The following is a 144,179-nucleotide window of genomic DNA, read 5'->3' as shown; positions in this document are numbered from 1 at the left end:
TCCCCTGGGTAATGAGAAACTGTGAATCATACTATTTGAGAAGGTCTGAAAAATGTTAAAAGAACCCCCAAGGTCTAAACCCACTCCTTTAGGGATAATGTTGAAACTCACTACTCCCAGCCTAGAGGGCTGGAATGCAACAGTTTTTTCTGCAGACTCAGTTAAGGTCTCTGGAGTTGGGAAGAGAAATTCCTTTTAGCCAAAGAGTTTAGAGAACCCAGGTCCCAGATCTCCCCTTCACTTCTAGTATCCCTGAGGTCATCCTGAGTGAGGTCACTTTCTATCTTTGCTTCTGGAAAAATTGACTAAATAGAACAAAAACAGACAAAAAACCCTGTGAGATCATGATAATAGTAACAACTGTTCATTGACCTTCTGTTTGTGCCTAAGCACTTTATATATATATATATATATATATATATATATATATATATATATATATATATATATATATATATATATATATATATATATATATTACTATATTACTATATTACTATCACAATAGCCTTATAAGTTAGAACTTCCCACTTCTTAGCTGTACAAATTGAGGCCCCACAGCCATGGTGCTAGTAGGCTGTGTTCGTATCCACGTGTGGCTGACTATAGGATGGGCCAGCCTTTCCTCTGCACCAGGCCACGTCTCACAAATGGGCAGGCTCCCCTGCAGAATGGAATCCTGGCTCCTATGTGACAGATGAAGAATCTGGGGCTGCAGTTATATCATTCATTTGAACAAACATGCACTGAACCTCCTCTCTCCCAGTATATTATTATGTTGTGAGAACCGGAGATTCAAAGGAGAACTCTTGGGTAGGTTACTTTGACAGAGAGAGACAACAAGCTAGTGGCAAGTGAAGTAATTTAAGGCTCTGAAGGAAAAGAGGTGATGTGATTGAAAGTGACCCGGGTGAAGGGACTATTTAAGATTGGGTTGTCAGCCCAATTTTCAGGGACCAACCCAGATGCTCCTGCTGCCTGTGCATTGCCTTGTTCAGATGCACTCTACCATGTTCTGGCCCTATGAGTTGAAAAGTATGTAACATGTGCTGGCTAAGGACCTGGGGTTCTCTCATCAGTAACATTTGCCAGGGAGACTAGCAGATGTTATTTCTAAGGCAGAGCAAAGATTACAACAGACAATCATAACTGACAATAACAAAGAGGAGATGAATATATAATATGAATGAAGAAACATATTGACTTATCTTTAATGAAATCCTGGCTCCCCAAATCAAGAGAGCCTTCAAAAACATCTTAAAGTTAAGGCCCTGACTAGGAGAAAGCGTAACAATTTTACCTCAAAGATAGTTATGGAAGCTAAAGATACCCAAGGCCAACACGCTGCCTCCGAAGCAGAGATGGGATCCTGCAGAGAATCTCCATGACCAAGGCCACACACATAGTCCTGAGCTGGGGTGGATCTGCTGCTAGCCCAAGGAAAGGCTACCTTGATCATCGGGGGCTCATGGAGCAGGAAATAGATGAGTTAATGATTTCAGATATCAGTTCTCTTCCTGGAGCCAGCAAATGAAAGATGTCTCTTGGGAATGAATGAATGAATAAACTAATGAATGAATGCCAGAGTTGGCGTGGGAAGAAATATGATTTTGGTGGAGATGAACTCTGGGGACTGGAATGGATATTGTGGGGGGCGGGGAGGGCGGGGGCGGACAAGGGATGGCAATGACTTGTGGGAAATCCTCAGGGCTTACTGATAAGGAAATCAGGGACCAGACATGGTCTCTGCAAAGTCCAGACAGATGCTTCTTCTGACAGCTGAGTTTTCTGGGCATTTAAGTCCCTGGGAAGATCCATCATTTCCTTGGAACTGGAGACCTCCCAGAAGGGCCCAGGTGGGAGGTGGGATCCCCTGGTCCAGCTGAGAGTAAGATGAGGTCCAGTCTGTCCCAGGGCTGGGGGTCAGCAGTGTGAGGGTGGGGGCATTGGCTGGGCTGGATGTGAAGGCTCACCCAAGGCCAGGTATTATTTTTCTCAGAGGATAGGTGCCTGGTAAATGCCCACCTTCAGAGCAGGAGGGCGCGGTGGCTCTCTCCTCAGAAGACATGCACCTGCCCTAGCACAGGTGGGAGCTGCTGAACATCCTCTGCGGGACGTGAAGTTTTCAGCACGTGGCGCTAAAGGAGGCTGGTGCTCAGTCAGCAAGCTCGCTGCGCTGTGGAACCACATGGGAAGGACTCGATGCCAGTGCTTCCCTCCTAGGCCCGACATGGGAGCAGTTTTCCAGGAAAGCAGGAAGGCTGAGAGCAGTGACAGGACCCTTAGTCACTGCTTCAGGGATCTACTTTCCTGGGGACTGTGTCCACCTGCTTGAAGATGAGCCAAGAGGGCATGAGTCACCTGGAGGAGGAAGTCCAGGTCCTCATGTGGACATTTGGGGGCCACACAGATGGGCCCCAACTACGTTACTTGCTTGTTCCTACCATTATGCTGCCACCTGATGGCCTTGAAAAGAGGTGGAACGTGGTAGGACAAGCACAGGTTCCACTTCCAGAAGCCCAGGTGAGGCATGGGTCTGCCCCCTCATCCTGTGGCCCCGCCAGACCTCACTTCCACTTCCTTTCTAAGGTTGGACTCAGCTTTGCTGTGAAGATCTTTGTTAAGTGGACCTCTCTGTGCCTGACCTGCAGGAGCTCCACACAGGAAGCCTGCTCCTGCTGCTGCCCCGACGCGGAGGCTCCGTGGAAAGTTCTGTGCTGTCATCTCCCTCGTGGTCTTGACCACAGTTCCTTCCTCGTGTTCCCCCTGATTCCAGTGTCTCTTCATCAACCTATCTTTCTCCAACCTTGCTCTGCTTATGGTGTTGCTGCTCAGACATTTCAAGGATGCCTTGTTGCATGCATATGCCACTTTTGTATGCCAGTGTGCCCCTCCTGGGTCCTCCGCACTGTGCCACTGGCTCCTCTCCAGCCTTTTGCCTCACAGTCTCCTTGCCTTTGGAGGGCATTTCCCCCCAGATCATGGAAGACTATGAAGGTACCCTTCTGGCCTTCCCTCCAATTCCTCTGAGCCCCTGCAGGTCCAGCCTGTCCTTCAGAGTCTGACCTTGGTTCCCATCCTCCTTGGATCTGTCACTGATAAGCATTCTTCTGAAATCCTATAGTCAGTTCTACTGTGCTATTAATTTCACACTTAACACTTACTGTCCTGTCTCCTTCCTTAACTAGACCCCTCTTGAGACCAGGGGTTGATTATCCCATCTTTAAGTCATCAGCTGACTGCACACAAGACAACTGAACAGCAGCATATCAAAAGGAGGGCTCTAATGAATCAGACGATCACTAGGAAAAAGAAAAAAATGTGCCCCAGAAAGTTGTAAATTAATGAACTAAGGCCCATATTAAGAAGCTAGGAACATTTATAAAAGGAAGAAAATAATAAGATGAGAACAGAAAGAAGTAAAATAGGAAAATGCACTAGAAAGGATAAATAAAACCAAAGTTGATTTGAAAAAACATGAAAATGTTGCACACTGGGCAGGATTGATGAAGGGATAAGTGAGCAGCTCTTGATGGTTCTTAATCCAAATGCCATCCAGATGTTGGGCTTAATTTATTAAAATAAATCTGAAATCCCTGAAAGACCTTCCATCTGAACCTGCAGCTGGCTCATTACTGTTTACTGAGCACTTCTTTCTAGGTCTCTCCTCCCATTGCTCTGGGGTCTTGGTCCCCAAATCTAATGTGCTTAGAAGGAGGAGGAAAAGCAGAGAAGGAGGGTGAGGAGGAGGAGGAGGAGGAGAAGGAGGAGGAGGAGGAGGAGGAGGAGGAGGAGGAGAAAGGGGAAAGTATAGGGCTGGTATGTTAAGTTCTATGCTTCCCTGGAATCAGAGATCCAAAGCAAATTGGAAGATAGAAATGCCATCCCTAAGTCCTAAATGGCCACAGGTCATTAGAGAGCAGAGAGGAGCCAAACAACAATAAAGCAACTGTATAACCCCACCCCCCACTTTGAGACAGATGCATGTCATTCAAGGAGGTGACTTGCTGAGACTCACCTTGAGAAAATCAGCTGCCTTTGAAAGAGGAGACCAAGACCAGATTTACAAAGACTGCTGTGGAGCTCAGATAATTAGCCCAATTTGCTGGGCCATTGCTGTGTAATTTCAAAGGTCTGCTGTATAAATGTGCAACATGTGCAAGATTTACTAAGCATTCATGGGCTAACTGTGAGCATCTATTTCAGGACCAATGAAGATGAATCTTAGTTTGTTAAAAAAAAAAATTTGAAAACACCATCAGGAAAGATAAAACCCTAGCAAAGCACTTGGAAGTGGTTTACCTGTGAGAGAGAAATTTAGGTGAGGTCTTTACCCTCCCTTTGGAAATCTGTCTACCCAGCCAAGGAGACCCTACAGCACCACCCCCAAGGGCACAGAGGAAAGATCCTTATGAAGGCCGAACAGTGATGAGGGCCTGTCCTCTTGCTCTGTGCCAGTCAGCTGGAATCAGACATCTTGCCACTCAGCCAACATCTGCTGGGAACCTGATGCGTGAGAACACTTGGCTGGGATCTGGGCACTAGATTGATTAGGTATAAATGCTGCCCTGGAGGAATCCACAGGCTCTCTGGGAAGAGTCACCTGAACACAAATGTAGGGCCCGGTGTGACAACAACTAGATGTTACACAGAGGTCCTTTTTCCGTGAGTGAATAAAGGAGCGAATGAATGAATGCAGGTGCTAGCAGCATGAACAATGTGCTTTCTGGCTTTAAGTTCTCTGGCTGCCCTCTGCTACGAAGGGCATATTGGGTAAGATGAGCATAATTGTTATCACGTTTTACACTTTTCAGAGTGAAAGGAATACCTACGAATAACTGTGCAAGGCCAATGAGAGGGAACCTGAATTGTCCTAAGCAAAAAGGAATATGTAGGAATCCAATTAAGGGCCAGTGAAAATACAGGGACACATAGCACATGAAAGATATGTACTTACTTCTACTTATTCTTTTTGTTTTAGTTTTAAAATTTTAATTGTAGTAAAACTTACATAAAATTTACATTCATAAGAATAGTCCGTTACTTTGAATCTTGGCTCTTGTTACTTACCATCTGCACCCTTACTGAGTTATTTGACGGCATGAGTCTTGGTTTCCAGACCTGTAAAATGGGGACAGTGACTTATTATATGGTTGTGTGACACCTCCTGCAGAATAAACTTATAGTTCTTAGGAGCGTGATGGTGAAGAGTGACCCATAAATGGTGGGAAGTCTTAGTGGCAATAACCAACTGAGTATACTCCTTAATACTGACTAGTGGTTGTTACTATCTTTGCTTCAGACATAAGGAAACCATAGTTTTTAGCTCTCAGTGATGTCATTGCGAGTGTGAATTTGATGTTGTGACAATACTTACCAAGAATGAGAAGAAGAACGTGGAGGACATTATGCTAAGTTAAGCCAGTCACCCACACAAAAATACTACTACTGTATATGAGGTGTCTCTACTGTAGTCAGATTTACAGAGCTAGAAGATGGAATGGTGGTTACCAGGCGCTGGGGGCAGGGAATCGGGGTTGATTGTTTAATAGGTATGCAGTTTCAGTTTTGCAGGATGAAAAAAGTTTTGGAGATTTTATGCAAAACAATGTGAATGTGCTTCACACTACTACACTGTACACTCAACGGTACAAACAGAGGTGAGGGAACTTCCGTAACTTTCAAGAGTAGAAAGTTTCCAAGTGGCAGTAGCAGGTCTTGATCCTAAACCCTTTATTGTAGCTCATGTCTCTCAAACTTGAAAATGAACAGAACAGGAGAAAAACTGTGTATTAAGGTGTTATAATGACACCATTTGGGACATTGCAAAGCACTGTGCATACGTAGGAGAAGGGGCATTGCTTATAATCTCCTTATTATAATGAGGAGATTTGATGTTGTGACAATACTTACCAAGAATGAGTAAGGGGATGAAGAAGACCCTCCCCAGAAATAGAAACACAGTCTTCACAGTGTTTGTGGTCACGCAGTTTGCATAGGACTCTCAATAAAGCTGCAGCGTCTTCAAAATGCTAAGTGAAGAGGTTTTCTCAGACTGGGTTGCCCTGGCCTTACCAGTCCCCAGGATAGTGTGTGTGTGTGTGTGACGGGGAAGAGGTCTGTAAGTACTATAAGTACTAGAGGGCCCAGGGATCTTGTTTTGTAGCCTCTGCTTCATCTTAAACCCCTACCCTGAAATCTTAATGCTACTAGCATTGCTCACACCGCACTCTGCACCCTGCTGTCTCTGACTGGGCTCTGTCTCCCTTAACACCACCACCGCCGCCAGCCTCCCCGCTGCTCTCTAGCAGAGAAACCATCCTGAATTGACTCCGTTACATGATTGGCTCTCTGATGCTCTCTCTTAAAGCCAGACCTTGGTGCGCAGAAGCTCTCCAATGCAGTGGGCTTGGGCTCTCTGGCTGGTTTGTTAATAAAGGAGACAATGAAACAAAGATTCACAACAATAATATTTGGTATTATAAACATATATTTTTAACTTTAAACATCTACATGAACATTTATTCACTAATATTTTGACATAAAGTCAAAGCCTCTTAGGTTAGGACCCTGGTAGGAGTTTTGTAGTGTCTTTCTTGCATAAATCCTGTCTATACTGCATCCTCTACAAATTCCATTGTTAGATCTTTAGGAAAGCATTAAAAGGCTTTAAAATGTTGCAACATATTCTGCTTCTGGAATCCTAATGAAATTTTATGATTTTATTTCTCCAATAATTTGCAGCTGCTCATCCACACCTAATTCAATATCATTGTTTTTTAGAGGCTCTCACCGTTAACTTTTCAAAACTTGCCATTTAATTTTCGTAGAAAATTGAAACTCTCTGTTCCCATATATTATCAACTTTAATAACATTTATTTAAATGAAAAGACCCTATAACAAGTATAACAGTCATAAACAGATTTGGGAAAAACAGAACAACGGACTCTCAAGCATCCAGGTTAGGGAAGGAGGAGCACAGCCCAGGGAGCACCCATGCCTTCAGCGTGTCTGAGGAGGGAGAGGCGTGGAGTCCAGGAACCCAGAGACTCGGCCGAGCGGCAGTGGTAGGAAGCTTCTACAGTGCACGCTGACCTTCTAGAAAGCACTCCACACGCTGCACCTGAGCATCTCCTCTTACTTCTCCCCTGAGACACTGTTCCTCTCTGCCTGATAAGACTGCCTTTCCTAGATACTTCAGTTCCAGCCAGAAACTTCCATTATTACAGAACTTGAAACACGGTATTGTAATTGCTTTTTTTTTTTTTTTTTTGGTCTTCATTACTGAATTAGAATTTCCTTCAGGTCAAGACCCATGTGTTATCTGCTATTGTTTAGCCAGAGCCCAGCACTGTGTCTGTCACATGACAAATATAAATGTTCTTAGAAGAATGAACAAATCTAAAGTCACCTGATTCTACTCTGCATGGAAAGAGCCATATAACCTAGACTGAATTCTCAAGGCTTGTCCTTCTTGAACTGGCACCTTTAAATCATGCGATGTGCCCAAATACATCGTCTTAGCCAGTCTTGGCTGTGTAACAAAGTGCCATAGACTGGGTGGCTTGTAAACAGCAGACGTTTATTGCTCACAGTTCTAGAAGCTGGAAGTTCTAGATTAGGGTGCCAGCGTAGTGGGGTTGTTTCCGGGTTGAGATGGCCAACTTCTCATTATATCCTCACATGGTGGAAGGGGCCGGGGTCTTTCTGAGGTCTCTTCTCTAAGGGTACAAACCCCACTCCTGAGCCCTTCACCCTGATCACCTACCAAAGGCCCTACCTCTTAATCACTATTTTTAAATATATTTTTTTATTGATTTCAGAGAGGAAGGGAGAGGGAGAGAGATAGAAACATCAATGATGAGAGAGAATCATTGATCAGCTATTGATCAGCTGCCTCCTGCAGGTCTCTCCTCCTCCCCCCGCCCCCATCCTGGCATATGCCCTTGACTGGAATCAAACCTGGGACCCTTCAGTCCACAGGCTGACGCTCTATCCACTGAGTGAGCCAAACCAGCTAGGGCCTAATCATTATTTTTTAGATGTTCTCACCATTAATGTCTTTCATACTATTACTACATTGCGGGTTAGGTTTCAACCCATGCACTTTGGAGGGACATAAACATTCAGTCTATTCAACCATGTACCCTACAATCAATACAAGCAATGCCACTCTCAATGTTCACTCAGGACCTTCTCACTCTGATCCAGAACTGTTCCAACCCAGTCAGTCCTCTCTCGGCTTTGCAATTCTGGCTGCATGTCCTGTTGACCCAATTCTGTACCTTTCGACTTGGTTTTGGGTTCTGATATCTCCAGGGATCTGGATTAAACCATCCTTCTTGCTCAGGAGATACTGGTATGTCTTGAGCAGGATATACTGTGTGGCCTTGACCCTCAAAATTACATCCCCCATTACAGTGAACTTGCTAGAGTTCTCTGCGAGGAGGAGGGTTAAAGGTAGGCTGGAAAGTTCTTCAGTGACATCACTCCTGTTAATCTCAAGAACAGGGAGCCCAAAGCAGTTGCATGTCTTGTGATATCTCCCCAAATTAGGGTTTGTTCACTTCCCAGAATCATAAACCCCAAATCCTAGAGGCTCAAAAGGAGTTTAACATTTTTTCCACCAGATATTATCTACCAGAAGGTTTAGAAACTTGTTTGCTACAAAAAACAACAACAAAACAACAACTACTGGTCTCCTGTCCCGTTATTCCAAAGGCCTTGCAGTGGAGTTGCAGGGCCCACTTTTATGTCCCCACCATGATGCCTGGGCCCAGCAGATGAAGCTCACAGGGAACTGGTGGATCAGTAACCATAAGGAACACATGATCCAAGTTATGCAAACACAGCTGCTTGTAGCAAATACTGAAGCCTCGGAAGCCACATTGCCATATCAACCCAGCTGTTTAACTTATTTTATTTCATTTTTTCCCATCACCATTTACCCGCTCTCTGCTCTCTTTCCCCTCTCCCTTGCCCACTGCAATAACCACACTATTGTCCATTTCCATGAGTTTTCTCTCTCTCTCTCTCTTTTTTAAATATATTTTTATTGATTTCAGAGAGGAAGGGAGTGGGATAGAGAGACAGAAAAATCAATGATGAGAGAGAATCATTGATTGGCTGCCTTCTGCATGCCCCTCACTGGGGATTGAGCCCACAACCCGAGTATGTGCCCTGACCAGGAATCAAACCATGACCTCCTGGTTTCTAGGTTGATGCTCAATCACTGATCACACTGGCCAGGCTCTTTCTTTTTTTGTTTCAATCCCTCACCCAAGCCAACACCCTCCCACACCAGAGGTGTCTGCCTGTTCTCTATGAGTCTGTCTCTATTTTGCTTGGTAGTTCAGTTTGTGTATTAAATTCTACATATGAATGAAATCAGATGGTATTAGTCTTTCTCTGACTGGCTTATTTCACTTGGCATAAGGCTTTCCAAGTCCATCCATGCTGTCACAAAAGGTAAAATTTTCTTCCTTTTTGTGGCAGAGTAGTATTCCATTGTGTAAATGTACCACAGATTTTTTTTAGCCACTCATCTACTGTTGGACCCTCGGGTTGCTTCCAAATATTGGCTATTGTAAATAATGCTGAAATGAACACAGGGGTACATATATTCTTTCAAACTAGTGTGTTGTGTTTCTTCAGATAAATTCCCAGAAGTGGAATCACTGGGTCATAAGGCAATTCCATTTTTAATTTTTGGAGGTAACTTCATACTGTTTTCCACAATGGTTTTGAGTCTAACATTTAAGTTTTTAATCTATTTTGAGTTTATTCTTGTGTGCAGTGTAAGAAGGTGATCTAGCTTCATCTTTTGTACATACCTGTGCAATTTTTTCCAACACCATTTATTGAATAGGTTATCTTTAGTCCATGGTATGTTTTTGTCTCCTTTGTCAAATATGAATTGACTTTAAATGCATGAATTTATTTCCAGGCTCTCTATTCTGTTCCATTGATCTAGATGTCTGTTTTTATGGCAGTACCACGCTGTTTTAATCACTATGGCCTTGTAGTATAGTTTGATATCAGGTTGTGTGATTCCTCCAAGTTTGTTCTTCTTTCTCAAGATCACTGACCATAAATTGCAATATAATACTCTTCCATTCCCACCATATAACGTCCTTCTAATCATCTGAACTGTGTGTGCTACTGCCCTCCACATCTACCCCGGGGCATGTGTTACTCTTTATTTCATAGAGTTGTTGCATTTGCTTAGGATGTTGCTCTTGGGGCAATTTTAAATTCCTGTCTTGTAATATGATAAGGTAAGGACATCTGGAAAATATTTTGTTTTTAATTGATAGTCCTATGCAAATAATTCTCCATTAATATACTCAAGCCAAGATTTCTCTCCTCATTTGCATTCTGTTTATAAGTTACATCAATAGAACACTCTGAGATGTTTTCCTTAAGCGAGGGAGAAAGGACATAGCCTCAGGGAAGAACTCAAGCCTGGCTAACTCTTAATGAAGGCTAACGGCATCTGATCTTGCTGATTCTTGCTTTTCATGCAGGGTGCACAGAGGAAACATTGTAATCCCAAACAAAGAAAAATTACCCCATACACACACCAAAGTCCCATTAGCCTCCACAAAGAAAAGCCAGGCTTTGATAAGAAGACTTTGGTGGATTTCTGAATCTTCACCCAGACACCACCTGAGTTTTCTGTCATCATCACTCTTGCCCTCTCAAGACTGAACTGTGAAGAGCTAAGAACTAAGGTTTGCTCACTTCCATGGGCCCAGCCTAGCCTTGGGCCATAGGAAAGTTGGAGGAGTCAAACAGAGCCTGAAGTACCACCTAGGGCCTCTTTTGGGGATGCTGCTGGGCTAGCTCCCAAAAGCATTCAACCAGGAGATGCTCTTAAAATGTAAATGTGCTGATAGCTTGGCCGATGTGGCTAAGTGGTTGAGCATCGACCTATGAACCAGGAGGTCACAGTTTGATTCCTGGTCAGGACACATGCCTGGGTTGTGGGTTCGATCCCCAGTGTGGAATGTGCAGAAGGCAGCCGATCAATGATTCTCTCTCATCATTAATGTTTCTATCTCTCTCTCCCTCTCCCTTTCATTCTCTAAAATCAATAAAAATATATTTTTAAACGTATTGATAAACACCAATAAGGGTTTGCAAGACCACACTTTCCTTAAAATAAGAGAATCAAAATTTTCATACTTTTGGAGTCTATAATAGAATAAAAACCACATCAATTAAAAACATTTTTGATGATATACTTTTTTGGTGGTTGTTTTAAATAAATATAATATTCTCTTATCCCTGCTCTAAATCTTCCTCTTCCCGTCTTGAGAGTCAGTCCACGCTGATGAAGGTCTGAGGACAGGCAGGAGTGGCTATAATCCATTTCCTTTCCCTGCATGGCACAGAAGCCAGGCCTGCCTGCTCAGCTGTGAGGCAGGAATACCATGTGACCATCACTAGGCATCCAGGGAGCTCCCCCTCTCCTTCCTGGCTCCCATGTTGAACACTAGTCCCCGAGGTGGCCTGGAAGCCACAGAGATAGCTATCTGCAGTAGGCCTCCTTCCTGGGGCTGGAGAGAGACAGGCCGGTGAGTGAATCCTGAGAACTGGAAGAGGCCAGAGCAAAGAAGGAGGATCCTCTCCTGGGCTTCAGCTGCCGGTCTCCCCTCCCCTCCCCTCCCCTCCCCTCCCCTCCCCTCCTCTCCTCTTCTCTCCTCTCCTCTCCTCTCCCCTCCCCTCCTCTCCCTCCCCTCCTCTCCCCTCCCTTCCTCTCCCCTCCCCTCCCCTCCCCTCCCCTCCCCTCCCCTCCCCTCCCCTCCTTTCCCCTCCCCTCCCCTCCCCTCTTCTCTTCTCTTCTCTTCTCTTCTCTTCTCTTCTCTTCTCTTCTCTTCTCTTCTCTTCTCTTCTCTTCTCTTCTCTTCTCTTCTCTTTTTCTTCTCTTCTCTTCTCTTCTCTTCCCTTTCCTTTTCCTTTCTTTTTTTGTAATGTAAAGCTCTTTTTAATTAAAGCACAGTTGGCACACAATATTGTATTAGTTTCAGGGGCATGACATAGTGATTTGACATTTATATAACTTATAAAGTGATCACCATGGGAAGTATAGTAACCGTCTCTCACCATACAAAGTTATGGTGATACTACTGACTGTATTCCCCAGGCTCTACATTACATCCCCTGACTTATTTGTTATAAGTTTGTATCCCCTAATCCCTTTCACCTTTTTGCCCACCCCCGCCAATCCTCTGACAACTATCAGTTAGTTATCTGTATCTATAAATCTGTTTGTTTGCTTTCATCATTTGTTTAATGTTTTAGAATCCACATCTAAGTGAAATAATACAGTATTTGTCTTTTTTTTACTTGTTCCACTTAACATAATGCCTTTTAGGTCCATCCATGTTGTTGCAAATGGCAAGATTTCATTCTTTTCTATGGCTGCCTATCGATGGACACCTGGGCTGCTTCCATATCATGGCTATCTAATCTAATAATAGACAGATATGCAAATTGACCATACCTCTGACACACCCACAAGCCATGCCCACAAGCCACACCCACCATCCAATCAGAGCGAGTATGCAAATTAACCCAAACCAAGATGGCTACAGCCACAGAGAGCAAGGTTTCCTAGGTAACAGAGGAGGCCAAGCTTTCTGCCTGCCATTTCCAGGCCTAAGCCTCCACTCAAGCTACAAAGTTTCAATTATAGAAGGTAAACAAATTCAAACAAATGGCGGCAGAATGGAGCTTGAGAGAGCAGGCTAGGGTTGCCGCCGGCAACAGGGGAAGCAAAGCTTTCCACACACCCTGGCCGGGCCCACTCGCTTAAGGCAACAAAGTTTCAATTATAACCCCAATACAAATGGCTTCGGGCCTCAGAGGGAGCCCCAGGCTTGGCTCTGCTCCAGGCTACAAAGTTTTAATTGTAGAAGGAAAATAAATTCCAGATACCAGGGCCTCCGCTTGGGTTACCAGGGGGCATGGCCGGCCTGCAAACCACCACAGGCCCCTCACTCAGGCCGCCCCACACCCCAAGGGAAACCCCACCTGATCTGGGACGCCCTTCAGGGAAAACCAGCTGGCCCCCATCCCTGTACCAGGCCTCTATCCTATCTAATAAAAGAATAATATGCAGATTGATCATCACTGCAACACACAATATAGCTGCCCCCATGTGGTCAAAGATCCTGCCCCCATGTGGACACAAGATGGCCACCACAAGATGGCCAGCAGGAGAGGGCAGTTGGGAGGCACCCGGCCTGCAAGGGAGGGCAGTTGTGAGGGATCAGCCCTGCAAGGGAGGGCAGTTGAGAGGGACCAGGCCTACAAGAAAGGGCAGTTGGAGGTGATCAACCCTCCAGGAGAGGGCAGTTAGGAGTGACCAGGCCGGCAGAGGAGGGAAGTTGGGGGCAAACAGGCTGGCAGGGGAGCTGTTAGGCATCAATCAGGCTGGCAGCGGAGTGGTTAGGGGGTGATCAGGCTGGCAGGCAGAAGCGGTTAGGGCCAATCAGGAAGGCAGGCAGGCAAGCAGTTGGGAGCCAGCAGTCCTGGATTGTGAGAGGGATGTCCGACTGCCCGTTTAGGCCCGATCCCAGTGGGATCGGGCCTAAACGGGCAGTCGGACATCCCTCAAGGGGTCTCATATTGGAGAGGGTACAGGCTGGGCTGAGGGAGAACCCCCCTCCGTGCACGAATTTCGTGCACCGGGCCTCTAGTTGTAAATAATGCTGCAGTGCACACAGGGTGCATTTTTCATTTTGAATTAGTGTTTTTGCTTGCTTTGGATAAATGCCCAGAACTGAAACTGCTAAATTGTATGATAGTTCTATTTTTTTAAATTTATTTTTAAATTTCTTTATTGATTAAGGTATTGCATATGTGTCCTTATCCCCCCATTGCCTCCCCACTCATGCCCTCACCCCCCTGTTGTTTCTGTCCATTGGTTAGGCTTATATGCATGCATACAAGACCTCTGGTTGATCACTCCCCCTTATCCCGCCTCCACCACCTTCCCTCTGAGGTTTGACGGTACTTCTATTTTTAATGTTTTGCAGAAACTTCATATTGTTTTCCATAGAGGCTGTGCCAATTTACAATCTCACCAAAGTGCACAAGAGTTTCCATATCTCCAAATTCTCAGCAACATTTGTTGTTTCTTGTCTTTTTTATGACAGCCATTCTGACAGGGGTGAGTATCTTATTGTAGTTTTTACTTACATTTCCCTGATGATTAGTAATATTGAGCATTTTTTTCTGGTGTCTGGTTGCTATCTGCATGTCTTCTTTGGAAAAACAGTTATTGAAGTCTTCTGTCCATTTTTAAATTGGGTTATTTGTTTTTTTCATGCTGAATTGTATGTCTTTTATGAATTTTGGATATCAACTCCTTATTAGATATATCATTTGTGAATATCCTCTCCCATTTGATAGGTTGCCTTTTTGTCTTTTGTTCCCATGATCACCATGCAAAAGATTTTTGTTTAATGTAGTCTCATTTTAAAATTTTTATTATGTTGCCCTTACCCCAGGAAACACATAAAAAATATGTATTTCTAAGACCAATGTCAAACAGTTTGCTACCTATGTTTTCTTCTAGGAGTTTTATGTCTAACATTTAAGTCTCTAATTCATTTTGAGTTTATTTTTTAATATAGTGTAAGAAAGTCGGCCAGTTAATTGTTTTTGCATATACAACTAGGGGTCCAGTTTTTCTAGCACCATTTATTGAAGACTTTCCCCCATTGACCTGTGTGTCTGTTTTTGTGCCAGTGTCATACTCTTTTGATTACTGTAGCCTTGTAGTATGTAGTTTGCAGGGAGCGTGAGGTCTCCAACTTCAATTTCACTTACTTCTGCTTTGGTCTTTATTATTTTCTTCCTTCTATTAACTTGGAGATTGTTTATTCTTTTTCTACTTTCTTTTGGTGTAATGTTAGATTATTTGAGATTTTTCTTGTTTCTTGAGGTAGGACTGTATCGCTATAACTTCCCCCTTAGAACAGCTTTTGGTGTACCCTATAGATTTAGTAAACTTTCCATTTTTATTTGTGTCAAGATATTTTTTTAAAATTTTCTTTTTTATTTCTTCTGGACCCACTGGTTATTGGCAACATGTTGTTCAGCCTCCACATTTGTTCTTTCTAGTTTCCTCTTATAATTGATTTTTACTTTCTTACCATCCTAGTTGGAGAAAAATACTTGTTATGATTTCAATCTTCCTAAATTTATTGGTATGTTTTATGGCCTAACATGTGATCTATCCTAAAAAATGTTCATGTACATATAAAGAATGTGTATTCTACTGTTTAAGGTGGAATTTTTTATATATATCTATTAAGTCCAGCTAGTATAATGTATCACTTAAGGCCAGTATTTCCTTGTTGCTTTTGTCTGAATGATCTATCCATTTTTAATATATTTTTATTGCTTTCAGAGAGGAAGCGAGAGGGAGAAAGAGAAAGAAACATCAATGATGAGAGAGAACCATTGATGAGCTGCCTCCTGCACGCCTCCTATTGGGGACCGAGCCTGAAACCCGGGCATGTGCCCTGACTGGGAATCAAACTGCGACCTCCTGATTCATAGGCCAATGCACAACCAATGAGCCACACCAGCCGAGCTGATCTACCTATTTTTGTAAGTGGGGTGTTCATATACCCTACTGTTATTATATTATTGTCGAACTCTCACTTTATGTGTGTTAATATTTGTTGGATGTGTACATGTTTACAAGTGTTATATCCTCCTGTTGGGTTGATCCCTTTATAATTATGACATACCGGTTGTCTTGCTAAAGTTTTTGCTTTAAAGTCTACTTTGTCAAAGTATTGCTTTGACAGCTTTCTCTTTATTTGCATGGGATATCTTTTTTCACCCATTCACTTTCGGTCTCTGTGTGTCTTTAGATCTGAAGTAAGTCCCTTGTAGACAGCATATGTGTGCATCTTGGATTTTTATCCATTCAGCCATCTTGTGTTTTTTGAATGAAGTTACTTAGTCCATATCCATTTAAAGTAATCATTGATATGTATATAATATTGCCATTTTAATTGTTTTCATATTAGCTTCATAAGTGGTTGATATACTACTTTTACTATACGCTTGCATTTACTAGTGAGGATTTTTCTTTCAGATATTTTCTTATTTCTAGTTTTGGCCTTTTCTTTTCTGATTAAAGAATTCCCTTAACATTTCCTGTAATCCCAATTAAGCGCTGATGAACTCCTTTAGCTTTTGCTTGTCTGGGAAACTGTCTCCTTCAGTTAATGATAACCTTGCCACGTGGAGTTTTCTCATTGTAGGTTCCCCCATTCATCATGTTGAATATATTGTGCTACTCCCTTCTGGCCGGCAAAGTTTCTATTAAAAAATCAGCTGTATTTTATTTATGTTTTATTTATTTTATTTATTGTTGACAGTATTACAGATGTACTGCATTTCCTTCCCTTTGCTCCCCTCCATCCATCCCCTACCCCACCCAGGCCTTTCGCATACTGCTGTCTGTGGCCATGGATTATGCATATATGTTATTTGGTTAATCTTTTCCCATTCCCTCCATCCACCTCACCTCTGATATCTGTTCTTCTGTTCCATGCATCCATGCCTCTGGACCTATTTTGTTTGTCAGTTTATTTTGTTAATTAGATTCTACATATGAGTGAGATCATATGATATTTGTCTTTCTCTAATTGGCTTATTTCGCTTAGCAAAATAATCTCTAGGTCCATGCATGCTGTCGAAAATGGTAAGAGCTTCTTCTTTTTTTACAGCCGCATTGTAAATGCACCATGGCTTTTTCATCCACTCATATACTGAAGCAGCACTTGGGCTGCTTCCAGATCTTAGCTATTGGAAATAACACTGCTATAAACATAGGGGTTCATATATTCTTTCTGATTGGGGTTTCGGATTATTAGGATATATTCCAGAACTGGGATCACTGGATCAAAATTCAGTTCAATATTTGTTTGATATAAGTATTGCTACCCCAGCTTTTTCCCCTTTCCATTTGCATGAGATATATTTTCCACTTGTTTACTTTTAGTCTTTATCTTTTGTTCTGAGGCAGGTTTCTTGTAGACAACATATATATGGGTCTTGTTTTTTTATCTATTTAGCTACCTATCTTATATAATAAAACCCTAATATGCAAATCAGCTGAATGGCAGAACGACCCGTCGCTATGACATGCACTGACCACCAGGGGGCAGATGCTCAATGCAGGAGCTGCCTCCTGGTGGTCAATGCACTCCCAAGGGGGAGCACCACTTAGCCAGAAGCCCGGCTCACGGCTATCGAGCTCAGTGGTGGTGGCAGGAGCCTCTCCTGCCTCCGCAGCAGCCCTAAGGCAGGCGGACATCCCCCGAGGAGTCCCAGACTGTGAAAGGGCACAGGCCGGGCTGAGGGACATCCCCCCTACAAGTGCACGAATGTCATGTACTGGGCCTCTAGTGTCTTTTGATTAGAGCACTTAAGCCATTTACATTTAAAGTGATTATTGATAGATATGTATTTATTGCCACTTTATACTTTTAACTACATTACTCCATGTTTTCTAATTCTTCTGCCTCCTCCTCCTTCTTCTTGTTATGTTAAGTAGTCTTGTTTTTTCATCACTTTGAATATTTCATGTCAGTGCCTTCTGGCTTGAAATTTTTCTGTTGATAAATCAGCTGATAGTCTTATGGGAGCTCCCTTGTAGGTAACTAAAATTCTTTCTCTTGCTGCTTTAAGATTCTCTCTTTGTCTTTAACTATTGCCATTTTAATTTTGATTTATCATGGTGTGGGCCTCTTTGGGTTCATCTTGTGTGGGACTCTCTGAACTTCCTGGACTTGTGTGTCTTAACTTCACCAGGTAGGGAAGTTTTCAGGTATCGTTTTTTTTTTAAAATATGTTCTTGATCCATTGTACTCTCTTCTCCTTCTGTTACCCCTATAGTGCTAATATTGTTACACTTCATGTTGTCGCCAAAGTCCCTTAAACTGTCCTCATTTACATTTTTTTTTCTTTTGGGTGTTTTATGCTACCTTGTCTTCCAAATCACTGATTTGATCCTCTGCTCATCTAACCTATTGTTTATTCCTTCTGGTATATTATTCATTTCAGATATTGTATGCTTCATTTCTTACTGGTTCATTTTTATAATTTATATGTCTTCTTTCATGCTATTGTAGTTTTCACTAAGTTCCTTGGGTATCCTCTTAACCATTTTTTTTTGAACTTTATATCTGGTATGTTGTTTGCATCCATTTCATTTTGCTCTTTTTCTAGAGATTTCTTTTGTTCTCTCTTTGGGGGCATGTTTTTTTTTCCCCTCCCCATTTTGGCTGCCTCTTTGTGCTTATTTCCATGCATTATGTACAACTGATGTGGCTTTCAGTATTAGTAGCCTTATATACTAGGTTTTCTGTGGGACCCAGTGGCACAGTCTCCTTGATCAACTGAACTGGGTACTCCAGAATGTCTCTTACGTGGGTTATGTGGGCCTTCCTGTTGTAACTGAGTCTTGAATGCTACTGGCTAGTTTATGCGTGTTGTTGACCCTTAGGCATGCTGACTTGAGAGTCAAATTTAACCACAGAGTATGAGCTGTTGTGCAGGTGCTGACCAAACAAAGCAGAATTTGCCTCAGCAGGATATGGTGCCTGCCAAAATCTTACATTGGATATGCTACTCTGAAACTCGTTTGACCCTCCTCTGATGTTGTCTGAGTCTGGCCACCAGGTATGTTGGTTCAGGGGTCTCTGTGGAGGGACTCTGGTGCAGGCCAATGTCAGACTCTGCCTATAACTTACCCTGGGTGACCAGTTTGGATCTACAATATTATCCTCAGTTTGTGGCTGCCTCGGCTGAGCCTGGGGTGCATGTGAAAGACCAAGCTCCATACCAAAGCCAGCTTTTACCAGCACCGAGCCTGGAGGCTGGTCAGCTGAAGTCCCAAGGAATCCTGCTATCTGCCTCCACCTGTTTCCTCTTGTCAACTGCTTTCTAGGTTCAGTCACTGCAAGAGCCTCTGGCAGTTCTCAAGTTGCATAAAGTGGGTTCTCAGTGAGCCACCAGGTAGGAGTGAGTGGTGTTCACCAGATGGATACAGGTCCAAACTCAGTGCCAGTGCTGGGTCTAAGGCCACTAAGCAAATGTCCCAGGGTGCACCGAGGCTAGCTGCCACCGGCTGGGTACTCACACGCCTTTGTCATGCATTGGGATGTCAGGGAATCATCAAGGTGAGGCCAGCAGACATTAGCAGGGCCACACAGACTAAGATTTGCTTATTTGAAGGGAAGGCTCTATACTGGACAGGTGTGTGAGGAATAAATGGCCCCTGTCCTAGAGCCACACAACTCAGGTTGTCCCATATTATTCCAGGAGCCTGATCTCAGCAGGGCAAGACTGCCAGGAATCAGGAGGAGGGGGCTAGTGGACCTCCTGTGAAGAGTTCAGTGCCGTTCAGTCTTGAGGGAAGGTTGAGGGAATGCCCCTCCCCCTGGCCCCCTACTGAGCCACACAACTCAGTCTGTCTTAAATTCTGCCCTGATCTCTGCAGGGCAGAGTCACCAGGAAACAGGAGGCTAGGGCCTCTGGGAATCCAGATAGTGGGGCTTTATTCACTGACATTTGCTGAGTCTGTCCAGGCCTCTACACCCTGGCCCAGGCAGTGGACCCCTCAGCAGGGTGCAAGTTCTGCAGGTTGGGATAACAGGAAATCCAGAGGCTGGAGCTATTGCATTCCCCCAAGCTGATGCCATATGGAGGGGGGTGCTCCAACTAAGAAAGATGATGTCTGCCGTGTGGGCAAGGGACTCAGCACAGGGATCCTAGCAGCTGTTCCTTCAGCTCTGTTCCTAGAACCACAGACTCTAGTTTCTCCTCATGCAACTCTAGTCTGTTCTGCCCTCCCTCTGCTTGAAAAGAGCACACGCTTGGTTTTCTAACGGCCCTTTGTCTCTCTGAGGTGCAGCCTCACTGGTTTTCAAAGCCATGTGTTATGGGGCTGCTCTTCCTGATACAGGTCTTTCCGGCTGGGGTTGGACCCTTGCTCTTCAGTGCAGTGACCTCCAGCAATTGACCCCTTTTGGGTCACTGCACAGGGAGTGGGGGTAGGTGAGTCCTGACTGGAGGGTGTCTCTGCCCAGCCTACCCATGTCAAAGTGGCTTTTTCTTTGTATCTGTCGTTGTAGAAAATCTGTTCTGCTAGCCTTCAGGTTGTTCTCAGAGACAGATGCTCTGTATGTAGTTGTAGTTCTGGTGTCAATGAGAAGAGGGGAGCTCAGGATATTCCTATGCTGTCACTTTGAACCCAAAGACAGGAGCCTTACTCTTGAATGCCAGTTAAGTTTGTGAAATGTTGTTCCTTGAAGTTGACGTCCCCATAACAAACATGTATCTGGATCCTCGCATCACTGCCCCCTGTCTGTTTCTTAAAGTAGCTTAAATTAAATACCCTTTACATTGTGAGAATTCTTTTTAAAATAAGTTTTAATTTTTATTTTAAGATAATTGTAGGTTCACATGATCCTCAGTTTCCCCCAGTAGTAATATCCTGCATCCTTATAGTACAACTAGTAGCCCAGTGCACAAATTCGTGCACATTGAAAGGAAATTAATTAGAAGAAATGGCTCCCTCCTCTCTGGTTCCTGGGTGCGTCACCAGAGAACCACCACTGCTAAGTCACCGCAGCTCAGCAGCTCTTGTGTTGAGCATCTGCCCCCTGGTGGTCAGTGCATGTCATACCTACCAGCTGGCTGGCCAGTCGGCCAGTCAGCCAGTTGCTTATCCTTATATATATATATATAGGTGTTGCCACTTGAGAACTGACACTGATCCCAGGAGCGACCTTACTCAGATTTAACCAGTTTCACGTGCACTCATTTGCACATGTACAGTCATGTAATATATATTTTTTAAAAATGGGTCTTTAAGCAATTTTGTTGTTCTGTGAGCATCATAGAGTGCACTTGCACAAACCTAGATGGTATAGCCTACTACACACCTAGGCTACATGGCCTCGTCTCCTGTAGCTCTTAGACTACAAGGCTGTATAGCATATTACTGTACCAAAGCATCAGAGATTAAATCAAGCACAAGAGAAGGTGATGCATCAAGAGACATGGTAAACATAAGATATATGAGGCTGCTGCCAGCATACACAGCATACTTTTTTACAGCAAGCTTTTTAAAGTAAGTACAAAGTATACACTCCAAAACAATGATAAGATATATTATATTAAATACTAGTACATAAACCAGTAACATAGCCACTTATTATCATTGCCAAGTATTATGCACTGTACATAGGTGTATGTGCTATACTTTTAATTGATTTTTTTTAGAGAGAGAGAGGATATATATATATATATATTAGAGAGGAAAAAACATCAATGTCAGAAAGAAACATCAATCAGCTGCCTCCCTCACGTGCCCTGACCAGGCATCAAACCCACAACCTGGGTATATACCCTGACGGGAATTGAACCTGTCACCTTCTGGTGTACAGAACAATGTTCTAAACAACTGAGCCACGCTGGCAGGGCTGTGCTATACTTTTACACGACTGGCAGTGCAGAAGGTTTGTGAGAGATGCATTGACTATGACGTTACGGTGGCTGCGATGTCACTAGGTGATAGGAATGAGTAAGCTCCATTATAATCTTAGGGCCCACCACTGTGTATGACCTCTTTGTTGACAGAAACAGCATTATGTGGTGCATGACTATATCTCTGTGTGTCTAGTTCTATGCAACTTCTCACCTGTCAATCCACGTCACCACCCCAGTCAAGGTAGAGGCAGTCATCACTATAAGGGTCCCTTGCATTACCTCTTATAACAATTCTCAGCAAGGTGTGTGCCAGGTGAGATGTGAGGTGGGTTAGGTGAGATCTGAAGAGTGCTAAGGTGACCGTATCATGGCAAACCTATGCAAATATAATGCTTTCTCTCTTTCCCCTGAGTGGGAGTATCCGGGTGGGGGGACCTGATAGTCACCCAACCCCTCAACGTCAACCAACCAAGAGGGCACAGATGAGAGGCACAGCAGGCTTGTCAGCAGATCCCCATTAGAGCTTTTGCTGTGCCACATTCTGCCCTTTGCTTGCAAGAAAGTTACATAATTTCCCAGACTGTTTCCACACCTCTGGAGTGGGGAGAAGGGCTGCACCAAGCACAGAGCATGGAGCCCATGGGCTGCGCATAATCAATGAGGTAGATGTGGACACTTTCTCTATTGGTTAAATGGGCCCCTCCAGCGAGGCTCAGGGGGCCGACGCCTCTCAGCAGATAATCTGAGTCACGGACCATCCCTCCCACAGGATATTCTGAGGATTCCTGGGCAGTTGGTGGCATAATCACAGATTGCTGTGCCTGTAGGAGCAAAGGACCAGCCTGTGGTCTCTCATTCCTGCTCACAGATGGCCTCCCACATGTGCATATTCACACTGACCCAAGGCGTCCCCACTTGGCTGAGGCAGAGAACTCACAGAAGGAGGCGGAGGACAATAGGCTGCCGGGTGACATGGAACAGTCTCCATAGGTCTCTGCAAAGCTGGTTTTGGGGAACTATTCTCGGAGCTTCCAGGCCCATGGTGCTTGGATTCCTGATGCTCAGCTCGATCCTTGCATCTTAGAGGGTTATTGTGACTTCCATGATGACCTCATTAGCATTTCACAGGCTTGGCACTACCGGCAGCAGGGAAACATGCCAGAAATGCCCCTGGCTTCCTGGGTCCTGCAAAGGTGTCAGACGTTTGGTTTGCACAAAAGCTTACAAGGCCTGGTTTCTGAGTCCCAGGGAAATTGCAAAAAAGACATTGCTGTTCACAGCCTAAGACTAAAAGGAGAGTTACGTTTCACACCCACCAACTCCTGGTGGAATTAAAAGAGTTATTCATATCCAGGCTGGTGTGGCTCAGCTGGTTGGAGCATCCTCCTGTGCACCGAAAGGTTGCTGGTTCCATTCCCCTTTAGGGCACATACCTAGGTTTTGGGTTCAATACTCAGCAGGGGCGGTCTGGAGGCAACTGATCGATGTTTCTCTTCTCTCTCTCTCTTCTCTCTCTCTCTCTCTCTTTCGCTCTTTCTCTCTTCCCCTCTCTCTAAAATCAGTAGAGCATATCCTTGGGTGAGGAATTAAAAAAAAAAAAAAAGAATTACTCTTTACCTGGGTAAGGCCCTTGTCAAGTCCCTAAACACTCACTCATGGGACAGCTAATCCAGTCCAAGTCAGCTGACTTGGAGATGCTTATTTCTGCCTCAGAAATGTCTTAGAATGTCAGGAGCCTGGAAAATGAACAAACAACCCTTTGGAATAAGAATCATGCTCAACTGGCCCAATGTGGTTGTGGGGGAAGAAGGTGCCACCTGCTAGCAGAGTTAAGCCCTGACAACTGTCGACGAAAGAAACATCCAAACTTACAGAAAAATCTTGTGAGTTTTTTGGGGGGGCCAAACTGACAATTTTCAGGAAGCAAAATTACAATGGATTGAGAAAACGCTCTGGAGAACGGCAGTTTTGCAGCTTATTTTATACATTAGAATCAAAGGAGGAAGCATAGGGGGTTAAAGAAATTCACTGGGGACAGATTAGGGAAGAGGGAGAAAGCAGAGCCAAGGAATCTATGAGATTCAATAAAAAGTAACAGAGAGAGACATGCTCTTGCTTTACATGGGTGGGTACTGTTAGTTCACAATGGACATTTACAGCACCTAGCGGTGATGTTAGGGAACAAGATAAAAATGAGGGGCTCTGTGGTCTTGTTCTCTGTTGGGAGGTTGTGCCCTGAAGGGTCTGGAAAAGGGGATTACTCTGACATTTAAATAAAACAATAGGCAGGCTCAGTTAAGGTACAGACTGACCTTTGTCAGGGAAGCTACAGGCCTAGGATGTGCCTACCTGCCATGATCCCCTTTCAGTAGGAATTTTTATGTTCAGACCATCCTATGTGGTTTCTGTGAGTTTATATGGCCACCATGCTGCCCTGTCCTGAGCTTGTCGGGTTTAGTATGTGGCCCCTTTTTTATCCACACAACCATCACCTCTCTTTGCCCCGAGTGCTCTGACTTCCCTAGTCTTGGTTTTGTTTGAGTTGCACCGCCCACCAGCCTATGGATGTGGACTTTCAGAATCCCCTAATAGTGTATTCTGGCCACCAGGCATATCGAGTGACCTTCTAACCCCCAGCCCCTCGCGTGGTGTGCTAGGTGGGGCGCTATGGGATGACGGTGGAGCAGAGCGGTCTCCTTGCAGCTAAGTGGCACATAAGAGCGCCAGCAGGCCGCACAGAGAGCCGGTTTCCTCTCCCCAGTTATCTTCTGAGAGATAAGAGGGCACCATGCAAAGCACAGTGTCCCACACGGATCATGTTCTCCTTTCTGCTGACCCATTTCCAACCTATGCTCTTCCACGTTTTAGCTCTTGGATGCTATTACCTTGGTTGCCATATGTATGCATGGGTGCTCGCAAGGGGATGTGGGACTGAGTGATAGCTGACCGCATTGCCAGGCCCTCTGTAATCCACATTCCTCCAGAACCCCACTGTCCAAAAGGTAACCCCTTAGCCACACGTGACTACAAATGTTTCCATTTAATTAGCTAACAACACTTAACACTGAAACTTCAGCCATGCGAGGTGAGTGTCAAGCATTGCATAGCCATCTCGGGCCCTGCAGGTTGTTTAGGACATTTGGGAATGCAGGAAGTTCTTCTAGACAGCACTGCTCTCGCGGGCTCTAAATAAAGAGAGATGTTTTCATTTAGGTCAGGCAGAGAAGAGTTTTGTGCCTCTGGCCTTCGAGTCTGGCTTTTTCAGCTGGTGCCTCTCTTAGTCGTTTTCACTAACACGCGAGGCCACAGCCTTTGTTGCTCACAGCGACTCCCATTCTGCACATCAGTAAATCGTTACAATGGAGGTGCCGGCGCTCACTCCTCAGGAGCCGCTGGCCAGGGTTTCTGGCGTGGGACACGGGAATCGGCCTGTTTTCAAGGAGCCCCAGGGATGAAAAAGGCCAACAGTGAGCCCAGCTCCTGAGTCATCATTAGGCAATACAATCCCAGGAGAGAAAATACAGAGCAGAGAAGGTAGAAGCCACCTACACATCTAGACAGGGAAACTCAAGTCCAAACACGAAGCCATCATCTCCCCTACAAAAACAAAACCCCTAAATGTTACTGTTTCTGCAGAAACGCTCTACGCCCCCCACCGCTGCATGATGCGTCAGACCCCGGAAGTGTTTGCTGCTGGGCCCGGGCCCCCAGGACACCTCGGCTTCCTTCTCAGTGAGGCCTCGCCCTTCATCCTGGCCCTACCTGCGTGGGGTTCTGCTTCTCCCTCCAACCTCATCACGAAGACAGCAGGGTCTGAGCAGCTGCTGGCCTTGGGGCTGGGGCCCACGGACAGTCTTTGGCGCCACAATCTGCAAGCTCAGCAGTTCTGCCCGCTCTCTCTTGGGCTCCGGGCCAGCCATGCTCCTTTTCCTGAAGAAGACTTCTGACAGTTGGCACCACCTCCTGGTCCATCATCTTGAAACGGGCCCTCCGTCCTGACTCTCGCCCCTGCTAACGCGGATGCTAGCTTGTTTACATGCAGCAGAATGCAGTGGGGTCCATCAGTCTGTTCTCATCGGTTTCCGTAGCTTCTCGCAAATCTTCACAGCATCCCAGCCAGGTAGGGGCTGACATTGTCCACAGTTGCAGATGATTAAAATGAGGCCCAGAGCGGGTAAGTAAATTACCCCCAAATTACCGAGTTAATTGACGGTGGAGTCAGGATGCAAATGCACTCAGTTTAACTCTGGTCCAAATCATGTTAACCGATTGTTTAATGGCCCTTGAATGGTTACCAATTGCTTCAACATTTTATTTAAAATTATTTCAAAGATACATTTTGTCTCTCACCGACAACATCTTAGCCTATGAATCAAAGTTTTAAGAGAAATATAAACGAGGATTTTATTGTCCTCCAACTGCATGTCCTTTGAATTCTCTCCGACCCTGGGCAGCGTCTGGCGGGCGGGCGGCCCTTTGGGGGACAGGCATGCTGTCCAGATGGAACTTAGGGCGGGATTCCAAGTAGCAGGCTGACTGTCCCTGCGTTCCTGTTTAGCCCAGAAGCAAACAGAAGCGTGAGCTGGTTGGAAGTTTCTTACCTCCTGTGAGAGCTCCGGCCAGCACTGTCCTGCTCACCCCAAGCCCAGATGGCCCAGCCTGAGGGCGGCTGAGGCCCGAGGCGCAGCGCAGTGAGGCTTGTGCCTGCGTGAGCCTGAGTGCGGAGGGCTCGCTCACCTGCTGAACAGCAGCCTGCTCAGGTCCGCCTCCCGCAGGGCAGGGCGCGGAGCCCCGCTTAAGGGGCAGAGAGGCATTGTGCTAACCAAAATCAGCCAGTCCGAGAAAGATAAGAGTGGGTGGGAAGAGATCAACCGATGAACTTGTATGCATGTATGCATAACCATGGACACAGACAATAGGGTGGTGAAGGCCTGGGGTGGGGGGCGGGCTAGAAGAGGTCAACGGGAAATGGGGACATATGTAATACTTTCAACAATAAAGATTAAAAAAAAAAAAAAACAGAGATGGCAGACATGGCACCAGCACATCCAACAGCTTCTGGTGTGATTGGGCAAGGTTTCCGCAGCAGGAGCTGCCGGGTTCAGAGGCACCTTCCTCAAGGCCCGGGAGGACGAACCGAGGAGCCTGGCAGGCTGGGGCCGGAGGTGGGGCTGAGGGTGTGACCACCCTGGAGGAGGGGGAAGGGGTCAGTTGGGCAGGAGTCAGGCCTCTCCAGTCCCACGCTGTCTGTGCATGGTGGAAGGAGAGTTTTAAGAGGCAGGTGTGATTCTCGCTGAGACACAGGCTGGCTTCAGAATATCCAAGGCAGATGCAGGAAGTGGGGTACAGCGAGGGGGATCAGAGCCAGGGCGCAGGGCTCCCAGGGGGCCCCTGTTGGCCGATCGCCTCTCTCTGGATACCGGAGACTGAGCCCTATCGGAGACAGCGATGTGGGAAGGGACATTGTGGTTTCCTCTCTTCTCAGCTGTTGCTGAGGCGCTTGGGCAGGTAAGTGACTCTGGCTCAGAACCTGCACTGTCGCTCCCGTGGGACAGGGGTGCAGCCGCTGCCCCGCATCCCTCCAGCACCCCTTTCCATCCTGGGCTCAGACAGAGGAGGTGATGGGCAGCACCCCTTCCCATCCTGGGCTCGGAGGAGGTGATGGGCAGCACCCCTTCCCATCCTGGCTCGGAGGAGGTGATGTGGGGGATGCTGGCTGCCTGGCCCAGCGCCGGCGCAGTCTGAGGGTGGGAAACACAGGCCCCGGGCTGCCTGGGTCAGAAGATCACAGAGCTCTCCCTCTTCACTTAAGCGCTGAGCCCAGGCCGTTTTCCACCAGGCGAGTCAAGTAATTGAGCTCAGGTTAGATTAAATCCAGACACAGCCCGTGTTTAGTGCCAATTACTCACTGCGCAGGGCGGGTGAGGGTCTGCACTGTGTCACACCAAGCCTTCTGGCGACTGGCTCCTCCTTTGAGCTCAAGGTGAACTGACCTGAAATAATAATAGCCGTGGCTTTGGGCTGCGTTTCGCCTGCAAGTGGCACTTGCTTGCATCTGCTGCTGCTCGGGCAGATGGCTGCTCCCGCCCTGTTTGCAGGGGAGGATGGGCACTCGGGACCGCTGCCTGCCCTGTGTCCAGGCTGCACTGGCGGCAGGCTCGCATGGGTGGCAAGGAGGGGAGGGGCTGAAGCCCAGCCCTGCCCTTTCACTCATTTGAGCATAAGACCGGCTGGGCTGTCGGGAAGGAGAGAGGCTGCTGTGTGTCGTCTGTGCTGAGCTTGCAGCTTGGGAGGAAAACAGCCCAGATTTCAGAGCATCGCTTTCTGCTCTGAAATGGCTCCGATGAGCCAGGCGTTAAGCCAGGGGCTGGGAAGTCCCAGATGGACCCTCTTGCAGGCCACCCGGAGCTCCGCCTTCACACCATCTCAGCTCACTGCTAAAGCGCGAATGCAGGAGCTGGGACATGCCCGTGAGAGGACAGCGAGGAGCCCAGAGGGGGCCACTGAGGGTGGTGAGCCTGGTATTTAGGGTGGAACAAAGCATTCACGTGAACCGAGGGAAATGTTGGAGAGCACCGCGGAATGAACCAGGAAGCAGGCGGCCCCAGGACATGGTGGCTTGGCAATGCGGCTGTTCATCCCCCGCAGAGGAGGCAGGACTCGGTGGGCAGCAGTGCAGTCGGGTCTCTGGCTGGTGCAGCAAAGGTCCAGATGAGAGGCCTGTCTTTTTTTTTAAATATATTGTTATTGATGTCAGAGAGGAAGGGAGAGAGAGATAGAAACATCAATGATGACAGAGCATCATTGATCAGCTGCTTCCTGCACGCCCCAAACTGGGAATGGAGCCCGCAACCCTGGCATGTGCCCTTGATCGGAATTGAACCCAGGACCCTTCAGTCTGAAGACCGATGCTTTATCCACTGAGCCAAACCATCCAGGGCGAAAGCCCTGTCTTTGAGAATAAAAAGCAGTTTTGCTGAGGTTTTTCTTCTTGTTCTTCAATGCAGCACATTCCCATAGGATTAGTTTGCTCTCTCAGAGAATAAAGAATGCGTATTAGTTATTTATGGCTGTGTAACAGGTGGCCTCAAAATGTAGTACCTTAAACTGTCAAACATTATCATATGCAGGTTTTGAGGGTGAGGAATCTGGGAGCAGCTCCGTTGGCTGGTTTTGGCTCAGGACCTGCTGAGAGGGGAGTTAGGATGAAGGCTTGACTGGGGCTGGGGCACCTGCACCCAGGATGGCTCCCCCACATGGCTGCTGGCTGCGGGGCTTGGGTCCTGGCAAACCACCGTCAGGAGACCTCGTTTCCACCCGGTGGACCTCTGCTCAGGCTGCTCGAGTGTCCTCACTACCTGGCAGCTGACTTTGTTCCAAGTGGGAGGTCCCAGAGGGAGGAGCAAGACAAGCAGGAAGCCTCAGGACTTTTTATGACTCAGAGTGACAGGCAGAATTTTGTGATGGCCCTAGATTCTGCCCGTGGTGCACATGCTCTGTGTAATACCCTCCTTTTGAGTGTAAGCAGGACTTACAAATATAATGGGATCCCACTCCCATGATTGTGTTACATTTGGGAATTGCGATTAGGACCTCTAACAAGTTGACTTTGATCATCAGAAGGGAGATGATCTAGGGTGGGCCTGATTTACATAATGAGCTGGTCCCTTAAGATGGATGGGAGAGAGCTGAAGCCAGGGGTTTTCCTGCTGGCCTCGAAGGAGCAAAGTGCCGTATTGTGAGGAGACCCATGTGTCAAGGCCCGAAGTGCAGCCTCTAGGAGCCCATCATGGGCAAGATTATGGGGATCTAAGACCCACAGCTACGAGGAACTGAATTCTGCCAACAATCTGCATGAGCATGGAAGAGGACCCGGGCCTCAGGCCAAATCTCATCTCGGCCACACCTGACCTCAGCCGCGTAAGACCCTGAGCAGAAGGCCCTGCCACACTGTGCCCAGGCTTCTGCAGTACAGAACTATAGACGGTAAAGTTGTGTTTTTAATATGAGTTCATGGTAGCTTGTCACGTGGCGATTAAAAAACGAACACACTCCTTCTCTGAAGTTGCACAGCGCTGCTCCTGCCTCCTTTCTGTTCGTCATAGGAGCGTCACGGTGCCCACCACACTCAGGGGAGGGGTTTGCTGTTTGAAGGGAGTGTCCAGACTCTGTGGGCATGTCTCAAACCACCATAGACCAACATGAGTTTCATGTCAGGCCACGTTGATACATCCAACACAGAGACGAACATGCCGATGCTTTTAACATCTCGAGTGAACACATGCAAGATGACTTTACAGGCTTAGGCGAGGTAAGCAAGAGGTTTTGTTTGTTTGTTTTTATCCTCACTGAAGGATATTGATTTTAAGGAGAGAGAGAGAGAGACAGAGAGAGAGAGAGAGAGAGAGAGAGAGAGAGAGAGAGAGAAACATCTATCAGTTGCCTCCCATCCACACCAGATGAGGGATAGAACCTGCAACCTAGGTATGTGCCCTGACCAGGAATCGAACCCACAACCTTTAGGTGCATGAAACAGCGCCCAACCAACTGAGCTCCGGGCCAGGGCGCGAGAGTGCACTTTAAGAAGTGACAATACCAGCTACAGTGGGAGAGGCTGGTGCTTATTTTTCCCTTTTGATGTTACCTTGTGAATAATACGTCGAGTAATTGTGTGGAACTAGGATAAGAATGAAGAATTCCTGTGTTTGATTTGAACGTTACAATGTGTTAATCAGCCCCAGTCTGAACCTTGTGGTTTGCTGAGTTTGGGGAGGGAGCATTACCATCATAGATTCCCCAGATGGCGCGGGGTGAGGAGGACTGGGGCGGAGTTCTGATGACAGCCCACAGGCCACATCTTCTGGGACTTTTACAAAGACAACTGTCCCCAGAGCTGCATTCCATTTCTCTGCCACACGACCACGCGGGGCTTTGGATGGAACAGTCTTCGACGTTGGCCGTCATGTCAGCCCTTGAAGTAATCAGGAGTTGGCCAGATTTGCTTGGACCATGTGACATCACCCAGCAAAAGCACATATGCTGCCTGGAAATTTCTTTAATTCCCACAAAATTTCCTATTATATGGCTACATAGATGGAATGAAAAAGATACTGTTTTTTTTGCATTGTAGCTTCTCCCTCTTAACTGTCTGCTTTCTGTGTTCCTAACGGTAGATGCTGTAAGGTGTGGGCTGCAATGATAACTGCAATGAATGGTGGTGTAGGTGGGGGACAGAGGCCCAGAAACCATCACTGTTATGAACAGACAAGGGCCACATGCCTGAGGCTCTATCCTACCAAGAAGCGGAGAAGAAGGAGAAACAAAAGCTGCATAATTTAAAAACATGTCAGAACTTTGGCAAAAGTCAGACGTCAAAAAGCCGTGTGTTTATAAATAAGCCACCGATCCCGCCTGGATTTAGCAAAAAACCCTGAAGGCTTTGCCACTGACAGCAGCTCACAGCTTGGTTTTGCTTCATTTCAGCTGTGGTGGCGGTCAATGTGGGGCGGGTGGCTGGCCATGTGAGCATGTACAGACTGCCAAGGGGGGATCAGAACGGAGGCCCAGGGGCTCAGAGCCTGGGTGCTGGTCAGGACCACCACCCGGGCGGCATTTCCTTGGAGTCTGTTAATGTAACGGTTCTCATCAGGTGATGATGGTGAGAGTACAGATATGATGATCAAGACTCCCAAGAGAAGAGGGCTTGGGGACAGGATATGAACTTGAGACCTTGAACACCTTTAACCTCTGAATCCGAGCCTAGAGGGGGCCATTCCTGCTGGAGACACCCACCCCTCCGGGCTCGGCACAGAAAGGGAGCACCAGTGCCCCGGGCAACCCCACTTTGCCTGTTCTTTGGCACCTCTAATATCTGTGTGCACTAGAGGCACAGGGAGCAGAAGGAGGAAATCACCTGGCATCCCGGGGTGCTATCCTGTCAGAAGCGAGTTTCTCTCCCTCCACACAGACCTCTGATCATTGCTGCTTTCTCAGGTTGGGTGGGGAGGTGGCAGAGGCTCGCTGAGCCTCTGGAACTTCTTGGACAGCAGCTAACATACTGGAAACATACTGGACAGTGAAGACTTGACCCAGATGATCCCATTGACAGTAGCTGTCAGGGTGACCAGAGGCCTGCTCATGGCCCTCTTCTCTTTGTGCTAGCCACTGACCACCCGCCCCCGTGCATATTGTGCTGAATTTGGTTTTAATATTCATTAATATACATACACTTTATCATTTAATCCTCACAAAATCCTAAAATGGAGAGATTGTTCTTGTCCCTGTTTATAGGCTGGAGAACCAAGAAGCCTCTTTCAAGAGCCTCAGAGGTCCTGTCAGGGGCAAGACCGGGATGCGAGCAACGTGCTTCCTGTGATACTGCAGCTCCCACATCCACATGCTTCCCAGGACAGTGCTCTGACCATCGGCCTGAACAACCTCTGGGCCAAACCCACAACTTGAATTGGCCCAGAGGCACACGCAGGGGGAAGCAAGGCACAGGAGAGTGAGTTCATGCGACGCAGCACTTGGCCAAGGGATGCTCACCTTGGCAGGCACTGACTCACTGCCGGGCTTGTTACTTAAGGGTAATGGTTTGTCCCAGCACCGTGAATACCATGGGTGGGTGGGGTGGGGTGAATGATGGCCCCCAACAAATGGTCCCCACATCCAAAAACCTCCAGAACCTGTAAATATCACCTTACCTGGAAAAGGAGGTAATTAAGAACTTATTCTGGGTTTTCTGAATGGGCCCTAAATGCAATCACATAGATCCCTTATAAGAGATGCAAAAGGCGTTCTGACAAAGACCTGCACAAAGGAAAACACCCCTTGAAGATGGTACCGAGGCTGGAGTGATGTGCCCATAAGCCCAGGAATGTGAGGGCAGCCACCAGAAGAAGAGGCAAGAAAGTATTCTCCCAGGGGGGCTTTGGAGGGTGTAGCTCCCTGCTGACACCTTGATCTCAGACTTACAGCCTCCAGAACTGAGAGAGAATACATTTCAGTTGTTTGAAGCTGCAGAGTTTGTGGTAATTTGTTACAGCAGCCACAGTTAACTAATACAGTAAAGCCCCCTTCCCAGGGCTTGCTCCCCCTGCAATTAACCCGACCCAGGGAAGGGAATGTCCTGGCTGGCTGCTGCTTGGTGGCACCGGGCAAAGAAATGAACGAGAAAATCAAGAAGCAGTCACCTCGGTCAGCTCAGAAGGCCTCCCTGGCCCCACATTACAGGGAGTTACCCAGAGAGCACGAAGGCTTCATGGAAGTGCGACCTGAACCCCACACCCAGGGCCTAACAGCCAGGACACCCAAGTGTGCGCCTGTGAAGAGAAAATGGGGTCCTTCTAAACATCCTGTTCTCCAGTTGTGTTTTTGGAGGAACACTGTGTCTGGAACTTCTTTCCATTCAAAGCTTGGGAAAAGGCATCTCACCCTTGGTGCAGCTACATGGTTTCTTATTGCAGGAAGCTAAGAAAGAGAAGGGATGAGCTTTCAATTCAAAGCTAGTGTCGAAATATAAGCATTGGCCTAAAATATCAGAAGAATGGCCTTTTATCTAAGACAACTGGAGAGAAACTGGAAAACTGGAGACAACTTGTTTTGCCCAGAGAAACATAGATTGCCTGAATATTGCAAAGTTATGGGAGAGGATATCAGGTAATGGGCCAAAGTAAGATCATGAGGAAGCGAGCGCGAAGAAACCCATGGAGAGAGTTTGACATGACCCTCACCCCCAAGAGTGTCTGGGCCCTGAGATGTTAGGATTGCACATGAGCACAGGCACCCCTGGGCCTGGTGGGATGTCGTCTACCGAGAACCCTGCAATGGTCCTGGATCGGGAGCATGCTATCTCCACCAGCCATGTGCTTCCAGTACCTGGCCACTAGGAGTCCCCCCAGCAGAGGGCCTGCACCTGTGCCTGGTTCTACAGTAGCTGGGGGTGGGGGGGTGCGGGGGGAGGGGAGGGGACGGGGAGCTAAGGAGCTCGGGTTCACTGCTAGGACTTGGCTTCCAAGAGCACCAGCTGCTGTGGGCCCGCCTTGGCCCTCCCTGGGGGAAGCTTTGTGCTTCAGGCCTTTGGCCTCTGCATCACTGCTCCACAAGGCTGGACACGACTCACTTTAATGTCTGTGGCACCTTGAAAGCACCCTCTCAATGTACCTGGGTCTAAAAAAGGACAACAGAGTGGTTTTGTGGAACCTTAGGCTGCTCTTCCTCCTCAAAAGACCTCCAAGAACCAAGACCGCAGATCGCTGCACCCTGGGAATCTGCTTGTATGATTAGTCAAGCAGACACTGATTCTTGTCTTTTTTATTTTGATTTTTGGGGGTATTATTGAATCTTTATGGACATAAGTAAAAAATAATTACAATGTTATAGATAAAAATGTGAATTATTTACCCAAAATTCTCACCTTTCTTCTCAGCTTTACGTTCTTCCCACTCAAGCATATGCATTTCATTGGAGAGAGATGTGATAAGGCAGATAAAAAGGACACGCACAGTCTTTCTGGACGTGGTAACAAGGTCCAGTGGAAAGCTGAGCAGACCTGAATGGAAAGATCTTGATGAATCATCAGGGTGGCAGCGAGATTTAAACACATTCCGTCATTGTGCTCAGGGAGAGTGGAAAGCCATGATCCGACCACGCCCTTCGCTCACTCCCTCACACCATCAGCATTTGAGGTATATTTGTTCAGATTGTGCTACTATGCGTATCCTATGTTTTATGCACATAACACTTACCATGCATGTTGCATTTCAATTTAATTTTTTACTTAAGATCCTGTTGGATTTTTCCATGTCAATCAATATAGAACCCTCTTAGTCTTTTCAATGACAGCATGTTAATCCAGTTCGTTGTAGCAGAATTTGTTTAATGAGTCACTTCTGAATGGAAAGCTGGGTTTTGCAAACAAGTCTCGATGTATCCCATGTGTATACATCTTTATGTACCTGTGCACATATTTCTGTGTCATAAATTCATAAAAGTAGACTTTCTCAGTCAAAGAGTAGGGTATACTTTATTTTAAAAGATCTGATTATATCCCCCTCCATAACGCTTGCACCAGTTCAGTTGCATTGATACGTATGTAAGAGAGTGTCAAATGGCCTTTTCAGAGGTTCGGAAAGTTTCTAGACATAAAGTTGCCCAGAGCAGATGAGGCCATGAAGATACTAGGTCAGTTCCCTCAGTAGGGGATTTTCCTCCTGGCAGGTAGCGTTCAGGACTGAATGGAGACTGGGAAGGGCAAAGCAGGGAAGGTTTGAATGATTTGGGCCAGAAACCTTTAGTTAGTTGCCACAATGGAAGGAAAAGATGCATTCGATGAAATTAATTAGGCCAAGCTGTATTATTTTTCTTGGCATTCTTTGCTTCCCTTTTAAACTAATCTTTCTGGAATGTGGCCTTCATTCTGTCTGTTAGGAAGCCAATGTGTCACCTAGGAGTCAGGTATTGACTCCCCTTTTTCTCAGCCATGGGGGATTCACCTACCAGATTCTTCAGTATTTCTGTAACTTTTAAAATTTCATTTTGCACACGCTAAAGAGTTTTTTTGACTTATTCATGTGTCTTTTATTAAAGTGATTTATGGAAAACATGCTGAGCTGTGGCTTTTGCAAACAGCAGGCATGAAATACCATCTGCCTCATAAACCATAACCAAGACCATGCTGATGACCAGCCTGGCAGGGCTTCCACAGCGTGCAGAGTGCACCCTCAGAGGGGTCCTCCTGAGCACGGCTGGGTGGCTCTTAGTGAGTGAGGCAGTGTTGGTGAAGCACCAGCAAAACATGCATTTCCCCAGCCCCACTGAGGCGTGAATTCTCTGATACGTACCTGCCCCCCGTCAGGACTTAGACACAGAACTGGCAAAGCCTTGCAGTGTATGCTTCGTCCACAATGCCTGCCCTTGGAGGGTGTTTGTTTCCCTTTTCTCCCATGAGCACCTGTCAGTGGTCAATAGCAACTGCTCAGTGCAACCCAGGGGCCTGGACAGGCGGGCCAGAAAGCCCAGGATTCTCCTACACAGAGGCGCGTACAATGTGAGGCCCAGACACTGGGTCAAGGTCCTTGCATCTCTGGGATATGAAGTCCCTTAGGAAGTTCTCTGGGCCTTATGTCAAGTCATCTAAAGCTTGGCACCTCTTCTTGAGGCAAAGCAGGATGGATTTGTTAGGGGCAGAAGTAGAATGTTGGGGACCAGCTATAATTATAAGAAACTAGAGGCCCGGTGCATGAAATTCGTGCACGGGGGGGGGTTGTTGTCCCTCAGCCCAACCTGCACCCTCTCCAATCTGGGACCCCTTGAGGGATGTCTGACTGCCTGGGCAGCTGGACATCCCTCTCACAATCCAGGACTGCTGTCTCCCAACTGCTCACCTGCCTGCCATCCTGATTGCCCCTAACCACTTCTGCCTGCCAGCCTGATCACCCCCTAACCACTCCCCTGCCAGCCTGATTGATGTCTAACTGCTCCCCTGCCAGCCTGTTTGCCCCCAACTTCCTTCCTCTGCCGACCTGGTCACCCCTAACTGCCCTTCCCTGCAGGCTTGATCGCCCCCAATTGCCCTCCCTTGCAGGCCTGGTCCCTCCCAACTGCCCTCCCCTGCTGGCCATCTTGTGGTGACCATCTTGTGTCCACATGGAGGCAGGATCTTTGACCACATGCGGGCAGCCATCTTGTGTGTTGGAGTGATGGTCAATCTGCATATTACTCTTTTATTAGATAGGATAGAGGCCTGGTGCACGGGTGGGGGCCAGCTGATTTGCCCTGAAGTGTGTCCCGGATCAGGTTGGGGGTTCCCTTGGGGCATGGGGCGGCCTGGGCGAGGGGCCTGTGGTGGTTTGCAGGCTGACCATGCCCCCCGGCTACCCAAGTGGAGGCCCTGGTATCTGGGATATATTTATCTTCTACAATTGAAACTTTGTAGCCTGGAGCAGAGCCAAGCCTTCTGCTTGCTCTGTGGTGGCAGCCATTTCTGTTGGAGTTTATTCACCTTCTATAATTGAAACTTTGTAGCCTGGAGTGGAGGCCTAGGCTGGCCAGGGCAGGTGGAAAGCTTGGCTTCCTACATCGCTGGGGGCAACCCAAGCCTGCTCTCTCCAGCTCCATGGCTGTCGCCATTTTTCTTGGGATTTATCTTCTATAATTGAAACTTTGTAGCCTTAAGTGGAGGCCTGGGCCGGCCAGGGTGTGCAGAAAGCTTGGCTTCCTCCATTGCCAGGAAAACCCAAGCCTCCCTCTTGCTCTCTCCATGGCTGCAGCCATCTTGGTTGGGTTAATTTGCATAATTGCTCCTGATTGGCTGGTGGGCGTGGCTGGTGGGTATAATGGAGTGATGGTTAATTTGCATATTACTCTTTTATTAGATAGGATATGAATCATGCTCTGTTAACCGACTGTGATTGTTTTGTTCTGATTAAAGAAGGCACTTGCTAACCTGCTGGGAGTTGCATGTGGGACCTGGGAGCTCACCTGGAAATGCAGCCCATCTTCCCCATCCAGGAGCTGCCTGTTATCAGGGAAAGATTAACAACCTTGTTGCAGAAACCAGAGGAGCCAGCCCTTTGAAGACCCCAGGCCTTTGCAAATCCCAGCCCGCATCACCAGTAAATGGCTCATTTTGCATGCCCATATGTATCCCTTTTGCCTACTTCCCCATGTGATCTTTTGTCCTCCTACCCAATATAAGCAGCTGGCTTATGGTGGGGTGCAGAGCAGATTTTTGTGGATGACCTGCTGCTCTCCCATAATGCTGGCAGTACTGGAATAAACACTCATATAGGATTCAACCCTGTCTCTGCTTAATTGTCTCAAGTAGTGCCAGGCAGCGAGGACCCATTGATTATCTGGTTACAGAGTGGGGGAGGGCAGGAGGAGAACAGGCAGTGAGGCGAAGGAAGGATAGTGCCTATGCTGCCAACCAGAGAATAGGGAGAGAGGGAAAACAGTTTGCTAGGTTTAGTAATTAGAAGGCTACTCAGCTTTTTCAGGAGTGGCTTCAGTGATGGTCGAAATGGAGCCGACTGTCTCTCTGATAGGGACAGAAATAGAATGTTGGGGACCAGCTATAATTATAAGAAATATGAATCATGCTCTGTTAATGGTGAGTGTTTTGTTCTGATTAGAAAAGGCACATTCTAACCTGGCTGGGAGTTGCATGTGGAACCTGGGAACTCAGCTGGAAATGCAGCCCATCTTCCCCATCCAGGAGCCACCTATTATCATGGAAATATTAACAACCTTGTTGCAGAAACCAGAGGGGCCAGCCCTTTGAAGACCCCCAGCCTTTGCATACCCACAGGCCTTTGCAAATCTCCACCCTGAATTACCTGTTAACTGCCCATTTGGCATACCCTTTTGCCTACTTCTCCATGTAATCTTTGTCCTTCCACCCAATATAAGCAGGTGGCTTATGGGGGGTGCAGAGCAGATTTTGTGGATGACCTGCTGCTCTCCCACACTGCCTGCATTATTGGAATATACACTCATATATGGTTCAACCCTGTCTCTGCTTAATTGGCTCAAGTAGTGACAGGCAGCATGGACCAATTAATGCCCCGTTACATCTCTGCTGCAGCCCACTCCTCCATGGTTCCCATTGCCCTTCCTCCTCCCTTTCCCCACAGAGGCCTCCTGGAAATCACTTGGCGCCAGAAGAGGCCAGATCACTGCCTGGTATCATGATGAGCTACTGACGACAAAGTGCTGGGGCCCATACCTACCCTGTATCTACCCACTAGGGTGGTTGGGGTGATAAAGGGTCCTTTGGTACCTAGCTTTGGGGCCCTCTGGGCCAATGGGACTGTGTGTGTGTGTGTGTAAGTGTGTGTGTGTGTGTGTGTGTGTGTTTGTGACTATGTGTGAGTATGTGAGAGTGCATGTGATTGTGTATTTGTGTGAGGGTGACTGTGTGAGTTGAGGACAAAGAGGAGGGCAGATGGAAGCACAACCCTGCTTCCCCACTCAATGTGGTCCTGTTCCTAGGATGTTGGGAGTGTGTCTGCCACCCAAAGGGGACCATCAGGAGAGACATCTGTAGCCCTCATGTCACTCAAATGCAGATGAGAGGCTTCTAGCTTTCCCCTCCCTCAAACAAAGAAGAAGTAGAAGGAAGACATTAAGACAGATTGATAAAATTAAGTTCTTTCTCAGGCAAGCCTCACTTTGGCTGTGTCTTTGAGTATCTGATGCAAGTTAAATCCCTTCAGTCAGCTATGTCCCTGCTCGGACCCCTGGGACCCAGGTATTCTGAGAAGGTCATCCCATGGGCCTGCTTCCATCTTTTTAGCCACAATCACCCAACTTCCACTTCCTGTTTCATCCCCCTACCCCTGCGCTCTGGGGCCAGGCCCTGTGTCGGCTCTGCAGGCCTTCTGCCTATAGCTCAGGCCTCCTGGAGTGGCTGCTGGCCCTCACAGCCGCCCTTGGAAGGAGGTCTGTCTTCCTGGTGCCTTTCATTCTGGTAGATCTCTGCTGAGCTGCTCTGATGGTGATCGGTGATAAAGTGTCACTGAAAATAAAGGAAGTATAGTCCCTCTGGGCAGGCATATTCCAGAGGGAAGCCCCCAGTTCCCAGGAGGCTTAGGTGACTCAGGTCTGCCATGGCACCAAGCCTGGGGGAGCAGGCAGCCCAGGAGGGAGACGGCTGCTCCTGACAGCAGCTCTGCCACCAATCTGCCCTGTGACTTGATGCAAACATTTCCTTCCAGATGTGGGTTTCCCCATCTTTAAAGTTGGGGTTTCCCCACATGTGGTTTTCCACATCTTTAAAGTTGGGGAGCTGGGCTGCAGCACGTTCCTGTTCTCAATGCTGGCATTCCCGAGCAGTGGTTCTCAGAGTTGGGCATGTGTAGGTCACCTGGACCCGCTCTGAGCTCTGATTCAGTTCATCTGGGGTGGGGCTTGAGAACTTGTTTTTAAATCAAGTGTCCAGGAGATGCTGATAGTGTATGTCAGGGATTTACTTTGAGAACCAGCTCCAGGGCAATATTACACACTATGAAAACTAGACGTTTTTCATATGAATTCTAAATTCAGGCATGGTGTCCATATTCGACTTTTGTCAGTTTCCTGTAGATTACATATGTAAAGAGAGTGGCATAATACATTTTATGTCTTGGCTTCACCTTCATAAGTAGCCACAAATTGAATATCATATCAACTAACTGCATGACTCACCAGTTTTCCCATAAATTGGCTAGAAGCTTCGTACATCCACTCACATGGGTCAAGGGCGCATTCTCTCCTTGTGCCCTGCCAGACACAAATTGCCTTTACTCAGAGCTCACTCTTCACGAGGCCCAAAGGGAAGACCAGCAGTGGTTATCCAGTCTTAAACACTGTGACAAGTTCCTGAACTATAACTAAAAAAATGGAGATAAGAAGAAATCACATTTTTAAAAATTCTAAATTTTATCTTTAAGTTTATCAAAGCAAATCATTTTCCAGACTTGGATGGTGTGTTGTAACCTCAGTGCATAGTCAGTGCATTTTCAATCTTTATGCCAACCCCCTGAGGGAAATTCCATTATTCTGGACCAGGAGGGTCCTCGGTGAAGTGCACTGAGGCCCCAGATGGCCAACCACGTGCTCAGCTGGCACAGTTAGGAAGTGATGGGGAAAGACAGCAATCTTACGTTTGTCAGACTCCGGATCAGCAGTCCTCAAAGTATGTCCTTGACCAGCAGCAGCAGTACCACCTGCAAATTTGTTAGAAATGCCATTATTTAAGCAGCATCCCAGACCTATGGAATCAGACACTCTGGCATGGAGCCCAGCAGTCTGTTCTAACAACACGCTGTCCAGGTGATTCTGGTATAGCTGCAGTTTGAGCATTGCTGTTCTGGAGATCAAGACTTTACGTACTATACAAACACACTCGGTGGGAAGTCAAACAATGCCTTGTCAAGGCACTTAATGACTACTGGGCTGCTGTATCCGTGAGCAGGTTGCGATTAAAGGCCAAGCAAGTCAGCCTGGGTTATGGGCTTCTTGTATCCACTCAAATAAGTCAAGGAAACATTCGCCCCTCTGGGCCCTGCCAACCACAAATGGACTTTCCTCAGGGCTGTCTTCACTGAGCCCAATTCAAAGGATGAATATTTGAATTCTACTTGCTTTTGTCAGTGTAGATAAGACCTACATCCCTTCAGTCTGATTTATGAATTTAAGAACCAGTCTATAACTTGATGGGGCTGTCATACAGAACTAGCAATCTAAGGGGAAAGAGAATGATTAGAGATAAATCTTTATTGTTAAACTGAAAACCTCCATGGAAGACAACTTGATAAATTGATAAAGTAACTAATAAATTGCATAGTTGACTCAGAAGCTAATCATGAACCTAATTTTAAGAGACAAATACAAGATAGTTAAAGATGGCGAACTAACATTTATCCTCATTGCCATCTCCCACTCCAAATCCTGAAAAGTTGCAGAAAAGGTATTTTATAAAATCAATAATAGAGCCAGAAAACAAAACACATGTCTATGGTGGACCAGAACCTATGAGCAAACCCTTAAAATACAGAAAGTAGAAGGGATCCATTTAAAAAGAAGGAAACTACAAGCCAAATTCACACAGGAAAGGACTTTTACAAAAGGTGAGGGCAGTTCCCCAGCTTTTTATAAGCTCAAAGGTGGTGAATCTGGGTGCAGGATGAGAGTTCAGAGGGATGGATAGAGTGCTTGCTTGAGCTCAGTAGAAGCAGTCAGGGCTGCACACCCTTACCTCTCTCCCACCCTCTGCTCTGTCAATCAGTGAGGGTGGGGAGTTGTATATTTGAGTCCAAGAGTCAAGGTAGTGAGTGACCTGAGAATCTGGGAACATGGGAGAGTTTCTGGGAACCTCCTAATCCAGGAGAATAATAAGGAATAATGAGTGGACACCTGGCCTGTTGGTTTATCCTGAATCTTTTTGATAGGGTCTCAGCAAATAGGTCCTGGCTTTCAAGAATGCCAAATTCAAAGATAAGCCGATACCAAGAATGAGCAGGCACCCAAGAAGGCTGTACCAGTAAGAGAGGGGCCAATGTCAGCAGGTAGAATGTGTGAGATCTTGCATTGGGGTAGTTTACATTCTCAGAGGGATCAGAGATGATATTGATCCCCATGGAGCAAGCATAGTCTATTAGTATAAAAAATAATTATAGTTATGTAAAACATGTATGTATTCAACATACCACACCCATCACAGATATGCACACAACACATACACATATCATGTATACATCTACACCCACCCACACAACATGCATGTACCACACACATATGCAAACCACATATGCACCAAAAAATACACACACCAAGCACCAAAAATGTACCATAGACACCAGACACAAACATATTTACATGTACATATAGCACAGACTTCAAAAAGCAAGTCCATTTCATAAATACCCAGTCTATACCTATACCAATTAAAAGAACACATACAACTTAACAAAAGGAAGACAAACAATGCAATTTAAAAAACAGGCAAAGGACCTAAACGGACATTTCTCCCAAGACGGCATACAGATGGCTAAGAAACATATGAAAAATGCTCAAAGTCACTCATCATCAGAGAGATGCAAATTAAAAGGACAATGAGGTATCACCTCACACCTGTCAGAATGGCTACTATCAATAAATCAACAAATGACAAGTGCTGGGGAGGATGTGGAGAAAAGGGAACCATAGTCCACTGCTGATGGGAATGCAGACTGATGCAGCCACTGTGGAAAACAATATGGAGCTTCTTCAAAAAGTTAAATATGGAACTGCCATTTGACCCAGTGATCCCACTTTTAGGAATATAGCCTAAGAAACCCGAAACACCAACCAGAAAGAATGTATGCACCCCTATGTTCATAGCAGCGCTACTTACAATAGCTAAGATCTGGAAAAAGCCCAAGTGCCCATCAGCAGATGAGTGGATAAAAAGCTGTGGTACATTTACACTATAGAACACTACGCAGTAGTAAAGAAGGATCTCTTATCCTTTGAGACAGCATGGAGGGACCTAGAGAGTATTATTCTAAGCAAAATAAGCCAGTCAGAGAAAGACAAGTATCACATGATCTCACTTATATGTGGAATCTAGTGAATAAAATTAACTGACAAACTAAATAGATTCAGAGACATTGAAGCATGCAACAGACTGACGAATTTCAGATGGTGTGTGTGTGGAGATTAACCAAATAAATTACATGCATATATGCATAGCCCATGGACGAGGTGAAGGCCTGGGGAGGGGGCGGGAATGAGCTGGAGGGAGTCAATGGGGGAAACAAAGGGAACATCTGTAATACTTCCAACAATAAAGACAATTTTACAAAGAACAAAATGGTCCTAAAAGAAGAACAGCATTTGTCCACGTTCCCCTCACACAGCAGCCTTTGCTGTTATGTGTTTAGCTCACCATTTTTCCTTCCTGAACAGGATCTCTGCAGCATAGGCAGAGCCACACTGAGCTCATGTCCCCCAAACAAAGGTAAACTCAGACTTCTCCTGGTTGTCTTAACAACTATGGGGCATCCAGATGTGATAGGGGAGGGTGGGAGGAGAGAGGGAAGCACAACTTCTGGCTTTCTCGTCCAAAGCATGTTTCGTGGAAACCATTTCTTTTTTATAATTACAGTAAAATATAAGATCAAGGTTGTTTCTCTTTTGTGTTTTTAACAATCTAAAGGAAACCACTGGAAAATACAAAGTGGATGTATAACTTGCCAAATTCTGAATAAGCAAAAGGGAAAAATACTACTGGATCAACCTACTAAAAGAAAAGAAAAAAAGAGAAGGAAATACTAGAAGCAGGAGAAGTATAAAAGATAACATAATATGAATGACTGGACTTCTCAGTTATCAAGGCACATCCCACAATAAGCAGGTCCACCCTCCCTACTCAGAGCTCTGGTATCCCAGAGTGCTCCAGGAGGCAACACGTGGGCGCATCCAAGGCAAGAGGACACTTAGAGATGGGCAAAGGTCTAACAGGTAATTCAAGTATGAGCAGAGCAAGGATGGAAATGTTAATACCGAATATCAAAACAGTCTAAATATAGTGAAGAGGGCAAACATTATTTTATTAACAAAATATACAATCCAAAATTGACATTATAGTCATGAGTACTCAAATACTAGTTTCAGAATAAATTAGGCAAAAATGTAAAACACATAAGAAAACAATAAAATTGTATCAAACAGTTTTAACACATTGCACAGGATTTTGCAGATAAAACAATAAAGAAAGAAGGTCTAAATATAATAATTAACCCTTTGCACTCGCTTTTTTCTCGATTCCTTTATTCTAATGCTAACTGTGTCGAGTCACACTCGACATCCGAGTGCAAAAGGTTAATGCATTTGACATAGTAGCTACAAAGAAAATTTTGTAAGCCACAAGGAGATAGAGCACATTCTTTTAAAATAATATATTAATTTAACATTTATAAATGTTGTTCATGAACCGGGCTCCAAACCTTCATCAGCTCTATTTTAAATAAAGTAGAAATTCTACAAGCCCCATTCTCTGACCAAATGTAATAAAATTAGGGAGTGATGACAAAAGGATAACAGTACTAATCACATGGAAATTATAAAACTACTCTTTCTATCAAGGCACCCCAAGCCCAGGGAGAGAGAGCTTTTATAAAATGCGAAGTACTGCTTATCCCATCTAAATAATACAGGTCGTAGGTGATTTCATCAGATCTTGATGGGATATTTAAATGTGATGCTATTTTAAAGGTTCTAAAGCGTAGAATATTTTTAGACATCATCTTAACCAGTTGCATAAGCCTGAAGTTACAGATAACAATAAAAGCATCTATATATCAACAGCACCACGAGTATCGATGTAACATTTATTTTTATTCATTTTATTTTATTTTTTAACATATTTTATTGATTTTTTTACAGAGATGAAGGGAGAGGGATAGAGAGTTAGAAACATTGATGAGAGAGAAACATCGATCAGCTGCCTCCTGCACACCCCCTACTGGGGATGTGCCCGCAACCAAGGTACATGCCCTTGACCGGAATCGAACCTGGGACCTCTCAGTCCGCAGGCCGGCGCTCTATCCACTGAGCCAAACTGGTCAGGGCTCGATGTAACATTTATTAACGAAATATTTTTGCATTAACTCAGGAATAAATTCGAAGAACAATATACCTTGAACTAGCCGGATTTATCCCAAGAAATGAGAAAATAATTTATTAGCTTGAAATACGATTAACATAATTTATAACAATTCGTTAAGAAGAAAATCCAAGAATTATCTCATGTATTGCTCAAGTGGTAGATCATAAAATTCAGCTACCCCCTTTGGGAGCATGTTTGTCAGAAATGCCCGCCCTTGTACTTAGTGGTGACGCACAGCGGGGGCAAAGCGAGGATGTCCATGCTCAGCGCAGTCTCAGCATAGCTATGGACCCACGCCACCTGCTTCCAGAAGGCAGGAGAGAGCAATGCATCATCCAATGCTGAAAGGAATAAACAAAATGTTTACCATAACTCTCTGCCAAGTAACCCACAAATATAGCCAAAGGCCAATTAGCAGCCAAGATTATGCATTTGAGTTTTCACCTAGAACACAACGGCCTGAACCAGCCATACAAATGCTGTGCGAAGGGAGGAGGCACAGGGAGGGAGCAGATTCCCACCACCTCTCCAAATGCCACACGCCTTCCGCTGGGGCGGGGGGTATCCAGGAGATATCGCAGAAGCACGCACGGGGGTCCATCCGTGTAAAGGTGTCTATTATATCTGTGGGAAATGGAGGATTAGACATGGATTGTTGCCACACCCTACTACATTTCATGGGGAAGTAGTGCAAAATTCAAATTTCATGCCAAAATGAATTCCAGATGGGCTAAATATTTAAATGCCTGTTAGAAGTAAGAAGACATCATAAAAGCAAGAGAAGGAAATAGAGAGTGAGAAGTTGTATGAAAATCTGGGTGTAAAAGTTCTTTCTAAGCATGCAATCAAAATCAGAAATAATATAAGGAAAAGACCAATAGGTGTTAATACATAAAACATTAAAATATGTTCTGAAATAAAACAAAAACCTGCCAGATACAAAGTTAAATGTAAGGAAAACTGGGGGGAGAGGCAGGCAGATATTCATAGGAAAGGATTAACATAGCCATTACATAGACGGTCTTATGAAACGATAAGGAAAGGTAAACAGCGATTTTTAAAAGCAGGGAGAGACTACAAACAGACAATTCAAATACAATTAAATGACATGCAAATGAGCAGTAAATATGAAAATGCCTAAGTGAGATATAAGTTAAAAAGAATCTTATTTTAACCAGGACTATGGGCAGACATTCTTGCTGGTAAACTGCTGCTGGGAATAGCCTTACAAGCAAGTCAAACTCGTGGCCCGTGGGCCGAATGCCTTGTTTTTTTTTGGCTGAGTTAGCCTTTGAGTTTGATATGCTTGCCCTACAACCTACCTGGAGGGCAATGGGCAGGAATTCAAAACAGGGCCCCTGACTCTAGGACTCCAGCTTCAGGGACCTGATCTACAGAAACAATTACACTGGGCAGCTGTGCAGTCAGGTACCTGGATGGTGCTTTTTGTTGTTGTTGTTAATCCTCAACCGAGGATATTTTTTCCATTGATATTTAGAGAGAGTGGAAGGGAAGGTGGGGAGAGAGAGGAAAAGAGAGAGATAGGAAGGGAGAGAGAGGAGAGAGAGAGAAACATTGATGTAAAGAGAGACACATAGAGTGGCTGCCTCCCATATGCACACCCACTGGCTGGGATGGAACCTGCAACCCAGCTATGTACCCTTGACCTGGAATTGAACTTATAACCCTTTTGTGTAACCTCTGTTCTATAAAACATACAAAAATTATATAATTTACAGAGTTATATTTACTAACATGAAAATTTATTCATAATGACTATTAACTAAAAAATCTGATCAAAGACTAGTATGTACAATATAATGAAAGAATAAGGTGTGTGGGTTTTGGCTACCTAGAAAAGCATGACCCAAAATATTATCAGTTTTTAAATTATGTTACACGGCTATTGACATAAGGAAATACTTATTCATGTAATGTAAAATAAGACAAATTGGATATAGACTATGATCTCTATCCACCAATTCTCCCAAATCTCTCTCTATGTACATCATTGGCAAATGCAGGTTTACAGTTATTCATAATGGGAAAAGACAGCAGGTTATGATTATTACAATAGCTTTGTTAACTCAAAGAATGTCACAGGGGCACAGTGCACTCAGGTACAGCCTCATTCTTGTGGTCTACTTGCAATACTCTGTTCTGAGTACTGACAGCTGTAAACCTAATTTTGCCCACCCCTGTACAACACATATTTTTAAATTGGAAAAAAAAATCACTACAATACTTACTGAAATTTTGTCTGGTGGAGTAATTTAGAAAACGTGTTCTTTTCTCCTTTTAAATTTGTCTCTAGTTCTTCAGTTTTCCAAGATGGGCATTCGCCATTTCTATCATCTGAGGAAAATGTTAAAACAAAGGGAGAGAGCAGCGGGCCGGGGTCCTCCCTGGCACCAGTGCAGGGGCCTGTCCCCCACAGCAGAGGCTGGGCCTGGCAGTCATGCGCAGGCGTCCCTCGGTGAGCAGGGCAGGCGCATTGCCTGAGCCTGTACCTGGTGGCAGGTCTGGTGGCCTGTGCCGGGAGGGTGGGAGCAGAGGCTGGCCTGCACTGAGTCTGTTTCCGGAGCAGCCTGGCCCTGTGGGGAGAATTCCTGAAGCCTTGTTGAAGAATTCACTGGGAGAGGCCCAGCTCTTCAGAGTCGTGAGCATCCAGGGTAAACTTCCAGCGATGACAACTGGGGCATTTGTGTCCTCCCCAGACATTATTTTCTGTGCCATAGTACACAGCCATGTATTAAAAGTACTTACTGAAATGTTCTGGACACAGGCTTGGCTAATATTGCGAGGTTTCGCTTAAGTAACTAACTTCTCTCCTCATTCCCCCTTGGAGGTCCACCTTCCAGCTCAGGGGAGGGGTGCTGTGGGCAGAGCTCCTCCTGAAATTATGGGAAAAAGCAGTGTTTAGACATTGTCTTAACCAGTTGCATAAGACTAAAGTTACAGATAGCAATAAAAGCTTCTATATATCAACAGCCCTCATGAGTATCGATGTAACATTTATTAACGAAATATTTTTGCAGTAACTCAGGAATAAATTCGAAGAACAATATACCATGAACTAGCCGGATTTATCCCAAGAAATGAGAAAATAATTTATTTAGCCTGAAATACGATTAACATAATTTATAACAATTCGTTATAAATATGGAAAATTTGTTATAAATAATATAATTCGAATGTTTACCATAACTCTCCTCCAAGTAACCTACAAATATAACCAAAGGCCAATTAGTAGCCGAGATTATGAGTTTGAGTTTTCACCTAGGGCACAACTGCCTGAACCAGCCAAACAAATGCTGCGTGAAGGGAGGAGGTACAGGGAGGGGGCAGATTCCCACCACCTCTCCGCAAGCCACATGCCTTCCATTGTTATTTTCTCCGCATTATTATTTTCTGGCAATTATTATTGCCAGGCTCAGGCCATGCACCTGCCCTGCTCACCGAGGGATGCCTGCACATGACTGCCAGGCCCAAATAGTCAGAGGCTATTTGCAGGCCTGCCCCCAGCTCTGCCCCTTCCTGCCCTGAACACATGCCTGGCCTGACCTGTCCCAGAGAAAGGAAGCCAGGGTCTGGCATCTTCTGGAGTTCCTGGAAGATCACTGGTGTTGGGGGAACTAAGGCCATTCAGCCTTGTCAGAGGTACCGAGAGGAGGTGATGGAGAGATACGCATAAATGTGAAGGAAGTCCCCACACTCTTCCTATAGCACCTGGGTAAGTCCTGCCAAGGCATTTCCACGGCGGGCTGTGAATCCTTGTGTTAATAGCGTCCCCTCAGACACTCCGAGTTCCTTGATGACGAGGACCATCGTTGTAACAGTACCCAGTACAGAGCTTCTTTGTCTTCTGAACTCTAAAAATGCCCACTGAATGAATGAGTGAGTGAATGAATGAGACTACACAGATACATAAAGAAACAACTAGAGGTGTTGTTAGATCTAGATGTAACAATGCAAATTAATTACCACTGCTCATGTTATCACTGCCTAACCTCACCAGATTTTCATCTGGCTATTTGCTTGAGTAAAAGATGCCTAATTGTTAGAAATGAAATGACTCAGTGTCTGGCCAGCCTTAGTGACAGACAAGCCCTCAGGCTGGAAACTGCACACTGATTCTTGGAATTACAGGTAGTCAGTGGTTCTAATTCTCCAGAGCTGGTTTACTGACTTGTCTTTGACTTGAGATGTAGCTTAAACTAATTGCTTGTCATTAAGAGAGCTAAGGTCCCTGTTGGCCGTGATCTTTACTGGTCATGATGGTCATGCTGGCACGAGTGTGTGTGTGTGTGTGTGTGTGTGTGTGTGTGTGTGTGTGTGCATGTGTGTGTCTGTTTGCTTTCTATCATAGAAAAAGAGCAGCCAATAAATGGCCAGATCTCTCACATCCACCTGCTTTCATCTTCCCGGGACCTAATTCATCTCCCAGTGCAGAAATCTATTGGCCCTGAGCCCTCTACAGAGGAACCCGGGCCAGCTCAATGAACCAGGTAGAGAGGGGAGCCAGGACCCAGCACTGCGGAGTCCAGGCACTGGGGAGTCCAGGCTTGGATGAGGAAAAGAGGGAGCCAAGTAAAGCGCCTGGAATGTTCCTAGACTCTGGGGCAGAGTATCAAGTGTCAAATCAGTGGTGACCCTTGAGAGAAGAACCAACCCCAAGATTTTTAACAGCCCCAATAAGGATATAATAAGGTCTATACCAAAGGAGGCCTTGATGATGTCGCTGTTTAAAAGGGGATATCTGAGAAATCTTGGGGGGGCGCAATCATGCGGGCGGCTACCCATTGTTGTAGAGTTGCTCACTGCTTCTGTCTGTGGGTATTGCAGATCCTTCCAGATCAAAGCATTCACATGTCTATAATATAGTCTTTAAAAATTTTATTTAATATAGCACATTTAGATAAATATAGAAAGTGCACCAGGAGCCCTGGTCGGGTAGCTCAGTTAATTAGAGTGTTGTCCCTATGCTCAAAGTTTGCAGGTTTAGATCCTGGTCCAGGCACATACAAGAATTAACCTATGAATGCAAAAACAAGTGGAACAACAAATCTATGTTTCTCTCTCTCTCTCTCTCTCTCTCTCTCTCTCTCTCTTTCTCTCAAATCAATTATTTTTTTTAAAATGTACCAGGACACATATGTTGTATGACACATGGTTACCTGGCATTATTCCAGCTCTCTGTATTTATTATTGTACCAAAGTAAATTAAAAACTGCCAAACGGTAGTATTTTACATAACCAGACATCCTCTTCTCTACCATCTGCCCTCCCACCTCCCCACGGTGGTAGAAGCCATAACCCAGGTGCCTGTCATGTTGTGAGGCTAGAGGGTTTGTGAGGAGGGGACAGGAGAGCACTGACCAGGTTACCCGCCAGGGTGGTCCTTTGGGAAGAACAGTGCTATTTGTCATGCCTCCCCTGCCATCACCATCCAGCACAATCACTTGCTCGACACAGTGACATGATTTTCATAGGTATATTCAACCAAGTATTGATAGGGGAACTTATAACCTGATAGAGCACCTGAATTAATCTGAAAAATAATCATATTATTTTAAATCTTAGATCACATATATTTATGTGAATAGGGGGTTAAGTTTCTTATATGTGAATAGGGGGTTACGTTTTTCTTAAGTTTCCTTTTCAAGGCCTGTGCAAAGCGATTGAGGAGGTGGCTCAGCTGTGATTCCAGCAAGCAGAACCGATAAGCAGGGTCAGACCTACCACCGGGAGTCAAAACAGCATCTCATCAACATCATCTCATCGCCTGATGACTAAGGACAATAGACCCTCAGGAGTGCATGTAGCTACATTACCTTCCCAGCCTCACCCTAGGCCAAGTATGTCAAACTCAAAGGCTAACATGGGCCAAGTAAATGAGGCATGTGGCCCGTGGGCCATGAGTTTGACATGCTTGCCTAGGCCTTTCTCTTTATAATCCTGTCCCCCTGCACCTTGCTGTAAGAGAGGATTTGATGCTTGTAAGGGCCCTGTCTTCTTGTTGGCTGGCCTTCTCAATAAACGCCTTATTTGATTCAACCCTGCTTTCATTAAGGACACAGCGATAGACAGCCCGAGCCCAACTGGGGGTTTCCCAGTAACAGTGTCAGGGGCTTTGCCCATGTGGGCCTCCAACCACCTGCACACACTTGCATGACTGCCCAGGGATGTGCAGACGCATCCCATGAGAATCAGGATGTGGCCCTGGGCACGGGTTTAACCTTACGCTGTTAAAGCTCCTGAGTTTCTGCTGCTCGGCTATAGAATGAGAATGACAAGGTAGACGCAGGACAAAGGGCTGGCAGACGCAGGTCCCTTTGTAGGGTGTCTGGTCACCCACAGGGGTGGCTCCATCAGGCGGGCTGTTGTGCCCTCACTATTATTACTGTTCCCAGATTGTCATTTTTTAATAGGGTAATAATATAGAGCATCATGTGCCTAAATTAAATTCATTTATTGACAATGAATATTTTGAAGGAAATAAAAACCAACTATAGTGCTGATAAAATTTCCCTCGTCAGGAGATCAGAGTCCAACAATAGAGAACAATTTTCAGAGAGAGAGAGAGAGAGAGAGAGAGAGATTAGAAACAAGGTGAGCAGAGTGCTATGTGTGAGCAGATTGAGATGTAGAACAATCCTTTTCAGGGTTTATCAGTGGAACCCAAGGCCACGTGTATGTAACAATTCTGGGGTAGTGGCGGTTTTAGTGCTAGACCAGCAAAGGGATTCAGATGGGATACTAAGGATATTAAAGAAAGAGTAGATTAAATTTTATTATCAGTGAATTAGAGCATTTTGCACCAGAGAGGTGAATAATGATAAAATACTCCTTTTGCCATTGGAGAGTGTTATGCTAAGGGAAATAAGCCAGTCAGAAAAGACAAGTATCACATAATCTCACGCTTTTTTGGAATCTAATAAACAAAATAAACTGATGAACAAAATAGATCCAGAGACATAGAAGCATAGATCAGACTGATGAGTCTCAGAGGGAAAGCGGGTTGGGTGGGTGGATGGGGAGAAATTAACCAAAGAACTTACATGCATAAATGCATAACCCATGGACACAGATAATAGTGTGGTGAAGGCTTTGGTGGGAGAAGTAACAGGTGTGGAGGGGTCAATGGGGGAAAAAGGGGACATCTTTAATACTTCGAACAATAAAGATAAATTAAAATTAAAATAACAAAATGTAAGTTGAACTCAAATATACATATCAAAACACACATAAGTGAGAACATTTATAAGTCATGTGATAGAACTTGACATGGAATAAATCCATACCGTGTCCCTTCCCTAACCACAAGCATAGAACGCGTCAACCCATCCTTGGTAGTGACAGGGCTATGATAGCAGAGACAAGGGGTCAGACCCTCCCCATCCCTGGAGTTCTCCGTGGACAGATCAGAGTACCTGCCTGCCTTCCCAGTGGATAGCAGTGTGGGCACATGCATTTTTTTCACCTATGTGGTCTGATTTGATTTCAGTCCATATAATTTTATTTATTTATTTTTTAGGGGTAAAGAATTATGAATTTATTAGGTCATCTGGGAAACCAGATGGGCTGAGCTCCATTGGCGCCAGCCCTAGTCCATATCGTTTTAAACCCATGAAAGAAACTGAACGAGGCATCAGAGGCTTCAAGGAAGTGGGTGGCTTGCCCAGGAGAGCAGAGAGTCACTAGTGGAAACTGGCCCCAGTTCCCTTCCCAAGACCTCCTGGCCTGTCTGGGGCAGCACACTGATAATGGACTCGGAATTTGAGAGGGGAGTATGGGCTATGTCACAGTACTTGGCATAGCACAAGCATAGCTGACAGAAGTCAGGATGGCTGAGATAACTGAAGAGTGGGGAGAGGGAGAAGAAAAGTACAGAAAGTGCCAGAAGTTTACACCCTCATTTTACAAGGGCAGTGTCAAGGGAGTCTGTGGAAGTAGATGGAACTAGAAGTAAACAGGTGAGTGTTCATTGAAGTTAGAAGATTACCAACAGAAGTGATAGAAATAATATGATTCTCAAACATTTCAAAGGGCAGAAAAGTGAAGGGGTTGGTTTGTAAGTCGACCAAATCCTCTCCATGCCAGCAGAAGGTGACTGATAGATGATAAAGCATATTATTCAGAGCTGTGTAGGCATCGCACAGAACAATTACCAACAGGAAGAGTGGGACGTTTCTGTGGTGTGGTTCTGGGCTATGAAGGCATCGGGGAAAGAAACTCACTTCGCATTCTAAGTCCCTCTTAATATTTAATTTATTAACTATAAGTGTGCATTACTTTAATTTTTTTAAATGACAGAACCAATTTTGTTTCTGTACAGAAATACTTCCTTTCTTCTCATGAAGAACATTTTAAGGAAAAATACCTACAAAAATTATAAATACCATATTTTCCAGCATATAAGACGACTTTTTAACCCAGGAAAATCTTCTATATGCACAGTCGTCTTATACGCCAGAAAATACGGTAATATGCTTCTCTCTCCTGACTCCCAAGAACACTTTTTAGTTTTAAAATACAGGTTTTATTATTAGTTAGGTATTGCAAAGCCAACAGATGGGGAGATGGAAGCCACTGAAAAGGTTGTTCCAGTTCTCAGAGGAGGGCCACAGAGGGAGGCCCCAGGTGGTCAGAGGGGATGGGGAAGGGGGAACAGGGGCAAGAGCCTTTCCTTGTTCCCCATGGAGGGGGAGGGAGAGGTGAGAGGCAGGTGAACTGAGCTGGGGCTGGCTCGGTAGAGTACTGCCAGCAGGCCCGGGGCACAGCGGCTGTGTGTCTGGTACCTGGCCCTGGGCGAGCAGGGCAGCTGTAAGAGAGGAGAACATAGGCGGTTGTGGTGTGGGCTCTGGGTTTTGCATTTGTGTCACACACATTGGTTTGCATTGGCAGGCATGCTCACAGGCAGGCTGCGCATGATCTCTAGGAATTGCTTAGTCTGGGATGGGCAATTCCTCCAGAGTCAGAAAGGCCCTAAGATGTCAAATCATCAGAGTAAAGAAAATGAAAGACATGATTAACACGTCTTTTGAAATAGATTTTTGTTGTTGTTTGTTTGTTTGTTTTTGTAAAAAAAAAATCCAGCATTCATTGTCTGCATCAGTAAAATAATATTCAAAAGAAATTACCGATTGCTAGATATTACTAAATCATATTTAAAAGAAATTGCCGATTGCCACACCAGGCAGTGGCTCACAAGGGCCATTATCCTGTTAGCCAGCAGGACAGGTGCTGATAAAAGCTTCTGTGGCTGCTCCTGCCATTTGCCCCGCGTTTCCTGTCCTTGTCTGCCTCTGAGCCGAGCAGCTCGCAGGCCCGCCCGCCTGTGGGCAGTGCATCCGCAGGTGCATAAAGCTGCTGGCCCCAGTCTGCGCGGCAGCAGCCCTCAGCCCTCTGGCTTGAATTTAGTCTGCTCAAACGAGAAAAACGTGCCTGAGACATCTCAAATCATTAGCAATTGACACTGCGGTTATCTATCGACCTCTGTGCTTCTGGGGAGCATGGTCCCCGTCCCACAGCCCAGCCCTGTCTTGGGGCCTCAGAGCAGCCATCCTAAGCCTTAGAGACCTGCCTGGTGCTTTCTCTGTGCACTCTCTTGTTAATAATCGTCTCAGCCGCTCATTTGGCAGGAAGGCCGTTAGACAAAGCCTAGAAATAGGAAATGGAGAGGGAACAGCGTCAAGACCTCACCCTAGAAAAGCAAAGCGCAGCCGCAGCCTTTGCGCTGGGCCTGCCTGGCTTGGCTAAATCCGTAGCACAAACAAGTAGAATAGCCTTTTGCTGTTAAAGCTATCGGGGAGCCTGCTATCCGCCTTCATTATTCCCAGGGAATGGCTGGCAGAAACCTCCCCGTTATTTACTTAATGTGTTAAGTAGAGCTTTGTGCGGGATGATCTGCTTACTTTTCGTTTTCTCTGAGAATCAAGAGTCACAATCGGGGATTGCTTGCTCTGATGGGAGCCGCATGGATGAGTGGGTTTTGGTGAGTATCCCGCCACCCACAGTGTGCCCACGCCTCACTTTGGAGTCTTCCCTGGCTCCCTTCCCATTGGCTGCCATCTCCCCTCCTCTGGTCCACTGTCTAGTTTCCACGGCTCTGCCAGGGACAGGTTTCCGAGCAGAACATAAAGAACCATGCAGTTCTGTGGGGTACAAATGGGCTCGGGGAGCTGCTCATGTAGGGGCTGCTGGCTGCTGGCAATTGAAATAAAATGATTCGGTAACAAACAAGGCCTACTGAGCGCGGCCGCCTCTATCCATAAGCAGACAGACATCACCTGGCTCAACGGAGTGGAGAACTTTTACACAAGTGATCCAGGTGGTTTTATGTTAGAGAGAGAGGGGGGGGGGGGGGGAGAGAGAGAGAGAGAGAGAGAAAGAGAGAGAGAGAGAGAGAGAGAGAGAGGCTAGCCCATGTCCTCCTCCCCCGACCAAGCAAACAGGTGTGGGTGGGAATTGCAGCTTTCCACCTCCCCACTCAGCCTCCTGGCCCCAGACAAAGCTGGCCGGACTCACTCTGCCGTGTGGACTATTTCCTGATGGTACTAGGGACATGGAGAAACCCTGCCTGGCTGCTCGGACCACGGATGAAAGCCTGGAGCCGGGCTGCACACTTTCATAAGCTGGACTCTCCCACAGGTTAGAGCAGTGGTCGGCAAACTGTGACTTGCGAGCCACATGCGGCTCTTTGGCCCCTTGAGTGTGGCTCTTCCACAAAATACCACGGCCTGGGCGAGTCTATTTTGAAGAAGTGGTGTTAGAAGAAGTTTAAGTTTAAAAAATTTGGCTCTCAAAAGAAATTTCAATCGTTGTACTGTTGATATTTGGCTCTGTTGACTAATGAGTTTGCCGACCACTGGGTTAGAGCATCAGCGGAAATGCCACCAGTGCTGCCCAGTGGAGACCTAGTGGGAGGAACACGATGTGTTCCTTAAAGCTGACACGTGCCCAGAGGATCCAGGCGTCTCTGTAAACAGCTGGCTGCTTGGTGGGGCTGAGAGACCAGAGTTGGCCTGGGAGGTTGAGTCAGGAGTTTAAAGAAGTCAGTCACAAAAACATATATAATTACATTTACATGAAAAGTTCAAAAAAGGCAAATCCATGAAATGGTAAGCAGGTAAGTGGTTGCCCAGGTTTAAAGGTCACTTGGGACTGTCGAATTTGCTAAACCTGTGGGAAGCAAGACACTTGAGTGTAATAGAGCAATCCAGGTGTAACTCACCTGAAAGCCTGCACAGGTGAAAGGCCACTGAGGAATCCAGAGAGGTTGCGACCAAAAAGATACTCTTCGCCTCCAGGGCTGATGGGCTGTCTTTACCAGTTAGCACCAGGTGTTAAGAAGGCCTCAGAGGGAGGGTAGGGGTGGGTGGGGGTAAAGGGGAGAGATCAACCAAAGGACTTGTGTGCAAGCATATGAGCCTAACCAGCGGTTAAGGACAACAGAGGGGTGGGGGCATGTGTGGGGAGGGGTGTGGGATGGGAATGGGGGGATGAGGACAAATATGTGATACTTTAATCAATAAAGAAATTTAAAAAAGAAAAAAAAAGAAATATAAATATATCTTCAATCTTATAATCCCTCATTGCCAAGTTTTTATTTCATTTTTATAATATCTCATAAGTTTAGGAATAAAGCTACATTAAAAAAAAAAAAAAAAAAAAAGAAGGGTTCTTTTCTAAACAGCCAGTTCCCAGAGGGCGAGGGAGAGAAACCCTTACCCCACTGCCTGCGGTGCTCATCAGCGACCAGGAATGTGTAGCGTGTGCACAGGGCCCGACTGGGAGGGGACAGGCAGGCCTGAGGGGAGAAGCGGCCCTCAGAAAGGTGTAAGGAAAGCCCCCCAACAACGTGGAAATGTGAGGAGAGCAAGGATTGTGACTTAGCCAGCCGTCCTGACATGCTGCACAGAGACGGCGGGGCTGGGGTGGATTGGCCGCCAGCTCTCCCTGCCCCATCCCACCCCTCTTCACCCACTGACCTCAGCTGCCTGCAGGCTGCAGGCTTTACATTCATGCCGCTGGGGGAAGCCTGTGGTTCCATAGCTCAGGTGAGCTCACGTCTTCTCCCTGGGCCCTGCCTCCTTAACAACTTCTCTCCAGAACGGGTGCCCAGGCCCCAGACAGCTGCTTTCACTCCTTTTCCCACCACTTTTCCTAATACCAGCCTGTGGCCCAGGCAGCCAACCCTCCGTTCATCAGTAAGAGTGCCCTCTGCTGGCAGTGGTGTCTTCTGGCTGGGCCTTTAGACTCAGCCCTGGGGAGGACACAAACCAGACTTATGGTCCACCCCTGCCCAAGCCCCCTTGTGCCAACCTGGAAAGTAACTGTTCGGACTCTGCTGGAACAAGTTCAGGGATGGGGAGCTCATTAGCGATCCATTCCATTGCTGTCAACTTGGACCATTGGGAATATCTTATTCATGTTGAGCCAATATCTGCCCTTTGTCACCCATTCCACTTGCCCTAACTCTGTCCTCCCAAGTCACCCTGAGCAAGTATAGCTCTGCTTACCATGAAAACCTTCAGGTATTTGAACCCAACAATCACCTAATCCCAGTTCTTCTCCTCTTTCTAACCCTTCCTAGGGCCTTTAGCCATCACCGTGTGATGTAATGTCACCATTTGTATCCCTCCATTCTGGGCCAAATCTATTTCTCACCCCCGCCCCATGTGGTGCCTAGAAGTGCACCTGACCCTGTAGGTGGGGTCTGACCAGCGCATAGATGAGGTGCACCTCCAGGGTCTGTCAGCTGGACTTAGGCATATAGAGAAGGTCATAGCAGTTGATGTGCTAAAGCCTTTGTACCTCTGATACACTTTGAGCTTATGTTCAATTTTAATTCTCATATATATCCTACCTTATAATAGAGAAATATGCAAATTGACCGCACCTCCGCTATGCCCATGATTGGGCCTGCGAGAGGCTGGGGGCGGGACTCCGGGTGGCCTATCCGGCCGTTGAGAAGAGCAAGATGGCGGCGCCCAATCCTCTTAGTTCCGGGGGTCTGGGGCTGCGATCGCCCAGGGGGGCGTGTCCGGTCCGAGCCAGGCGCTGCCCGGGGTCTGGGGCTGCGATCGCCACCCTGGGGGGCGTGTCCGGTCCGAGCCAGGCGATGCCAGGGGTCCCCGGGCTGCTATCGCCACCCGGGGGGGGCGTGTCCGGTCCGAGCCAGGCGCTGCCGTGTCCGAGCCAGGCGATCGCCACCCTGGGGGGCGTGTCCGGTCCAAGCCAGGCTCTGCCAGGGGTCCGAGCCAGGCGATCGCCACCCTGGGGGGCGTGTCCGGTCCGAGCCAGGCGCTGCCGGGGTCCGAGCCAGGCGATCGCCATCCTGGGGGGCCTGTCCGGTCCAAGCCAGGCTCTGCCGGAGGTCCAAGCCAGGCGATCGCCACCCGGGGGGGCGTGTCCGGTCCGAGCCAGGCGCTGCCGGGGTCCGAGCCAGGCGATCGCCACCCTGGGGGGCGTGTCCGGTCCAAGCCAGGCGCTGCCGGGGGTCTGGGGCGGCGATCGCCACCCTGGGGGGCATGTCCGGTCCGAGCCAGGCGCTGCCGGGGTCCGAGCCAGGCGATCGCCACCCGGGGGGGCGTGTCCGGTCCAAGCCAGGCGCTGCCGGGGGTCTGAGGAGGCGATCGCCATCCTGGGGGGCGTGTCCGGTCCAAGCCAGGAGATGCGAGGGGTCCCCGGGCGGCGATCGCCACCCGGGGGGGCGTGTCCGGTCCGAGCCAGGCGCTGCCGGGGTCCGAGCCAGGCGATCGCCACCCTGGGGGGCGTGTCCGGTCCGAGCCAGGCGCTGCCGGGGGTCTGAGCCAGGCGATAGCCACCCTGGGGGGCGTTTCTGGTCCAAGCCAGGCGCTGCCAGGGGTCTGGGGCGGCAATTGCCACCCTGGGGGGCGTGTCCGGTCCGAGCCAGGCGCTGCCGAGGGTCTGAGCCAGGCGATCGCCACCCGGGGGGGCGTGTCCGGTCCAAGCCAGGCGCTGCCGGGGGTCTGAGGAGGCGATCGCCATCCTGGGGGGCGTGTCCGGTCCAAGCCAGGAGATGCGAGGGGTCCCCGGGCGGCGATCGCCACCCTGGGGGGCGTGTCCGGTCCAAGCCAGGCACATACTGGGGTCCGGAGCCAGGTGATGGCCACCCTGCAGGGGCGTGTGCGTTCCGAGCCAGGCAATCGCCACCCTTGGGGGGGGCGAGTCCGACTGAGCCAGGCGCTCCGGGGGATCCGGGGGGCCATCGCCACCCTGGGTGGGGCGTGGCAGGACTCGCCCAGCCCCTCCCAGGGTCCCTGGGAACATTGCAGGCATGTGGTTGCTGAGACCCAGACCAGGCCTCTGGCCACAGATTCATAGCTCTGCGGAGACCTAGGGCAGGGATCTGCTTCATCTGCAGAGAGACAGAGGTTCTGCAGTGCCCCCAAGATGTGGGTGGGCCCAGCCAGGGGTCAAGGGGCATGGAAAGACTCCTGGCAGAGGGGCAAGGACCCTCACCCCTGAGGCGGGGGTTGAGGGATGGAGCCACCTCAGTGAAGGGGTGCTGCACTGCAGGGTACTGGACTGACTGACGTGATTCAGAGAAGCTCCCAGTGCTAATGGGCCTCGCTCAGGCGGCCTTCACACTTCAGAGGCAGTGACTACTGCTCCTGCCTTCACCCAAAAGCAAGCTCGCTACACCCTGCCCCATGGCAGAGCAGGCCTAGGCAGTGAGTGGGAAGCCTTCCACCTGCTTCGGAGAAGGGTGGGCAGTAAAGAATGGGGGGAGAGGAAAGAATGTGGAGCATCCGCAATGAAGAGGTGCTTGAGAAAGAGGCTCGGAAGCCTGACTGGAAGGTTTGTTCTGTTTGCTGGGCCTCTGCCCCTTAGGAAGCGCAAAGAGCATGGCTCTGAGGGCTTCCTGTGTGCTCTGAGGGCTTCCTGAGTCAAGTTCCACAGCCAACTGGAATTGGCCTCAGTTTCCTGGTCTGTAAAATGGATGAAGCGTGTCCCAGTGATGAAGCGTGTCCCTTCACTGATCTTTGATGGCCAATTGAGATACTATATAAAGAAAATGAGGGAAGAAGTGAGAAAGAAAAGGAAGGACAAAAAAACACAAAAGAAAGATTGAAAGGAACCTGTAAACCCATTGTCACTTAAATAGGGAATATAGTCAGTAGTGTTGTAATGATGGTATGATGCCAGGTGGGTACTAGAAATATCGGGGAACACTTTGTAAAGTATATGATTGTCTAACCACTATTCTGTAACTAATATAAAACTTGAAACCAATACAAAATAATGTTGAATATAAAGAAATGAAAATTGGAGTGAAATTTTTATAAATTTCAAAGTTTAAATAAAAGCTGTAAAGGAAGGAAGGGGAGAATAAAAAGTGTTTTTCATTTTGCCACTTCATTAAAAAGACAGTTGTCTTTATGTGATGCTTTTATACTTTTCTAAGTCATTATCTCATTTTAATTTCCGGGCAACTTAAAGACAAGATAAGTATTCCCTCCACTATTCAAAGAAAGGAAATCTTGGTGTCTGGTCCTAATGATTCAATCGTCAAGCCCTTATTGTAAAGCAGGGTTAGTAAAATTTTCTGTGCAGGGTCATATCTATACTAATAAAAGCCTTGGGGGTGATCAGGCCAGCAGGGGAGGGTATTTGGGGGCAATCAGGCCCGCAGAGGAGCAGTTAGGGGTCAATCAGGCCAGCAAGGAAGCAGTTAGGGGGCAATCAGGCAGGTAGGTGAGCGGTTAGGAGCCAGCAGTCCCGGATTGTGAGAAGAATGTCCAACTGCAGGATTAGGCCCGATTCCTGTGGAATCGGGCCTAATCCTGCAGTTGGACATCCCCCGAGGGGTCCCATATTAGAGAAGGTGCAAGCTGGGCTGAGGGACACCCTCCCCAGTGCACGAATTTCGTGCACCGGGCCTCTAGTATATATATATGTGTATATATATATATATATATATATATATATATATATATATATATATGCACTGATAATTAATCTCATCAATGAATCCAGCCAGCAAACATTTAATTCTTACTATGTGCCAGCCATTTGCTATTATTGTTGCTCAATCTTGGTATCTCTTCATGATTTCTATATTCAATTTTATCCTGGTTGATTATGTCCATAACTCTGATATATAAAGACCATTTGGGTTATTGAGATATAGATAGATGATAGATGATAGATAGATATAGATATAGATATAGATCTCCAATATATCCGTGTATGCCTTCCAGATCAACTTAGTGAGTTTGACAGGCAACCTTTCAATGTCTAGTATGTCTGAGCAGCACAATCCATGTTAATATTTATTTAAAGGGGCTGCACAGCTCCTGGAGAGTCTGCTGGGTCCACATCCATCACTCCCCACTGCGAAAGCTTTTCCAGCCAAAGCCTTCACGAGGAGCACATGAGGACCTGTGTCGGTTTAGATTTATCAAAAAGCTCCCACATGCCACCTTGTCGCTTGCCTCAGAGAAACCTGGAACCACTAAGCCCATCACATTTCCCTACGTGCAGCCTGGTGATTGCATGAGTGTCCCCTGCCCTGCACTGGGGTTTTCACATAACACTTAAGCCACCCCGAGTGGTTTCTAAGGCTATTGCTCAGCTGACCCTGCTGGGCACTGAGGCTCCACTGCTGCACATAGCGGCACACTGAGTTCTGGTGCAAACTTCTGCTCTGCACCCTTGACTCAGAAAGGAGGCTGGGCTGCAGGCCTTGTCCCTGAGAGTGTCCCCTGGGAGGGCTGCACTTGGTTTCCTCCCTGGGCTTAGCAGTGCCTCGTCCTGGCTGAAAGGCCTCAAGTCCCCGGCCCACCTGTGTCCTGGGAGAGGCTATTTTAGTCTAATAATTAATGACAGTTTTAACAAGAATTTCCTGATGTCAGTCATAAATTGTCCTGCACTGGCTTCATACTATCATTCCCTTCTGTGCTATTATTCCCTCCTAACACCCATCTCTTCAGGGAGTGACTGAATATGTGCACCATGTGTATGGTATGTATGACAAGAACCTTACACAGATATTACTGTTGTACATGTATTTTATAATACACTAGAGGCCCAGTGCACAAATTCATGCACCAGTGGGGTCCCTCGGCCTGGGATCAGGACAAAACCGGTTTTCCAACACCCCCTGAGGGGTCCGGGATTGCAAGAGGGTGCAGGCCAAGCCTAGGGACCCCACCGGTGCACGATCGGGGTTGGGGAGGAATGCAGGAGGTCTCCAGGGAGGGACCGTGGGAGGGCTCCAGGGCATGACCAGCCTGTCTCGCTCAGTCCTGATAGGCCAGACCCCAGCAGCAAGCTAACCTCCGGTCAAAGCGTCTGCCCCCGGTTGGGCTGTGCACATAATAGTGACTGGTCAACTGGTCAACTGTCTGCTCCCTGGTGGTCAGTGCACATCATAGTGAGTGGTTGAGCGGCCTTAGTATATCATTAGCATATTATGCTTTGGTTGGTTGAATGGACGACCGGACACTTAGCATGTTAGGCTTTTATTATATAGGATATTATGTGTGGTATGTAAAATAAGGATCTTATACAAGATATTACTGTTGTAAATATATTTTATAACACATATTATATGTTACTGCATACATGTTTGTGCTGTTGAGTTGGTTCCACCTCCTGGCGACTCTGTGAATGAGGGATGTCCTCAATGGCCCATCCTCAATGCCCTGCTCAGCTCCTGCAGACTCCTACCTTTGGTTTCTTTCATAGAGTCAGTCCACCTCATGTTTGGTCTTCTTTTTATTTTACCTCTGCCTTTTATTTCCCAGCATTATTGTCTTTTCCAAAGAGCCCACATCTTGGGCTCATGATGTGCCCAAAGTTGGCCAGCTTCTGCTTTGTTATTTTTGCCCCCAGCAATGTTTCAGTCTTAATTGACTCTAAGGCCCACGCGTTCCTTTTCCTGGTCCAGAGTATCTGTAGGGCTGTCCTCCAAGGCCTCCTTTCAGGTGAATCATCTTTTTCTTCACAGTGTAATTTATACAGGTGTCCCCCAAAAACACGCACTTTAACAGCTGACAGCTCCATTGATGCTTCTTTCTCCTCAGATTTAACCATTGGGATAAATAATGGCAGTCAAAGTTTTTATACATTTTTGGGGACACCCTGTATATATATTATACTATACTGTACTGTACTATACTATACTATACTATACTATACTATACTATACTATAGGCCTGGCATACAAAATTTGTGTGAAGGTACGGTCCCTAGGCCTGGCATGCAATCAGGGCCATCTTTCCCAGCTGCCTGCAAGTGGCCCCGCCCCCGCCGCCACCCACCCCTGGTTCCCCATTCACCATTGGGCGATCAGAGCCTGGCTGGGGAAAGGGACCGAGAGGTGGTCAGTGCACCTCATAGTGACTGGTTGAGTGGTTGTTCTGCCATTAGGGTCAATTTGCATATTACCCCTTTATTATATAGGATAGAGGCCCAGTGCATGGGTGGGGGCTGGCTGGCCTGCCCTGATGGGGGCCTCGGATCAAGGTGGGGGGTCCCTGATGGGAGGTGGGGCCAGCTGAGGCGAGGGACTTCGGGCGGTTTGCCGGCTGGCCATGCCCCCGATCAGGTTGGGGATCCCTGCTGGGGGGCAGGGCTGGCCGGGGCCAGGGGCCACGGTTGTTCTGGTCTCTGGTCGTTCTGGTCGTTCCGCTGTTTTTGTCACTGGGCTTTTATTATATAGGATTATACTATACTTTACTATACATTATGTACTGTAATATATTCCTACTAAAGTTGAAATTTTCATCTCACTTCAAAATATACTAGTAACGTGATGGCTGAGGCCTACGCTGTGTCCTTGGCATGGTGGAGGAGTATGTGAGTAGACATCGGGAGTCCACTTTAATCTGCGGTGTGGCTTTGGAGAATTGCTTCCTCTCTCTGGGCTTCAGCTTTCCTGATTATATAATGAGTGACTGGGAATGGATGACCACAATCATCCCTCCCAACTCTTCCCCAGTGTACCTGGATGATCACTCCTAATACAGATCCATTATTCTTGTGATGGGTGACTTCATGGACATCGTAGTACTGCTTTACTACTAGTACTCCTAATAATAGGCACTCATTGATTGTGACTTTGTGACTTTGGATTCATCAATTTTCTTAATTCTTATAACAAACCTATGACGTAGATATGCTATTCCCATTTATAGATGAGAGAAGCTGAGGTCTGGCATGCTCAAGTCACTTGTTAAAATTAACATACATTATGTGGAATGCCTGAACCCATTCCGTTCTCCTGCCAGGGGCTACAGCGTGGTGATTCTATCTGAGTGGACACAGAGAATCTAGAACTGTGCCGTCCAGTGTCCAGTATGGGAGCCATGACCACATGTGGCCACAGAGTACTTGGAATGTGGCCAGTCCCAGTTCAATGTGCTGTAAGTGTGAAATGGGCACTGAATTTTGTGTAAATGTAAAATATCTCATAAATAATGTTCATGTCGATTATATGTTGAAATGATATTTAGTTAAAGCAAATATATTATGAACATTAATTTCACCTGTTTCTTTTTGATGTGGCTATCAGAAAGTAAAAACAGCAGTATGGCTCATATTGTATTGTATTGGTTTTGGACAGAACTGACCCAGGGCTTGCATCTAGTATTTGAATGGGTTCTTTGTACCTCTCCCCACCCATCCACTTCCTATGTTTGCAAGCATGCTGCTACAAATGGGGAGCTGCCACTGTTAGGGTTGGAATCTACCACAAACTCACTTCTGAGCTGCTCCCTTAGGGTATTGGCCTGCATGAGCTGGAGAATGAGAGAGGGGGTTGGCCCACACAGCATGAAAAGGGGCTCCCTGGAGCCAGGAATGGAGAGAGAAGCTGGCGGCTCCCAGGAGAGCACTGGGTTTAGGAAGAAAGGACTATGCAGGGATCAGGTGCTCCCGTAGACAAGGCTCCTGAACTCAGCTCACCGGGCTCTCTTAATGCCTTGAGTAGCCCTGGTGAAGGGGAGTTAACTTCCCCCCTTGCAGGTGAAGAGGTGGCATGATTAGCAGCAAGACCATTACTTACTTCCAGTTCATAAACAGGGGCCCAGTGAGTTCTGCTCCATGAAAGACTGCCCAGCTTACAGGTGGCAGCAGTGGGACTCACAATCACTTAGTGTTGCCTCTGAAGTCTGAACAATGTCCAGCATTTCCTGCAGCCTCTCAACCATACAACAGCACCAATGTCCCCAGCTTCCCACTCTTACTTAGCATCAATTCTCTTCTGTTGTTGCTTTAATACCACTAAGGATAGGTTGCCCTGCTCAACCCATTTCTTTCTGTGTTGAAATAAGTAAGATTGGTCTTAAAGCTGCACCTGGCCAGTCAATTGGGAAGTGCTCTTTTCATAGGCCCCCCAGCCTCTCCCACCAGCACTGGCTCCTCCCACCTGCCCCAACCCATCATCATTGCCCTCTCCCATCATCATTGCCCTCTCCCATCATCATTGCCCTCTCCCATCATCATTGCCCTCTCCCAGCATCATTGCCCTCTCTCATCAGCACTGGCCTCTCCCACCAGCACTGGCTCCTCCCACCTGCCCCAACCCATCATCATTGCCCTCTCCCACCAGCACTGGCCCCTCCCACCTGCCCCAACCCATCATCATTGCCCTCTCCCATCATCATTGCCCTCTCCCATCATCATTGCCCTCTCCCATCAGCACTGGCCTCTCCCACCAGCACTGGCTCCCACAGCTCTCTTTGCTCCTGATGACTATGGGGGATCTTCAGGACCTCTGACCTCTTTTTTGGTCACTGCTTGCTGGGGATTATGACTTGTAACAGGATTTGGAAACCTCTTTTCTTTTGCTACCCCAAACCACCCCCTCAAAAGGAAGTTTAGCTGACTCTTAAAGGTTTGGCAGTTGAGGGGAATTGGGTGAAATGCCAGTAGCATGTGTTAAACAAATAAAACTGAATGTAAGCCAGCCCTGTTTTTCAAACTGTGTGGCCATCCTATGCATCTAGGAATTTCTCATTGAACACATCTCTCCTAAGTGAATCACCTCTTGCTCTCCCCTCTTGCCTCCTCCCCTCCTCTAAAATGCATCCACTCTTATCACTAGCCTCCCCCACACACGCGCTCCTTTTGATTTCCTAACCTATGTCTTTTGGCTGTATCTTCTATGTTTTTTCCCCAAATAACATCTTGGGAGCCTCCTCTTTCACATTGCAGTGGCATACCAAGGTATTTTGCTAAACGAAAACCATCTAATCTATAGCTAAATTATTCCACTAATTCAGGTTCAGAGGTCAGCAAGTGTATTTGGGGGTTTGTTTTGCATGTTTTCGCTCTGCTGCACACTCACAGACACAAAGCAATGCTGTACTTTGGACTGTACCTGGTAAGGTCCAGAGTGAGAATATCATTCAATGTGCCCCGTCATACATCCCATGGATGCCCTTGTCCCCAGTGCTGACACAAGGCTGTCATTTGAAGCTGTTGGTTATTACTGTGCCCAGAACCTTGTACATTGCACTTCGGATCATGATTTTGCTTCTGGCTCCATTTTTTTTTTTCTGGCTCCATTTTTTAAAGCAAGACAACTGTGTGTTGTAATTACAGTGACATGCCCCTGATGACTTCCAGATTTCCTCTTGAAAATACTTTTTTCAATTATAACTTGAGTTTATCATTTCATCATCAAATAACTTAGTAGAAAATACTACATTTGGGTCCCATCATGGATAATTACCCTAAAGAAAGGGTTCCATTCCAGGAAAGACTGAGGTTGAGAAATCTTGGTGAATTTAAGGCTGGGAAGCCAACTGCCTTGGCAGACTGAGCCACAAGCAGTCACCCTGAGACAGCTGGCCAGGAGGGACTAGGCACTGTCTCCCTCCACTCCCCTTTCTTTGCCCCTGGGTCAGGTGCCCTGTGTCATTCTGTGACAAAGAAGTGCTTCCACTTCCCATCCCTCCCCGCCTGTGGCCTCCCTGCACACTGAGTGGGAGCTGGGAGGAAAGGGCCCTCAGCCATGAGGAGCATGGAGAATGCTGCCTTCCTCCTGCAGGTGTGAAGGGAGCAAACCTGTGGAGCCCTCTCCTCCACCCTTCCCCATTATTGTATTTTTGTCTTACATTTTCCTCTGCCCCGGGGAATGTTGCCCACTCTAGGCAGACTGTATTGTACTTGATGTCCTGTTTCAGCTCATGGGGAATTGGCACGTGCATTTTATATCCAGCTGCAGCGTGTGTGGCCATGTGGCAGGAGGCAAATGGACCTGTGAATTTTCTACCTGATCTGTCTTCATCATCATCACCTTCAGATATGCACAGTGCTCTAAGGTCACCATGCATTTTCATATCCATTCTTCCTATTTGGTAGCCACATACCTGGTTGGAAAGTGAAAGCTGAAGTGATTTTACCGCCTGTTATAGCGGGAAAGTTAATGTGGAGGCAGACAGGTGCTTCTCTCAAACAAGAAAGTGGTAGGTTTTTAGTATCTGGTCTAGACTATTTCAGTTTTGCTAAAATGCATCAGAGAACAGAACGTATTTACCTATTAGTCTATTAAATGCTGGGGCATCATTATTCAAGTGCAAATAAATTATATAAACATAAAAGGGAAAGTTGTTATCTAGACCTTTGATGACACCAAAGTAGCTTCAAACAGCTCCTGAGGTATGTGAGGGCTGGCGAATGAAGCAAACTGGTGGTGGGGATCATAGGAGAAGCCAATTATGCTAGCTGATAAAAGGCATCTATGAAAAGCGCACAGTAGCATCATACCTAATGGTAAAATACTGGCTCCCTAGGATCAGGAACAAGACAAGGATGCCTGCACTTGCACTTCTGTTGAACATTCTAGCAGGGTGGCAAATAGGCAAGAAAAGGAAATAAAAGGGATCCAGATGAGAAGAAAGAATTAAAACTACTTATACATGCTATGATCTTATATAGAGAAAATCCTAAAGAATCCACTAAAAAACTCTTAACACTATTAGAAATGATTTCAGCAAAGTTTCAGAATACAAGGTCAATATACAAAAGTCAATTGTATCTTTATATACTAGCAATGAACAATCTGAAATGAAATTAAACAATTTCATTTACAATAGCATCAAAACAACAACATATTTAAGAATGAATTTAACAAAAGAAATGCAGGACTTGTTCTTTGGAAGCTATAAGACATCATTGATACAAATTCAAGAAAATATAAATAACTGGGAAGGCCTCCCATACCCATGGATTGGAAGACTGTTAAGAAGGCAAAACTTCCCATAATGTGCATGCAATGCAATTCCTATAAAAATCACAACCTTCTCATTTGAAGAAGTGAACAAGCTGGTCTCCAGATTTATATGACATTGCTAGTGGCTCTAAATAGTAAAAAAAAAAAATCTTGAAAACGGAAAACGAAAGTTGGAGAACTCACACATCCCAAACTTAAAACGTATTACAAAGCTACAGTAATCAAGAGAGTGTGGTGCTGGCATAGGGATGGACAAAGAGATCAATGACTAGAATTGAGAGTCCATACATAGACCCTCACATTCATGGTCAATTGAGTTCAAACCAGTGAGTAGAGGAAATCATAATCTTCTCTTTGTTGAGTTGATTATGAAACAACTGGGTATCCACATGCAAAAAAAAAAAAAAAAAAAGTTGGACCCCTACCAGATATCATATAGAAAAATTAACTCAAAACAAATAAAACACAAATATAAAAGCTAAAATTATAAAAATTTTAGAAGAAGACTTGGGGCAAATCTTAATAACCTTTAACTTGTCAATGAATTTGTAGATATGACACAAAAAGCATATGCATGAGAAGAAGAAAAATTAATAAATCAGACTTCATCGAAATAAAAAAAAAAAACACCTTGCGCATCAAAGGACACTATCAAGAAAATAAAAAAGTCAGCCAATATGGGAGAAAATACCTGCAAATCATATATCAGATAAGGGTCTAGTATTCAGACAAGTAATTTTAAAATGGGCAAAGGATTTAAATAGACATTTCTCCAAAGAAGATATGCAAATGGCCAATGAGCACATGAAAGGATGCTCAACATCATTTGGAAAACCCAAATCAACCCACTTCACACCCACTAGGATGACTATAATAAAAAAAGACAGACAATAGCAAGTGTTGGCAAAGATTTGGAGAAGTTGGGGCCCTTGTACATTGTTGATAGTAATATAAGATGGTGCAGCCACTTGGGAAAACAGTTAGGCAATTTCTGAAAAGGTTTAAAGTAAAGTTACCATATAACCCAGCAATACTACTCCAGGATACATGCCCAAGAGATATATGTCCTCACAAAAAACTTGTCCTCAAGTGCTTATAGCAGCATCATTCATAATAGCGAGAAAGTGAAAACTGCTTGGACATGTTTTCTAAAGTATATATTGTTATAAGCCTTTCCCCACAGTTTGGAGCAGAGGGCCAGTGCCTGCAGAAGCAAAATAAGATGAGTCCCCCTTCACCTGACTGACCTGTGCACTCTCCTCCCTTGCCTTCCTTGACTGATTCCTGCCCTCCTCTCTGCCTGACCGACTCACACACTGCATCCCGACCCTATATTGCATACTTTTACCCTATGTGAAAGAACCTAACACCCCCTCAGTTCTGACACCCACACACTGGCCTCAATCTGCCGTGAGAAAATGTAATAAAATTTCTTAAACTCTCACAATGTCTCTTGGCCCGGCTCCTGTTGGCACAGACCTAACAAAAACAACCTACTGTCCATCACCCGATCAATGGATAAATACAAGTTGTATGTCAACACAATGGACTATAACTTGCCAATAAAGCAGGGGGTGAGGGCATGAGTTGGGGGAATAATGGGGGGATAAGGACGCATATGTAATACCTTAATCAATAAAGAAATTAAAAAAAGAACGCAGTATTGATAATGCTACATCATGGATGAACTTTGAGAACATGCTAAGTGAAATAAGTCAGAAACAAAGCCCTCATACTTATGATTCCTTTTACTGAAATGTCTAGAACAGGCAAATTCATAGAGACAGAAAATCAGTTACTGCTGCCAGGGTGGAAGTGGTTGAGGGTTATGATGAAGGTGATTATTAATGGGTATGGATTTTCTTTTGAGGGTGGTAGAATATTCTGAAATTAGATAGTGGTAATAATTGTACAACCTCATTAATACACTATACATCACTTAACTGTACACTTTAAGAGGGTGATTTTATGATATGCAAATTACATGTCAATAAAGCTGTTATTAAAAATAAGTTTATTATTTGTTAATGTCACAAAACTGCACAGTGTATTAAAGCTGAAATTTTTGTCCACTTAAGAAGATTTGATCTTGATTACCTCAGAAAAGAAATCACTTTTAACCTGACACTGGATAGCAGAGGTATGGCCTGTGAGCAGAGTGCTCATTTGTGAAGGGTGGGCTGAGACTACAGCGCCAAAGGACTGCAGGTGTTACGACCGACCATCAGGCCCTGCAGCTGTTCTTGGGTGGAGCTTCGGAGTGATGGCACAGCTTCCTTCTGTTACTATGTGAGGTCCTAGGCCCCAACAGGCTGCCTTGATGCAAAATAAAGTGCGCTTTCCAGAGGAGTCTCCTTGGTCAGTTAGAAAGCCCTTCCTCTCCCTCCTTCCTCAGATCCTGGAAAGGTTATTATCTAGGGTCAGAGGTTACACTTTGCCATGAGTGGATATGGGCTGTCTTCCTAGCAGCCCAGCTCCCTAAGACTCATCTGACAGGAGCATGGGTGGCCTCCTGAGCAGATCAGGCAGGGCCAGAGCCAAAGACAGGAGATGCAGGGTTGCACGCCCCGCTTCCAGCACAGCCTGGGGTGTGTGTGTGTGTGTGTGTGTGTGTGTGTGTGTGTGTGTGTTGAGACCTCAGCTTGCCTCTGCTATGGCCCCAAAAATTAACTGAAAATTAACAATATTTTTTAAAAGGAATGTCATATACTAGTAGTTGGACTCACACAGTATGTAGTCTTGTCATATTGGCTTTTTCACTTAGTAATGTGCATTTAGTTTCCTCCACGTCTTTTTGTGGCTTGATAACTCATTTATTTTTAATACTGAATAATTTTCCATTGTCTGGATGTACTACAGTTTATCCGTTCACCTACTGAAGGCCATATTGGTTGTTTCAAAGTTTGGGCAATTATAAATAAAACAGTTACTTTTTAATAAGAATCTTATTGCCAACTAGAAGCCCGTGCACGAAGATTCGTGCAATAGACCTTCATTCACCTGGCTGCCTGCACCAGTTTTCTGCTGGCACTGGAGACCCAGGCCTTGGCTCTGGCCACCGCCTTCCGCCTTCTTTCAGGGTTGGGGGCGATTGGAGTGGCGTGAGTCCCCGGCGCCTCCCGCCGGCCCTGGTTCCCCCATGATGGGGGGCGGGGCAGCACGTGGGGGCTGCCATCTTTACTGGGTTAATTTGCATAGCGCCCTGATTGGCTGTGGGCATAGTGAAGGTACGGTCAATTAGCATATTACTGTTTTATTAGGTAGGATAATGTCCTTCTCATATCCCAACAACTCTTCATAGAGCAAGATGTAGAGGCAGCAGAGACCCAGGGACATAGGTCCTGACTGTCACCTTCCAAGTGGACCATGGTGGAAAAAATAGGGAGAAAATCAGCTATAGACAACTAATTCCTCTGGCTTTCTTTGTCTCTGTTTTTCTTACAATCCTAGGAATTCCCAATTGCCAAGATGACCAATGTTGTTCCTATTATAATCAGAAAAATACTTTTTGGTAGACTCTAATCAATCTGTGCCTGGGACAGTTGACAGGAATACCCCAGCTCAATTCCTCTACAAAGCCACAAAGCCACAAATCTACTGAAAAAGCCAGGAGTCCCAGCATGAATATCCTTGCTCTCCCCTCAGCCTTGCCCTTCCCCTTTCCTTAATTCCCACCGTGGTCCTGCTCCAGCTGAGTCTGGGTTTCATCTCAGCCTGCCCACTGTGACTGTCCCTGCTCGGAGCTGTGGCATCTCCGGGTTATGAAGCTTTCTAAGGAAGCTCTGCATGCCTTGCCTGAGCTCTGTGTTATGGCGCCAGGCCTGTCAGCCTCCAGGGACTGTGTGCATCCATTGACTTCCTGGGGCCCTAGTGCCACACTGACAGCATTCTCTCGAGAGACGGGGCACAGGCCTCCAGTGTGTCTGGTTTCTGCTTTCTGAGCTCAAATTTATTTTCCTGAATGGAGTCCCCTCTAGTGATAAGAGATAGGAGGTAGCCATCATTATTTAATACCATCAACAGACACAGAGTTATTATGACTCCTAGCGCACTTTGACCCAATGTTATACTTGATTCTCCAAAATTATTTTGGATCAGGTATTATTGAGCATCAGAAGTGTCAGATGGCTTCCCCAGCGACACCGGGAAAGTGGGATGAACCTAGGATCTCTGTCATCACTTTTGGCCAGACCCGTATCTTCCTGCATCATTGCTGCACAACATTATGTTAAGTGGTTTTCCTCCATGACTGACATTCCCATTTGGCTGTATCATTTTCACACCAGTCTACCTTCCTCCTTTAATTTTCCCTCAATCATATACAGGGTGGAGCAAATGTAGGTTTATAGTTGTTCGTATAGAAAATAATACAATAATTAACAAATAATAATACAAGAATGAACTCTGTGTTTCACGTACTCATAATTATAAACCTACTTTTGCCAACCCTGTATTTAATTTTCTCTTTGATTACTCACCTGTTTCTCTTAGACCTAGTTCTAGTTTCTCCCTAACTTTTGGAAAATATGAGACGTGTCAATTGATGATTGATCCAAAACCAGGTACAACTGGAGTGGCACTTGGTAGGATCTTCACATTTGCTCAAGCAGCCATTTCTTTTAGGATGAGATTTTTGGGGTGTCTGGCTGGCTGGGCATGTGGATCTGCATGGCAGTAAACTCAGTTTCAGATGTGCTTCCAGGTAATGGTTAGCCCTTACAATCTTAGCTCTTAGCTGTTCCTGAGATTTTTACAAAACCTTGGGCATTTACATCATCCCAAGAACCTCCACAGACTGCCCTGGCTTCCCCCTTCATCTGTATTTTCCCTTCACACCCTCCCTCCTGTGGTATCCTGGAAGATAACTTCACACTGGCCTCAGTGCTGGGGATGGTGGAGAATGGGTGGGAGGAGCAATAGGACTGAAATAGGACACACAGGCTTCTGAGTCAGAATCTCTCAGGATTCAGTCCCAGCTTTCCCACCTGCCTGCCATGGCCTTGAGTGAGCCAGTGAGTTTACCTGCTTGTGACATTGGAATAATATTACTATTAGTAATACTTACTTTGGAAATTGATGTGGGAATTAAAAAAGAAATATGTTGAAGGAGCCTAGAACTGTGCCCAGCACAAATTCATCATTAATGTTAATGAGATAAGATGGGGGAGAAAAGTTTTCTCCTTCAAATGCTTGAAATCCCAGTGAAAGAACAGTCCATGAAGGATGCTGGACAGCGGTTTGCTTTGAGAAAATGTATTGAGGGAAAATAGGACATTGTTCCCATTTTTATGAACAGCTTTTGTAAATAACTTGAGCAAACCAATTTCTTCCACATCCTCTGAAGCTAACAAGATTATATTATTAAATACTTATGAATATTTACTATATTTAATGAAATGTTCATTTTAGGGACCAAATACATGAGATCTAACTGTTTGCAAAGTATTTCCCACATAATTTTAAAGTAATTTGAGACAGTTACAAGAAAGATACATTTATAATTCCAGTAATGATACACTAAGGCTGGATTTTCACATGGCATTGACTTTCTAAAGCACATGGAGTTCTCGTATATAAATAACACACAGTGCATTCAGAACCATTATTTTAGTGAGTTGCAGTGTGAAAAACTACTTTCCTGCAAAACAGAAAACTGCTTCTAGTTTTCTCTGTATCTTTAAGCAGCTGTGTGACCTCAGGCAAGACTTATATCAAAATTAATGAGAGATATTGGCCTGTAGTTTTCGATTTTTTGTACTGTTTTGGTTTTGCATCTGTAATATTAGCCCCATAAAGCAGGTTGGGATGCGTTCTCTCCTCCTCTATTTTCTGGAAGAGATTATGTAAGATTGATGTTAACTCCTTTTTAAATGTGTGGTAGAAGTCTCTAGGAAATCCATTTGAGTCTGGAGATTTCTCTTTTGGAAATTTTTAAATTATTAATTCCATTTCTTCAACAGAACTATCTAGGATGTCACTGAGTTTTGATGGATTGGTTCATTTGTCCTAAGTTATTGAATTTATAAGAATAAGTTGTTGCTAGTATTTCCTTCTTATCCTTTTAATGGCTTCAGAATCTCTGGTGACATCTGTTTCGTTACTGATGTTGGTGATTGCTGTCTTGTCCTTGTTCTTTGCTAGAAGTTTTTAATGTTATTGTTGTTGTTTTTTTAAATAGTATTTTATTTCCTTGATTTTTTTCTCTATTGTTTTTCTGTTTTCAATTTAATGAATGGCTGTTTTTCATTATTTCCTTTTTTTTTTTTTTTTTGCTTGCTTGCTTTGGATTTATCTTGATCTTTTTGTTCCAGTTACTTAAGGTAGGAACTTACTAGTAAATTATTGATTTGAGGTTTTTCCTCTTTTCTAAACTAAGACTTTAGGAATATCAATTTCCCTCATAGCACTGCATTAACTGTACTTCACAGATTTTGATGTGCTGTATTTTCTTTTTGATTTAGTTATATGTATTTTTTATTTCCTTTGAGATGTTTCTCCTTGTCTCATGAGTTATATACAAGTATGTTATTTAATGTCAAAGTAGTTGGAGATTTTCCTGTTGTCTTTCTGTTACTGATTTCTAGTTTGATTCAATTATTTTAAATTGGTTGAGATTTGTTTATGATTTAGGATATGGTCTAGCCTATGAATGTGCCATAGATGCTTGAAAAGAATGTGTTCTATGGTTATTGAGTAAAATGCTCTGTATATGTCAGTCAAATCCTGTTTGTTGATGGTGCTGTTCATTTCTTTTACATCTGCTTATTTTCTGTCTATGCTTCTATAAATTGCTCAGAGTGAGGTGTTAAAAACTCCAACTCTAATTGTGGGTTTGTCTATTTCTTCTTTTAGCTCCATCAGGTTTTGTTTCATAGATTTCGAGGCTTTGTTGTTTGGTATATGTACATTTAAGGTCAGTGTATCTTAAAGTTTTTATCATTATGTAATGTTATCCTTTTATCTCTATTCTTTTTTGTTCTGAAGTCTACTTTATCCGAAATTAATAGAGCCACTTCTGCTTACATTTTAAATTAATTTTGTCATGGTGTATCTTTTTCTGTCCTTTTACTTTCAACATGCCTAGGTCATTGCATTTGGTGTTTGTATGTCATTGTATTGCACGTCTTACACACAGCATATTTTTTTTTAGCATATTGTTAAATCACTCAGTCAATTTTTGTCTTTTGCTTAGTATTTAATTCATTTACATTTAAGGCAATTATTGATATGACAGGACTTAAGTCTGCAATTTTTTTCTGTTGTTTTCTTCTATTTCTTATTCCTTTCTTTTCTCTCTTCTTGCTTTATTTTGGGTTACTTGAACAATATTTTATGATCCTGTGTTGATTTATTTGTAGTTACTTTCTCTTTTTTTAATTAAGAAAAGTTGCCATTTAAATGTCATGAGCTTTTTCTGTGCGAAAAGCTCAAATTAGATACCACATGTGACTAGGGCAAAAGCCAGAGCACCCAGCACCCAGGTTTCTGTGGGATGGAGCACCCATAGCTGAGTGCAGATCTTTCTACCCTTCACATGAGGAACATGTAATAGCGCTCACAGATGTGCACAGCAGCAATCACCAGGGCCATCCCCTGGCACTGAGAAAGGACCTTTCACATTATCCTAGGACGAAGATACCTGAGAGGGAAGGTAGATCTTCCTGCAGTTTGCAGGATGGGTGCTCCAGATTAAGCTCGATAAAACTGCATTGGCTTCAGTCTGTACCCAAACCTAGTGAAGACTATTCCAGAAATGCTAATTCTGTCCTTTCTTAGTTGGAAACATGTCTCACTGCAACCTTTTTCTAGTGATGCTTTGAATGTAGATGCTCTTCTTTAGAAGGTGAAGAAGGATGGAGACAACTTCCACCAGCCAACATGCCCCACAGGGGATGAGACTGCGTGGCCATATGTCCCATGGGAAGCATTTTTCCCAAGCTGCTCAGAGCTTTCACAAACTCAAGCTAATGAGCCCTTGAATTAAACATCAAGGACATGTTATCTGTCCTGTATAAGTGAGAAGATTAAAGAATAATGGATTCTTGCTCAAAGTCACATGCTAAGCCAGTTGTTGAATTAGCAGTTAAACTCCCCCTTGGGATACATGAGATAATTGGCTATACAGGCTAATGTCTGCAAAGCTAATTATTTGTTATGCTTAATTTATAACAAAACTTGGACTTCTGCCTTTACAGAATGAAGTGTGTGTTCTGTTCAGTGAGACCTGGCTCAGCCATGGCTTATTAAGCATGATATATAACGATGTATGTGATGTATAAGGATAATAGTGCACCTCAACCCAAGGCCTTTGGGCCTTTTTCTGAGAGTTTTCATTGGATTAATCCTTCATTACTTCCTTCATCCATCAAATAATCCTTGTCTACTGCCACTGGAGCCCAGCAGTGTCCTGAGTCAGGAGCTGCCAGTTTGGTGAGAAAGGCAGCCAGGTGAACAATTAGAGACGCAGGAGTATGTGCTCTCAAAAAGTGAGCTAGGAAAAAGCAGGAGAGAGAAAGAGGGGGCTAAAGAAAACTCTCCAGAAGTGGCTGTCCTTTATTTAGAAACCTGGCAGGCAGCCAACGGGCAAAAGCTATTCTAAGCAGAGAGCGTTCCAGATGGAAAGGACAGCAAGAGCGAAGACATTGACTTGAGAGCTAATATGTATTCATGAAAGACACGTCTGGCTGGAGACCAGGAGGGCAAGCGTAGATTTATGGGGACTTAGGCCAAATAGAGAAGCTGAGGCCAGATGAGAAGAGGCCCCGAGGTCCACCACCTCCAAAGCAGTGCACTGTGGTGGAAAGAGCATCGACATGTAGGTCACATCGAACTTTGATACCAACTCTGCCTTGTTTAAGGGATTTTTTGCTTCTTCCTCCTCCCAGCCATCCAAATAGTTGTCCAAGGTGTCTAAGGCAATAGGTGTCTAAAGAATGGATTTACAAAACCACAAAAATACCAATGTAGTGTCATCTAATAGTTTGTATATGTGTCTGGATTTAAAATCAGCTATTGGGGCTTGAAGGCACTTTGCTCTGGTTATAGGATCTGGTGAAGCTTAAGAAATTGGCTGGGAACCAAGCTGTTCAGAGAAATTGTTTGCCAGCATTTCCTTCCAAGGTACCTGGAGCAGCTGCCCTCAGCAGTCCAACTTTCCACGTCTCCCTTACAAACACCTAGGGAGCGAGCTCCCCAGGGCCCCAGCTCAGTGCGAGGAATGCTGACACATAGATCTTGGACCGGTTGATTGTGTCCACAAAACACTTGCATTCACACACTCTTCCTAAATTTTTCTCAGGGAGAGAAGTTCCTGGGATCAATATCAGTCAAAACTGATGCCTTTTCTCTTCTTCCTCTTTTTTTCATTCCTTCTTTTTTCCTTAAGAGATGGTGATTTAATGAGTACAGTAGCCAAAACTGGAAAACCGTGTCTATTAAACCAGAGCCAATGGACTCACCACTTCGTTTAGAAAGCTGTCTACACCCAGGCTGGGTAATGCCTGCGTTGACAGTGCTGGGATGAATGAGAAAAATGTTATAGAGATTTAAAATGTGTGACCAAGTGACTTCATTTTTGATGCTCCACCCTCAGAGGAGCACTACTTGGAAAACTGAATTTTCTAGAGCTGAATTCAGCAACTGCCAAGAGTGGTCATAGCTTCTCAGCTTTATTAAGGGCAGCCAATTGATGTACACATTACTTTGTACATACCTCACAACTAAAAATATAGATATCACACAGATACACAACGCAGAATGTGGGCATGCAACTTCCTTGTTGCAGAGCCATTACAAGTCTCACCATTATGCACTTCCCACTTGGGAAGAGGAGTGAGGCAAATCAGCATGACAGCAGTTGTAACCACGTAGGCTCATATGCTAGGCCAGGTGCTCAGACAGCGAATCCTCTCAGTAACCCTTTGAGGCAAGCATCGACCTTTCATTCACAAGTGAAGAAACAAAGGCTCATAGAGGCTAACATACTGGCTCCAAATCACACATCAAGTCACTAGGTTTGTCCGATTTACAAGTGCATTCCCTACACACTACACTACACTGAAATACAGACAACTGAATCAAAGGAAAATATAAAGAATCCCAACTCCCACAAAGAGGGAAGCTTATGCCCATCATTCATAAATGCATTCATTTTATTGCTTATGCCCATCATTCATAAATTTATTCACTCAGCAAACTGATGTATACAGGACCCACTACATGCCACTCACTGCTCATTCTGAGTACCCCGTAAAAGCCTGAAACAATGTACCAGAAGCAGCTCCAGCTCCAACTCCAGGTTTCTATTTCATCTGCATCGCACATGCCTTGAAGCAGAGATAATCCCAAAAATCAGGTAATCAAAAAACAAACAAACAAGAGATTAGAAGTATCTGTAATGTCTTCCCACCCTAGGTCTGTGTATTAGTTTCCTAGAGCTATTGTAACAAATTGCCAGATATTGAGTAGCTTAAAATAATAAAAATGTATTCTCTCAGGTTCAGGAGGCCAAATGTCAGAAATCAAGGTGTCACCAGAGCCATACTCCTCCAAAGCATCTGGGGAGAGATTTTTCCTTTCCTTTCCCAGTATCTGATGGTCACCATGAATCCTTGGCATTCTTTGGCCTGTGGCAGCATAATTTCTGCCTCTGTCTTCACATTTTTTTTAAATTTTTATCTATGTGTCCACTCCTCTTCTTATAAGGACACTAGTCATATTGGATTTAGGACCCATCCTAATTCAGTATAACCTCATCTAAACTGATTACATCTTTGAATATCCCATTTCCAAATAAGGTCACATTCTGAGTTTCCAGATAAACAGGAAGTTTGGAGGAACACTATATAAAGAAACAAATCAGGGAATATATGGTTTGGTCTCCCATTTACTCCCTTGCGGCCAACACAACTATCAACTAGTTTCTCAATTTATGCCTTAGTATCTACTTTTCTCACACTGTACCTCTTGGCCCAACAAAATCTTGGTTGGAAATCATTAGAATCATTATCTTGCTCCATGAACCAAAACTCATAAGCAAGTCCTCTTTCTCCAGACCTGAGCATTCAGAACAATAGACCCAGTGCTCCAAGATTCTTACTTAGCTAGGAGAGAAAGAAAAGATATAGAGTCAGACTAACATGGGATCAATTTTCAGCTCTACCACCAAGTAATGAGATCTTGGGAAAGTCATTTAGGTTTCATAACCTCAGTTTCCTCATCTGTGCACTAAGGAATATATAGCTCTCAGGGAATTGAGAGGAGTCAATTAGCTAAGATTTAATATCTGTAAATGGTAGTTGTTAATAGTAGTAGTAAAGTGAAAGATACACAAGACCTACAGGGAGGCTACAGTAAACTCTATGATTTCACCAGAAGAATATGACTTGGATGAAAGATAATAGGAATTCCCTCCCATGATTGCTCCAGAAAGTGGTAGAGTCTTCTACCACTATACCTGAGAGACCCACTGCCCTATTTTACCTGCATCGAGAGATTGAGCAAGAGAGACCTAAATAGCTCAGAATGCTTAACATCTTTCTCCTTGTCTACTTCTCTGGCACTTTATGGATTTCCTCTAGATTTTACTTTCGTTTGAAAACACTGGGAATTCACTGGTAAAGAGCTGGAAACTAGGTACAAACGTTTTTCATAACACTGGGAACACACTGGTAAAAAGCTAGAACTAGAAAAGTGTTTGAATCCATGAACTCCTCTCTCATTACCTGTCTCTCTTCCTAGTGGAAGGAAAAAATTAAATGACTAGATTAAATAATTCTAAAATGAAGAAGAAATGGAAGCAATTCATTAAAGCAGGTAAAATTTATATTATAAAGCTATAATAATTTAAACAGTATGGTTTTATGAATGGAATTGTGTCCACCCCATATTCATATGTTGAAGCTCTACACCCTCAGCACAAAGTGAGAGCTGAATTTGAAGCTAGAGCATTTAAAGAGGGATTAAGTTAAGATGAAGCTGTTAAGGTGGTATCCTTACAAAACAAATAATCTGACTGGTGTCTGTACAATTTGACTGGTGCCCTTACAAAAAGAGAAAATTTAGACACATGAAGAGACACCAGGGGTGCATACACAGGAAAAACCATGTGAGGACACTGCAAGTAGGTGACCATCGACAAGCCAAAAGAAGAGAATTCAGAAGAAATCAAAGCTACCAACACTGTGATCTTGGCTTTAGCCTCCAGAACTATCTATACTAATAAAAAGGTAATATGCTAATTAGACTGGACATCTTCCAGACAACCTTCCGGACAAAGCCACGGTGCTGGGGCTGAGACAGAGGCAGTTAGGGGTATCAGGCTGGCAGGGGAGAGCAGTTAAAGGGATCAGGCCAGCAGGGGAGAGCAGTTAGGGGTGATCAGGCAGGCAGGCAGAGGTGGTTAGGGGTGATCAGGCAGGCAGTCAGAGGCAGGCCACCCAGAGGGACCCCACCCATGCACGAATTCATGCACCAGGCCTCTAGTAACAATAATAAAAAAAATACAGTTAGAAAATTTGATATAAAAATATGCCATTTAGAATAGTGTCAATACATACCACAGATCTAGTAATAAATCTAATACTAGATGTGCAATAACTCTCCACAGAAATCTCTGAAACATTATTGAGATAAATTCATATCATACCTAATAAATTAAAAGATTTACCATGTTCATGGATAAGAAGACTCAACAATGTAAAAATTTTAAATCTCTTTTAAATTGACCTACAGACTTAAGGCAATCTCTAAAAAACATTTTTATATGAAAACATTTTAAAAGCCAAGAGTAGCCAATATAATTTTAGCAGAAGTGCATAGTTGGAGACATTACTCTGCTAAGTATCCAGTCTTATAAATCTTCAATAATTAAGAGTTTGTGACAGCCCAGCTGGTATAGCTCAGTGGTTGAGCATCAACACCAAAACCGAGAGGTCACTGGTTAAATTCCTGGTCAGGGATAGATCCCCATAGAGGGCATGTAGAAGGCAGCAAATCCCTGATTTTTTTTTATTTTTTATTTTTACCATCGATGTCTTTATCTCTACCCCTATCTCTTCCTCTCTCTCTAAAAATCAATAAAAACATTTAAAAAAAAAGAGTTTGTGACATTAGGAAACAATACACCAATAGATAAATGAAAAAATAGAAAGCTCAGAAATATACTCAATCAAATGTGGGTAAATAATTTAAGATAAAGTGCAATTGTAGAGCACTTTGTTAAAAATATGTTTTTATTGATTTTAGAGAGAGAGGAAGGGAGAGAGAGAGAGAGAAAGAAATATCAATGTGAAAGAGAAACATTGATTGGTTGCCTCTGCACACACACCAACCAGAGACTGAACCCATAACCTGGGCATGTGTCCTGACCGGGAATTGAACTGGCAACCTTTCAGCATGGGAGAATGCTCAACTAGCTGAGCCGCACCAGCCAGGACTGGAAGGTTATTTCATGAAACGGTGCTGTATATATTAGAAGTCTTTGGGGGAAGAAATGAAGCTTGAGCCATATTTCACATCATAGATACACAAACAAAAATACTTTCAGGTGAATTATGACTATGAATGTAAAAAATAAAGTTTTGGGATGATAATAAAGAAGAATATCACATAATTTGATAGATATAAATATTTCTTAAATGGGCGCTAAAACGTACCAATCACAAAATAAAATTTAAGAATGTCTGCATTCTTAAATATATAATTCTTAAATATATAATTCTTAAATATATAATTCAGAAAAGGAAAAGCAGAGTCATGAAGTAGTAGAAAATAGTTGCCATACACAAAGCTCAACCAAACGGCGTGTATCAAGAACATGTGAATGCGAATTGGTGCAGCCACTGTGGGAAGCAGTACGTTGTCACCTCAAAAAAATTAAAAATGGAACTGCCTCACTTCTGGGAATTTGCATGAAGAAACCTGAAACACTAATTTGAAAGAATATAGGTACCCCTAGTCAGAGGTATTACTGCCTATGTGTTCCTATAGAAGTTTTATGGTTTTGGGTTTTACATTTAAGTCATTCATCCATTTTGAGTTTGTTTTTGGAATATAATAAAAGAAAATGGTCTGGGTTCCTCTTTTGCATGTGTCTGTCCAGTTTTCCCAAGCACGATTGTGTGCCAAGTTTACTGCAGAAGCTGACAGCACAGGCTCAAAGCTCAGTCGGGCCCAGTGCCCACATCCCAGGAGCCTGTCAAGGTGAGGGGGCTCCTGGTTTGCAGGATCTTGCCAGGCACTGGCTGGGAGGCAGGCCTCAGTTTCCACACCCACCTTGCCCATGCTTCTGGGTGACGGAGCCATTCCCAACCCTCCCCATCCCCTCTCTCCCTTCCACACCAGGCAAATTAAGACTCGGAGACGCTCTTGCCCTGCCTCGCAGCTGTGAGGCTCTGGTAGATAACAAGACCTGCATCCTTTTGCTGAGCACGCCTGCCTTTCTCCCAGACCCAGCTGTCCAGGCCAGATGTGCGCACAGCCACTTCCAGTCCCGGTCCTGAGGTGGGTACAGTCAAAAAGCCAAAGGTCAGAGGGTGGATTTGCTTTCTTCTTGTTCAGCCATAAATGACATCCTTCTGAATAAGAAATCCGGGATAATTACTCTCAAACCCCTTAGAGCCCGCACCACCACCTGCTTGATTTCCTAGGGGTGTAAGGAGATCCCCTGAGGCTCCAATCACTTCCACGTGCCGCTGTGCAACTCCAGGCTTTCTACACTTCGTCTTTTTCCTGTCTGTCTCTTAGAGATTCTCTCACAGAGACTAACCTTTCCCTTTTGCAATAGCCCATACTGCGGGGGCAGGGCTGGGGTATCTGTCCCATCTGTGTTCTCTCTGAAATCCCAAAGCTAGGCAATGCAGATTACACAGGCCCCACCCACTGGGGCTGGAGTCAGGTGTCCAGGCATAGAAGAGCCACCACCCTCTTCCCTGGGCCTGGCCCTCTCCCTGGAAGCCCAGCACAGCCACCTGCTTCCTGATGAGACCAGGTGAGAAGGGTCGGCTGGGCTCTGCTGGGCAGAAGTGCTCTGAGGTTTGCACTCCTGGGCAGGGGTTAGCTGTAGTTATTTTTAGCTGGGAGATGTTTATGACTCACAGGATACAATTAGAGACTAATTCCCTGCTAAATCCCATGCCCTGAGCACAGCTGTGGAAAAACAAGACACAGAGAGGTCAGCTTGACCAGGGAGCAGAGGGACCACAGTGGGAGGGGAAGAGGAAGGACAGGCAGGGCGAAGGCTGGGGGGAGTGATGAAGGTGGCAGCGTGCAGGTGCCCTGGCCTGCATGGCGAGCCCTGGCCTGGCCCACACTGCACCTGCCCTGGGCTGGCTCTGTCCTGGAAGTGTGCATGTCTGTCAGCCCTTAGTCTGAGGATTTCTGTTTAAATGTCAGTCTAGAGTGGAGCACAGGCGTTTAGAGCTACCCTAGAGGTTGTGAGAAGCCTAAAGAGCTGGTGTGGGTATGAATGTTAGTCCACCAAGCCCATTTGCGTCCTTGGAGAGGAAATCTAATCTCGCTGTGCCTCAGTTTCCTCATTTTCAGTAGAACAAGAGAACTGGCATATAGTCTGTTAAAATAAGTTAATACATGGAGCCCTCCCACACTGGGTCTGGCAGAGAGTAAATGTTGACTATGTGATTATAATGGTTCATGGAATTTAGATATAGATCCAACAATGAAGGTCTTTAGCTACAGTTTGTGCCTTCAATTCTCATGTTCCTAAAACAAGTGTGGTGGCCTGCACGTCACATATGGGCACTGAGCAGGTGATCAGAATTCAGTCGGGAAACACTGGGGACAGCTGTGCACCGCGCCTGAGCCCTGAGCCCGGATAGGCCACCCTCTTCAGCACCAGCACACACATGCTCTGTGGAATGCAGTGGATATACCCAAGGTGCAGGCCCCGGGGACCCGGGATGGCTAACACAATCAAAGATGCAAAACAAGAAAAGGGAGGTGCAAGCCAGCTCTGGCCCAGCCTGGAAGCTGAGCATACAGCGAGGACACTTGCTGAGAGGGAAAGTCCCAGATCTGCAGGGGAGGCTGGGAGGCTGGAGAGAAGGCAAGTTGATGTTGTAGTCTTGAGTGCCAGGTCAGGCTGGAGGCAGAAATCCCTCTTCTTTGGGGGACGTTAGTCATTGTTCTCTTCAGGTTTTCAACTGATTAGACGAGTTCAACCCACATTATGGAGGGTAACCTGCTTTATTTAAAGTTTACTGATTTAAATGTTAATTGCATCTTAAAATATGCCTTTCCCATTGACATACAGACTAAACTAGTGTTTGATTGAGAATCTGTATATCGTGATTTATTTAATTTGACACTTAAAATTCACCCTCATAGGCCCTCTCTCTTGGAATCCACACCACGCTGGGAGCCACCTAAACCTCACGCGAAGGCAAGGAGGAAGTGCTGTGGCCAGCAGGCGGAGCAGAGTCTGGCCTGCCCGCCATCCAGCCCTGGTGCCAGACACTGAGAGCACCTCCAAATGGCTCTAGGCCAGCCCCCCACTGTTAGCATCACCCCTGGCCACTCAAGTCTTTCCAGCTGTGGCCCCAGAGATCATGGAGGAAAAACAAGCCACCCTCTTCCGCCCTATTCAAACTCATGGCCCACAGAACCTGTGAGCACAGTGAGAGGGCGGGGATTGTATGTCACTGCCCTTTGGGGTGCTTTGATAGGCGGTAATACATAACTGGAATTCTGACATCTTTAGGAGAAAAGTTCTGATACCGCCGTCAACTGTAGCTGAGGGAGAATACTGTTGTTTGGCCGAAAGCCACTGCTCCCCAGTCTTCATTAAACCAAATCATAAGACTTCGCACATCTTCCTGTCTCCTCTTTGTTTTTATTCCGCAGAAATATAGCCTTCTCGGAGCATTCCATGAAGTCCAATTGTAAAACAGCCCCTCCCAAGCTCCCCCTCACTTCGTCTTCTTACGTGCCACTGAAGTCAGCAAACCGGGTCTATGGGATGGATCCGTTTAAAGCTTAATAAATTCAATGATGTGTAGGCTATGAAATCTTTACTTTTAAACACTTAGCTGAGGCTACATTGAGGATTAATCTTTTAGCAAAAAGAAAGAAATGTCACAATCACGGAGTTAGTGAGTGATTCTCCCATCTGCAGGGCTCTTGTGAACCTCAGGGCTGGCCCTGAGCGGGCCCACAGCCACCCGCAGCGGACACCGGGGGCATGCACAGGTAGGGGCTGCTGTGGAGGCTGCATGCCCCAGTGTCCTTCGGAAGGAAGAGTAAGGGACAGGCTACCTGTGTCCCGGTCTCCACCGCCCGGACTGGGGGGAAAGCCACGCCCACTTCGCTGAAGGGAAGGGAGGACAGGCATGGAAACCTGGCTGTCCACCTGCTGGCTGCAGACGGGCTCTGGGCTCCTCCGGGCCCTTCCCTTTAAACTTTTCTGGGAAAGAATGTTTGGAAAACTGTCCTTTGAACCTCGGCACACCTCTAGCATGTGAAAACATTGATGGAATTAAAGAATGGAGTAGGCAAAGTGCTGCTGCTTTTCACATTGGGCGTGAATGAGCCACCCTCCAGCTGAGAGAGGCAGGGGAGGCTGTCCTGGATTAGATGAAGGGGAGTCGCAGCTCTGCCTCTCCCTCTGGGGGCTCTCAGCCCGGTCTAAACTCAGCCCTGAGGGGTGGCGGACTGCACTGTGTCCCACAGCCCAGCTTGCAGCTGGCTTTGCCTGGGACTGAGCAAGACCCATGGGAAGGGTTTCCTTGGCAAACACCCTCAGTCTCAGGAGCCCTAAACCACCCATCCTGGCAGGATGCACACACGCCTCCCTATTTGGCAGCCACCAAAGTCATTTTGTTACTTCTTTTAATGAAATACTTTTCTTAATTTTTAAACAAAACACGCCTATATGTTAAGCAGATGTATTCCCAGGCCTATACACTGGTTGGCTTAGAAGTGTCTGCTAGCATCCACGGTAGAAGTCGTACAGGACTCAGAAACCAACCAGAAACCTGTGTCCTCCGTTGCCACCCCCTCTCCCACGCAGGCCACGGGGACATTCACAGGGTGTGCTAGACTCCAGATGGAAGGAGCCGCAGAGAATTTGACTCAGAGCAAGAAAAGGCAGAACAAGGGCCAGAATTGCCGGAGGGGTCCGGGAGTCCCCGGGCCAGAAGGAATCATCCCGCCACGTTCTCTGCACTTGAGGGTCACCCCTTCCACGGGGCAGCCCGCATCCCAGCAGAGTTTTAAGCCCACCGTGCAGTGCCAGCGGTGATTCAACAATGCCACGGCCCCGTTCACTTTCCATCCTCTTCTCATAGAACCTTCAGTCTCTGCAGACCTCTGAGTCTTTCGGCCAGATGTTGATTCAGCCAGAACAATGTAGCTTAGAGATCACTCCTGCGCTCCCCCAAGAGCTGGGGGCCTTAGGGGTCCTGCTAGGATCTGGGACATCACTCAGGCACCCGCGAGGCCCCATGGCCTGGGAACAGGGCTCTGCTGGAGGGAGAGAAGGTCACAGACCCAGACACAGGGCCTCTGAGCCTGAGGGGAGGAGGGGTTCTGTGGTCCCTTCTGGAAGCCTGGCCGTGGACACTTCACTGACGGTTTGTGTCTCCCCCATTCAAAAACATGTGCTGAAACTCTCGCTCCCAATGTGACTATATATGGAGACAGGATGCCAGAAAACAATTAAGATTAAATGAGGTCCTAAGGGCAGGTTCCTGACCCAACAGGATTACTCACCTGAGAGAGCTCACTCTTAGGTGGCAGTGTACGCCAATGTCATTGAGGACACGGTGAGAAGGTGGCAATGTGCACCATGTCATTGAGGACATGGTGAGAAGGTGGCAGTGTGCACCAATGCCACTGAGGACACAGTGAGAAGGTGGCAGTGTGTGCCATGTCATTGAGGACACAGTGAGAAGGTGGCAAGATGCACCATGTCATTGAGTGCACACCTGGACACTTCACCTGAGGGGGTCTGCATTGCTGCCAGGTAAGTGCCAGCCCTGAGCTCACTCAAGGAAGAAGGTCCTGGGCTATTTGCTTGATTCATGGCAAGTGTGACCAGCATCCCTGATGGGGCCTCTGAAAAGGGAAAGTTTGGTTCGGCAACACTCCTTTCAGAGAGAGGCAGGTGTGATAACAGGTATGAATCTACTTGGCAGATCTGTGGGAAAAGCATCCTTTTCCTTTATTGTTTTACATTTAATTCTGGTCTCACACTTCTCCTTAACGGGGAAGACAAGACATCCAGAATCAGTTGGCCTCAGGGCTCAGCCTGCAGAGGTCACAGGTCTGACCTCTGTCCCTTTGCTGCCAGGTCCTGTAAGAATGCTGGGCCACCCTCCCTGAGCGCCTCAGCCCCAGTGCAGTCCTCTCTGTTCCTCTCCAGCCAGGGGGTTCCCTTGTCTTGCATTCTCTCAGCCAAGAAGCCAGGACCCAGGAAACTAAGGCTCCACTGCTCTCAGAAACCAGCCAGGACCTCGAGTACACATGGATAACTGAGCAAACACTCTCCTTTCTGTCTCCACTTGATACGTAGCATTACTTTTTTTCACAGCACTTATCCCTTCCTGCCATTATACTATATGTTAGTCCTCTCTGCCCTCATTACTTAAATGTAGGCTTCAGGATGCTTGCCTGGCCTTTGTTGGATTTGTTCCCTGCTGTATCCTCAGTGCCCAGAACAGGCCTCGGGTACTGCTTGTGGAGCGAATGAATGGTGCCAATCAGCTAGGGAAGCTATAACAGCATACACAGACTGGGAGCTCACACAACAGAAATGTATGTTCTCACAGTCTGGAGGCTGGGAAATCCCAGAGCCAGGCCCAGTTCATGTCTGGTGAGAGCTCTCCTCTTGGGTGGCAGACCACCACCTTCTCACCATGTCCTCAATGACATGGTGCATCCTGCCACCTTCTCACTATGTCCTCAATGACATGGTGCACACTGCCACCTTCTCACTGTGTCCTCAATGACATGGTGCATCCTGCCACCTTCTCACCGTGTCCTCAATGACATGGTGCATCCTGCCACCTTCTCACTATGTCCTCAATGACATGGTGCATCCTGCCACCTTCTCACCGTGTCCTCAATGACATTGGTGTACACTGCTACCTTCTCACCGTGTCCTCAATGACATGGTGCATCCTGCCACCTTCTCACTATGTCCTCAATGACATGGTGCATCCTGCCACCTTCTCACCGTGTCCTCAATGACATTGGTGCACACTGCCACCTTCTCACTGTGTCCTCAATGACATGGTGCATCCTGCCACCTTCTCACCGTGTCCTCAATGACATGGTGCATCCTGCCACCTTCTCACTATGTCCTCAATGACATGGTGCATCCTGCCACCTTCTCACTATGTCCTCAATGACATGGTGCATCCTGCCACCTTCTCACTATGTCCTCAATGACATGGCACACACTGCCACCTTCTCACTGTGTCCTCAATGACATTAGTACACACTGCTACCTTCTCACCGTGTCCTCAATGACATGGTGCATCCTGCCACCTTCTCACTATGTCCTCAATGACATGGCACACACTGCCACCTTCTCACTGTGTCCTCAATGACATTAGTACACACTGCTACCTTCTCACCGTGTCCTCAATGACATGGTGCACACTGCCACCTTCTCACTGTGTCCTCAATGACATGGTGCACACTGCCACCTTCTCTGTGTCCTCAGTGACATGGCACACACTGCCACCTTCTCACTGTGCCCTCAATGACATGGTGCACACTGCCACCTTCTCACCGTGTCCTCAATGACATGGTGCATCCTGCTACCTTCTCACCATGTCCTCAGTGACATGGTGCATCCTGCCACCTTCTCACTGTGTCCTCAATGACATGGTGCATCCTGCCACCTTCTCACTGTGTCCACAGTGACATTGGTGCATCCTGCTACATTCTCACCATGTCCTCAATGACATGGCACACACTGCCACCTTCTGACTGTGTCCTCAATGAAATTGGTGCACACTGCTACCTTCTCACTGTGTCCTCAATGACATTGGCGCACACTGCCACCTTCTTACCATTTCCTCAATGACATTGGCGCACACTGCCACCTTCTCACTGTCCTCAATGACATGGTGCATCCTGCCACCTTCTCACCATGTCCTCAATGACATGGCACATCCTGCCACCTTCTCACCGTGTCCTCAATGACATTGGTGCATCCTTCTACCTTCTCACTGTGTCCTCAATGACATTGGCGCACACTGCCACCTTCTCACCGTGTCCTCAATGATATGGTGCACACTGCCACCTTCTCACTGTCCTCAATGACATGGTGCATCCTGCCACCTTCTCACCATGTCCTCAATGACATGGCACATCCTGCCACCTTCTCACCGTGTCCTCAATGACATTGGCGTACACTGCCACATAAGAGTGAGCTCTCTTAAGTGAGTAATCCTGTTGGGTCAGAAACCTGCCCTTATGACCTCATTTAATCTTAATTGTTTTCTGGGCATCCTGTCTCCATATATAGTCACATTGGGAGCTAGAGTTTCAGCATATGTTTTTGAGTGGGGGAGACACAAAACGTCAGTCCATATCTAATTGGTATGGAATATTATGTCCAAAGCTCACAACACAGGCAAGGGAAAATGGCCACATGCATGAGGAAGCCCAGAATATAAATATAAAAATCAAACAACAAGCAACAAGAAAAGTACAAAATTAAATCCTGAAGGAAACAGAACATTCTGGAAAGAGACCATAAAGGAAGAACAAAAATCTTCATTTAGTAGAGTCAAAGGTTTGAGAACATATCCATAAAAAAAGTGCAAGTAATGTTAAAAAGAAACCTTCTTATAATAAGAAATAGCTTTTAAATATTAAAAATATAATCACTAAAATAGAAGGGTGGAAGAAAGATGAAGGCTGACAAAATAGGGTCAAGAAAATATCTCTAAATATAGACTTTTATGGCAAAGAGAATAAAAAATATAAGAGGATATACTAAACCATTACTGAACATCAAGCCAGAAAGTTTAATATCAAATTACTAAAAAGAGAATAAAATTAAAAATAGAGGGGATAAAATTTGAACAAAGAAGCAATTTCCCCAAAACTGAAGTAGATCTTGAGTGTTTATGCTGCAAGAATACATCAAGAGTCCAGCCTAGTAAATAAAAACAAGTCACACCTAGATCCAGCCTGGTTGCATGTGCCAACCAATGGTCATCGGTGCCAATTCAATGCCAACAGTGACCCCCGATTTGGACTTTGGTGAAGAAGGAAACCTATTCATTGCCAATGGCTCAATTGTCATTCAGCACAACTGTGAGAACAGCAGGGCTGTGGGCAGCTCGATGGTGTCACAGGTCAATCGTAAAGCAGCACAGCTTCTCGCACCGCCCTCCCCAGGATCAAATGGCCCCGCCTTGGGAGGTTGCTCCACAGCATGAAGCTTGTACAGGTTGGACACTGAACTCTTACCGGTTCCCATGGCACTCATTGCACACTTCTTGCTCATTTTCACATCTGTTTTCTTCCCACACTCCAATGTCCTCAAAGTCAAGGACGTGTCTATTTCTCATTGTGAGGCAACTTCATGTGGTGGTTATGAGCAAAAGCTTGGCAATCATCAGATGCTAGTGGAGTCCCTCAGTAATGGCTGAATGGCTTTTGGACTCGACTCAACCTGGAAGAACCTCAGGTTCTCTGTCTGCAAAATGAGAAAACATCCACCACACAGGATGGTGGGAGGATTAAAGGAGATAGACGTGAAAAACGAGTGGTTGGTCATCAGCTGCTGTTGCTACTCATCTCAGAGCCCTGCAGACAGCACAGGCCCGGCATGTAGCAAAGGCCTCATTGATGAAGTTCAACAGATTAGTCTTGAAAACCCAGGAGATTCCTCTTTGTTCTGGGCTGGGCACCTGGAATGGGTGGAACGTCTGTCAGACTTTCCCGGTATGCAGGGAGCACAGAGGTATTTTGGGGTCCACTAGGCATGTGATCATACCCACCTACTTGCACGGATGCTCCACATAAGGCAGATGCATGTCACCTACAGGCAATTCTGCTGTCTGATTCCCTGTGGGCACAGCGTGTTCTGTTTATGGATACTTGCCCTTGTCTTGTTCCTTCTGAGCTTTGACAATAACCTTGAGAGGTCGATATTCTCATTCTCTATGTTTTACAGATGAAGAAATTGAGGTTGAAAATGCCGAGGGACTTACTGAGGGTCACGCAGCTACCCACTAGCATGTGGTCTCAGCTCCAAAAGGTGCTTCTTTCCGCCCTCCACACGGCCTTCTATGCTTGGAGAACAGGCCGTCAGGACCGTGTACATCCCAGTGTGACCAGCCCCGGTGGGGCCCCAGTGTGGCGGAGACTCCCCACCTGGTGTTGGTTCCCAGGGATGGGATCTGGCCACGCCCCTGGGGAGGAGAGCACAGGCCAGAACACAGGATTCCTGGTGAGACCCATTTCTTGAAGGAAAGTGTTTCTGATTCGAGTGTTTTACAATCAGGGACTTCACAAAGTTCCAGCCTCGAGACATCCCACATCGGTCCCTTCAGCTTCCCAATGCTCCACTTCATTTCGCTGGTTTACTTTAGAGAAATTACATAATCACTCAGCTCTGTCCTTCCCTCTTCCCATGTGTCTCACCCTCTCCCTCCCTTTCCTCTTGTTATTTCCTTCACTTTATCACCCTTTTTCTGTCCTGTATTCAGATTCCCTCCCTCTCTTACCTCCTCTCTCCCTCTCTACCCTCTCCTCCCCTTCCCCCAACATGGTGATGGAGTCAGGAAGGAGGGAAGGAGAAAAGTGTGGAATTCATTTTCCTACATCAGAGCTGTGGCTTTAAACCAATAGCGAAACTGTTTGGGAAAAGAAACCTACAAGGATTTAGCACTTATCAAAGGCACATCAGCGACTGGGCAGGGGACATCCTGTTTATACAACTCCTTCTCCAAGGAGGCTCAGCTGAGCCTGGCCAGCTGCAGCCTGGAGAGCTGCTGCACTCCGAAGCCCAGGAGCCCACTAGTTGATGTCACGCCCAGGCCTCCTACTCTTGGTCCCCTGAGCCCCCAGTGCCCGTGCCTGCCCCCAGCTCTCCACACCTGACTGTCAGCTTCTGCATGCACCCCTTGCATGTCCCCAATCTGCCTTCACCAGGGCACCGTGGGCCTACCCTTCCCAGGAGGGCGGTGCGGCGTTTCCTGCCTCCGTCACCTCCTCTGTGCGGCAGGTCCACAGGCTCCCGGCCCGCAGTCCCGGAGCCAGGATTCCGCATCTCTGCCTTGGAAAGGCACCTGGGAGATTGTTCACTGTCCAGTGCTCACATGTGATCACATCCTCACTGTGTCCTCTGCCTTCGTCAAGGGCTGGCGACAAGGGTGGGAAAGACACCTCCCTTCACAGAAGATGAATGAATGAGACGCTCAAATAACCACCAGTGATGTGGGGCTGTCAGAGGGGAACAGGGGCAGAGGGTGAGGGGGGCGGGTGGTCGCCGGGCACAGCCAGGGGATGCTTCTCTGAGGGGGTTTCTTTAGGTTGGGGGTGAAGAGAGGGCAGCTTGGTGATGTGGGGGGCAGAGCTCCAGGGGAGCAGTCAGTGCAAGTGTCCCGAGGAGGGGCAAGCTGGGCCTGCTGAGGGACAAGGGAGAAGCGGCTGGGAGGTGATGGCAGGAGGCCTGCAGGGTGCGTTTCCGAGCTCCAGAAGGAACCGGGGCAGAGCTCATGGGCCTCTGGGCTCTGGAGAGGTGTTGGAGTTTTATTCTAAATCTACAGAAAATAGACAATCTCACTCGGGAAAAGGGTGTGAACGACTTTATGTTTGAAAGATTGACCACCTGATGGGAGCTGCCGGACCTGGTAGGTGGCCAAGTGCCAAAGGGAACCCCTGTGCCACAGGCCTCGTGCAGCTGGGGCTGGGCTGTGTGGTGGAGCCCTGAGCCCTGAGCTACGTGAAGGTGGGGTGCTGATCTCCCCAATCCTCCCAGGACCTGGGCCAGGTGAGCAGAAGGGAGCACGCGGGCGATGGGCAGGCAGAGTGCAGTGCATCCAGGGAGCACCGCTCTCCCCAGCGCCCTCCCCACAGCCTCCCTCACAAGCATTTGCTCCAGGCCCATGTGGATGGACAAGGAAGGGTCTCTCTGGCCAAGGGACACATCGCTCCAGGTTGACTTTTCCACCTGCACATCCAGGGAACCCTCTGGCTGTCATCCCTCGCATTGTGCTGACTCACAGAGGCACGGGTGGGCCTGTCACGGTGAGCAGGACAGCAGGGACAGGGTGCCCTTATAGTGGGATTGTTCCTGGGTCCGAGGGACAGCTTGAATTTTATTCAGGAAAAAAACACTTCCTAAACAGCAAACACTAAAAACAGCCCCCACACCACACTGAGCCAGCCCCAGAGCCGGCAGGTGACTGACAGTCAAGAGTGGGGACTGACACCTCGGGAGAGGGATCTGTCCTCCGCAGACACCAGGTGCTAACACCTCTGTGGGCGAGGAGAGCCTGGAATGACTGCAGATGCCCAGACTGTGAATTTTCTGCCAAGAGCGATGAAGACCTTGACAGAGGGCCTCGTGGCCATAGGCAGACCAAGCTGGGCCTGCACAGTGTGGGCCACGCAGCAGAGATGGGCAGATAAGAGCTGGATGGACATCACGAGAGGATCCACACTGGATGGGACAAAAACACCTTCTAGCCACACTTGCCCCGTGAAAAGGAAGCTCTCACCACCATACTGTACTGTTAATTGCTCTGTATATGAAAGAGCACTTACAATTATAATGATAATTATAAGCCTGAACTGCAGCCCAGGAGGGCCTATCTCCAAGCCTGGGCCCATGGCCTCCGGGCTTTCTGCAGGCTCACAGACTGAAGCAGACTGAAGTGACAACATTGTCACTCCAGAGTGTGAACTGAGTCATTCCTGGTAAATCTCCTTGGCATCCTCATAACTCACCAAGTCAACTCACACACTCGCCCTTGGCATCTTTATGCCCAGAGTGTAGCAATCAGGATCCCTGAAGAAAACAGATAGTTCACTCCAATCAGGGTCATTTCTTAGGAGTTTCATAAAGGGGCTCTTTACAAAAGCAGGCAGGACACAGTTAGCAGATGCAAAGTCAGGCACCCACTGCCTCTGGACAGAGCCCGGACGTTACAGCCCAGCCTGTGTGACCTGGTCTGCAGATCCCAGGGACTAAACAGCCTGACCTCTCCTCTCCCGCTGCCCTCACCTCCTGCTGCTGCTGCAGACAGCGGTGCTGGCCAGGTTGGCCCAGAGAGTGGGCCTGGGTCTGGAGGGTGGCAGAAGATATTCCGCAGTCTCCCCAGAATCCCATTCCATAAAGTAACCTCTTTGGGTGGTGTGGTCTCTAAACAGGATACTCACTTAGCCTGAATTGCCCCCCAACCCTCCCCCCGCTTCCCCCCATACACACACACCTAAGTCCCTGCAGCCAGTTCTAAAGGAAATTGAGGGAATGGAATGAAATCTGTTGAATACACTCTGAGGATCGCATTAATTGAATGAGAGCAACGGCAACACTAGTGGGGTGAAAGAGGCTGAGTCCACAGTGATGGGAAGTGGAAAGGAGGAGGGTACCCAGTCTGGAAGCAGCAAATGAGCTGGAAGCCTGGCCCCATCATGGTTCCAGGACCCGTCTCCACCACTGTCTCTGGACATCCCTCCCAGCCCTCCACTTGCCAACCCCACGTGTTCTCTCTACACCAAGCATGTCAAACTCAAAGACTCTCTGGGCCAAATAAACGAGGCATGCGGCCTGTGGGCCGAGAGTTTGACATGCTTGCTCTGCACCCTCTGAAAGCTCCCAGTGCAGTCGGATGGGGCAGCAGGCAAGGCAGGTGTGATCAGGGGTGGAGGCCCAGAGGGCTCTTGGGAGTTGTTAGGTATTTTGAGTTTGATTTAGCATTTAAACAAGCCCTGTGGCTCTGTTGATGGTTGGATGGGGGGTTGGAGCTGTTCATCTGAGGGATCATAGGCGAATCTGGGTTTTGGGCTGCAGCACGTGTGTGATACCTGAGATAGGATGACTGGGAGAAGAATATATTCGACCTGAGCAAGGGGATTGTGAACATCAAGATTACGGTTTTGTCCATGCAAACTTTGAGGTGCTTTTGATATCCCAGTAAGGAATTAAATGAGTTTGAAACTCAGCTGAGAAGTCAGATGGCAGGTATCCCTGTGGAACGCTCAGCACCTGGACCTCAGAGGTGGCCGCGCTGAGGACCTCAGTAGCCAGGGTTCGTGTAGGTTCACATTCTTCCTCATCAAATGGAATCATTCTCTCTCTCCTGCTCTCTCTCTCTCTCTCTCTCTCTCTCTCTCTCTCTCTCTCTCTCTCTCTCATTCAAGCAATCCCAGGACAAGTAAGAAGCCCAGAATGGGCGGAAACACCAAATGGGTCTAGGATGCTGTGTTTCTAGGCATTGGAACAGAGCAAAGGGTGTGGAAATAAATCCGAAAGAAGGGAGACTGGGAGCAGCTTCCAAGCTGGAGCCCAGGGCCTGTGCTCACTGCCAAGCCTGGGAAGGGGTAGTCTGGACCAGGGTCCTCACCAGACTTCTCAGGGCCCTGCTTGAGAAAGCATGGAGCCAGCCCCACCCAGCCCCACAGAGCCTTTCATCCCATAGGGTGAGAGAGAAGGAACCAATGGGTCTGAGATGGTGGGTGGTTTCCTTCAGTGATAAGGGCCAGGGCTGCCCCAGTTTCTGACTGCAAAGGCTCAGGGACAAAGAGGGGCTTTGATAGGGTCTCATAGCTAATGACAGAAGTGGGATCACATTTTACATACATGACCTCCCTCCCACCCCAGCATCTTCATGCTTGGCTTTGTGGAGGGCCAGCAGTCACAGGGGCATCCTCCTGGGGGCCAAGATGGAGTTGGAGGAGGGGAGGCACCTGAGTGTGAGCAGGCTGAGAGCAGGCCCGGCATGGGCAGGCACAGGCTGGGAACCAGGGAACCCAGGGAACAGCATGGCACTCCACCCAAAGAGGCATGAGGAGATGTTTAAATGAGAAACCAAGATGATAACCCCACTGGTCTTCATATCACCTGGATAATGCAACCTTTTTAAATTTTTTGTGGATTTTTTGTTGATGTTATTTTAAAATTTATCTTTATTGTTGAAAGTCTTACATATATCCCCCTTTTTCCTACCATTGACACCCTCTCACCCCCAGGCCTTCACTGCACTATTGTCTGTGTCCATGGGTTAGGCATATCCTATATAATAAAAGGCTAATATGCAAATAGACCAAATGGCGGAATAACCAGTCATTATAATGTGCACTGACCACCAGGGGTCAGACGCTCAATGCAGTCTTAAGGAGCAGCAGTGGGCCTGGCTTCTGGCTGGTGAGCACAGTGGCAGTGGCAGGAGCCTCTTCCACCTCCACAGCAGTGCTAAGGACCCCTCGGGGGATGTCTGACTGCCAGCTTAGGCCTGGTTCCCTAAGAACATCCCCCGAGGTGTCCCAGACTGCAAGAGGGTACAGGCCAGGCTGAGGGACCCCTCCCCCGCAGTGCACAAATGTCATGCACCGGGCCTCTAGTATGCATATAAGATCTTTGGTTAATCTCTTCCCACTCACTACCCTCCTCCACCTTCCCTCTGAGATTCCACAGTCTGTTCCATGCTTCTATGTCTCTGGATCTATTTTTGCTCATCAGTTTATTTTGTTCATTAGATTCCACATGGGAGTGAGGTCATATGGTACTTGTCTTTCTCTGACTGGCTCATTTCCCTTAGCATAACACTCTCCAGGTCCCTCCATGCTGTCTCAAAGGGTAAGAGATCCTTCTTTTTTACTGCTGCATAGTATTCTATGTTGTAAATGTTATTATACAGCTTTTTAAAAGAAACATTTGTCATTGATTTTTAGAGAGAAAGTAAGAGAGAGAGAAAAAAACATCAATGTGAAAGTGAAGCATCACTCTGCTGTCTCAGGCAGGTCCCCTGCCAGGAATGAACCGGCAACCTTTGGTGCAGAGGATGATGCCCAACCAACTGAGCCACACTGGCCGGGGTGGATAATGCAGCTTTACTACCAGGTTTGCTGAGATCAGTGAGTAGAAGGTATGGCTGACCAAACTCAGCTCCTTTCATGAGAGGACTTCACAACAATCAAGTCTGGGAGAAATGTCCTGGACCCCCTGGGAGAAGGGAGCTCCCTACACCAGAGTGAAGGAGTGCAGGTGGAGGGGCGACTGCGGATTAGGGTCCACTCTCCAGAAGCTATGCCACTTCCACTCCTGAGGTCTGGGGTTCTCTTACCTCATGGCCTCGGGACAGTACAAGGTCAATGCCTGTGCACCATGCAAAACTTTCAACAAGGCCGAATGCCTGAGGGCCGAGCACAGGCTCTCTCTCGCCCTGCAGTCCTGGACTGAAGCACCTGTTAGCCAGGCACTGCTTAGGTCTCACCCAGACCTGCTCAGCCAGAAGCCCCGGGGGTGTAGCCAAGAAATCTGTGTCCTGAGAAGCCCTTGGACAATGCTGATCATCTCTCAAGTTTGAAAACCATTGGTCCAGAGCAGTGACTTCCCACAGTGAGATTAGCTGCAGAACAAAAAATGCTGCCAACGATGCCACCCCAGACCCTGATTTCATCAGTGACAGCCTGGAGATCGGACCCTGGAGAGCAGCTCAGGCTAGGAACCCCGCCCAGGCCCCACCAGGAGCACCGTGCCTCTGGACTTGGCTTTCACCCCTCTGCTTTCTGTGTTTCTTTCCCTAAATCCACTTTTTAGATTTGCTTTCTTCTCTTTTCTTTTATCTACTCACTGAAAAGAGTTAGAGCAATAGTCTCCTTTCTAAACATTCGCAGAAAAAGTGTTCAACAGGATAGATACTTGTGAGCAAGTCCTTCGGGGTTTTCCCACGTAGATTAAAATAGTATATTCCATTTTTTCTTAATGCTTCCATCTGTAGTCCTGGGAAGTTATGGTGTTCTGTATTAAACTTGCTAAACAACATTGTTTTTATTTTTTAAGCATATTTTTATTGATTTCAGAGAGGAAGGGAAAGGGGGAAAGAGAGATAGAAACATCAATGATGAGAGGGAGTCTTTGATCGGCTGCCTCCTGCACGCCCCAGACTGGGGATCAAGCCCACAACCTGGGCATGTGCCCTTGACTGGAATCAAACCCAGAACCCTCAGTCTGCAGGCTGATGCTCTATCCACTGAGCCAAACCAGTTAGAGCAACAACATTGTTTGTAATAGAATAAATATGTTAGTTTATGTAAATATAACATATTGACATATATTGCAAATGTAACCACATGGAAGTGCTTAGAGAAATATTAGCTTTCCCTATTATTCGAATTATGATCATTTGACCAAGGCGAAATCCTCAGGGCATATGGCAACAGCATCAAAAACCAGGCACCACTTTGTGAATAGTTAGCATGTGTCAGACTTGCTGCCTTCCGTCTTGGAATGGTAAGTCAGGCTTTGACCAAAGAGAAGGCAGTCAATCTTGGACTTGACTGTGTGATTGGAGAGACTTCCCGAGAGGGGACACTGAAGATTGGCTAGCTGTGCTCAGAGGGTATCCTGTCAGGAGCAGCTGGGATGTGGAGGGATGAAACTGTCTGCTCTCGGGGCTCGAAGCCAGTGGGAGGACGGGCCACAGACACAGCAAAGGAATGAAGGCGGCGCAGAGGACTGTGCTCGTGAAGGAAGTGGGAGGGAGCAGGAGGGTGATCAGAGAGGCGTCTGGGTGGACAGGAGGGTGCAGCTGAAAGGGAAGAGGAGTCCTGGGAAGGAGGTGTAGGAAGAGGCCTTGGGCAAAGGGAAGGGCATTTGAGGACCCTGGGGGAGGCAGGAGGCAAACAGTATGACTGAGGATGGAGAGGGGAAGTGGGACGGAGCGGGGAGCCATGGGAAGTCCTTAGAGGGTTTCAAATAACGGAATGGTGTGATCTAGACAGAACCTTTTTATTGAGCGCCTACTGTGACCATACTTTATTGGCAGGAAAGGGAGCAAGAAGCAGGGTGAGGCTGCTCTTTCTGCTCCAGAGTCTCAGACCTTGCCACCTACGAGGTCCTTTTTAATCTTTTAAGAGGAAAGAAATTGATAGCATCCCACATTCTAAAGAATTCTAGACCATTAAAGGCTCTCCTCACATTGTTTAAAATGGAATGTTTAGTATTATTTTATAATTTCTATTGTCCACCCATTTCAACCTAGCTTGTGTTTTTCCTGTAGACGCTCCTCAAATCTCTGCACATCGCTTCTCACCACGGATGCAGGTGACCTCTGCTGGCCATGCCCTAGGGGTCAGGAAGCGTCTGTGTTCTGTCTCTGGAGCTGGGAGGGCAAGGGGCTGGGAACCGCCTCTCATTTCACTGGGCATCGGGGCATGACCAGGCGATGGCAGGTCAAGGCCGGAGACGCCCCCGAAGGCTGGTGGCAGTGGCCTCTGGCTCATCCAGCGTTTGGGTTTGGCGGGGTCTCTGACATGGAGTTTCTCATAAGTGTCATTAGTTCCTGTCACAGCGCCGGTCCCAAAGCCCACACCTGCTGAAGATGCCTTTTTCTGTATTGTGCCACTGTGACACTGAACAGTGTGAACACGTAAACAAAAACAAGGGGGCGGGAGCATTTCAGTGCCGCCACCTCACGAGTTTGTTCCATTTTGATTGACTGCTGTGAAGCGGCTCATGGTGTCCTGGGGAAGAGGAGAGGGAAGTCTTATTTCTAAGCTGCATAAACATTTGTGTATTGCCCTCTAAGCAACCTCTAGATGGAACCATCCTAAAGGTTGGGGGGACCCCTGGTAAGGGCTCTGACTGTCTTATTTTACTTGGAAAGCGTTTTTTTGGGGGGAGAACATCTCTGGCTGCTCGGAGCAGAATCTCTGTCTTGGCTGCACTGGGGACCCTGGCAGCTCAGCGGTGGATGAATTTGCTGAAACTGGAGCAATTGGGAGTGAAGGATGGAAGTTGGGAATTTAATCTCCCAAGAACACTATGTTCAACACCATGGAGATCTGTAGTTTGTGAATCATCAGCAAAATTAAAAAATGGTGAAACCCAGATGAAAGACTTTCAGTTCGCAGATAAAGGAGCAAAAACGGATTTCAAACCACGTTCTTGGCAGCCGACTCGCGATGGCGTGCGCTGTGCCAGACCTCACAGGGATGGCGGCTCTGAGGAGGGCGGGCGGCCCGGCCCTTCCCAAGCTGCAGGGCAGGGAGCGCAGTGGGCAGCGGTTACGTAACCCCGGGCGTTTGTTTAAATATTCAGTTCAGCAAGTAATTAAATGTTCTCGCAATAAGTTAGTGGTGGCGCAGGATGGAGACTTAGGAGCTGGAACTTACATGAATCTGGCAGAGCTGGCGACTCGCGCTGACAGACCCAGGGCCAAGGGGAACAGGGCCCAGGTTCATTAATTAAGACATGGGTTTGATGACAAATGAAGGACATAGGAGGCAGCGCTGAGAACCGAGAGGCAGACCTGCAGGTTTTGAGGGGCACAGCCAAGCAGAGAACCCGGCTTAGCACTGCCCTCTCTGGCGCTCAGATCAGCTTTCCAACCAAACCCCGCGGAGGCGGGAGGACGGGTCCAGTTCTCCCCTGATCCCCAAGGCCTGGGAAGCCCCTGGCATCCTCCCTGCTGTGCCGGGGGATGAAGCGCTGTATCTAGAGCAGCCAGCCCCGAGTCTGCACCTAACCAGCTCTTGGGGACCTGAGCTGGCATCATTTTTATCTGTGTTCCCCCCATTACTCTATGGGCCTCTGCTCTGGCTCCCGCCTCCCTGCTCTGGCTCCCGCCTCCCTGCTGACTGGTCGGGGCAGGATCTGAGCTTCCCTTCTGTCAACTCCAGAATGCACTTCCTTCGCCCAGCCTCCTGAGCCCATGCTGCTCATGACCGGTGTGTCTGTCAACACTGTCTGCACATGCAGGAGACACTTCCACTTGGCTCCTGTGTCGCCTGTCCCCGTGGAGCATGAGTCCTGTCACTCTGGGTGCAGGGCAGGCCCCAGGAGGTGGAAACGTGTCCAGTGCCCTTCAGGCTCCAAGTCCCTCCCCCAGGTCATCACAGCCCCTCCCTCCCCAGCACCCCTCCTGCATCTCCACATGGCTCTCTGCGTGGCTCCACTGAACCGCACAGGAAGGAGGACCACCTGCTGACACAGGGGGCTCAGTGAAAACACAGGCGCAGGTGCTGCCACTTGTATGTGCATGGTTTGGGAAAGGGCTGTAACCTGACTGTTCTCTCATTAGTACAACAGGAACGCAGCTCCCAGCAGGGAGCACAGGGCATCGGCTGGTGTAGCTGTGCCTGGCTATGGAAGGATGCCCTGAACTCGCCTGGTATTCTTACCTGCACCGGGCACAGCCCTGCCCCCACTTTGGGGCCATCCAGGGCCGCCCCATCTCCCACTTTATGACTCCAGATGAGGAACTGCAGACAAGGAGACCAGGGCGTAGGAGGCTTGGAGACCCCCCCGCCCCCCCAGGTCTCAGGTGTGGTCCATGACAGGGTGGGCATTGCGCACAGGCACAGGGATCCTTCGCAAACTGGCTGTCCTTTTCCTGGGCCAGGTTCCCGGGCTCGTATCTGGTAAAATGGGGAACCCGGGGCCAGGCTGGAGACTCGGCTCCAGGTTCCGGTGGAGACGGGCGCTGGGGGCCAGGGGAAGAAGTGGGACTTGGACGCCAGGTGGAGGCTCAGGCTGTCCTGAAGGGAGAGGAGGGGACGGAGCAGGAAAAGGGTGGGAAGGGGCAGAATCCTTTGCCATTTTATTTTATTTTATTTTTTCTATTGATTTTTTTTACAGAGAGGAAGGGAGAGGGATAGAGACTTAGGAATATCGATGAGAGAGGAACATCAATCAGCTGCCTCCTGCACACTCCCTACTGGGGATGTGCCCGCAACCAAGGTACATGCCTTTGACCGGAATCGAACCTGGGACCCTTCAGTCCGCAGGCCGACGCTCTATCCACTGAGCCAAACTGGTTAGGGCTCCTTTGCCATTTTAGCCACGTGCTCTGCATACCTCAGAAATCCATTTATTCTTTGATCAGGTGGCCATTGAATTTATCATTCCAACTAGGGCATTCGGAGAGAGAAAGGGCCTCATGGTCAGTTTCCTGGGAACACAGGCGGACACTGGGACTGCCCGGGGCCCTCGGGGTGCCTGGTTACTGAGTTCTTTAAGGACTTTGAAAAGGTATCAGATATGCCTGCTTGCCCAGGGGCTGATGCCCTCAGTGGGGAATCTTGGGGTTCAAGTCCTCCGCTTTCTGGGACCTCTGGCTCCAAGCCCTTGCCCTTTGCACCTTCCTGGGTGCAAACCCAGCACCCAGGCCCAGGAGGACCAGGCGCGCTGAGGTCAGCAGGGCCCCTGAAGAGGCACCATGGTGGGGGCCTGGCCCTGGCCTGCTGCCAGCGGGGAGCACAGGCCTGGCAGCTACAGAGAAAGTGTCTTGAGGGTGAGCTCTGTTTTGTTTTTCTAGAAAACCACAGCCTTTTTCAGAGAGCGCACAGATGAGCTGCGGGGCAGCCTGTGTGCATTCCGCAGCCGCAGCTGCGCGGCCTGGGTGCTCCCTGCCTTTCGGAGCCGCTGGGCCCCGCCTGAGCCGGGTCAGTGGTGTCTTTCTAACGCAGGTCAGTCAGATGCTCTCCTCTGAGGAACTGAGTTCAATACACTCACATCAGAGCACAGGGCAGGAGGCCCAACAGGGAGCAATGGGAGCCACGGTGTTTTCGTTCTGAAATCTCATCAGTTAATTGTAAAGCCTATAGCGCTTTAAGAATGGACAAATGGCCATTAGATGAATGTTGTGAGTGTAAATGTATCCTGATTAGAGCGTTATTTAAACTCCCCGGACGTCTGGTGTTGTACTCCAACTTCTTCCCTCCTGCTCAGGGAGGGGGTCACAGTCATCCTCGGGTGTTACGTACACCATGCAGCATGCTGTTTCGACCACAATAGACAGTAAAAATTGCACTTAACATTGTAATACACACGCGCACACACACATGAAAATTGTTATTTCTCTTAGTAGGTATGATATATGCACATGTTTTCCATACTATTCTCTACCCTTTTTTCTTTTCTAGTTAACTTCTATTTCACTATTCCACTTTTGGCTGCCTCTGACAGGCTATATGATTTCACAGCCTGAGTTTGCCCACCATTTCCTCTAGATGGACTCTCATTTCAACTCCAGAAATACCCTCGCCATACAGGGCACACTCGGAGCTTACCCTCCTCTGCCTGGGCCACTGCTTTGCAAAGTGCAAGAACTGGTGGCTTGATTCACTGGAGCCAAGCAGCCCAGGGTCAGGTCCGGCCCCCAGACCTTCTGGCTCGGCGGCTCGGAGGCCCCACAGCCGCCTTGGGTCCGCTCTCCGTGTCTGTCACACAGGAGAGGGCTGGGCTCTGGTGGGGTGTTGGGCAGAATGAGACAACCGTGCTGGGGCCCTCGGTGGGTCTGGCAGTCCCAGGCAGCGCTGGAAACACCCCTGGATGCAGAGCGCCTGACCAAGGTGTTTGTTTCCCCTCCTGGGAGCTCTGTCCCGCTGGCTAAGGAAGTGCACAGGGAATGCCCCAGCCTCCTGTTCCCCCTGCCTGAGCCGCGCCAGGCCCGCAGGGACCCTGGCAGGTGCTCTCAGGGACCCTGGCAGGTGCTCTCACTCCGGGCGCCCAGGCCTGGGAACTGCAGGGGTGGCAGGAGGGCTGCCTCCCCCAGCTCAGGAATGTCCAGAACGGTTGCTTCCTCACGGCCAGCAAGCCCATGTGACCTGGGCTGATGGTCCCATGTTCAGGGAAATGCCTGCCAGGAGGCCAGGACCAGGGGCGCCTGGGGCTGCACCTGAGGCCTTCTGGACTGACCAGCCCGCGACAGACCTTCCTGAGATCCGGCCCTTCCCCTCACCCTTCCCAGGGGGCTGGCCATCCCGCCCGGGGCTGGCTGTCAGCAGCAGCCTGTGGACCGAGGCCTTCATCTGGGCAGGACCGTGGGAAAGGTGTGGGGACCCCTAGAAGCCAGGTGGGGACCCTGTGTGGAGCAGGCCTATGCTGCAGTCCCTGCTCTGCCGCTTCCGGTGAGTCATTTGTGGAAGGCACAGCCTTGGTTCCCAGCAGCGGGTCACGTTAACTGCTCTTTTACACTTGGCAGCGTCCCTGTCTGCATTCCTGCTCCTCTAGGGCCCAGGCTGTGTCCCCTGCCCCAAAGGCCTGAGATGACAGCAGAGCTCTCATCCTGGGCAGCTGCACTGGCTGTGGCTGTCCCCCCCCCCCCCCCAGACCCCAGCCCAGGACTGACCACCCTGAGGTCTGCACAGGAAGGATGTGCAGGTCCTTACAGGGGGAGGAGCACTCAGATGATCTCCCTCCTCCTCCCCCCCCCCCAGTTTTACTGAGAAATACTTGATATATATCACCGTATAAGTTTTAGGCATAAAGCATGATGATTTGATTTATATACGTATATTTATTGAAATGACTACCACAATAGGTTCAGCTAACATCATCTTCTCATATAGACACAATAAAGAGAAAAGAAGGAAAAAAAGAAAAGAAGCCCTAGCTGGTTTGGCTCAGTGAATAGAGTGTCAGCCTTCGGACTGAAGGGTCCCAGGTTTGATTCCTGTCAAGGGCACATGCCTGGGTTGCAGGCTCAATCCCCAGTTGGGGGCGTGCAGGAGGCAGTCGATTAAGGATTCTCTCTCATCATTGATGTTTCTATCTCTCTCTTCCTCTATGAAACCAGTAAAAAATATATATTAAAAAAGAAAAGAGGGAAATATAAAGTTCTTGTGAACTCATAGGATTACACTCCTAACAACTTTCCTCTGTGTCATCCTGCAGCGGTAGCCACAGTCATGTTGTGCCTACATCCCTAGGACTTATTTATCTTATACTGGAGTTTGGGCCTTTTGACCACCTTCTTCCAATCTCCCCTCCCCCCAACCTCTGGTAACACAGATTCTGATCTCTTTTTCTATTAATTTGTGTGTTGTTGTTTTTTAACCAATTATAGCTCAATAACATTCCATTATACTTATAGCTATCACAACTTCTTTATTCACCCACTCATTCATGGGTATTTATGTTGTTTCCTTGTCTTGGCTATTGTAAATAATGCTGCTGTGAAATGAGGTGCAGATAATTTTCAAGTTAGCGTTTTCCTTTGAACATATTCCCAGAAGTAGAATTGCTGCCTCATGTGGTAGTTCCATATTTAAGTTTTTGAGGAACCCCTAAATTGCGTTCTGTAGTGGCTGCACCAATTTACATTGCACCAACAGAGCATGAGGGTTCCCTTTCCTCTACACCCTCACCAGCACTTGTTATCGCTTGTCTTTTTGATGATAGCCATTCTAAAAGATGTGATAATATCTTGTGATTTTAATTAGCATTTTCCTAATGATAGGTGATGTTGAGTATCTTTTTGTGAACCTGTTGGCCTTTTGTATATCTTTCTTCTTCTTTTTTTTTTGAGAAATGTCTACTTAGGTTGCCTATTTTTTAATTGGGTTATTTTTATTTATTTATTTTGCTACTGAGTTGTATAAGTTCTTTATATATTTTGGATATATGGTTTGCAAATATGTTTTCTCATTCCATAGGTTGTCTTTTCACGTTGTTGATTTCTTTTGCTGTGCAGAAGCTTTTTAGTTTTATATAGCCCCTCTTGTTTATTTTTTATTTTGTTGCTTGTGCTTTAAGTGTCGGTGTGGCCTTGAGTATGCAAATAAATGCACAACCTTGTGAGGTGAGTATTGGTATCTTTATTTTAGAGATGACCAAGGAAAGGTTCCAAAAAAGCATTACCAAGATCCATATCAGGGAGCTTTAATCTTATGTTTTTTTCTAAGAATTTCATGGTTTTAAGTCTTAAATTTAAGTATTTAAGTCATTTTGAATTAATTTTTATGAATGGTATAAGTTATGGGTCCAGTTTCATTTTTCTACATGTAAATATCCAATTATCCTGGCATCATTTATTGAAAAGACTATCTTTTCTCCATTGAGTATTCTTGGCCTCCTTGTCAAATATTAGTTGGCTGTATATGCTTGGGTTTATTTCTGGGCCTTTAATTCCATTTCATTAATCTATTTGTCTGTTTTCATGTCAGTGCCATACTGTTGTGATGACTGCAGCTTTATAGCATAGGTTGAAATAAAAAGTTTGATGTCTCCTGCTTTGTTCTCCTTTCTCAGGATTTATTTGGCTATTTGGGATCTTTTATGGATTCATATAAATTTAGGAGTGTTTTTTCTACTTCTGTAAAAAAGCATTGGAATCTTGGTAGGGATTGCATCGACTATATAAATGGCTTTTGGTAGCATTGACATTTTAACAATATCCATTCTTCCAGTCCACGAACATGGGATACCTTTCTATTTATTTGTATCTTCAACAATATCATAGCCTTCAGAGTAGAGATCTTTTACCTCCTTAAATTTATTCCTGATTTTATTGTTTTTGGTGTTATTATAAATGGGACAAATTTCTTTATTAGAAAATTCATTATTAGTGTATAAAAACATTCCTGATTTCGTATCCTGCAACTTTACTGAGTAAGCCAATAAATGAATTAATTGGTTAAAACTAACAATTTTTTGGGTGGAGTCTCAGGATTTTCTATATATAAAAGTCATGTCATTTGCAAATAGAGACAATCTTATTTCTTCTTTTCCAATCTTGATAATTTTATTTCTTCTACTTGCCTAATTGCTATAGCTGAGACTTCTAGTACTATGTGGAATAAGAGTGATGTGAGTAGGCTCCTTTGTCTTTTCTGATTTTAGAGGAAAAGCTGTCAGTCTTTCACCATTGAGCATGATGTGGGACAAGTAAGTCTTTAATCTTGGCTCACATGAAAAGAACCATTATCCTTTGTCATGTTCTGGAGACTCCTAGAGGATTCTAGAAAAGGGGCAGTGTGTGTGACCCCTGACATATGAACATTGGAGTAAGATGAATTTGGGTCCAAGTAATGACTTACCAGTGTGACCTTGAGTATGGCAATAAGTGTACAACCTTGTGGGATGAACCTAGCTATTTTTATTTTAGAGATGAGCAAAGAAGGGCTCCAATGTGTTAACATCCTGTTAATTTATTGGGAAATGATTGAAAATATTTCTTTAGTGCCTTCTATGTGCCATTCACAAAGAAAAACTAGTGAGCAAAACAGACTAAGCTCCTTTCTTCCAGCATTTGCTATTAATCCTCTTTGTGGGGAAGCAGTCAACAAACAAGTAGACATGAGAGCTGTGCCAGGGAGGAGAGCAGCAGAATAAGGTGGTTAGGGCATGTCAGCACAGGGGGCTGCTGTACAGGACGGGGAAGTCTACAAAGACTTTTCTAAGAAGATGATGGTGAGTATAGACTAACGCAGTGATGGGCAACCTTTTGAGCTTGGTGTGTCAAACTTCGCCAAAAAACTGAGCATAACTCGGGTAGTGTGTCACTTTGAGGAAAACTCTAAGACCCTAGTCGCAAATGTTTCATCCTCAGGAGCAGCAAATGTTTCATCCTCGGCATGCGGCCGAGTGTCATCAGAAATGGCTACGCGTGTCAGTGCTGACACGCGTGTCATAGGTTCGCCATCACTGGACTAACAGAAGGGAGCAGGTAAACCATGGTTTCTAGGCAGAGACCACCCAGTGCAAAAGACCTCTGCCACGGGTGGGCCTGACCTGTTCAAGGGAGAGGAGGCCAGTGTGGCTGGCACAGAGAAGGGGTGAAGTTAGATAGGTGACAGGGGCCAGGGAGTGTAACTTGTTGGCCACTGGAAGGTCTGAGTAAGGGTTACACTCTTGCTGCTGTGGAGAGGATATCCCAGGACATGACAATGGGCCAGCTCAGGAGCTAGTGCAGAGATTCAAGTGGAAAACTGCTGTGGCTTGGACCAAGATGGTAGCAGTGAGAAGTGACTGGGTTCTGGATATATTTTTAAGATAACTAATTGGGTTTGTTAATGGATAGCTCAGAGCTGTGAGGGAATAAAATAAAGATGGCTATACAGTTTCAACCTGAGCAACCTGAAGGAATGGGATTGTCATTTGCAGAAATGGGGATGAGCAGTTTGGGGGGAAAGTGAAAATTAGGCATTTTATTTTGCATATGATACATTTCAGAGGAGGAGCTGGGTATATCAGCCTGGAGAGATCACTCTGGATTCCTTAGTCTTTATATAGTGTTCAAGGCCAAGGGAGTGAACAAGCCCACTTTGAACTAGAGGAGAATGTCTGAGGATTGACTATTGGATTTCCCCACAGAGCTTAGTGATGGCCTTGACAATGAGCAGTTCTAGTGGAGTGAGAGGTAGGGTCAAATTGTGCTGGAAGTGGGTTCAAGAATGAGAGAGAGAGAGCAGGGGACAATGTGGGCGATTCTTTTGAAAATCTTTGTGTGAAGAGAAGCAGAGAAATGCTGCAGAAGCTGTAGGAGAACATGGAGTAGAAGGATAGAGACTAGATCTTGAAAGGGAAAGTGGATCTTGTTGGAGGCCTGAAAATAAACAACTGTGGCAACCACTGAACAGCTGTGAGCCCCAGAACACCGGTCCCAGGTGGCGCAAATACTTGGACTCAAAGGAGCTCTTCACTCCACCACAGAAAGGAGAGAGAGAACTACATAACCAGACATCGGAGAAGAGAGACCATGGGGAGACAAAGAAACAGCCCACATATGAAAGAAAAGCAGGTATCACCAGAAAAGGAAGTAAACGAATTAGAGGCCAGCAACCTATCAGAGAAAGAATTCAGAGAAATGTGGCTGAAAAGAATGGAAGACAAATTCGACAATATGAGTAAGAACCAAGAGGAAATGAAGAAGAACCAAAAAGAAATGAAAAATGACATCGCTGCTGTAAAGAACTCAATAGAAAGCATCAAGAGTAGACTAGAAGAAGCAGAGGACTGCATCAGTGAGCTAGAAGGCAAGATGGAAAAAAATACCCAAGTAGAGCAGCTTCTAGAAAAAAAAAAATTAAAAAGCAGGAGGAGAGCCTAAGGGAACTTTGGGACAACACAAAACAAAACAACATCCGCATAATATGGGTCCCAGAAGGAAAGGAAACTGAGCAAGGAATAGAAAACCTATTTGAAGAAATAATGACAGAAAACTTCCCTGATATAGGGAAGAAAAAACCCACACAAATCAAAGAAGCTCACAGAGTCCCAAGCAAAATGAACCCCAAAAGACCAACGCCAAAGCACATTATAATTAAATTGGCAAACACCAACGACAAAGTAAGAATCTTAAAAGCGGCCAGAGAGAGACAGAAAGTTACATACAAAGGAACCCCCATCAGACTAGCAACTGACTTCTCAACAGAAACTCATCAGACCAGAAGGGAATGGAATGAAATTACAAAGTCATGCAAAGGAAGGGTCTCAATCCAAGAATACTGTATCCAGCAAGGCTATCAATCAAAATTGAAGGTGAAATCAGGAGCTTCACAGACAAAAAAGGACTAAGGGAATTTATCACCACCAAACCAGCAATGCAAGAAATGCTAAAGGGTCTGCTGTAAAAAAAAAAAAAAAGAAAGAAAAGAAAAGAAAAGAAATAGGAAGCGAAGAAGGAACACAGGGGTATAGAATAAAAATGGCGACAAATAAGTACCTATCAATAATAACTTTAAATGTAAATGGATTAAATGCCCCAATCAAAAGACATAGGGTAACAGATTGGATAAGAAAACAAGACCCATATATCTGCTGTCTACAAGAAACCCACCTCAGAAAAAAAGACTCACACAGACTGAGGGTGAAGGGATGAAAAAAGGTTTTCCAGGCGAATGGAAATGAAAAAAAAGCTGGGGTAGCAATACTTATATCTGACAAATTAGATCTCAAAGTGAAGGACATAATAAGAGATAAGGAAGGCCACTTCATAATACTAAAGGGAGCAATCCAACAGGAAGAAATAACTCTGGTAAACATATATGCACCCAATACAGGAGCACCCAAATACATAAAAAAAACTCCTGGAGGATATCAAGGGAGAGATTAACAGCAATACAATCATAGTAGGAGACTTTAATACCCCAATATCACCATTGGAAAATCCTCTAAAAAAAAAAATCAGCAAAGAAACATCAATCCTAAATGACTCACTAGACCAGATGGAATTAATTGACATCTTCAGAACATTTCACTCCAAAGCCACAGAATATACATTCTTCTCAAGTGCACATGGGTCATTTTCAAAGATAGACCATATGTTGGGACATAGGAAAAGTCTCTCCAAATTCAAGAAGATAGAAATCATATCAAGCATCTTCTCAGATCACAGAGGCATAAAACTGGAAATCAACTACAATAAAAACAATCCAAAGAAATCAAACATATGGAGACTAAACAGCATGCTATTAAACAATGACTGGGTTACCAGAGACATCAAGGAAGAAATAAAAAACATCATAGCAATAAATGACAATGAAAACACAACAATACAAAATCTATGGGACACAGCGAAAGCAGTCTTGAGAGGGAAGTTCATAGCTCTACAAGCCTACTGCAAAAAACAAGAAACAACGGTAATAAATTACCTAACCCTACAACTCAAAGAGTTAGAAAGAGAGCAACAAGAAAAGCCCAGTGTAAGCAGAAGGAAGGAAATAATAAAGACCAGAGCGGAGATAAACGACATAGAGACCAAAGAAACAATATAAAAGATCAACAAAACCAAGAGCTGGTTCTTTGAAAGGATAAACAAGATTGATGAACCTCTAGCCAGGCTCACCAAGAAGCAAAGAGAGAGGACCCAAATAAACAAAATCAGAAATGAAAGAGGTGAAATAACAACAGACCCTGCCAAAATACAAAGGATTGTTTAAAAATACTACTAACAACTCTATTCCAACAAACTGGACAACCTGGAGGAAATGGACATATTCCTAGAAAAATATAACCTTCCAAAACTCAATCAGGAAGAATCTAAACAGCTCAATAGGCGAGTAAGTATGGAAGAAATTGAAGCAGTCATCAAAAAGCTTCCGGCAAACAAAAGCCCGGGGCCAGATGGCTTCACAGGAGAGTTTTACCAAACATTCAAGGAAGAACTAAAACCTATCCTCCTCAGACTATTTCAAAAAATTCAAGAGGAAGGAACACTTCCAAGCTCCTTCTATGAAGCCAGCATCACCCTAATACCAAAACCAGATAAAGACAACACAATGAAAGAGAATTACAGGCCAATATCCCTAATGAACATAGATGCCAAAATCCTCAACAAAATTCTAGCGAATCGGATCCAGCAGTACATCAGAAAGATCATACACCATGACTAAGTAGGATTTATCCTAAGAATACAAGGATGGTACAATATCCGCAAATCAATAAATGTGATACATCACATAAACACACTGAGAGATAAAAATCACATAGTCATATCAATTGATGCAGAAAAAGCATTTGACAAAAACCTTTTCTTGATAAAAACTCTCAACAAGGTGGGAATAGAAGGTTCATACCTCAACATAATAAAAGCTACATATGATAAACCCACAGCAAACATCATACTCAATGGGCAAAAACTAAAAGCATTTCTCCTAAGAACAGGAACAAGACAGGGATGCCCACTCTCACCACTCCTGTTTGACATAGTACTGGAAGTATTAGCCGTTGCAATTAGACAAGAAGAAAAAATAAAAGGCATCCAAATTAGAAAAGAAGAAGTAAAGCTGTCCTTATTTGCAGATGACATGATATTGTACATAAAAAACCCGAAAGACTCCATCAAAAAACTAATAGACTTAATAAATGAATTCGGCAAAGTAGCAGGATACAAAATTAACGCCAAGAAATCTATGGCCTTTCTATACACCAATAGTGAACTTACAGAAAGAGAGACTAAAAAAGCAATCCCATTTACCATCGCACCAAAAAAATTAAGATACCTAGGAATAAACTTAACTAAGGAGGTAAAAGACCTATATGTGGAAAACTATAGGACACTGGAAAAAGAGATAGAGGAAGACGTAAACAGATGGAAGAACATACCATGTTCATGGATTAGTAGAATCAACATCATTAAAATGTCCATACTACCCAAAGCAATCTATAGATTCAATGCACTCCCCATTAAAATAACAACGGCATATTTCACAGACCTAGAAAGAACTCTCCAAAAATTCCTCTGGAATAAAAAAAGACCCCGCATAGCCACAGCAATCCTGAGAAAGAAGAATAAAGTAGGAGGGATCTCAATACCAGATTTCAAGCTGTATTACAAAGCCACTGTTCTCAAAACAGCATGGAACTGGCACAAGAACAGACATATAGATCAATGGAATAGAATAGAGAATCCAGATATCAACCCAAACCACTATGCTCGATTCATATTTGACAAAGGAGGCATAAACATACAATGGAGTCAAGACAGTCTCTTCAATAAATGGTGTTGGGAAAATTGGACAGATACATGCAAAAAAAAAATGAAACTAGATCACCAACTTACACCATACACAAAAATAAACTCAAAATGGATACAGGACTTAAACATAAGACGGGAAGCCATAAAAATACTAGAGGAATCCACAGGCAGCAAAATCTCAGACATATGCCGAAAGAAATTCTTCACTGACACTGCCCCTAGGGCAATGGAAGCTAAGGAGAAAATAAACAAATGGGACTACATCAAAATAAAAAGCTTCTGCACAGCAAAAGAAACTATCAACAAAACAACAAGAAAGCCCACTGTATGGGAGAACATATTTGCAAATGTTATCACTGATAAAGGTTTAATCTCCAACATCTACAGGCAGCTTATACAACTTAATAAAAGGAAGATAAATGATCCAATAAAAAAATGGGCAACGGACCTAAATAGAATCTTTTCAAAAGAAGACAGAAGGAAGGCCAAGAGACACATGAAAACATTCTCAACGTCACTAATTATCCGAGAGATGCAAATCAAAATGACAATGCGGTACCATCTCACACCTGTCAGAATGGCTATCATCAACAAATCAGCAAACGACAAGTGTTGGCGAGGATGCGGAGAAAAAGGAACACTCGTGCACTGTTGGTGGGAATGCAGACTGGTGCAGCCACTGTGGAGAACAGTATGGAGTTTCCTCAAAAAACTGAAAATGGAACTCCCATTTGACCAGTAATCCCACTCCTAGGAATATATCCTAAGAAACTAGAAACACCAATAAGAAAGGATATATGCACCCCTATGTTCATAGCAGCACAATTTACAATAGCTAAGATTTGGAAACAGCCTAGGTGCCCGTCAGATGACTGGATCAGAAAACTATGGTGCATCTACACAATGGAATACTATGCTGCCATAAAAAAGAAGGAATTCTTAAATTTGCAGCAACCTGGATGGAATTGGAGAACATTATGCTAAGTGAAATAAGCCAGTCAATGAACAAAAAATACCACATGATCTCACTCATTTATGGATAATAAAGAATATTATAAACTGTTGAACAAAAAGATAGATACAGAGACAGTAAAGCATCAAACAGAATGTCAAATTACAGCGGGAAGGTTAGGGAGAGGTGGGGGAGATAAGAGATTAACCGAAGGACTTGTATGCATGCATATAAGCATAACCAATGGACACAAAACTCTGGGGGGTGAGGGCATGTATGCGATTGGGGTGGGGGGGCAATGGTAAGATATGTACACATATAATACCTTAATAAAAAAATGAAAAAAAAAGGATAGAGACTAGGACTTTTTATTTTTACTTTTGATGGGAGATATGCATGTTAGTGTGTTGATATAGAAAGTAAAATAATAATAATTCTGGTGATGGAGAGAGGGGGATCAGGAGCGATGTCCTTGGGAAGGTGAGGCGTCCTGGGCTCCACTTCCCAGTGCAGGGTGGCCAGGACCACGGCGCTCATGCGGGTGACGGCAGACGGCGGATACAGATTGAACAGACAGTGGATGAGAGGCAAAGCCCATGGAAATCCCATTTTCATGACTTTCTTTTATTCTGACATAGAAGGCAGACCAGGTTGGGCATCATGCTGTGCACTGGGGGGTTGCCAGTTCGATTCCTGGTTAGGGTATATGCTTAGGTTGGGGCTTGATCCCTGGTGGGGAGCATGCAGGAGGCAGCTGATCAATGTTTTGGTCTCACATTGATGTTTCTCTCTCTTTCCCTTCCCTCTCCCTCTCTCTCTAAAAAAATAAAAAATAAAAAAATAAAAATAGCTGTGGCTCTGAGAGAGAGAGAAGAAAGTGTGCAATGAGCACCTAAAAGAGGAGCAAATGAGACAGGGCTGTGTGATCAGATCCCAGCAGCACTGAGGATGCACTTCCGGTGAGTGTCATAAATTCACTTTTCCTGAGCTCCTGTCAGCTGTACAGGTGCTGGAGTAGAGTGACTGAGTTAGATTTAACGGGGATGGATCGCCCAGCAATGAGCAGATACTCACTTTCGCTACAATCCAGGGCTCCTCCCATTGAGCCTCCCATTCCGTAAGCACCTCTTGCCACTCCTCACTCCCCCTCTGTTCACAGGAGAAACAGAAGGGCCAGGAGGGTAAGAGGCTTCATTTAAGGGCTTCACTCTGCTTTGTTTCTGTTTCGTTTCATGGGCCAAGAGTTTAGATGCAACTCATTTGCTCTGAAGGAAATGCTAACTCCTGAAGCAACCTCCTTGAAATCTGAGAGCAGCTCCAGCGTCGGGTAGGAGCACCAGGGCTTGGCTGCGGCTCGCCGGGTGGCTGCCTCCCTAGGGCCTGTGGATGCCTCTCAACCTGGGGCAAGCTTGCTCCTCAAATGCTGATTAAGCCCCCACCAAGACAAGCACTCTTCAGGGCATTGGGAACAAAGCTCCCCATCCCCAATAAGACAGTATGGCGCTTACAGCCTGGCAGGGTGCCCAGGGATGGACGTACCTACAACTGCTTGTCCCGGTTTGTTTTCCTCACGGGATGCACAGCCCATGGGCAGACCCCGTGACCCCTCCACACACCTGGAGCTGGGTCAGAGCACTCCACAGGCTGACCATGGCCCAGCCATCTCACAACTGATGTTGGGCAAGTTGGGTTGGTGCTGGTGGGTCCCTTCAAGGGGGGAAGAGCATCTAGGCCCTAAACTGAATCTGTGTGCCTTTTATGGGGAGGGGATGCCTCTGAGCGTTTATCAATCCTAACAGCAGAGCAGGCACATCTCTGAATGGTCTTTCCTTGGAGTTCAATGGAAACCAAGAGAACCGGCAAAAAGACCCTTGGGGAGGCTGGGCAGGGAAAGTGGGTAGGAAGTCTCCAATATAACTGTGTGCACCAGCCCATGGCCTCCTTCTGCCCCACCCTCCTTGTCCACTCTGCCTGCCTAATTGCCCCTCGTGTGGTTATGTGGGTGCAATGAGCAGCAATCCTCATTTTAGCTTTCAAGCAGGAATTGTTTAGAATATACAGACCCCAAGAGAAGGGCATAGAGCTGGGCCACTCAAGGGACCTTCCCAGCCACTTCTTTCCCCTGTGGGCAGCCCCATCTCACCTCCCTCCGGAGCTAACAGGTCTCTCATCCCCACTTCTCTCTCTAAAGCCATTTCATCCAGTTGTAGCTCCCTCTGCTCCTCCGTCTCTACTACCCCTCACCTCCCTATCCAAGGTCTCAGCTATAAGCAGAGAAGCCTCGGGCCCCGAAGCAGTCTGAACCCCAGCTCTGTGCTCCTGGACATAAAACTGGGCTCCAAGAAACTCCTGGTTCTAACTCAGAGCTCGGCCTCACATGGGCTCTCACTGGCAGTCCCTGGGGGTCAGGTCACCCCCAAAAGAACCTTCTCTCAGGGCTCAGCTTCAGCAGGGCTTGATGGCATCCTAGCTTCTCTGCCATCAGCCTCCCCTTAGCATGCTTTAGGAAAATGCTCCCTGAGCTGTAGGTCCAGCCCCCTGACTGCAAGGTCCATGAAGTCAGGGAGGAAGCTGTCCTGCCCAGTGCCGTCTCCACACCACCTAGAACAGGTCTGGCATGGCAGCTATCAGCTGACTAATAAGGGCCACCAGCCATGCAGGCGTGAAAGACCAGGGACTTTATTTTTAACTAGAGGCCCGATGCAAGAAATTCATGCAAGGGGCTCTGCCCTCACAGCCCCCGGCTTTGTCTAGAAGGTCCTCCGAACGGTCATTCTGCTGTTCAGTCTAATTAGCATATTAGCTCTTTTTTATAAAGGATGCTACGTCATTGTGAAGAGTCGGCATCATTCTGAAAAGTTAACCCAGAGATTGCTCACTCCTAGAGTTAGAACAGGGGTAGAGTGTGTGGACCAGCACGGCACGGGCTTTTGGGAACCTACACACCCCACCAAGAGGCTTCTCCCGACCTGTCCTGAGCGTGAGAAGCTCACGTTGAATCACTCATAGCTAGTTGGTGTCTGAGCTTTGCTGCAGGTGGAAGTAGAGGCAGGTGTGGACTGATTCCAGCGTGGTGAACCCTGGGGGACAGCAGGCTGAGAGCGGGGGGAATGGCTGCCATGCACACTGTCCATTCTAACCCTCATGTCTCCTGGTGCTACTAAGCTTAGGCCGTAGCTGGAAAGGCAAAGGGTGTGTCTCAAATCCCAGGGTGAGCAGAGAGCAGGACTCCAGCACTGGCCTACTAGCCTTCACAGCCACGCTTGTCTCAGGACCCCAGGATGCGGCTCACTGTGGCCTCCTCTCACCCTTTTCTTGTCCTCCAGTCAGTCCATCTGCACAGTAGCAACCACACTGTGGTCGTCCTATACATAGGAGGGAGGATCTGGGCTCAGTGGTGCTGCAGTCACTTTGAGCCTGGGACAAGAGAGTCTGGAGGACAGAACGACCGGGACTCAGACGTCGGTGGTGTTTGTGTGGGCCTCCCCTTTCCAGCATGGCTGAGTGTGGACCAGAGAATGCAGCAGAAAGTGAGAAAGGGCTGGCCTCCGTGAGGACAGAGCCCTGCCGGTCAGGCTCAGCCCTGCACAGGGTTCGGGACGGTGCTGGGTAGTGCACAAGAGAATCAGGGCCTGGCTTTCAGAGGGCCCCTGTGCAGGACGGAAAGGCTCAGGGGCGGGGTCCTCAGCAGGGCCCTCAGGGACGGGCCTCTGTCTGTCTCCCACTAAAGCCTGACAAGCCCAGGGTGGAGGTCTCCTTCCCACAGCCGTCAGCAAACACCTGTGCCCCCGCCCAAAGCCATCCCCCCTGGAGCAGAGGGCTGTCTTGTCTTTAAGGACTTCCAGCAAAGCCAAGGACATGGGGGGGGGGAGGGGGGAGGACGGGTGCAGCTTTCCCAGCTCAGGGTCAGTGGACTAGGAGGGCAGGTGAGCCCCCAGAGCTCTGGCTCATGCTTAGCATTACAATGGCCTGTTTTCCACTAACCACTGCAGCTAGAATTACATACCCCTGGGGCCTGAGGGAGAAAAACCAAGTCCGGAAAACTCCAAACGCTAATACTAATTTTCAAGCTGGTCGGCTGCTGCATTTGAGTACGTGTCTTTATTAGAACAATTATAAGTGCATACACAGTACATCTTTTCATGGATATGAAAGTAGACATTGTTTCTCAAAAGGAATTGTTACTTATTAAGAAAGCACACTGCATACAGGAAGCTGCCTTCTCCTGGACCATTTTCACATTATCTGGGAGATGCAATTCAAACAAAACAAGATACAGTATTTATCACATTGGACACTGAACCCATCCCTGCTCAGGGCTGAGAGTCCAGCGAGGTTGGGGACTAAGGACTTCCCTGTGGGGTTTTTCAACTCGGCTATGTCAGTGGTCTGCTGAGAGGACATGGGTGGTTCCAGGGGTGGGTTCCCTCAGAAGAGGGTCAGAGAAGATGTGTAGAGGGGCGAGGACCCCACAATTCTCATCCAGCTGCGGAAGGGCATGTCCCTGAGAAGGGTGACAAAGTCCCGGTGAGGGAGCCCGTTGGCCACACCAGGCCGTATTCAGAAAAGGAAGGTGCAATCGAACCCCCTCTGCACTCACAGGGGCGCAGCAGCCTTGGCTATGCAGGCCCTCTGCTCAGACAGGCAGAGGGCTCCTTCTGAGCCTCCTCGCTGGGTTCTCAGCACCTGGCCAGAGCAGGACAAAGAACAGTACAAACAACACGTGGCACAGATTCAGGTTCCAACACACAGCACACATGTGAGCCCGTCCCCAGAGCTCACCCCACGTGATGCAGAGGCTGGCGGGGAAGGGCTGCCCTGGAGGTTATGCTGAGCCCAAGGGAAGGTCAGGGAGCAGCAGCGCTGGGCCTGGAGGAACAGCTGGGTGACCCTGATCACCTGATGCACTTGACTTGAGTTTTGAAAGCAAGAGGGAGAGCCTTTCCTTTGCAAAGGGACTATTTAAAGGCGTATGTGCTTTAGCTGGGAAGTCTCCTTTTAGGAGCAGATTGCAGGTACAGAAATTGTTACACAAATAATTTTCCCTGCAGTTTCTACTCTCACCTATGTCCCCTCCTGTCAGGAGACCCAGAAATGACTGTATATTTAACTGTAGTCAAGATTTAGTGGCGTATTTCCCCTGACTTCTGGGTTTAGTGGCTCTGGCTCATGGATTCCAGGGAAGATGCTTCCAAATTTTCCATGAGATTTTTAAATATCTGGGAAATATTTTTAAATACCTAGAAAATGAGCCTCCCGCTGAAAATTCAATAATTTCATGTGTAATTCAGGAGCCCTGTAGTGACAGGTTAATTTTAAAAGAGGGTTCAGAAACCAGTCCCGTCTCCCTTATAACTAATAAAGGCCCCACACTCTACGTTCCCAGTAGAAGGAAGCCGCTTGGAGGATGTGAATACTTGTTTGGTTGGTAGAATGGCTTTGTATCATGAAGAGTCACCTTTAAGAAATACTTATGGAAATGCCTAATACCTGCTACTGATAATCCAAAGGTTATTAAATCTACAAACACCTCCAATTCAAAATCATTGCCCTGTCATGTCCTTTCTGCTTGCTGTTTGCAGTGGCCTGCCAATTGATACATCCCCTTGTTTTGCCTTCTTTTTTTCCACTTTCTTAATTTTAAAAACTTTACTGGATCTTCAATCAAAGGGGGAACGTATTAGTGAGACCAAATAAAAAACAAAACAAGCAAAACCCCCTCAGTGCCTCCCTTCTTAAAAAGTGAAAATTTTCAGTTGTTTAATGTAACTCCACAAAATGCCCTCAGTAAAGGGAAACATGTCAAACAGCAGGGCTCTTAGCCAACTTCCCACTCGTCCCGTCTAAGAGGGAGGCCGGGGTGGGCCTTCCGGACGCAAAGGTAACAGCCGCAGCAGAGGAGCCCAGGCCACAGGCCGGGAAGGCATGATGGGCTGCCCCACGGGGAAGCAATGAGGTTAGCTTTAATCAGGAAAAAAAATACCCAGGATGAAGTATTTTATGGACTGTGTTTTCAAAGCCAAGATAAGAATTCTTGTCTTGTTATTTCTGTTATTCTCAAAACAATGCTGGCTTGACCCAATAAAGACACACTGCCTGTAGCTCTGAGCTATCCCACCTTTAGAAACGCTGAGGGTCCGTGTCCTTGGGGGTCAGTACTGCTGCACACTGGGTTCCCTGGGGCTCCGTCCATCCACCACGGCTTTGTGCTCCGCGGGGAAAACAAGGCCACCCCACCCACATTACGGCAGCCCTAACCAGGGGCCGGGCTCAAGGCCCCAGGCAGCTCCTCTCCCTCAGCCTCTGCATGTGGGGAGCTGACAAGGCAGCACGGAGGACACGGCTTTGAACAAGAAAACAGGATCAGACAACAGACAACATGGCAAAGTAGACACAGAGGCGCACAGCGTTTCCAGGACCTGGTAACAGAATGCACTTTGGTTTGCTTCTTGATGCCCAGTTTTAACAAAGCTTTTGACTTGAGAGTCCTTCCCGGGTCACGACAGTCTCAGATGCACATGGTGATGGATGAGAGAGAGGATGATGCGAAGAGCGTGATGAGATGGAGAGGAGAGCGTGGATGAGGCCCCGCCCTGGCCTCCCTCCTGCTGCCTGCCGGGAAGCCCCTGCCTGGCCCCTGGGACTGCCTCCCGCCCCCTGTGGCCGCCTTCGCTGGGGTTTGCCTGTGCAGATGGGTCCTGACCCTCCGGTGGCTCTGCCCCTCAGCCTGGGGTCCCAGCCTGTGCAGCTCAGAGGCGTACAACACTCAGGGACCCTAGTCAGACCGGGGCTCCACGGCACAGATAAAATAATGCACATAAAATAATGGTTTTTGTCTAAGTTCCTATTTGTCACCAGTGACATTGGATAATTGAGCTAAATGAAAAAACAAAACAAAAAAAATCCGAATATATTTTGCTACATAATCAAATGGTGAAAGTAAGGTAAACTGTGCAAAACCAAGCCCTGGGAGCGCACTGGGCCCCGCCGGCTGCGCCAGGAGACCACGGGGCCCTTCCTAGCACTGGCTTCGCCCGGCCTCCCCCCGGGAGGCCTCCTGGGCGCTGACCCAGCCTGCGCCTCTCACATCTTGAACCTCCTGTTAACAAGAAGAGAGGGAGACACCATTAAGGCAGGTTCCCGCAGAGGCCCGGCCTCGCATGAGGCGCCCAGCCCACCGCGGCGGCGGCTCCTGACCTCCTTCCGAGGCCCTGGGGAGGGGAGGGCGGTGAGACAGTATGGCCATGGCGAAGCACAGGGTGGCGGGAAGGTGGGAGGTGGAGAGGACAGACGGGCAGAAGCATGATCGTGGCAGATGAACGAGAGCACAGAGCCAGGCCGGAGCAGAGGCCACAGGACGGGGCAGGCACCTGCCTTCGCCCACTGCAGACCTCACACACCACTCACCTGGGGCAGACACGTGGGCACTGCCCAGTGTCAGCCCGGCTCGGCATGGAGGCCCGGCTCTTCGGCTCTTCCCCAGCCACCCAGGCCCTTCCGCGGGGCCGGGGCCATGCCTGCTTGTCGGACCCAGTGAAGCCCAGGGCCAGTGGGGTCGTGTATCGGCCGGACGACGCTGGCCTGCAGGTCCCAACACTGGGCCAGCTCCCTTAGTCCCCGCAGCCCCCACTCCCCGAGACAGGAGGGCACTGTCCCCTGAGCACTGGCTTGTCACCTCGGGCTGGCCACAGCTTGACCTGTTGCTGAAGGGCAGCTTCGCCTGTCTCAGGGAGGACCTGTCGCCCTCCCCAGGCAGAGGTGGCTGCTCCCACCGTGGAAAGAGCGCAGGACAGCGTGAGGCCAGGCCTGCTCTTCGGTCTCGCTGGCGCTTGTGCAGATTAGGAAGAGCCGCGCCAGGCCCCCGACCGGGCCGGCTGCTGCTTCTGTCCGGGGAACACCCAGATGCCCTCAGAGGCAGGAGGGGGTGGGTGTCACAGGATGTGAGCTTCCACGCATCCAGGCACAGGCCGACCACCCCAGGGCTGGCGACAGGGGAGGGGCTGGGAGCCCTCGCCCGCTAAAAGGATGGCAACGAAGCCTCTCCAGTGGCAGAAGGAAGCTGTGACCACCAGGGGCACCTTAGAGCAGCAGGGGGCGCAGCACTGGGACACAGGGGAGGCTGACACACAGGGGCCTTGAGCTCTCTTCTCCTGAAATCCATCGGCTCTGCCCTCCATCCCCTGCGTCTGTCTGGATCCCTGTGATACACTGTGACGGGGGGCTGGGGTGTGGGGTGTGGGGTGTGTTCTGGGAGTGGGAGAAGGGCAGATAGGCAAGGCATCCTTTGTCAAAGCAGTACTGACATCGGGGCCTTGCTCTCTCCCCTGACCCCCCCTTCCGGTCCAAGTTAGAGAGACTTGGCAAGAAATCTCAGACATAATTCTGTAGGGAGGGCAGTGAGCGAAGTTCTAGAATTTAAACCTTGTCTCTTTAAGCAGATATTTCCCAGGAGTGAGAACTGAGGCAGCTGTGTCCTGCAACCTAACCGCGGGGTCACGGAGACTCTTCCAGACCAGAGGAGGGGGAGCGGAGCTAGGAGCCCCAGAGCTGCTGGCCCTTCACAAAGCGCCTCCACACCGCCGGACCCGTGTAAGGAATCCACAAAATAAATTACCCGGCGCACCGAGAAGCACTTCATACAGAGACCCACCTGAGCCTGGAGGGGCAGCCGCACACAGCCCGGCCTGGGCAGGGGCTGGGGAAGTCCACCCGGGGGCAGGGGTGAGGGCCAGGCAAGGGACACGGGCAAAGGAGTCCGCTATCACCTCGAATGGAAGGGCCAGGCCGGCTCTGCCCCGAGAAGGCCTGGCTGGGCAGCACCGCTGGCAGCAAGGAGAGGGCACAGGCCCGGGCCCCCCGCTGGCCGGGCCCGCACGGGCGAGCAGACTGCGTTGCGTGGTGGCCAGCAGGCGCAATCTGGTCTCAGAAGGAGCAGCCTGGAGGTGTGCGGAGCCGGGAGCCCGGAGTCCGGAGTGCTCAGGGGCCTTCTAAGGGAGGGAGTGAAGGGCAGGTGGGAGGCTCAGGAAGCCGGGGGACGGTGGAGACCCAGGCCACTCTAGAGAGAGTCCCGGGCTCTTCTAGGGAGTCCTGAGCACGGTCTCCACGCCCCGGACCCCAACCTCAGTCTCTGCACGACTACTGTCTTCAGGATTTAGCAGACCAGGGAGGGTCTCAGTAAGCACAAAAGGCAGGGCCAGCGTGGCCACAGCGATGGCAGAGCACGGCTCCCCCCGGAGTGAGCGCGACCCCGAGGCAGGGTCTGCTCTGGAGGGGGGTAGAGCCAATTTACAAAGCGCTGGGAGGGAGGCACAGCGCGCACTGCGGTCCAGCTCCAGGTGCAGAAACTAGTGTTTCCTCCTCTGAGCAGCCTTTCTCTTCTTCTGTCGCTTCTTTTTTCCTATCTTTTCTCTTTTCCCCACTTTTTCTTCTCTGCGCCCCCTTAGATAAAATTAGTAGAACCATTAATGACGTTGAAATAAACAAGAGTCTGCCGCACTCTGCACAACACTTAACACTGGCCCCTGGACTGGTGCCACTCAGTCCTCAGGCCTGGAGGCCCCTGGGCAAGGCCCTGTCCATCAGTACCTCTTTGAAGTAAAGTAGACATTTGCCTTGATTCACAAAATGTGAGGCTTCCCCACACCTGTGAACTGAGTAGAGCCATCGCCAATTTGCCAACGTGACCCTGGCTCCCGCCCTTGCCTGCGGCTGGCCGGCCGTGGGGAAGGAATTCACACCTAACAGGGTGTGAAGGCTAACCAGGGCCAGGCTGGGCTGCATCTTCTGTCTCCCCCCACCTGCTTTCCCAGGCTTCCTTCCTCCCCAGTGCAGAGCTGAGCTCTCCGTTTAACTTAAACATCTCTGCATTGCACATCAGAGGCGGGAGCCGGGGTCCGGTAGGCCTTCCGGGAGGGGAGAAGGCAGCAGAGCCCGCCTTCTCCTTCCCGGACGCCTGTGGAGACCCCTGGGCATGGCTGAGACTGGTCTGAAGAATGAGGGAGAGAGCTGGTTAGCAGAATTTTATTAGAGCAACTGGCTCATGACTGTCACATTAAAATGATTCAAGCTGAATGGTATTTAATGATTTATGGGATACGGCCACCTGTTCCTGGGAAAGCTTGATATTAACCAGGGGCTGGAAGGATGGGAGTTTTACATGGGAAAATGTGAGAGCTGGATATTATAAGGGTTGAGTCTCTAGAGATTACGTGGGGATGTTAGGAGAACCGAGGAGAAGGAAGGGGAAGAGGAATTAGTGAGTCCAATATTATTCTCCAGAAAACTAGCACCACTGCTTCCATTGGGTTAAAAAAAGAAAAAAAAACGAAACAAAAAAACAAACGCAAAAACGTGAGTCGCAGATGTCATGTGCTCCTGAGCGAGGCCCATGTGCTGGTACTCACACGGGAACTCGGCCGGAGGGACCCACGGCACCTGCCCCGCGGCCGGCGCAGCGTCACGAAGGCGGGAAACGTGTAAGAGCTCCGCGTCTAACAGCTAACGGGTTCACTTCAGGACAATAAATTCCCACATACAGTAGGATGCTTGTACCATGAAACAATTGGCATTTTATTGCTAGTGCATATAATGTCACATTCGATACAATCTTAGTACAAGTGGAAAAATACACTGTGGCCAACATTAAAAAGCTTCCATCACATTTCTATGTATCTCTTTACAAACTGCCAGTAGTTTAAGATAATAGAGAAATGTACCTACTGACATTCATATGGCTCCACTTCAAACGTAGGAATTGTTTGAGTATAAATATATTCTGAAATACATTTGTCTTATAAAGAAATGTTTAAAAAAGTGTGCACAAAAATACGTATATAAAAAAAAATGCCTTGCAAAACGTTACAAACACCACCAGGCCCGTCTGTGGATCACATTCATGGGTGGACATTTCACCTTGCCAGCATTTCGGATTGAGCTGCTGTGGCTTCAGGAGCAGGAGTTAGTGGTAAGAGGCTCATTCATTCATTTAATTTTCACCTCGGGTTTCAGAAAACTTAGCATGTGTAGCGCCTCGGGGCACACATGCCTCAGAGGCAATCACTGAAACCAGGTTCCTCCAAGAAAGCTCTCCGATTGGAACTGCATTTGAGTTTGCAGAGACTTGTCTCTCATGGGAAGGGGGGACATGGGGTCCCCGCCCCGGGAGGCCAGCCCCACTTTGGGGGCGGCTGGAGCAGATTCTCACAGAGGGCCTGAGCAGGAGGGAGGGCACGGGGAGGAGGGTGCTGCGGGCCGCAGCCCCAGGGTCACCCTCCTCCCCGAGCGGAGGGAAATGCGAGCGGAGCGAGGTGAAAGCATGCTGTGGCAGGAGAGAGAGGCGGGAATGGCAGGAGGGGGTCTCTGGGCACAGTCCCCAGTGATGGCTTCTGTGTGGAGCCCAGAGGCCCATGCACTGCGCTAGAAAGAGGAGGCGCTGGCAGCTGTCTAGTGTGGTCAGTGTCTGAGGGCTGCCCTGGGCCCTCATTCCAGGAGGGGTGCGCCCCACCAGAGCCCCCGTCTCCCTCCATGCCTCCGCTTTTGGAGGAAGGCCACTTTGCTGAGCTCCATGCTTGGCCATCACCTGACTGTGCCCAGACTCCCCAGGGGAGAAGAGGAAAAATCCAAAGCAAACCAAATACAGATATTAAGTAATGATTGACTTTAAAAAGGATAATGAGAATGATGATGATTGTGATGATCACAGGGGAAGTGACTGGTGGGAAATGCTGTGGCGATAATACAATTTCTCAGAAAAACCCCAGCTGTAAAACAGCCAATGTGCAAGGGTCCGGGTGAATGAATATAAGCTGTGATATCGTACCATAGGCTATAAATGCAGATGTCTACATGCTGGGCAAACCTCCCGCCCGTCCCCAGGCCCACGCGCTGCCCCACGAGCACACCTGGCCCTCGCCACGCAGGCCTTCCTCCCCACACCTTTGCCCGCTCAGGACTTTCACACAGTTTTAGCTTTCCTCCAGTGGCTCTAGTGGAAAGTCCTTTCTGGCTGTTGGGCTTACTTGTTTAAAGCTTTCTCCAGGTATTCCTGAATCCACTTCAACTTCGGGTCAATGCACACTTGTCTGTTGTTGTTCTTCAGCTTGGCCCTGCAAAGACAGGAGAGGCGGGTGTGCACCTGCGCGTCTGCTCACCCGCCACCCACGTGGGACCCTCCCTGAGCCAGGTGCTGGCGAGGAGATTCCCCATAGGAATCACTGGGGCTGGGATTTGAGGGAAACAGAACACAGAGCCTGAGAAGGAAGAGCAAGAGACAGGGCGCTCAAGAAGCCTGGGGCCAGATGGAGGGGCACAAAAGTAGGACTTTATCTGCAAGGGGATGGGAGCTTGTGAGGGTAACTGGAGAGGAACGGCAGATTTTTGTTTCGGTGAATCATCTTGACGGTACAAGGAAGACAGAAGTAAAAGTAAGCCTAGGGGCAGAGTGGATGGAAGGTCAAATCTGGGTGCCACTGTGGGCTAGTTCTGTGTCTGCCAGGCCTGAACTGGAGCACACACTTTGGGGAGGCCAGTGTTTCTCTAGTCCAGAGGCACGGCCACTTCCTGTGCCAGAGGGAAGAGGCTTAGAAAGAAGAGGCCAGGGCCACTGTGGGCACAGAGGGCACTGAAGGGTGGCTCTGGAAACTCCTGCCTGGTGCTGCACTCAAAGGCCTTGTGGTAGTAACAGCTGCCTCTACTTATGCCAAGTTCAAGGCCGGACACTTGGCATGTGTCATTTCTCTAGCTTCATGGAGTCCGCCAGTTAGGGGTCACTGTGCCCAGTAGATGCAACATTCCCGGAGGATGATGCTCAGACTTACACGATCTGAAGGGCACAGTTTGGAATGTTGAGGATTTTGAGATGCTTGACGTTGGCTCTTGCAACATGGCTCTCGAAGAATCGGCAAGGGCATCTGTAGCTCAGGCTGACCGGCTTCCCTATAAGAGGAAATAAGCACGCGGCGGCTTGTTACTGTCCCGCCAGGCCTCAGAGACGCGCATGCATCTGGGTGTGCAGCTGGGGAAGGATGGTAGAAGGACGGTAGGATGGAGAGCGACGGGTGAGCCACTGATGATCCTGGCAGAGACCTCCTCCGTGGGCAGCACAGTGAGCACTGTGGGCTCGGACTCAACTTCGCCAGGGCCAGAGGCCAAGAGGACCTGTGGAGAGATGGACCCTAGGAGGGGGGAGGGGAGGAGAATGACAATAAGCAGTCCCTGCTCAGATTTCTTAAGATAAAGGACGTTAATCACAGGAGACCTATTTCAGCCAGAGGCACCGAGGTTCCCAGCTATTCTTTGCGAAGTAACTCTCCAGAGCCAACTGAGACAGTCTTCCCTACTCACACCCAGGTCCGCTAGCACGCGCTCCTCCCTCCTCTGGCACAGGCCTCATCCCAGGAGCATCAGACTTCCTAGGATTACTGCCCCCCACGAACCCCTCCCCCCGCCTCTCGCCTCATTTACCTGAAGCCCAGGCAGCCACAAAGGAATCCTGCCTGGCTCCCACCTGGGAGTCCCCAGAGGACAGGACAGGGGCCTCCTCCTTCCCAGCCCTTCCCAGAGGCATGGAGATTGTCAGGGTGGAGTCAATATGGCTTTCATGGCAGGGACCCGACAGCCTCCTGGGCTGTATTACATCTTTGTTTGCAAATTCACCAATTTGCAAAATGCCATAATTGCGGCTCATTAGTGTAAATTAGCAAAGGGCTCCTGCAGAACCCACCCTTACCCTTTAAGTCTAGAATTGCAAGCCCTGGGAGGCGGGGATTTGCCAGGGCTTTTCCTGCAGATTTTATCCAAGCCCTACTTAATAACCCAAATCATTTGAATTTGTGGATCCTTTCATCAGGGCTTAAATATATGTCTGAGAATATTTAGTCCGGAGACGTGTTTTTAAGTGCTCTGTTTACAGGGCTCCCAGAGGCCTCCCGTCGGTTCTGAAGTTGTGCACTTTGGGGCAAGAGAGCTGGGGAAGCCGCACGAAAGCTTGCAAAGTAGGGGCTGCTTCCATTTTTTTTCCCCCTAAAGGCTGCATGCAGTTGAGAAATGGCATGGGGTGGCCAATTTAGCCACCAAGTCCTGGAAGAGCAGACCCCCTCCCCAAACCAAACTCAACATCCTGAGAAACAGAAGGAACAAGCCTGGCTCAGAGCGCTCAGTGGACTCGCGGTGCAGGAGAGCACGGAGCAGCCTTCACAGGGACCCAGGTCAAACCCAGAAAGTCCCTGATGGGGCCTGGCTCTCAGCAACCGCACAGACATCTCCCTTCTGCCCTGCCTGGTAACCAGATCACCTGGAAAGCAAGCCCAGGGCCGGGTCTAGGCAGCCTGGCTGAAGGAGGAGCCAGGTCCCCCTCTGAGCAGCCTGCCTCCAGGTTTCCCTAGAATTCTCATGGGTCCTGCTGAGCTGAGCAGGGGCTGGGGCTGTGGTGAGCCAGGATAGGTCTCAATCCTGGAGCAACAGGGAGCTGGAAGGTGCGTGGTGTGAGCACTGCGGTGGGTGCGGGTGGGGGCTGCTGCTCTCCGGTGTCCAAGGAGGTGTCCTGGCTCCACGCAGGGCAGGTCAGGCCTAGTCTGGACTCAAAACACAGGCTTTCTCATTTGCTCCTCTCCCTCCCTTCATCCTCTGGGATTATCCGTTCCTTCAAAGCAATTCTTATTCCTGCTCCCAGGACCCAGTTGCCTGTTTATCAAGTGGGGAATTTCAATAGTTTATTATTATTATTATTATTATTATTATTATTGATTTTAGAGAGAAGAAGAGAGAGAGAGAGAGAGAGAGAGAGAGAGAGACATGGATTTGTTGTTCCACTTATTCATGCATTCATTGGTTGATTCTTATATGTGCCCTGGCCTGGGATTGAACCTGTAACCTTGGCATATCAGGACGAGGTTCTAACCAATGCTACCTGGCCAGGGCCTCAATAGTTTTTTAAAGTGACAGAGTCCAAGTGCACTTACGGAGAAAACTCAGGGCTTCGTCCACGTGTGTCCTTTCCTACAGCTTTTTGTCACTATCCCTAACTTTCCCAACTCTTTTGGGTGTGACATCATGTACAAGAAAGACACCTGATTAGTTAGCCCAGCTGTTCCTGAGGGCTGGGACCTTGGCTTTATTTCAGAGCGGTTACCGGAGAACCTTCCACTTCAATGAAGAGACAGGCCCTGGCCAGACTCTCCAAGCGCAGCTTTGGAACTCGGCTTCGGTACACAGGCCCCAGGAGTTTTTGAAAAATGCGTCCTGGCCTGGGCATGCGAGGAGAAGCAGACCCGCCCGGAGCCCAGGACCATAGACTTGGCGGCCAAGAGGGGCAAGGAGGCGTCTGTGGCTTTGTCCCCCCAGGTCAGCGATGCCCAGGATTCAACGACCTGAGTCCCTGCATTCCAGTCCTTTCTGCAACTAGGGCAGCAGCGTTTCTCTGGAGAGAGAGGTGTGTGGTGGCGCCTGGACTCTCACAAGACCATTCAATTGTTAATTCCCAAACCAGAGTGCCTCCCGGGCCTGGGGAGTCAATGAGATCCCAGCCTAGATGCTGTTTCAGCCCAGAAACTTTTTAACTCGCCTTTGATCTGGGTCCCTCTGCAGCTCTGACCAGCAACTGGCTACACTTTTAGAGGACACTTCCCAAGGGTCAGCCAAGAACCCGTCAGCCCAGGCCCCCCTGCCTGGTCCAGGTGCATGCACGCTCACCTTGCCCATGCTGGCTCCCCCACCGCTGCCTGCCACCGGGCAGCAGGGGTCTTCCCCCCACCCAGCTGAGTGCTCCAGGACGGGGTCCTGCACACACCCCAGCTGCACCCCAGCTCTCAGAGTGAGTGTCCTCCGTCCCTTTGCAGCGTCTGTTGTAAACTTCGCAGCCAAGAACAGAACAGGCAGCAAGGCCTTACTGACATGGCTTTGTTTTTGTTTTTTTGCGAGTTTATTTTCGTTTGCAGCAGCGGTGGTGTCCCGTGACAGGACAGGGAGATTCTCTCACGCTTCAAAAGAAAAAAGCTCTCTCGCTCGCTCTCCCGGTGAAACTGGACACCACCTTGCACAATGGCCTAAGGCCTTGGCGAGTGAACTTTGCTGCAGAGCTCATTCTGAGGTGGCCGGTCCCCTGGCTGCACAAAGGCGCATTTCTGCAGGTGTGTTTTGGGGACATGGGCAAATGCGACTGTGATGACCCCAGGGCCTCTCTAGAGGGACCCCGTGAAGAGACAAGGAGGCCGTGGCTGGATGCGTGCCCAGGTTTGGCGCGTCGCTTCGGACCTCGGAGCTGTGGAGCTGAGTGGAAGCGCGGCCAGGTGGGTGGCGCAAACCCGACAGCTGCTCCCATACCGGGTGGCTGCGGGGTGAGAGCCGGCCTCTCGCGGAGGGAGCGCCAAGCTGCTGCGCCAGATCGCACAGCCTCCACAAGCGATTTGCAAAGAGCTCTTTCCTACACCAACACCCGCCGATCGATCGCACCTCCAGCCCCTGAGCCCATCCGCCTCTGGAAACCTAGCCGGGCGCGGGAAGACTAGCTCCGGGGTGGATGGACCAGGGCCGGGTACCCCCGCCCCCGTCGGCTTCCAACTCGGTGCCGCTCCCCGACCCCTCTCCGGGGCCCGCTCAGAAACGCGCCCGCGGCGCTCACCCAGTTAGCCTGCAGGACCCCGCTCCGCGCTCGCGGAGCCCGAGCCCGGCCGCGAAGTGCAACGCGCAGTGCCCGGCGCTAAGCTGCGCGCGGGGCTGGACGCCGCACCCGGAGGGAGCGCGCCCGCGAAGGGAGCCGTTTGAACTGGGTTCGCTCCGGGCGGCGCCGACGAAGAGGAGTCGCGGCCCCGCGCGGAGCCCGGCGCCCTGAGCCGAGCCTGGAGCCAGGTGCCTGCCCGGCCTCCGCCGCGAGCACACTCACCGTCGCTGAGGCAGAGCGCAGCCAGCACCAGGGCCAGCACGGCGACGATCTTGGCATCCATGGCACGGACTGGTGACTGCGGGGGGACCAACGCCGGGCGCAGAGCTGGAGCGGCGGCGGAGAGTGAAAGTGTGGCAGCCGGGGAGGCGCGCCCGACGCTTTAGAGGCTGGAGGGGGCGGGCGGGACGGGGAGGGGCGGGCCGCGCGGCGAGGGGCGGGCTTGGAGCCAATTCTCTAAGACCTCTGGGGGCTCGGACCTGCGTCCGGTCCGCAGAGCCGCTCCAACTGTCCCCTCCCTGCCACCTCTCCTCCGCGCCAGGGGTGCTCCCGGGCTGCGGTGCGCCCAGGCCTTTGGCCTCCGCGGGTGCCTGCGGGCCCCTCTGTAAGCCCGACTTGCGGTGAGGAGCCAGGCCCGCAGTGAGGCTGGCCTGAGGGCTGAGTGTTGCTCCCAGGGTTCAGAAGGAGACTTGAGTGCAAAGGCGAGGTCCGGATGAGAACCAAAGAACAGCCAGGTGGGGCCTCGGGCGGGGGCCGGCAGGGAAGGCTGCATCAGATGCAGTAGCTAAGAGTGTGTTGTGTTTGGGGTGCAGGACCTAGAGGTGACCTCCTGCCCAGGCCCACTGCGGGGGCCCCAAAAGCTCGGCCTCAGAGGGTGTGAGACTGTCTTTGCAGTCAGAGCAACTCCCTCGCGTCCCAAGCCAACGCTACTGCTTACTAGCCCAGCCTCAGTTTCCCCAACTGTAAAACTGGGGCTCTAGGTAAGATGTGCCACCCAAAGGACAGAAAAGCAGATCGCCCGCGGCTCTTACAAAGTTCAGCCCTTTGCGCCTCTGTCTTCTCAACTGAGAAATGGGCTCATCACAGTTCCTGGGGTAAGGCTGGGGAAATTGACGGAGAAGGCCTCTGTAGCAATACATGGGAGCCAGGAATTACTGTGTACACCTCAGTGCTCTCCCCCCTTTCCAGGGAATGTCCTGCAGGACCCTCTTCTTTCCCCTCTGCCCTCCCTTAACATGCCGCTGGCATTGGCCTTTCTGGTCAGAGAACAGCACGGAGGCGCCCCTGGCAGGCCCCCGGCCCCTGGCTGGGCACTGAGGTAGCTGCAGTGGGGTGAGAAGGGGTGCGGTGGGCACCACGGGGGTGGGGGTTGGGGGGAGAGCGCTGTGTGGGGCCTTCCTGGTGCCACAGGCGGCTCCGGCCATGTCTCCTGCCCTTTCCCGCATAACCAGATAGTGGGGTGGATTCTGTCCCCGTGTCCATCAAAGGAGCACGCAGTGGGCAGGCCTCTGTCCTGGAGGAGTCCAGCAGCCTGGACCGCCGAGGCAGTGGGCGTGCCCACGGGCCGGGCTCTTCTCCAGGCGGTGCCATCCGAGGGGGGTCAGCAGGAACCTACAGCTTCAGGACTCTAGTCCTGGGATGGCTGTCAATTTTGTCTTTTTCTCCAAAACTACTTTCCTGCCCAATTAGATGCGCTGTGAACTTGCACTCATTCTCCATTCACTCCGGGCACTGGGCCTGGAGCCTGGAACCCCCCTGCCTTGGTTCCTGCCTGTGAAGAACTAACAATCCAGTGGAGAAGTGGACCCTCGAACCGGCCTCCATCTCTTTGTGGGAGAGCTGGAGCAGGTCGCCTCCGAGCTGGGAGCCCTGGCCTGCTGCCGGGAGCCCTGGCCTGCTGCCCACAGCACTGAGCAGCGGCTGGCTCGGCTCTGGCGCCCTCTGGTGGTGAAGTCTCCCCCGTCCTCCCCCTAGGTCGCTCCTCCGGCCTCCCGCCTGGGGGAACGGGGCGGGATTCTTAGAGGATCAAGCTAAGGCTCTTCCCCACATCCTTGTGTTGCCGGATAAAAAAAACTCGGCTAGGCCAGGATTTAGGGGCACACCAGGAGTCCAGAACCTGGCGTGAGCTGCGGGGTGCCTCGCCTGCCAGTCTGACCAAATCAAAAGTCAAAGCCTCAGACTTGCTTCCTTCTTGCCCCTAAATCAGTGCGGGAGAGGCTGCCTGGCTGGGGCAGAGGGGAGCCCGGACCTCCTGGCTGGCGGTGCCTGAAACCCCAGGACCCACACTCCAGAGCCCACCACCTCCACTGCTCATTTGCTGAAATACTTACTGAGCACCTACTAGTGCCAGACACATGCCTTTAATAACGAAATATTTTAGTAAAGGAAGCACAAAACCCCTGTCCTCATGGAGCTTACAAGGCGGGGGCGGGGAGGGGGGTGGCACTAAAACTAAGCAATTAAGCACATAGTTTATAGAAGGTCGAAGGTCATTAAGTGCTATGGAAACAAGGAGCTGAGGAAAGGGGACTGAACTTAATAGGAAAGCCAAGGATCTGTGTTTTAGATAAAAATCTCCACAATTTTTCAGTTGGCAAGCTATTTAAATTTAAAACTGTGCAGGCCAACGCTCTGGGGCCAGGGACCAGCAGACTGTGCCTTTTTAACCTGGGCTCAGCCACAGGGGCACCCCCAAATGCAGGGCAGCAGTGCCCACCGCCCTTTCTCCTGTCCTTTGCTTATGCCACCCCACTGCCTCTGCTTGAAAGACTTCAATTCACCTTTTTCTCTTTCTCTGCCAGGAGCTCTGCTCCCCACCAAGACTGGAGCAATGCCCCCTCCCCTGTGAGACCCCCAGATCTCCCCACTCAGCGTTCAGCAGCTGCCCCTCAGGACACCTGTCCTGTGGGTTGGAGAAGGGAGGGAGGCAGGAGTCTGCCAGTTGAGTTAAAATGCAAGTGCATGGCCTGAGGGTGTTATGATCTCTAAACCCCAGGTACCTGCCCTCGGCCTGGGCTGTGCCATCCTTGAGTCAATGGGTGGGCTTTTGAGGAGGAAACAGTGCAAAGTTGAAGGTTTGCACCAAATCATTGTTTTCCAACAAGATGACTTTAGGTGGTACTTGGAAAACATTATTTTCAAAAATATAGATTTATGTTTTTATTTATGTTTGTTTCTATTTATTTTAACAATAATAAGAAAAAAATATGTCTGGCACATTAAAGCAGACACTTAGGGTTGATTTTATTTTTTAAAATATCTGATTAAGTTTTAAAAAGTAACTAGGTTTGAACTGCCATAGCATGAAATAATGTAGGTGGTTGAGGATATATAAAAAATTAGTGATACAAAAAGATCTGAAGTTTGAAAATGATGCTTAAAGAACATTTTTTTGTATTAGCTGACACTTTCTACCCCCCTTTTTTTTTTTTCACTTTTATATTTTTATTTTATTTTTAAAATCCTCAACAGAGAATATGTTTTTATTGATTTTTGGAGAGAGAGGAAGATAGGGGGGAGGGGGGAGGGAAGGAGAGAGAGGTAGAGAGAGAGAATGGTTACTTCCATCTGGTATGCACCCCAATCTGGGATCGAACCCTAATCCTAGGTATGTGCCCATATTTGGAATCTAATTCACAACCTTTGGGTGTATGGGGCAATGCTCCAACCCAATGAGCACCTGGCCAGGGCTTTCCCCCTTTTTAAACAAACCGCTTGGGCCCAGAGTAGTAAAATGAGGGAGGTATGGCATCTTCCTCACTCCTGTCTTCCAGGTGAGACGAGAGACACCTCGCTAAGGAGAGCTCAGGTCCTAGGAAGAGCGTGAGGACTCATGAGATCTCAGCCCCGGCCCTGGGTACCCATGTCACTTCCACCCCAACTGTGAGTCCTTCTCCCAGGTTTGAGTGTGGCCAGGAGGGGCACAGCAGGAGACAGCTACATGAGCTGCATCCTACCCACCCACCTCTGCTCTCCGACCTTTAACATCTCCCATTGGAATTCATGAGTAGGTAGATGTCCTACCTGGGAACCAGGAGGCCCCAGGACAAAGGGGACAAATCCTCAGAACCTTAATGCTGCCGTCTGTGGAATGGGTATACTAGCTCTCAGAGTCGGTACTGGGATATACTAAGTATGAACCCCTTGGCACAGAGAAGGACCACGGGAAGATATTGACATAGTACTATAGCTTGCCTTCTCTGAATTTGTCACATTTGCTTCTTTGCCTAATATCTCAGCTTTGAAGTCAAGGTGTCCCAGGCCCGGAGTGGCGGAAGACCCTGGCCAGCAGGGCAGAGCTTCCTGGGCAATGGCACAACTCTTTGGGACCAGCATCCTTGGATCCTGGAACATCAGCAAGGCCTTGGGAGCTTGTGCAGGGACGTACTTCACTTCCATGACAGAGGTCTAGGGTGCTTCTTGGAGTCCTGTTCCCAGGCCAGGGCTCAGCAGCTGTCGGCTGGCTATGCAATCCCAAATGGATCTCTGGAGCAAGTTCTGCGAGCCCCAGGCCATCACCGAGGGAAGGACCCAGGGAGGCGGAGCCGGGGATCCTGCATGCAGGGCTCTGTGCTGGTCCTTGCTCACTGGGAGCACAGCTCCCCTAGCTGAACGGGTACATCCTGCAAGCCCTATCTTCTGTCTGAGGTGGCTGTGCCCAAAGGCCTTGCCTTGACTGACATTCTGAAAGCAGGGGTGGTGTTTTCTGGGACCTTCTTCTTCAAAAACATGGACGAGAACCTACAACCAAGACTACTCTACCCAGCAAAGTTATCATTCAGAATTGAAGGGCAGATAAAGAGCTTCACAGATAAGAAAAAGCTAAAGGAGTTCATCACCACTAAACCAGTATTATATGAAATGCTGAAAGGTATTATTTAAAAAGAGGAAAAAGAAGAAAAAAATAAAGATAAAAATTATGAACAACAAATACATATCTATCAACAAGTGATTCTAAAAATCAAGTGAATTCAAAATCTGAGGAACAGAATAAACTGGTGAACATAATAGAATCAGAGGCATAGAATGGGAGTGGATTGATAATTCTCAGGGGGAAAGGGGTGTCTGTGTGGGGGGTATGGGAAGAGACTGGACAAAAATCATACACCTATGGATAAGGACAACGGCGGGTGGGGGGGAGGGAACCGGGTGATGGGGAGATATGGGGGGAAAAAAGGAGAAACAATTGTAATAATCTGAACAGTAAAGATTTATTTTAAAAATAAATAAATAAATAAAATAAATAAAAATAAAAAATGCCTGCAAGAGGAAAAAAAAACAAAACAAACATGGACGACCAGGGCTAATGTTCTAGGGCAGTGGTCGGCAAACGGCCGCTCGCGAGCCACATGCGGCTCTTTGGCCCCTTGAGTGTGGCTCTTCCACAAAATACCACGGCCTGGGCGAGTCTATTTTGAAGAAGTGGCGTTAGAAGAAGTTTAAGTTTAAAAAATTTGGCTCTCCAAAGAAATTTCAATCGTTGTACTGTTGGTATTTGGCTCTGTTGACTAATGAGTTTGCCGACCACTGTCCTAGGGCAAATGAGACCCAAGGGCCCTGAGGGTTCAGGGCTGTGACTCCAGCCCCCACACTAGCTTTCACACTCTGCCTCAACTCTACCTGCACCCCATCACAAAAACAGTGAGTAGGTCCAGATTTGCTTCTCCGTTCTTAACCCAACCCCCTTCTCCTGCTACCCCGCCTCTGGGCAGACTGATGTCAGCATCTGAGGCTCCATGAAAGGTTCTAGAATTGAAGCAAGCACCAGCCTCTACAGTAAACCCAGGTGATGGGAACTGTGAGTCCTCGGAGGATATGCAACATTTACACAGGAGTAACTCAGACTTATACACCTTCCGCCTCCTTTATCCCCGATCCACCTAAAGGTGGATTTAGCGTTAGCCCTGCTCCCTAGATTTGGGAGCTAAAGTCACACAGCTGTCCTTCAACAGAGTGAGGATGGCATCAGCGCAGCCTGGCTCAGAGTGAGACGCCTCCTGGTGAAGGACGGAGGGTGGGTTTGTCATATAAGACACAGTATGCCCAGTTAAATGTGACTTTCAGATAAATGACCCTTTTTTATTTTTTAGTGTAAATGTGTTCCAAATATTGCATGGGGCATACTTATACTAAAAGGAATCATTATTTGCTCATCTGAAATTCAAGTTTATCCAGGTGTCCAGGATTGTTATTTGCTGAGTCTGGCAACGCTTCTCCAAAGTCTACGCTCTTCCCAACACAGTCCCCCTTTGCGGGCTTTCTGCCTGTGCCTTCAGTACACGGGCCGAAGGTGGGAAGGCTCTGGGAAGGCGTTTTGGAGTCATCCTCTTTCTCAGCAGGGGGTTTCTTACACTGTATTACAGCAGTGTTTCTTATGTTGGAAAATGATGCAGCAAAGCAGCACGGGAAGGATCTCCTTTTACTCTCCCTCTGCTATCAGCAGTTTAACCCCAACCGTGACCTTCAGAGATAGTCCTGGTCACGCCTGAGGCCAGAAGAGGTGTCCCCAAGTAGCACCAGCCCTCGTCTCTCCGGATGGGGAACATGGATGTGAAGCCCAGCCCCTGATGCTCTGCCTTCTGTGTTAGGCAGCACACATGCCATGCATAGAAAAGGAGAAGCCATCATCCCCACGATGAGTCAACTGCAAAGACTGGTCCCACTAGCAGTCTGGCCCAGGCATGTAAGTGGGAGATGGACTCAGGTAGGGAGCATTGCTCAGCATCTGTAAGGTACCCATTTCCCCACCTCCAAGCTCCAAAGCAGATGGGGAGGTTAAACAAATTAATGTTAAGATATTTTTGTTTGGGATATTTGAAAATTAGGCTTGCTTTCCCTCCCTCCCTCCCTTCCTCCCTCCCTCCCTCCCTCCCTCCCTCCCTCCCTCCCTTCCTTCCTTCCTTCCTTCCTTCCTTCCTTCCTTCCTTCCTTCCTTCCTTCCTTCCTCCTCCTCCCTCTTTCTTTCTTTTTAGATGATGCAATCCAGGATGCTGACTGGGAATTTGGGTCTCACCCATGCAGTCTAATTGGTTTCCACCTTCCAGCAACCATTCTCTTTGTAGATTCCCAGGATGACGTTTCTGTGTTCCCAGCCAGGCTGATTGATGGCTGCTACTCCCTTTGTCTTTCTAAAGTACTCAAGTTTTGCCTCAGTGCTTCAGAGCCCTAGGCTGTGTCACCAAGAGGTGCTATACTTGCTTCATAAATCTCCAGTCTAACCTTCTATCCATTCACCCACACTTTCACTCATCCATTCATCCATTTATCCATTCTTCTATTCAACCACCATCCATTCATCCAACCATCTACCTGTCTATCCATCTACCCATCTATTCATCCATCCACCCACCCACCAATCCACCTGGCTCTCCCCTCTGACCACTTCATAGCAATCATCTCTAGATGCTCCAGCCCTGAGACTTATTTCCACCAGGGACAGGAAGATGTGCCTCCTATTTTCTGGACCACAAGGGAAGAATAATTGAGCATTAAGGGGCCAAAACGTGCAGCTCACCCAGCTTGACACAGACTGAAACCTTTGCCCTGGTCCTCGCTGAAGGTATAGCCTCTCTGAAGGGCAGGAAGAGCCTCCTGAGGTGCCTTCCCAGGCAGGGGCCAAGGAGAACATTGAGCACTCTTTACTCTCTAGTGCCCAACCCATGATTTTCTTTCATAAATTTCAAAAAAAAGGAAATAAAAAAGACTTTGTTTCTCTGTTTACCTCTCTGCATTTAATGAGCAGTTGTTAACATGACTGAAACCATCGGATGATTTTTGCCAATGGAAAAATCTCCCTACAGGGGCAATAAAATAAATATTCAGGATGGAGAGAGGCAGTCATAAAAGTCATTACCCGGCTGTAAACAGAGGCGGGTGGTGGTGATGTATTACCCCTGTCTCGGCAGCTTTCAACAAACTTCTGAGATTCCAGGAGGGAATCTGACCCGAGGCAATATTTACTTCTGTGGCTTCTTCAGCAGGTCAGTGTGGGCATAATTCTGTCTACCAGTTGACTGGAGTTGAGATTTTGAGCAGGAAGCCCAACCCCCAGGGCTCATAACTCAGGAGGAGTCAGGCACCCCTGCCCAGAGCATGCCAAGAAAAGCACATTGCACTGTCGTGGCCGGAAGGAGTGAGGGTCTTTGCACACCAGGCCATTATCAACCAGATGAATGGCTTTGGTTTGCACCTGGTTCAGCAGCACCACAGGTTGGTGCAGTTCTCTGCCGTGTTGTGTCCCAGAGGGCCCATCTCTTTGATAAACCACCATGCAGTTCTCTGCCGTGTTGTCTCCGAAGGCCCATCTCTTTGATAAACCACCATGCAGAGCGAATAGTCATAGCGGTATGGCCATCTCATGCAACCTCAGCAGAAAGAGCCCATTAGAGCTGACAAAGAACTTACTAGTAAAGTCTGAAGGGAAATCAAAGCTTAAAATTATGCCTCTCCCCAGCGACCAAGCATCAAGCTGCCTCTCAAGGCAGCCACAGTTAGCCTGTGGGTTCTGTGTGCAGTGACCACTGCAATATTCAGCTTGGCCAAATGTCAGACAGGTTCAGTCATTGCACAGACAGGACACACCAGCCGCTGACCTGGCTCCTAGCAGCATCATAGGATCAGGTGCTCACCTCCCTCTTCAGATGCAGAAGCTCAGGCTCGAAGCGAGAAGGGACTACTGAACATGAAGTGAACTGGCAGTGCAGACTAGACTCAGACCAGGGCTCATGGTAGGGCCTGTGTGTTATATTACATTTACATATTATACAGGGTGGGGCAAAAGTAGGTTTACTATTGTTGGTGAAAAATAATATAATAGCTAATAAGTAATAATAACTTGTGTATACACAACTGTAAACCTACTTTTGCCCCACTACATATATATTTATAACATATATAAGTGGTGGCTGGGCATATTTGATTTTTTAAATTAAATGTATTAGGGTGACATTGGTTAATAAAATTATATAGTCTTCCAATATACAATTCTATGATACATTATCTGTATATTGCATTGCATTTACCACCCAAAGTCAATCTTCCATCACCACATATCTGACCCCTTTTACCCTTTACTACCCCCACATCCCTTCCCACCATACTGTTGTCTGTGTCTAAGAGTTTTTGTTTGTCTTGATCTTCATTTGTTGCTTTCCCTTTTATATCCCACATATGAGTGAAATCACATGGTTCTTAACTTTTACTGTTTGACTTATTTCACTTAGCATGATATTCTCAGGATCAATCCATGTTGTCCCAAATGCAGTATTTCATCTTTTCTTATGGCTGAGTGGTATTCCATTGTGGAGGTTCCTCAAAAAAGTAAGAATAGAATTGTCACATGACCCAGCAATTCCTCTTCTGGGTATCTACCTGGAAAATTTGAAAACATTTATTTGCAAAGGCATACGTACTCCTATGTTCATTGCTCAGGTTGGCCAAGACATGGAAACAAGCAAAGTGTGCTTCAATAGATGATTGGGTAAGGAAGATGTGGCACGTATTATTATATATTTCTGAAATGTGTGCCCTATTCTCAATTACAGCTCTTGTTGGTTTACCAGGCAGCAATCATGTACATTTCTCTCTCTTACTGAACTGAAGTGAGGCGGAGTTCTCATCCTATTTTGCCCCTGAGAAATCCAAGGCTCAATGATCCAGGTGGGGATGCAGGCTCTGTGGGTTGTCACACCCTCAGCTGCATGATGTCTACAGGCTGATGCAGATGTTGAGGGAACTGGAAGTGCCTTGAGGAAGGAGCAGCTCATTCAGTGTTAGATTTGACCTTAGCAAGACCCTGGTAAAACAATACCCTCTCAACTGCCACTCCCTGGCTCCTGCAGGCTCCCTGTGGTTCTGAAGCCACCTTAGTCTCAGCGTGGACTTTTCAGGCAGGTGTCTGCACACAACTGGTCTCAAACCTGCTCTCAAGGGAAATAGATCCTGAGCCCCCACTGCTCACCCTCACTTACCCCCTTGCTGCTTTCAGCTTGGCCCCCTCAACAGGTTCTTCAATGGGAGTTTGTTTTCTGTAAGCCACAACCTCTGGAATTTGGGTAATCATGGTTTCAGAGAGAACCAGTGTGTCTGCAGGCCACATCCAAGGGAGATGGGAGTGAAGATAAATTGGTCCTTTACCTGGGGCCCCTCTCTATTAGCATTGGGGGAGGGGGAGGGAAAGGTAGAAAGAAACCCAAGAAAGGGTAGAGCCTGAGAGGAGGACCAGGGAGGGAATGTTTTCCAGGAATTTCATCTCCTGGATGCCATTGATGGGATGGATAGATGGGAAGAGAGTGTCAGTCCACTTGCTGGAACACGCCTCTGATTCCAGGAACCCAGGAAGAGCAGTGAGGGCAAGGGCAGGTGTGGGGGCTGCCCCTCCATCCCTGAGCAAGTGCAGTCATCTCCCACACAGGCCCTTCTCTTACCTCCCCCACTCAGCCAGTGCAGGTGTGTGCCTCTTCTTGCCCCAGAGTATATCTGGGTCCAAGAGGTAGCCCAGGCTGTGAGCAGCTGGATTGATTCTAGGAATGACAGGGAACCAAGAAAAAAAAAAAAAAGGTAAGAAACATATTTATTCAGAATGGCATAAGTGCTCTTTATGTGCAAAGTTGACCTCTATCTCAACATTTGACCTCTACCAGATGGTAGATGTTTTTAGTTTGCAGATAAGAAAAAGGAAGAATCTGCACTGGATGGAGAGCCACCTGCCAGGCCTCACTGTGGCCTGCTCCCCACTTCAGGCTCAGTAGGACATGTGGGGTCCATGGCTGGAGAGGAGATGGCACCCATGTGCTCCAGGAAAGAGCCTTGGCCTCCCTGGCCTGGCCACTCCATCCCCCCAACAGGCCTGGGACTGGTGTCCGCTGCATGACCCAGTGAACTGCTGAGCTGATGGGAAATTCAGCTCAGTGAAAGACGAGGAGAAAAGAGACACACTCAGCAGCCAGCCACAGTCTACACCCAACACCCAGCCCTGGGACAGGACCCACTTGGCTTCTGTGGCTGCAGATTTGGGGTGCTTTGGAGCCCAGCATGGGTGTGAGCTCCACACTTTTTGCCTTGGGAAGTTGGCTCAAGGAGAGTGGCTTGATGGCAAGAAAGGCCAGCCAGCAGCCATGGGAGGCTCTGTGCTCCTCCCCTTAAACCCTCTTCCTTCTGGGGCCTATCTGGGGAAGGACCAGGAAAGGCACCTCTTCCCCTGTCTCTGGGTGCTCAAAAGCCGCCCTGACCTTCTCTCTCCACACTCCATGTACTTGCTTTCCCTGAGTGACCACACAAACCTAGTCATCTTGGTGTTGCCATGTCTGCAGTCCCAGCAACCACACCTGAGCCGGAGACGGGCCCTGCTGGCTCCCAGTGCCTCCTGAGTGCCCTGCGGTGGTGAGGGCACACTTCCTCCCAGAGGTCTCTTCCTCCTTTCCTTTCAGAGGTGGCTGCGATCCTGGTGGGAGCTGACCCCTAAGGCTATGGTTTTCATGCAGCAGTCAAAATGAACAACCCAACTCCCCATGCTGCCTGGAGGACAGTCTTTGGAGCCCAGCTGATGCCTGTGTGTGGTTGCACATCCCTCTGTCATAGCTGAGGAGACTGGGACCCAGGGAGTTTGTCACCAGTCAGTGGAATGGGTGGGATTTGAACTCATACTCAACTACAAACCCTTCAGTCTGTACAAATCCTTCCTCAGGTGGGGGGAGGGGCCTTCACAGGGCACTCTGAACAGTTGGATGAAGAAGGGTGTTAACCGATGGTCATTGGCACTAATTCAATGCCAACAGGAATCCGCAATTTGGGGTGTGGTGAAGAACACTTTAAACAGCATGGCTGTGAGGCAGCACTGGAGCTAGGAGGCTGGGCCAGGCCTCTCTCCAGCTAGACAGTTCGGCTCCTCCTGTGTGCTCCACTCTGCTCAGATGAGACATCTGTGGGCTCCAGCTCAGCCAGGGAGAGGCAGTCTCCAGTCTTAGGTGGAAAGGGAAGTGTGCTCTCAGAGGCAGCGGGGAGCTGGGTTATATGGACAGAAGTTTCCTTCCCTGGTTTTTGATTGGCCTGTCCTCCCGCAAACGAGGACCCCAAATCCTCAAAGTTTGATTGGCCCAACAGGCACTGTCCTGGTTAGTCAGAATGGAACCTCCCCGGTTGACTGAGGTACACAGCTCTGTTTGGATGGGGAAAGCGTCAGGTCTATTGGTTGTAATGAGTCCAAGAACTCCTTTATACCGGCTGGCTCAGAGGGCAGGAACAGTGCAGGCAGGCAGTGCGGGTCTCTCCCTGAAATGCAGTTTGCATGAGAGACCCCTGTGTAGAAATGGCTGCTAGGCTGGTGGTTTTTGTTGTTTTTATTTTATTTTTATTATTACTAGTGGCCTGGTGGATGAAATCCGTGCACATTAAAAGGGGATTAATTAGAGGAAATATTTTAATATTGCCATTTCCCCTTTCTCTATAATAGAAGTGTCAGAGATAAAGAAAATTAGTAAAATGTATATGAAAATCTTCCTTCTGTCAGAGTCTGGGGCACACTATGGGACCCAGAGGCAACTCCCCACCCACCCACATGCGGCTCAAAATCAGGCGAGATCCAGACCCGGCCGCCTCCCCCCCATGGGATAGATCCAGACCCGGCTGGTCCCACCCTTGTCAAGCCCTACTGGGGGGTGCAGCCTCAGGTCCCTGCTGATTGCTCGTTAAGGCTCGTTATGGGAACTCAGCCTCCACTGTGGGTGCAGCCATCTTTGTGGCAGAGTGATGGTCAATTTGCATATTCCGTCTTCATTATCTAGGATTTTTAAAATTTGAGTCCAGTTAGCCACCAGGAGCCATTCTTAATAGATGTCTTCTTCCTCAGACTTCACAAAGGGCATATTCGAACCAAATGTCAAACAGTGCAAAGGTCTAAAGACTGGAGAGGAGGGGCTGGGAGGTGCGGGGGGGGGGAGCAGAGGACAGGGTGAGGGCTGTGAGAGGCATTCTGGGGGCAGCAGGGGGCATGATTTAGTGGAATAGCAGGTGCAGGAGCAGTGGGACAGCTTGTGACCAGGTCAGAGACCTTGAGTGTCTGAGCAAAGAGTATGGAAACATTTTCAGGCCTTGGAGCCCTTCTCTCCCAGCCAGTGGGCACCATGGATTGGCATCTGCAGGAAATAGAAACTCTCCTCCCTTCACTGAAGCCCCCACCTCACGATGCCCCTGCTCCTGAGGGCATCTGAGGAGCCCCAGATGTCCAGCTCTACCCCTCACTCATGTCCCTGACTCTTAGCTGTTCGAGGGTGTGCTGCTGGAGCAACCCTAAAGTTGCCATCGGTGGCAGGGGCTGAGTCCACACCTCCCGACGTGCCCACTTCCTAGGTGCCACGGCAGAAGCTGTGCTCTTCCCTGTGCAGCGTGGGGTGGGCCCCACCTCCTCACCTGCACCACCAGGGGGACATGCACCAAGAGCTCCCCTTTGACAGTCTCAAACACATGCCGAAGGGCCTGACCAGACCAGAATGTCCCCTGCAGCCCTCCCGCCCCTCCACCTACAGCTTAATGTCTCTTTGCTCCTTTCTTCGGACGCCCTCAGCCAGCGATACCAGCCGGTCCAGCTCCACAGGACCTCTCCAGGGTGACTTGAACCTCCATGGTTGGCCCACAACTAGGAATGCCGCTGAATTGTGAAGGCGACAGAGAGCCCTGGAGGATAGATTTGACCTTAGCAATCGGGAACAGACACTATGTCTTTTATCGTGTATTTTTGTAACATACACCAAGTCCTCTCGTGGCTCATACCCGAGGAATGGAGGAAAGGAATTAGGATGGGCAGAGGGAGAAGTTAAACTGTTATGCAGCCTTAAAAGGGGCCCATTCAATCGCCTAGGAGCCCTGACCCTGAGGGAACAGGGCCCTCCTGCTTCTGGTAGGTGGGCTGCTGGGTGCCACTGCTCTGGGAAGGGGCATGGCCACGGGCAAGGCTGCTCTCTCCAGGGGAGCTCAGCTTCTGACGGCGGCTGCCAGGTGGCCATCAGCCAGTGGCACTTAGTGCTTGGAAAACAAGTCCTCAGGCCGGAAGGGGAACCTGTGGCCCATCACAGCATCCATCTCAGTGAGGCCCTTGCCTTGCCCAGCTGTATCTCAGGAAGGGCTTTCGGTTAGGAGGGGACCTGGCCAGGGAAGGTGTTGACCATGGACTGGGAGAAGGCCCGTGCACGCTGCAGGCCCCCGTGCTGGTGGCCAGCTTGGACAGGCTGGGTGGGTGGGACCTCTGTGAACTCTCAGGGTGGCCAGTGCAGTTTTACGGGAGATCTTTCAGACTAGTGGTTTGGCCTGGTTTTAGAGGAAATGTAATTTTAAGAAACGTTCATAATGG

The 144,179-nt window shown here is 47.8% G+C and overlaps 1 protein-coding gene across 4 annotated transcripts; it reads right to left on the bottom strand.

Moving 5' to 3' along the window:
* Positions 1-44,979: 44,979 nt before the first annotated feature.
* Positions 44,980-130,217, bottom strand: CXCL12 (C-X-C motif chemokine ligand 12). Of its 4 annotated transcripts, none has more exons than XM_054728801.1 (4): positions 130,061-130,212; positions 126,000-126,117; positions 125,202-125,288; positions 44,980-45,004 (listed from the first exon to the last, which is right to left on the bottom strand). In XM_054728801.1, the coding sequence occupies exons 1-4, from the start codon at positions 130,119-130,121 to the stop codon at positions 44,995-44,997; spliced, it is 276 nt and encodes a 91-aa protein (XP_054584776.1). In that variant the 5' UTR covers positions 130,122-130,212; the 3' UTR covers positions 44,980-44,994. The 4 variants fall into 4 exon arrangements, with proteins under 4 accessions (XP_054584776.1, XP_054584777.1, XP_028012683.1 ...); XM_054728802.1 differs by lacking the exon at positions 44,980-45,004 and adding an exon at positions 99,516-99,552; XM_028156882.2 differs by lacking the exon at positions 44,980-45,004 and adding an exon at positions 117,267-120,283.
* Between the last annotated feature and the right edge of the window lie 13,962 nt (positions 130,218-144,179).

This window comes from Eptesicus fuscus, chromosome 17, assembly GCF_027574615.1.
Source record: "Eptesicus fuscus isolate TK198812 chromosome 17, DD_ASM_mEF_20220401, whole genome shotgun sequence".
Taxonomy (NCBI): Eukaryota; Metazoa; Chordata; class Mammalia; order Chiroptera; family Vespertilionidae; genus Eptesicus; species Eptesicus fuscus.
This window is presented reverse-complemented; position numbering and strand designations above follow the sequence as displayed.

What these genes read in the sequence shown, in the direction of transcription:
- CXCL12 (XM_008149105.3), bottom strand. Translation starts at nt 130,121, where the DNA reads ATGGATGCCAAGATCGTCGCCGTGCTGGCCCTGGTGCTGGCTGCGCTC. An exon ending in AACTGTGCCCTTCAGATCGT is followed by an intron (nt 125,289 to 125,999) that starts GTAAGTCTGAGC and finishes CTGTCTTTGCAG; the next exon opens with GGCCAAGCTGAAGAACAACA. An exon ending in CTGGAGAAAGCTTTAAACAA is followed by an intron (nt 122,623 to 125,201) that starts GTAAGCCCAACA and finishes ATTTTATCTAAG; the next exon opens with GGGGCGCAGAGAAGAAAAAG.